The sequence below is a fragment of the Saccopteryx bilineata genome, chromosome 12 (genome assembly GCF_036850765.1).
Source record: "Saccopteryx bilineata isolate mSacBil1 chromosome 12, mSacBil1_pri_phased_curated, whole genome shotgun sequence".
NCBI lineage: Eukaryota > Metazoa > Chordata > Mammalia > Chiroptera > Emballonuridae > Saccopteryx > Saccopteryx bilineata.
The window spans coordinates 53,033,153-53,176,588 of record NC_089501.1 but is presented as its reverse complement, the minus strand read 5'-3'; the positions used below and the strand labels follow the sequence as shown (position 1 = coordinate 53,176,588).

At 48.6% G+C, this 143,436-nt stretch overlaps 2 protein-coding genes across 2 annotated transcripts; one reads left to right on the top strand and one right to left on the bottom strand.

Annotated features, from left to right (window-relative positions):
* The first annotated feature begins 41,806 nt into the window (after positions 1 to 41,806).
* PLG (plasminogen) lies at positions 41,807 to 81,858 on the top strand. Its single transcript, XM_066248515.1, has 19 exons — positions 41,807 to 41,957; positions 47,232 to 47,367; positions 48,634 to 48,740; positions 53,334 to 53,448; positions 55,096 to 55,235; positions 57,756 to 57,876; positions 59,081 to 59,199; positions 60,545 to 60,707; positions 61,622 to 61,767; positions 63,660 to 63,819; positions 65,751 to 65,932; positions 67,753 to 67,901; positions 68,772 to 68,865; positions 73,011 to 73,131; positions 74,531 to 74,605; positions 75,106 to 75,246; positions 78,032 to 78,138; positions 80,731 to 80,876; positions 81,435 to 81,858. Exons 1-19 carry the CDS (start codon positions 41,909 to 41,911, stop codon positions 81,594 to 81,596), a joined length of 2,433 nt encoding a protein of 810 aa, XP_066104612.1. The 5' UTR covers positions 41,807 to 41,908; the 3' UTR covers positions 81,597 to 81,858.
* A 118-nt stretch (positions 81,859 to 81,976) lies between these two features.
* SLC22A3 (solute carrier family 22 member 3) lies at positions 81,977 to 138,018 on the bottom strand. The gene is made up of 11 exons (XM_066248516.1): positions 138,000 to 138,018; positions 129,622 to 129,725; positions 126,670 to 126,824; positions 124,952 to 125,120; positions 123,558 to 123,675; positions 99,676 to 99,773; positions 99,343 to 99,557; positions 92,869 to 92,977; positions 92,012 to 92,124; positions 90,913 to 91,012; positions 81,977 to 83,954 (listed from the first exon to the last, which is right to left on the bottom strand). The coding sequence occupies exons 2-11, from the start codon at positions 129,696 to 129,698 to the stop codon at positions 83,894 to 83,896; spliced, it is 1,215 nt and encodes a 404-aa protein (XP_066104613.1). The 5' UTR covers positions 129,699 to 129,725; positions 138,000 to 138,018; the 3' UTR covers positions 81,977 to 83,893.
* Positions 138,019 to 143,436: the final 5,418 nt, after the last annotated feature.

Sequence of the window (143,436 nt, the reverse complement as noted above, 5' to 3'; positions counted from 1 at the left end):
CCAGCACTGGGACAGCATAAGTATCTATTGTTTGAAGCTGCTTGGTTGGTGGTACTTAGTTACACAGCCTAAGGAAATGAACACACCTGCATTTCACATAGTAGCTCAGAGGACCCACGGGAGCAGCAGGAAGCTGATGGTGGCCCTCCTGGGGGAAGTCCCTCGAGTGGGAATAGCAGGACACCAACATGACAGTGGCCACAAAACAAGACGCCCACCTGCCCAGCAGATTCATGGAAGAGTGCATTCACAGGACCAGAGAGGAGCTCCTGATAAGATGCCTGTTTACATAAGAAATCTGTTCACATCAGGTTACAGCAGGATTAGGAACAGGTGTAAAGGCTGATTTGGAAAATGAGGTATAGACGGATGGGTCTCCCCTTGGGCTGCATGACAGAATCACTGGAAGAGGTTTAAAAAACATCAGTGCTTGGATCCCACCCCTCTCCTACATCCGAATGATCTGGGATGAGGCCCCAGCATCCCAAAGTTGAAAAAATTCCAATGTCCAGCTAGGGTTGGGACCACTGTTACAGCTCGAAACCTTCAACTGCAGAAGGGCTTAGGAATCACGGTCCCAGGGCATTCCTCAATTCGTTACCAGGGCCTCACCTGGACGGCACTGGGTAGGCAGCACTGGAAAAGCAGAGGGTGAGATAACCAGCCGCCAGCCCCCACGGGCAGTGCCCGCCAGTAGGAACGCAGGCACAGCACACAGAGCCCTTCCTGGCTCAGCTCTGACTGTGCTGGTTGGTCAATTGCATGCTGGGGCCCACCATTTGATTGTCTTCCCCACGGATCATAGGCCTGTGCTGCTACTTGTCCAACATCTGCAAGCAGTTGTTTGATACATTTTGTCCAATCTTCTAGTTGCTGATCATCGGTGGTTGTCCCAGAGTCCTCGGGCCACCATAACAAACTACCACTAGCTGGGTGACTTAAGACAACAGGAATCGATTCTCTCACAGTTCTGATGTTCAGGAGAATAAACCAGGGTTTCAGCAGGGTTGATTCCCTTCAGCAGCAGAAGACCTGGTCCCCTGGGTCTGGTGGTGGCCAGCAACCCTCAGCATTCCTCGGCTTGCAGCAACATACCTTCAGTCTCTGTCTCTGTCGTCACGTGGCCATCTCCTCTCTATCTCTGTCACTTTTCTGCTAAGAATACCAGTTTCATATATAAGGACACCAGGATTAAGAGCCCACTCTACTCCTGTATGACCTCACCTTAAGTAATTACATCTGCAATAACCCCATTTCCAAATATGGTCACAGGAAGGGTGTGAATTACACGGTGACACCGGTCAACCCAGTGCAGTGGTTCACCGTGGTCCCAGTTACTCCAAAATAACCCCAAACAGAAGTTTTCACTGGAAGTACAAACCCCTTCCCAGTAGGCCAGGTTCTCATGTGCTCCTGTGCCTTTCACCATGCTCAACGCTAGGGCAACTCACATTCTGAAATGAATTAAAGTCATGTACAATAAAATAACCAAAGATCTCTGGCCGGTTGGCTTAATGGTAGAGCGTTGGCCCGGCATGTGGAAGTCCCGGGTTCGATTCCCGGCCAGGGCACACAGCAGAAGTGCCCATCTGCTTCTCCACCCTTGCCCCTCTCCTTCCTCTCTGTCTCTCTCTTCTCCTCCCGCAGCCAAGGCTCCATTGGAGCAAAGTTGGCCTGGGCGCTAAGGATGGCTCCATGGCCTCTGCCTCAGGCGCTAGAATGACTCAGGTTGCAACAGAGCAACACCCTAGATGGGCAGAGCATCGCCCCCCTGGTGGGCATGCTGGGTAGATACTGGTCCAGCACAAGCAGGAGTCTGTCTGACTGCTTCCCCTCTTCTCAGTTCAGAAAAATACAAATAATAATAATAATAAATTAACCAAGGATTATGGAAGTGCAGGTTTCAGGGCCCACCCCGCCCACCTGGTGGGTCAGTCTCTGGGGTGGCAGACGGGGACCCTGGGTTGCTGCAGTGGGAATGGGCCTCATTCTGCAGGCTGGGAGACACTGCTGGGAGACATGCTTTGCAGTGAGGAGCTGAGTTCAGTCTCATGGGGTGTAGTAATGAGAGTTCTCCAGGGAAACAGAACCACTGTATGATCGCAAATGAGATAAATAAATAAATGGTAGATGGATAGATGGGTGGATGGATGGATGGATGATGGATGGACAGATAGATAGATGATTGATAGATAGGTGAATTTTCAGGAATTGGCTCATAAGATTATGGAGGTTGACAAGTCCAAAATCTAAAATGTGGGCTGACAGGCTAGAGACCCAGGAGAGAGCTGACGTTGCAGATGAAGCCCAAAGGCTGTCTGCTGGAGGAATTCTCTCTTGCTCAGGGGAGGCCATATTTCTGTTCTATGCAGGCCTTCAACTGATTGGGCAAGGTCCACCCACATTATGGAGGGCAATCTGCTTTACTCAAAGTCAACCAAGTGTAATGTTAATCTGATCCCAAGACACTCTCACAGAAATATTCAGAATAATGTCTGACTACGTGTCTGGGCCCCGTGGCCCAGCCAAGTTGACACATAACATTAACCATCACACAAGGATCTCTGCAAGCCCAGCACTGAGAGAGGAAGAGGAGGAGCAGGAGGCAGGGGCGGAGGGAGCAAGTAGGCCGTCCTAGGTTGGTGTTTCTCCAAGTAGGATCCTTGCACCACCAGCTTCAGAGGTCCGCGTGGAAATGCCGATCACCAAGCCCCGTCAAGGAACCAGTGCATCAGGTAACCCTGGGATAGGACCCAGGCATCTATATTTTATACAAATTTCCCATATTATATATATTTATAATATTATAAATATTATATAAAATATACTGTATATTTATTATACATATATAATATTCCCCATTATAAAATTAATATTCACATATATGTAGAATATGAACCTATTGTATAAATATGCAATAATCTATTTACATTAGAAATCCTATAAATCAGCGTGGGAAGCAGAGACAGTGGTCATGTTCGGTCTTTGTGGGGGTTTTCTGCACCTTTCCTCTAATTGTGCACCTGGTGTACGAAAGCGAGTTTGAGACGTTGTACTGACCAGTTCGACCGCAGAGCTCGAATTGTCAGGGTCTGTTTTACCACGTGGCTCATAAAACACACCCATGGGCCTTTCCGGAAGGAGGCCAATGGTGGCATTTGACCAGGACCTTAAGAAAACCATGGGATGTCACAAGTAGAGGGTGGGAGGGCACCAAAGAGGAGGGAAGGACAGAGAGCAAAGATGCATGCAAAGCTTGGGGACAGACACTGCCCAGATGACACAGGGATGGGGGCGGGGCAACGGGTGGGGTTCGGAAGTGGGGCACGTCGAATGTCAGTCTGTCCATGTGCTCATCACCGTGAAGCCCAGACAGCCCCTCAGTGTGGAGCCTTCATTTTAGACTCTGAGCACAAAACACACTGTCACAACAGCAGGGCAGATTAAAATGCACTTGCAGTCCTCGTGGTTCCCTAGCAGTAACACAGCGTGACGAGGTCTGCCAGGGCCTGACGCCCAGCCCACGGCAGGAGAGGGCGTCAGCCTCCATCAGCACCTCACGCGCTGGGCACCGACTGCTGAGGCCGTCCGGCTTCCCCTCCGGTGGTCCGCTTTGGGGTGATCCACTCCTCTCAGATCCCCGGGCGGGGCCCTGCTTTGGGGTGATCCACTCCTATCAGATCCCCGGTCGGGGCCCTGTTGCCGGGGGATGAGGAACGGTGTGAATGGACCCGGGCCTGAGACCTGGGGACACATCAGCGTGTCACAGGCCAAACTTCTTCATGTCCCTGCTGCCGGCCAGCTTGCGACACTGCTGTCATCGTGAGGCCATTGCCACGGCGTGTTGATGAACGGCCCCAGCACCTCAGCCACACGCGGCAGATGCACTGAGGAGCCTTCTGGTTACTTCATCTGGGGTCTGGGTTCGTCTTCCTCTCCGGAAGCCGCTAGAACTAAGGTGCTTGTCAGTATGAAGTAAGAGTGGCTGATTAAGAGGAAAACGTAGCAATGACAGAGGATGAAGACAGCCCTCGTCCTCCGGATTAGAGGCGTCCATGTAGCCCGGCCCCTCCTCGTCTGTCCCCTCTTCCCGGTGGCCCTCCGAGTAAGGAGGACAGGGAGGGAGGTCTGGCCCCCGCCCACTCCTTGCTTGAATGAGCACCATGCACACATCTCAACCGCACCCCGGGGGCACTCCCGACGTCCAGGGCCCGAGTCCACTGCCCACAGCCATCAGACTTCCGAAGTCAAGGACCTCATCTCCCAATTATTAAAATAAAAATAAGTGAAGCCTCCTCAGCCGGTTCTTCGAGGACTACCTTGCAAATCAGTCCGTAGGCACTTTGGGTTGAGTTGGTATTTAAGGAAAATATTCTTAAGAAAGAACACTGTCCACACAGGAACATAAACCAAGGAACCCTTTCAGGAAGCGTGAGGATTCCCTGGCTGTATGGTGACTCTATTCACTGAAATGTAGAGGAAAATAACGGATTTTAAAAGAATTTTCTAAGACGGCTCATTAGCCACTTCAAAAATTTCAGTAATAGCACATTTACTTCCCCTCTTTATTTTTCTTTTTTTTTTAAAGACTTTATTTATTCATTTTAGAGAAGAGAGAGAGAGAGAGAGAGAGAGAAGAGGGGAGGAGCAGGAAGCATCAACTCCCATATGTGCCTTGACCAGGTAATCCCAGGGTTTTGAACCGGCGACCTCAGCATTTCAGGTCGACGTTTTATCCACTGCACCACCACAGGTCAGGCTCCCCTTTATTTTTGAACATTTACACAACAACTTCATTCTAGAGGACATGAGTATTCGCCTACTGTCCTCTGTGCTGGGTCCAAGGACAAGGCCATTCTCCCCGGGAGTGTGTGATCTGGTGTGCGAAACATGTAGGTGACAGTGTCCTGTCTGTCAGGCAGTGAGTATCAGCTGTGCTCTCTGCCCACCCTTCTGGGCAAGTCCCGCTCCTCCCAGCTCCATGACAAAGACCTCAGCGTGCCCAGATGGCCCGCCTCTCCCTGCCCCCTGAGCTCCCCCATTCACTGCCCTCTCGGCCACTTCTGGTGCAGACGGAGCCCTCACTTGGGACTCAAGGATCTTGCATGTCCTGCCTTTGTCCCACAGCTGGACGGTAATCTCTGGGAGGCAGGGGGTAAGGGGGGGAATGACGACAAGAATTCACTTTTCCTTTTTTCTTTTTTCCCCCCTGCCTTCCCCTCAGCAACTTGCACGTGGAAAAGACTCAGTAGCTAGTAAGGGTGAAACCCAGGGCTCAGACTTCATGAGGCAGTGGCCTGGGTGACCGTTAGCCACCCGGCCTCTCGGAGAAGAGAAGGGACCAGAAGGAGCCTCCATCAGTGGCTGTGGTCACTATGGCCAGAGGTCATCTGTTCTCACATCAGCACTGCTCACAACCAGCCTGGCCCAGGCTCTGAGCTCACCGCTGGCAAACACACAGGGAGCAGCTCAGGGACCCAGTCTAGGGCCCAGACCACCCAGCATGACACCCGGGGAAGCAGCACGGGGTGTCTGTGAGACCCTCACTCTCCTCACATCGCAGTGAACAGAATCATGACAGTGCCAGGTCGCTAATGCTTACCTTCAATCACTACTTGTCTCACGCTGTGATGTTGACAACGCTCTTTCCTTAGCCCAACCTGTGGTTTTTTTTAAATCACCTTTTATCTCCATCAAAGGAGCCACGTCTAGGTTCACAAAGCAAAGTGAGTCTTGAGTGTGGAGGCGTTCGTAGCTGGTCTTGATGTCCACTGGGAATGAGTGTCTAAATTCTAAATTAAAAACCACCAATGTCCAAACGTCCAAGCAGTACGCGTGCTGCAAGTCCTCGCTTTAGAACTCTGAGCAGCAGTGGTTTCACTTAGATAACTGTGCTGGGAGAGAACCTCGCACTTTGTTGAAATGTATCCATATGGTGGCTTTCAAGCTGCAGGACCAGAAGAATACACGTTCTGATTTGCATCTGAGTGTGGACGGCCCTGTGCCCTTTGGGCTGTGGACATCATGATCCAACACAGTGTGTTCTTGTACCTCATCCGAAAAGTGGGCCTATGAACACGTGATACACGGCCTTGTTACAGGTGTCAGGTAAGGATAAGGGGTGTTGAATTAGAACAGGGGTCAGGAACCTATGGCTTGCAAGCCAGATGTGGCTCTTCTGATGGCTGCATCTGGCTCGCAGACAAATCTTTAATAAAAATAATAATAACGTTAAAAATATTAAAACATTCTCATGTATTACAATCCATTCATTTCCTACTGCTCATGTTCATGGTTGTGGGTGGCTGGAGCCAATCACAGCTGTCCTCCGGGACAAGACCAACTTTTTATTGGATAATGCCTAACGTACACGGGTCGTTGTATGGCTCTCACGAAATTACATTTTAAAATATGTGGCGTTCATGGCTCTCTCAGCCAAAAAGGTTCCCGACCCCTGAATTAGAATATGAGCGTTGCGAGTCAGAAAGCTTGACGTTCAAACATATCCCTGCAAACTGTCTCCCGGTCTCCAGGAAAAGCCTTGGAGTTAATCCGAGGGGTTTTCTTTGTGATGCGGGGTCCGCCTATACAACCAAGAGCCAGTCTCTCCATCATTTTTCCAAGGAGTGTTTGGGGAATGACTAAGCGAGGGGCGAAGTGTCCTGATGTAAAACCGCTGTCATCTGAACACCTGTTGCAGATCTCTCCTTCCATGGACATTGGCAGCGACGTTAAACAGGAACTTCCACCATCAGCAAACCCAGAACCCCCCAAACTATCACAGGTGAAGCCGGGAGATCAGCCTACCAAAGGAATTCCAGAAAGAAAAGGCTCTTCACCACCCCTTGCTGCCGAGACCATTGGTTTACTGCTCAGACTGAGAAGTCGTTTGGCTTTAAACCGACGTCCACAGTTCCCACCAAGGGAAGACCATTCCACGCCCCTGACCGGCGTCACTGCAGACGGCATCCTCCGCGTCCTAGCGCCTGGACAATAACGTCTGGGCATTCTCAGTCCCGACACACTTCCTCTCCTCAGGAAAAATAACACCAACGGCCATATTCATTGCTCATTAGACCTGTTTTCCAAAGCCGTCATCATCCCTGGGTCTCGCGGACGAATTCCGGCTTCTCCCTCTCTCAGCAGCTTGTGGAACCCAAGAGAGAGGCAGTCCTGGCTGGGCGCCGTCGGCCTGAACACATCTTTATCTCTGTGACCCGAGTTCAGCTCGAACAGTATCCTCCTACATGCCACGGCTTCCTCCCCCTGCTCTCAGTGGGGTGCAGGGGGCTGGGGAGAAACGCCCAGGTTCATTTACTCTCTTTTACCCCCCTCCCTCCTATAAAAACCACTACATCTTTGAAATATGGAGGTTTGTTGTTTTGTTTTGTTTTTAATGTACTCAGATTCAGAACAAACTGTCATACATTTCTTCAAAATACACAAGCATTTCAAAAAATTTAGAGATGCTTTTTTACCAACAGGAAATAGCTCGCTCTTCAGGGGCCGTGACTCAGTTTACCTTGACCCAGTCAGCCTCGAGCAAGAGCATGTCGGAGCCTGAGGGCACCTCACAGCGGCCTCCTCAACTCCCGGGAGAAGTTCCTCCTCCAACCTCAAACCGCAACACGACTTCCTTCCGCTTTCACAGACTTCTACATGCCCTGCTGCTGTGAAGGCTTGAGAGAACCTCGTCTCACTGGTAAGCTGAGTGACGTGGGGCGAGGAGAGGTACCATTCATTCATTCATTCACAACCCTATTTATTGAGCTCTATTTGCGGCCCGTCACCTAGCTGAGTGCTGCTGTGAATGATACCGAAGAAGCAGGTAAAAGAGAAGACAGTTCAATCGCTCTAGAGATGTTTACCTGAAATGTATGTATTCTTATTGACCAATGTCACCCCATTAAATTTAGTAATTTAATTTAATTTTTTTTTTTCTTTAACAAGAGAGATACAGAGAGAGACAGAGAGAAGGACAGTCTTGAAGGGGGAGCGATGAGAAGCATAAATTCTTTGTTGTGGCACCTTAGTTGTTCATTAATTACTTTGTCATATGTGCCTTGGCTGGGGGCTCCAGCAGAGTGAGTAACCCCTAGATCAGGCCAGTGACCTTGGGCTCAAGTCAACCACCTTGAGCTTCAAGCCAGCGACCTTTGGGCTCAAGCCAGTGACCATGGGGTCATGTCTATGATCCCACGCTCAAGCCAGGGACCCTGCACTCAAGCTGGTGAGCCTGCGCTCAAGCTGGATGAGTCCACACTCAAGCCAGTGACCTCGGAGCTCAAACCTGGGTCCTCTGCATCCTAGTCTGATGCTCTATCCACTGCGCCACCGCCTGGTCAGGCTAAATTTAATTTTAAAAAAATTATAGGTGAAGGCCATGGCCAGGTAGCTCAGTTGGTTGGAATATCGTCCCAATATGCCAAGGTTGGGAGTTTGATCCCTGGTCATGACACATACAAGAATCAACCAAGGAATGCTTAAATAAGTGGAACAAGAAATCAGTGTTTCTCTGGCTCTCTTCTCCTTCCTTTTTCTCTCTAAAATCAATAAAATAAAATAAAGATGTAAAAAAAAATTGTAGGTTAAGATATTACCTACTTGGTTATCGAAGCCTCTTTTATAAACACTGTAATATAAAGTACATAATAATCATTAATATATAACATTATTTTATATTATATTACTATTTTATTATTAATTATATTATAACAATGGTTTTAAGTATGTTAATATATATTTACACATTGGTATTATATTATAGTTATATAATGCATGTAATTATAATATTTTATATTAATATACAGTTAAAAATATAAATTAGTTCCACTTAGAATAGTGAAAGTACAAAAAAAGAAGTTCAATATTGTTCAAGAGATATGATGCAAGTCACAAACATGAGCTATAAATGAAATTTTTCATTTTCTAGAGGCCACATTATAAAGAAAAAAAGGCAGAGTTAATTTTAATGATATTCCAGGTGGGGCCTTACTGGTGGTGGCGCAGTGGATAAAGCATCTGCCCAGAATGCTGAGGTCGCCTGTTTGAAACCCCCGGGTTGCTGACCCTGAGCATGGGCTTGTCAGCGTGGGTCAATGGCTCGAGCGTGGGGGGAATTGTCCACGTGATCCCAAAGCTCGCCAGCTTGAGTCCCAAAGGTTTCTGTCGTGAAAAGCCCAAGGTCGCTGGCTTGAGCAAGGGGCCACTGGCTTACCCTGGCCAAGGCACATATGAGAAGCTCAATGTCCAACTAACGTGAACGCCACTATGAGCTGGTGCTTCTCACCCCCTTTCCCTTCCTGTCTGTCTCTCTCTCACTTTCTCTATCTCAAATTAAAATTTTTTAAATCATACTATAAGTGGGTAGTGGTAGATATGTTTTAACTTTTTTTTTTTTAGTTTAAATAAATTGACTAAAAAACAAACAAAAACAAAATACTGAACAGCTGTGTAGTCAGAAGTATAATTGATGAGTCTATTACAATAAACGATCCTCATAGGGCCGAAGTTCTAGGTCCTATCAGGCTCTGAGTCCTGACAAATGCAGGTTTTGCTGTTTCTAAGCACCTTTGTCAGGAGTAAACCTCGGTAAATAAAAAAAAAAAAGTTTTAATATGCAATCCAAGTAACTGAACTAGCATAATTTCAACGTGTAATCAACAAAACTTTATCAACGAGATAGTTTACGACTACGGCCGTACCTCCCTGAAAGCGCCCGATCGCGTCCGCTCTCGGGAGCCGAGCAGGGTCGGGACAGGTTAGTACTTGGGTGGGAGATATTTTACTTTTTCTTACTAAGTCTTCAAAACCCAATGTGTACCCACCCTCACAGCACATTCAGTCCCAGTGGCCACATGTCAGACTCAGCAATAGCTCCATGGGCCTCCTGGGGACCAGATTGGACAGCACGGCTCGACAACTAATTAGAACCGATAATAATAAGTATGTAAACTGTGGTGTTTCTTTTTATTGCCCTGGTTGCCAGGAAACCCAAAGCTAAATTTGGTCTTCGATAGGAATTTTTTCTCATCTCCACTCACCCTGTGTTCTTCTAAAATTCACTTCTCTTCTTTCTCTCCGGATTTGAATTTCTTTGTCTGTCTTTGTAGAGAAGGAACTTAATAGTAATAACAACCCTAAGGGCAGTTGCCTTTTGCTGTTAATAAGAGTAATGGTAATCATGTTGACGATAATTGACCAACCGCTCACTGCGCACTGGGCAGAGCGCCTCACGCGTGTCCCACAGCAAGACCACGGTAGGATTGAGACTCGGACCCAAGTCCGCATCTGAAATCCTCGCCCTCAACCACTGAACTCTCGGAATACTAGTAATGACGACCACGAGTCCCACTGTGCCGGGAACCTCACATCTACTCCATCCCATGATCCTCAGAAAACCGTGCTGGGGAAGTGACTCCACTCCCATTATACAGACTGGGACTGAGGTGCAGAGGCCAGCCTTCCAAGTGGGGGTACTGCTAACAAATATCAGAGCCAGCGGATGAACTGGGGGGGGAGCCCATTCACCTTCGAAATGCTCTCTACTTCATCTACATAGAACCAACTTAAAGGATCAAGTCTCTTTTGGAGATCACACATCACAAAGTTATTAAGTGAATACATAGCTCTATTTCCAGCCCCTTTGACAAGCCTGCCCCCCATGCTCCTCCCCTTGCCCCCCATGCTGGGGAGTCAAAAACGGAAAAAAAAAAACAAAAATCTCTGCCCTTCCTAAGAGCAGAGGACCCGGGTTCGATTCCCAGCCAGGGCACATAGGAGAAGCGCCCATTTGCTTCTCCACCCCTCCGCCGCGCCTTCCTCTCTGTCTCTCTCTTCCCCTCCCGCAGCCAAGGCTCCATTGGAGCAAAGATGGCCCGGGCGCTGGGGATGGCTCTGTGGCCTCTGCCCCAGGCGCTAGAGTGGCTCTGGTCACAACATGGCGACGCCCAGGATGGGCAGAGCATCGCCCCCTGGTGGGCAGAGCGTCGCCCCCTGGTGGGCGTGCCGGGTGGATCCCGGTCGGGCGCATGCGGGAGTCTGTCTGACTGGCTCTCCCTGTTTCCAGCTTCAGAAAAATGCAAAAAAAATGCAAAAAAAGAAAAAGAAAAATGCCACTGACAGTCACTGAAAATTCTCTACTAGATTTTGCACAGCAGGTGCAAACAAAACATATCTAGCAAAGAGTGACTGAAGAAAATAAATTAGGAAAATGAGGTCAAAGCACTTAGAACTCTGAGCGGACCCAAGAATGTGTCAACGTCGACTGCCACCTGCCCCGTTCTCCTAACATGCTCTGCATACCCTGCATGGTCGCCTTGACTGTACCCATGAGCTGTGCAGAGGCAACATGCCCACAGGAGGACCCGGGCCAGTAGCTCTGTCTCAGCACAAACTGACACTTCAGCGCCATCAGCTAAACTGCTCTGGTGGCTTCTAGAGTTCGCAGCATGAGAACACAGCTGCCGTGTTTAATGTCTGGCAGGGGCTTGTCACTGCATTTCACCGACCCACGCAGGTCGTTACACGCATATGGGCAAAGGGTACTCTGGTTGTGTGTGGTGCTGTTATCTCCCTTCTCTCTCCCTGACCTCTGGGCTTGACACAGACTCTGATAGCAAATCCATGCATGAGATGCACTGCCATGTGAAATCATCCTGCTTCTCTCAGGCACTGTCTGTAGTCCAGGGTCTTGAAGGCCTCCTCCGGGGACCACACAGGCAGCCAAGTAGAGAAATGACTGACTAAAGATCGCCGAGCAGGAATCAGAGGGTGGGGGGTAGTTGGGATGGATGCTGGCGCTCCAACTCCCTGTTCATTCTTTGAGATTTGTCTAATTCTATACACGTCACCGTGATAAGCCTAATCTTTCAATGGCATCTCATTTTTCATGCTATAGTGTCCTTAATTATCCCGCCAAAGCCAGTCATTTTAAAGGCATTCCTTCCCGGGAGACTTGGGCGTGACTCAGTCACAGTCTACCCTGGAGGACTGGGTGTTTTCTGTACACCCAGGGGAGACAGGTTTCTTTTCATTCGGGGTGTTTGGGCTGCAAGAAACAGCATGCTCTAATCAACTCAGGGAAGGGGGAGCTTCCCACCAGGTCACGAGAGACACGGACAGGGAACCTGAGGAAGAAGGCGGGTCTAGGGACCGAGGCACGGCTTCTCACAGGCTCTGCCTCTCCGTGTTCCCCCTGCACTTGCTCCGCTATGAACCTTTTCTCTCCTGTGGTCTCCGAGTTCATGGTCCGGACTCCCTCGCTCATGGCATCCTTTAGCTGCTGTCCCAACGCTCACCAATTCACTTCCCCAGAAAAGATCACTGTTCCGGGCCTTTTTAGTTTTAACACACTAACTACATCACTGGTCGCCTAGGGGTCTGCTTTGTTGGGGTCACATGCCCAACTCTGGCTTAGGCTGTGGAAGACGGGGTAGGACGACAGGGCCCCAAACACGTCTGTCTAGTAAACAGGGACCGTGACAGGGCGTCTGGATGACATCCAAAGGTCTGCCTGGCCCAGCAGAGACAAGGACAATTATATAGTCCGCTCATCATCCCAGAAACATCTAGGAATTAGGTATTATGTGTGAAGTGGAGAAAGGAGATGAATAAAGAAAATAAATAAACCCAGCTGGACTTATCAGCTGAAATTAACATGGATTAGATACTTTATGCCAAGCACTATTCCTATTGAAAAATAATGCAGTAAGTAATAGTAATAATACAGAATAAACTCTGTGTTTCACTTACTCACAACTGTATACCTACCTTTGCTGCACCCCGTCTGGGCATTTTATTCAATATATGCTTTATTTCATCTAAGCCTTCCAAATGTTCTAAAAATAAGTGTCATTAACCCATTTTCATTTGTAGGAACTGCAACCTGACATTACCTATGTCTCTGTGTGACTCAAGGTCACAGAGCCAATAAGAGGTGAAGTCAGGATTTGAACCCATGTATACTATATACATCATGTATATACTCGACTCCAAAATTCTTTCCACTATAAAACACACAGGTTAAGGCCCTGGCTGTTTGGCTCAGTGGTAGAGCGTCGGCCTGGCGTACAGAAGTCCCAGGTTCGATTCCCGGCCAGGGCACACAGGAGAAGCGCCCATCTGCTTCTCCATCCCTCCCCCTCTCCTTCCTCTCTGTCTCTCTCTTCCCCTCCCGCAGCCAAGGCTCCATTGGAGCAAAGACGACCCAGGCGCTGGGGATGGCTCCTTGGCCTCTGCCCCAGGTGCTAGAGTGGCTCTGGTCGCGGCAGAGCAACCCCCCGGAGGGGCAGAGCATCACCCCCTGGTGGGCGTGCCAGGTGGATCCCGGTCGGGCACATGCGGGAGTCTGTCCCCATTTCTAGCTTCGGAAAAATACAAAAAAAGCAAAACAAAAACAAAACAAAACAAAAAAACACAGGTTAAGGGGCAACTGTTAACATCATTTTCATCTACCTGCTAAAAAAAAACCTTGTAAAATATGGCCGCCCCTTGCAGACCTCTGCTTATGGCTAGAACTCACCCATATTAGTACACATGAATAAAACTCAGACGTGACTGGGCACCATGGTAAAATCATTAACAATAAATATCTGGATGACCACAGCATGAACACTTATTACTCAGAAAAATACCGGAGACCTAGTTGTTGTTATCTACCATTTAAATGATTCCTGTCAATACCAACGATTTGACCTGGTAACTCGGTGAGCCCATGTGCTACGATCATTCTTCTCCTTCATGGCTTACAAGCAGAGCTTAAGGAAATAAAAGTATTACTGGTCCAACTGCACCGTGTTTCAAAGTGTTTTCACAAGCTTTGATCTCTGTTTCTTTACGATGCAATATCAGTTTAATTAAGCATGAGGAAGAACACTGTGTTAGGCTCTGAAAGAAGTATGTTGAAGACTCAGACCCAGCCCGTAAAGCTTCAGCACAGAGTGGCGAGAAGCGCAGCCCCCTGCCCAGCTGACCCTAAGCACTCTCCAACAGGAATGCGCACTTTTTCTTGGGTAGAGGTGGGTGAGGAAACAGTGCTGTTGATAACCTTCTTCATCCTGTTAACAACGGGCACTGTTGGATCAAGGGAGAAATGTACTGCTTCTGGCCCAATGCCTCTGCAGGATTCAAAAAGCAAGAGCAGATACAAAATCATCTTCATCACAGACAGGAGAGTTTAAGCAGAAGAGCAGGTAACGCTTTAGAAATGTCACCCTAATAGGAACCACCTCATCTCATCTCATCTCATCTCATCTCATCTCATCTCATCATGGTATTATTCTTCCTTCACTGCTCAAGGTGTGTGAGGTTTCAGCTTGGAAACGGCTGGAGAGGTAACAGCAATGGACGCTGGTTCTGACGGAGTTGAGTAGAAAAGGAATTTAATTTTCTTTAAATACTGTCCCCAAAGGATGTGTACAAGAGCATTCATGGCAGCACGATTCCTAAGAGCCACGCGTGGACCCTGAGCCACGCCCACCGACAGTGAAGTGGACACGTGAACTGCGGTGTGCACGCCCCTCCAGCGGAAGACAGCATCGCGATGAGAACCAGCGACTGACGACAACACAGGACATGGGGTGACACAGGACATGGGACGTGTCACTGCAACATACGTACGTTCTTCCTTCCCAAAGTTCAAAGCACAGGCAGGCCCTGGCCATTTGGCTCAGCTGTAGAGCATCGGCCTGGCATGTGGAAGTCCCAGGATCGATTCCTGGTCAGGGCACACAGGAGAAGTGCCCATCTGCTTCTCCACCCCTCCCCCTCTCCTTCCTTTCTGTCTCTCTCTTCCCCTCTCCCGCAGCCGAGGCTCCATTGGAGCAAAGTTGGCCCGGGCGCTGAGGATGGCTCTGTGGTCTCTGCCTCAGGTGCTAGAGTGGCTCCAGCAGCGACAGAGCAACGCCCCAGATGGGCAGAGCATTGCCCCCTGGTGGGCGTGCCGGGTGGATCCTGGTCGGGCGCATGCGGGAGTCTGTCTGACTGCCTCCCTGCTTCTAACTTCAGGAAAAAATAAAAACACAGGGAAAGCTAACAGGTAGAGTGGGAAGTCAAGAGGGTGAGTGTCGTCTGGGGGCAGTAGTGAATCAGGCAGGAAAGGCTTGGGGGTTTTGTTTCTTCATACGGGTCCCTGTCAGGATCAGTTCACTTCATGAAAAGGAAGTCAGACTTTCAATGTGTGCAGTGGTGGGCATGCATGTTCTTGAGCAATGAACAATGTAACATAAAGAATACCGTGTGACTTCGGCATTGCTAGGCAGGCTGGAGAAGCAGGTTCCTGGCCTCATAATTGAGGACTGAGCATGTGCAGAACTGAGTGGTCAAGGATACGGCTGCCGTCACCACGTCACAACCTGCAGGCCCCTGGCCCCAGTGCACAGTGCCCTCCTCGTCCCCTGCCTCCTGACCCTCTGGCCAGAGGGAAGAGCGTGTGTCTGGCTAAGGGCGCAGAGGATGCAGACGGGAACGGGTGTCTGCAGTTTCCAGCTTCTGTCCTGAGAAACCGCACGGAGACTCCTAAGGCAGGAAAGGGGCCGGACCCCGGCGGGTGACAGGAAGGGAAATGACTTCTCCCACATCGGCAGGGACTCTGTTCTGGGGTGCACACTGGTCCGATGACTCTGAGAAACTTCAGACCTGCTGCCAGACACATAGGACATCGTAGCAGGTGAATAGGTGTATAGTACATGTCATCATCCTAACCTCCACTCTACTTGAAATCTGGGCCTACCACTGTTACAAAAAAATAACTTCCTGGAGGAGCCACTGTCATTACAAAATCTTATCATGCCGTGGCCGGCTAGCTCAGTTGGCTAGAGCGTCATCCGTATACGCAAAGGTAGCAGGTTCGATCCCCAGTCAGGGCACATGCAGGAACAGACCAATGTTTCTGTCTCTCTTTGTCTCTCTCCCTTCTTTTCTCTCTAAAATCAACAAATAAAAATTTTTTAAATTTTGTGATCATTTTTATATATTGTGAATTTGTATGCAAAAGCTTACTAACTTATAATTCTTGAATTAAAAAAATTTTTTTTAGATTTTATTTATTCAGTTTTAGAGAGAGAGGAGGATAGAGAGAGAGAGAGAGAGAGAGAAGGATGGGAGGAGCAGGAAGCATCAACTCCCATATGTGCCTTGACCAGGCAAGCCCGGAGTTTTGAACCAGTGACCTCAGCATTCCAGGTTGATGCCCCCTGGGTAGAGAGGTCAGAGGTGGAAAATGGAGAGGCAAAGCTAGTTATTAAGTTTCTGCCCTATAAATCTGAAATTTTGGTCAAGGGAAATAGGCTAAAAACCAAGCCCTAATAAAGATCAAACAGCCAGGGGTTGAGCCCCAAATGCATCCAAACTTCCTGCTTCCGGCCTCTGTCAGTCCCTGGGAGGTCCTGAAATTGACCTGGATGCCGGGAGAAACCATACCCTATACTTGGGTTAAAAACTTGACTCGGACACTTTTCAAACCCCTACCATTGCAGTGACCTCTGCCAAGAACAGGAGGCATTCCCCACGCCCAACGGAAGAGGCGTGAATTCTAATCGGCATCCTAGAAATGAGCGGATTCTTAGGAAAGACTGAAAAGAAGGTTAATACAGTCGGCTGGCCGTTTTCCAGCCCTGAAATCGTAAAATCAACACAGCTGAATTCGGAGACAAGAGCTCCCTCTCTTCCACACACAGCCATCTCTGAGGACTAACCTTTGATATTTCAGACTTGGATGGAAATCCGGTAATTGTGAGGCCTACTCACATTACTTGGACCAAAAAAACATGTTTCAGAAACAAGGTCTGAAAATACCTTTAGGGCGCCACAGAGAACGGACAGGTTTTTTAAGATGAGTCTTTCGGGCACGCGGTGATGGGCAGTTGGATCTGAATGGGACACTGCTGGTTTCAAGAGCGGCTTACTGGTACCCTCCCTCTGGAAAAATGAACGCCCGCCGTCAATGACGACGGCGGAGGAAGTCAGAGAGTGTGGTAGCCGAGGGCGTTGTTGGGAACAAGCAGGTAGGTTAAAGGGCACATTTAAGCTTAAGCTTTAATAGACTTAAGTGTCCCAATAAAAGTGTGAATCAGGACTGTTAGGACAAACCACGTCTGTAGGTACAGAGATGGACCGGACAGACTTGTACAACCAGCTATCACAGGCCGGCCTGCCTGTCACCTGCAAGTTGTCCTTGTCAGCCTACTGACCGGCTATCACATGTCACGGCTAGTTATCCCACGGGTGTGTGACATGGCACTTCAGGGCCGTAAGACGCAGATATTGCTACTTAGCCTATTCAGTAATAGGTTTTGAGCACAAACAAAGCCTTGGTAACGGGTGATTTAAAAAAGTCAAATGTATATTGCCCTGAAAAACTTCTCAAATGTCACCAAGGGCTCATTTTCCCGGCATAAGAGCAGACCCCTCATGCCCATGGTCACCATCCGCCTCCTTGGGACAATGTCACACTCTGTGGGGAGAGTGGCAAAGAAGGAAGTCTTTGTTCAGAGTTGATAAGACTGATCAAGGCCAGTTTTCCTGCCTGGTAAAAAGAAATTGGGGAACAGGGCTATCAAAAGCCCCCTCCTCTTCCCCATTCTAAGCCAGCAGAGACCTGAAGCCTTTCACACCCGTCCCCAGGTCTGTGACATTGCTTTCCTAGGCTGTCTGCTTTTCCTCACCGCAGGGGTCCACCCAGCCCCAGGGGGAACCATGCCGCAGCAGGACAAGGATGACAGCACAGAAACTGGGCGAGGCTGGGGGGCTCGAGCCAGGTATATCATCGACAGCTACAGCGTCTCGACGCACTGATTACGGATCTCGGCTGTGGGCCGTGGCTTCCTGAGCTGGTTAGTGTCGTGGTCCCGAGTTAACGGAAACATTGGTGAGCCATCCATCAGGCAGCCTGGGTGGCTAGGAGCTGAGCCGTGTGCCGGCTGGGAGAGGGGTGCCGTGCAAAGGGGGTGCCTGGACAGGAAGGTACGACCGCAGGACCCCAAGTGAACGGAATGAAAAACAAATATTACAGACATCTGGGGTGTGAACAAGTGACATTGATAAGTGACAGTGCACCCAGAAAAGGGTCACCGGATGGTAGGGTGGTGAGAAAAGACGGCATAGAAAGAGTGACGAGGGTTTTGTTTTCCTGAAAACCGCAGGACACGAGAGGCACAGGGTGTGTGCAGATGGGGGTAGGTCGATGCGGGGGAGTGTAACGTGACTGCCTTTTTCAAATATCTGAAACAACGTGTCCCTGAGGCCAACCCCAGAGCAAGTGGCTGGAATCCGCAGCAGCGTGGGAGGGCACTCCCGAAGCATTCCATTTGCTCCTCCGCTGTCCCCAGCCCCCGGCAGTTCGCTAGGACCATGGACAACCTCAAACCCCACTTCCAATCTCTCAGCAGTCTTCAGTTTGACTTGCAAGGTGTCTCCAGCACGGAACCCCCGCTCAACACCTCCACTGCCACCGCTCTGGTGTCCGCGACCAACACCCCCCCCAGCTGGGGCTGTGCTCCTGACTGCTCCTGCCTCCCGTCAGCCTGCTCAGCACAGCAGCAGAATGACCACGCCTCTCTAAAACACTCCCAGCTCACGGGGAGTCCAAATCCAAGTCCCACGGGAGCCGAGAAAGTCAGGTGGGGCCCAGCCCTCAGCCGCTCTCTCAGGTCACCTCTCCCACACTCCCGAGCCTGCTCTTCCAGCTCCAGCCACTCTACCCTCCTTGTCAGCCTTCCAATAGCCCCACAGGGGCCTGCCTCAGGGCCTTTGCATTTGCTGCTACCTTTCTTGCAACACTCTCCAGATATCGGCTAGGCTTGCTTCAGTCTCTGGCCAAATGTGACCTTCTTAGGGAGGCCTTCCCTGGCTTCCTCGACATCCGACGCCTCCCTCTGCGGACAGCAGGAATCTCTGCTGGACATGCAGCGCACTTACTGGCCACCTGACCTGTTCGTTGTCTTTTTCCCCCTCCACGAGAATGTACGCTCCACGAAGACAGGGACGTTGCCGGATTCCCAGCGCCGGGAACAGGGCCTGGCATATATATTCTAAGCAGCCGAACAGCCTTTGCGGGAGTGAAGGAAGGCTACACATGGCAAATCAAAGGACGCTTCTCTGCAGTGCTTACCTTGTCGCCACAGGCAAGTTATTTGGAAGCCGGGACTGGAGGGGTTCCCAGCCCTCTCTCTACCTCACAGGCCGACTGTGAGGCAATGGTAGCTAGCGGTGGAAAGTGGTCGGAGGCCAGGGGAGAGAGCCCGTCCCTCCACTGATCTGCTGTTCCTGGGAGCAGCTGGGTTGCGAAGCTTTGGTGTGGTGCTGTGCTCCCATCTCCAGGCCCCGCCCGCCCCGGAGGGTAGTGGGGTTAGACCTCCAGCCCCAAGTCAGCCGGCCCACTGGCTTTCTTAGTCACTGGGACAAGCCCTTCGTCCCCGGGACAGCCGAGGCAATCTCCAGGACAGCTCCAGAGGAGGAGACAAGGCTTCTGATTAGCCCAGGGGTGCAGTCAGCAGCAGTGTGGGCGAAGCACTTTGTCTTGCTCATTCCTAACCCTCACACCCACCACGGGTATCGGCGGGCACGTGTCCCGAGACCGACCCTGCCAGCCCTAAATCCAAGCTCAGTGCCCCCCCCGCCTTCTCCCACGGCTCCCTAAGTTTAGGGGTGCATCCCCATAACTGTGCGTGTTATCAAGAATGTCCTTGTTAGCTAGTTACCAACGAGTTCTCAGACTTGGCCAGAGAGGATGAAACTACATCGAGAATAAACACTTGACTCCATTTAGATGACCTGTGAACAACACCCGATTTAGTCACTCACTCATTTCTTTAACAAATATTTTGTTTATTTCTTCTTACCTTCAACAATTAGTTAGAGCCCTTACGGTGTACTTGGCACTGGAGAGACAGCCACCAACACAACAGAAAAAAAAAAATCTGCCTCCATTTACATGCCTTCATCGCTATTGTTCTAGTGATGAGGACCATAAATGTAATCAATAACCAATCGATAAATAATCATGGTATGTCAGAAGGTGGTATGTGCCCAAAATAGCACTGGGGAAGAGGCTGGGGCGTGCAGAGTGGGGCTGAACACTGTGGTTTTAAGTTGAGTAGTCCGGCCCTGGCCAGGTAGCTCAGCCGGTTAGAGCCTCATCCCGACAAGCAGAAGTTACGGGTTCCATCCCCGGCCAGGGCATGTACAAGGAATCAACCACCGACGGCACCAATGAGTGAAACAACAAATCTGTTGTGGACTGTAAATGGCAAAAAGCCTTTGTAGATTCGAGGCTTAGCAAAAGGCTAAGTTCTCCCCCTTTCACCTCCATATTGGCTATGATGCTGAGTATTTGCACCCACTTCACTTGCTTCCCTTAAGTTGCTGGAAGCAATTTACATGCCCTTCCTCTTACTCTTTGTTCGTTCAGATGTTGGTTGATTTCACTTATGCATGGTGGGGGGATTCCTGTTTATGCCTTGGGAGAGTTCCTGCTTTAGCCTCAGATGTGTAACTTTGTAACAAGGACTTCCTTGATTTGCATATGGCTAGATAATAAAGCAAACTGGGGCTATGGGGCACTCAGATATTGCCATCAGCATTTGAAGAGTCCTCCCGGTCCCATTTTTTTCTTAATAAGTGTGTTTCCTTAATTCCACACCGTTATCAGGAGCCACGCTGGTCCGTGGCAACATGCCTTCATCGCTCTTGTTCTAGTGATGAGGACCATAAATGTAATCAATCGATAAATAAATAATCATGGTATGTCAGAAGGTGGTATGTGCCCAAAATAGCGCTGGGGAAGAGGTTGGGGCATGCAGAGTGGGGCTAAACACTGTGGTTTTAAGTTGAGTAGTCCAGCCCTGGCCGGGTAGCTCGTCCCGACATGCTGAGTTTGCGGGTTCCAACCCGGCCAGGGCATGTACAGGAATCAACCACTGATGGTAGGAATGAGTGAAACAACAAATCGATGTCTTTCTCCCGCTCTCTCTCTAAAGAAAAAAATCAGCAAATTAAAAAAAAAAATTGAATTGAGTGGTCATGGTCTGCCTCAGTGAGAAGGTCAGAGTAGACAATCTTGAAGGAAAGAAGGGCATGGCCATGTGGCATGTGGCAGGCGGCTCCAGGTGGGATGAATGACCAGCACAGGGACCCTGGGAGAGGAGGGGCCTGGGCAGAAGAGAGGTGAGTGTGAGTGTAGGGACCTCAGATTCTAAGGATCACTCCGGCTGCTGTGGCGGGAACAATGGTGGAACTAAGGGGCCAGTTAGAAGTCATACTATGGTCCTGTGGGGAAAAGCCATGCCTTTGGATCATGGTTGGGGGGGAGAGAAGCAGTTATTCTATGTAGTAATATGTAGGATTAGCAACAGTAAGTTAGGATGCCGCCTTACAAAGCACTTTCCACAGTAAACAGAGTGTGTGTGACCAAGTCCTCTAACAAACCGTCTCTCCTCGCTGTCTGGGTTCGCAGAGAATTGGTCCGTGTGTGTGTGTGTCCAATTCACACACTTCTGGGTAAGCAAGGTCCACCCGTAGCTGTCTTAGGAAGCTCATTATCAATTAGTGTAAACAAATGCTTTCTCGAGCTTGTTGAAGCCTAACCAGAGTCATGCATACATTCTTTTTCTAGTTAAATTTTCAAGAGTGCAACAGCCCTTGGAGTCACAAGGAACGGCACCACGGAAGAATGTGTCAAAGGTTCTGCCCGAGTTAAACACACGCGTCCACGAGGAGAGGGACCACTGTCTGCTGAATGTCCCCCAAGTTCAAGGAATGCGCCTTCAAAGTCTGCTGGGAAAAATGCCTCTGAGGTCACATTCCTTTCTATGGAGCAGAGTCAATGCAGGGCTTCTTAAAGAACATCTTTTTTTTTTTTTAATTTTTTTATTTATTCATTTTAGAGAGGAGAGAGAGAGATGGGGGGGGGGGGAGCTGGAAGCATCAACTCCCATATCTGCCTTGACCAGGCAAGCCCAGGGTTTCGAACCGGCAACCTCAGCATTTCCAGGTCGACGTTTTATCCACTGCGACACCACAGGTCAGGCCTGATGCAGGGCTTCTCAGGGGCAGAGGGACGCTGGCCACGAGAGAGACAGCAGCACGCCCAGGTGCTCTGGGGGTCGGGCACACGCTGAGCACACCAGGGTCACTGCTGTCTCATTGAACCCATTTCTTCTCCTGGTCGACCGCTGCAACTCTATGACTGGGCGAGCGTCACTCTTGAGCTGACGTCGCTTTGAGTTAGTGTGTCCACCTACACCCGAAAGGTTGCAAAACAGTGGAAAGCATAACGGCAAATATACTCAGAGTCTGGGCTTTCTGTCCTGTTGAGTTTTTTTTTCCTGTCCTGTTGAGTTTTTTTTTCCTGACAAAGTATTTAATGTATTACTATTTTCTTTTTGACCAGTCCTATGAAATGTCTCCCTTTCTTGGTAAATATCAGGATTGGGCCAGACCTCAGCAATGATAACTCTCCAAATTCCTAATTATACTTGATGCCCAGGAGAGGGGGTCATGTCTCTTGCCCCCCATCAGAGATCTGTCAAGGGGCAGGGCTGGGATTGGCACCCGGGTTCACCGGTGTGACAGCTTTAGCTCTTTGTAAAATATCTGTGTTTAAAAAAGAGAGTCAGGCAAACTATAAAAACACTAACAGAAAATGTATGGCTAGTGCTTAATTATGATGAGAAAGCTGAACTCTCACCCCTTTTATACACAGGTAGTGATGCCGATGATGTGCCAGGCAGCCTGCCAGCTGCGGGGGTGAGTAGTGAAAGCAAACCCAATCCCTGTCCCCAAGGAGCTTCCGGTCTAGTGACGAAGACAGACAGCAAAACAAGCAATGAAAATGAAGGCGGTGATGCTCCGCTGTGGGAGCCGGGCGGAGTTTGAATTGTGCGTGCGTGTGTGTAAATGCATGTGCGTGTGCACGTGTGTATGCATGTGCTGTATGTGCACATGTGCGCACGCATGTGTATGCATGCACGTGCATGTGTGTGTGTGTGTGTGCTGGGGTGGCACACGTAGGGAAAGTCTTGCCTGCCCTTCATCTCACTCAAAACAGACCCTGCATTATTACCCTCTACCCTGCCATCCATCCAAGTCCCCTCAGCCTGAGTCCTGGCTGGGAGTCACCTTGACCTCTCTTGCTCCTTCACCCTCATAGCCAACTGACCGTCACGCGCTGGTGATCTGATGCTTCTGGTTCGCAAGTCTGCCTCCCCTCCCCATTCCTTTTTTTTTATGTGTGTATTTTTCCAAAGTTAGAAGTGGGGAGGCAGAGAGACAGACTTCGCATGCCCCCGACCTAGATCCACCTGGCATGCCCACCAGGGGGCAATGCTCTGCCCATCTGGGGCGTTGCTCTGCTGCAATCAGAGTCATTCTAGCACCTGAGGCAGAGGCCACGAGCTGTCCTCAGCACCTGGGCCAACTTTGCTCCAATGGAGCCTTGGCTGCGGGAGGGGAAGAGAGAGACAGAGAGGAAGGAGAGGGGGAAGGGTGGAGAAGCAGATGGGCAATTCTGCTGTGTGCCCTGGCCAGGAATCGAACCCGGGACTTCCACACGGTTGATGCTTTACCGCTGAGTCAACTGGCCAGGGTCTCCCCTCCCCATTCCTAACGCCACCTCGCCCACCCCTCACCCCGACCCCTGCCAGAGTCTCTGCTCTTCTCCAGGGTTCAGTCCTGCTCCTCCATTCTGACGTCTGTAAATTGACCTGCCTAAAATGCAGTTCTGACCTGTGTGAGTCCCCTGCTAAAAACTTCTGATGGCTTCCCGCTGGCTCAGGATAAACAGCAAGTTATCAGCACGGTCCCAAAGCCTCCAGCCTCCTGCCTTGCCTGCCCCGGTGCCTGGCTTCAGCGGCCCACAGTGCGCCCTGCTCACTCTCCCTCGGGCTCGGCTCCTCCTCCTGCGTCCACGCCGCCCTCCCACGCGTGCCCCCCTCAGCGGCCCTCAGCGCCGCCCTGCTCACTCTCCCTTGAGCTCGGCTCCTCCTGCGTCCACGCCGCCCTCCCACACGTGCCCCCCCTTCCCCTTTGTTTGGCGAGGTGCTCAGGCTCACCCTCTCGTCCTCCCTTTGGAGACCGCGTGGCTGCCCCTCCTGCCTCACGTTGAGTTAGGGACGCTTCTGTGTCCTCATGACAGCTTGGGGCACACGCTGAAAGTTTCACTTTCCACCTTGAATTACTACAATCAGTCGTCTACAGCTCCGACGCTCTCCCGAGCTTTTGACCTTGGAGAGGACCAGGATTGCCTCCCTCACAGGAGCACGCCTGGCACCCAGCCCAGTCCCGACGCACGACACGTTTATTTAGTGAAAGGATGGTCACTGCGATTGTGGACAGTACCTGCAGGCAGCGCTCGACCCAACAATGGAAAGTGATGTTATTACATGTAGCAGTAAAACAGTGGGCTGTTGTTTTCCCAGAGCTGGAACAATTGATTTCAGCTTCCTGTAAGGGTACTACTGGTTTGGGCTAGACAGAAGATAATAACGCCTAAAATTGTCTCTCTGTCCAAAGTCTGGTGGTTCCCACTGTTTCATCACTAGAGAGATATACATAAAAGCGATGCGTGCTCCGGCAAATGGCTTTAAGTGCTTGCTACACAGTAGCGCGGCACTGGTCCTCAGCCCAAGCCTCACCTGTTCGCAGAAGAGCTGGAGGTAGAGGCGCTGGGCGGAGACCCGCCCCTGGGCAGGTCCCACGAACGACACCCTGCCTGGTGAGGTCACCCTCCAAAATAGCAGATTACCAAAATGACACACGCATTCACCTTCAGATATCGCTAACAGTATGCTCCTTTCTCCAGTGGGTTTGCTTACCTTCCAAGTTAGGTACTGTTTTGCAAACACTGCTGGGAAATCTAAGGTGGGTTTTGCCAGCAGAGAAACCTCAGAAAGTGTGTGGACAGACAGCGGCAGCCAGCCAGACTTTTCAATGGTCACCCCCGAGCGCAAACTACCCATCGATAACCCGCAATGCTGATATGTGAAAAAATCAACTTCTCTAAACCACGTGCAACCTGTAATTCAAATTACAAGCTATATATGACCACACAGGTGGTCACTTTTTGGGGGGCGGGGTATTGGAAGACAAGCCTTATGTCAAGAAAACGACCAGCCAATCAATCCCCACAACGCAAACACAGATACCGCTTTTCTTGGAAGAGCAGCCAGGCTCCGGGACAGGGAGTGTTCGGAGGGCTCTTCCGCGGGGCTCCCCTCCTGTCTGTTTATACTGTGGGTGTGGGGTAACACAGCACATCGCATCACATGCTGTATTTCCACCCAGCCTCGCCTTTCTGTCCTGAGCTGTTTCTACCTTCCTTCTGAACCCTGGATTTTAAAAGTGTGTCTTGTCAAATTGTGATAAATTGTTATCTGAATGGCAAAGCACTTGCTAACTAGAGGCAGCTTTGGTCTTTTCTAAGTACATCCTTTATGTAACAGATTGAATCTACTCCTTGTACTTCTGTAACCTTGAGGGAAAAAAGCAGGGTGTGTATGTGGGGGGGGGGGCAGTCAGCAAACTGTGGGCTCATTCCCAGGAAGGCTCATGCATATTTCTAAAAACATTTTTAAATGAAATATTGCTCTTATATTTAAAAAGTGAAACAGTATATAGTCTGGTGCAGAACTCATCTAAAAATGTCTTCAGTGAAAAAGCTTTCTTCCACAACATGGAGGCTGTGTGTTTGCGTGTTTGTGTATGTGTGTGTGTCTGCACATTTGTGCGTGTCTGTGTGTTTGTGCCCTTGCCCACTCGTGTTTGTGTGTTGTTCCACATGGTTGGGAAATGGTAACGTTGGCTCAAAAAAAATTTTTTTTAATGTAGCAGGAGAGCTTTGATGAACTGCTTCCACAGAAACAAAAAAACTAAAGGTTTGTTGACATACTTTCAAAAAATTGTCCACATAGTAAACAATGATTTTGTTTCGCAAACCTCCAAACAGCACACAATATATAATTAAGCAAAATGAATCTGACCTGCTATATCTAGAATAAGAGCACTTTAAAATGTTTTGTTAACCTATGTATGTTTTCAAACTGCCGACGAGCTTGTGCTCAGCACTGCACTCTGCATCTGCAGCTCTCCCGGGCTGTTTTGTTTCTACCTGGCTGGGGTTCACTCTGTGTGTGTGTGTGGGGGGAAGAGATGGTCTTTTTATTTTAAAGAAAAGGAGGGAAAACCCCGATAAACAAGTGTTTTAATGACGATATGAGCTGAATGGGTGAAGAGGTTTTTTTTGTTTGTTTGTTTGTTTTCATTTTTCCAAAGCTAGAAACAGGGAGGCAGTCAGACAAACTCCCGCATGCGCCTGACCGGGATCCACCCGGCATGCCCATCAGGGGGCGATGCTCTGCCCCTCTGGGGCGTCACTCTGTTGCATCCAGAGCCATTCTAGCGCCTGAGGCAGAGGCCACAGAGCCACCCTCAGCGCCCAAGCCATCTTTGCTCCAATGGAGCCTCGGCTGCGGGAGGGGAAGAGAGAGACAGAGAGGAAGGAGAGGGGGAGGGGTGGAGAAGCAAATGGGCGCTTCTCCTGTGTGCCCTGGCCGGGAATCAAACCCAGGACTCCCGCACGCCAGGCCGACGCTCTACCGCTGAGCCAACCGGCCAGGGCTAAGGTATTTTTAATATAATTTTAGTTTTAATGAGCTTGTTTGTTAGTTACTTTGGTTAACATCATTAAATTGCAAAAATATATATTTTTTATTTTTGTATGATTTTTGTTAGTATTTCTCTTTCAAGCAAAACAAAAAAATAGCCAAAGAGCAAACAATTACCCATGGAGGGCTTGTAGGGCATACCACTGTTAGTTTGTTTGTTGTTGTTGTTGTTGTTGTGTTTTGTTTTGTTTTTCCATTTTTTTGAAGCTGGAAACAGGGAGAGAGAGTCAGACAGACTCCCGCATGCGCCCGACCGGGATCCACCCGGCACGCCCACCAGGGGCGACGCTCTGCCCACCAGGGGGCGATGCTCTGCCCATCCTGGGCGTCGCCATGTTGCGACCAGAGCCACTCTAGTGCCTGAGGCAGAGGCCACAGAGCCATCCCCACCGCCCGGGCCATCTTTGCTCCAACGGAGCCTTGGCTGCGGGAGGGGAAGAGAGAGAGAGGAAAGCGCTGCGGAGGGGTGGAGAAGCAAATGGGCGCTTCTCCTGTGTGCTCTGGCCGGGAATCGAACCCGGGTCCTCCGCACACTAGGCCGATGCTCTACCGCTGAGCCAACCGGCCAGGGCCTGTTGTTGTTTTTTTGACAGAGACAGAGTCAGAGAGAGGGACAGATAGGTAGGAAGGGAGAGAGATGAGAAGCATCAACTCTTTGTTGTGGCACCTTACTTGTTCATTGATTGCTTTCTCATATGTGCCTTGACCGGGGGGCTACAGAAGAGTGTGTGACCCCTTGCTCGAGCCAGCAAGCTAGGGCTCAAGCTGGTGAGCCTTGCTCAAACCAGATGAGCCCATACTCAAGCTGGCGATCTCGGGGTTTCGAACCTGGGTCCTCCGGTTTCCAGTCCGATGCTCTATCCACTGCGTCATTCCCTGGTCCGATGCTCTATCCACTGCGTCATTCCCTGGTCAGGCCGCCACTGTATGTTTAATGACAGAGTCATTGGAAATGTTTTTACTTATTTGCTTAACAGAGAGAATAGGCTGTGATGACCCAAGGGCCCTTCCAGCTCAGTGAGCCCTGCAGCTGTGAGCCAACAGTCTTCCTGAAATGCAGATACTACTTAATAACAATGTAACTGGCCGGAAGACCATCACCCAGAGCAAAGATGGAAGTGTCTCCCACGGAAATGATTTAACTAATCATTTTCACAACCAGCAAACAAACACAAATTAAAAACTGTACGTAATCTGTCTCATAAACTGCTAAACAATCACTAGTCAACTCATTAAAATAAAAACTGGGGATATTCTGTAATGTTAAGATCTCTAGGATCAAAGAAGGTAAAGGAACCTTTGAAGTAGTTTCAACCTGTGATACAAAGCCCTCTCTCTTTCTGACTAGGAAAGAATGGAGGCATGCAAGAAGAAGTGGTTTTATTTAAGGTGTGGATGAAAAGTAAAAATATCCTGTTAGTTGATCTATAGCTTTCATGCATCAGAAATACTGATGAGGCCCTGGCCGGTTGGCTCAGCGGTAGAGCGTCGGCCTGGCGTGCGGAAGTCCCAGGTTCGATTCCCGGCCAGGGCACACAGGAGAGGCGCCCATCTGCTTCTCCACCCATCCCCCTCTCCTTCCTCTCTGTCTCTCTCTTCCCCTCCTGCAGCCAAAGCTCCATTGGAGCAAAGATGGCCCGGGCGCTGGGGATGGCTCCTTGGCTCCTGCCCCAGGTGCTACAGTGGCTCTGTTCGCAACAGAGCGGCGCCCCGGATGGGCAGAGCATCACCCCCTGGTGGGCCTGCCGGGTGGATCCCGGTCGGGCGCATGTGGGAGTCTGTCTGACTGCCTCCCAGTTTCCAGCTTCAGAAAAATACAAAAAAAAAAAAAAAAGAAGGAATACTGATGAATATTTTCACCTTTCCCCTGGATATTGGCACATTGACGTGGCCGTAAGTAATCTCTGATCTCCAGGTCTGTGGGAGGCAAGATGTGGCTCGAACATAGACTAGTCAAATAAATTCCTCCTTTGCTTTGGGAAATGCATTTGTGAGAAGTCTGACAGATCACACATAGTTTTCATAATTGCTCAAATGCCTACTTAAGGTCACAAGAAATTCTGACATTCAAAACACACTGATAGTTAGATGAACCCAAACAGGCAAAGAAGTTAATTATGGTAGTAATACTTCAAATCTCTTTAATCAATGCTAAGCAAACCCTTCTTACAAAAATAATGAGAACAAGAAAACATGTAAACTAACATACCCAGCTGTCAGTTTTTCTACATATTCCTCAAAAGAATGTCAAAGTAAATGTATTGGAAATACAAAAAAGAAAAAAAGTATATAAACAGGTCCCTGGTGACATTTCCTATACAACTTCAGAGAATTTGCTGCCCTCAATTTTCTTATTGAAATAGGGAAATCCAACTTATTGTTGATTGCATTTTAAAGTCTTTATTTATTACCGAAACCTCCCTTTAATAATACAGGGAAATAGAAAATACGTCAACATAGAGGCAGTAAAAAAAAAAAATTGACAAAGAAATAGGGGCCTATAATGAGCACCCAGTGAAAGAAAATCTTGACTGAACGACTGTCAAAAGCCACGTGGAAAAGCAGTCCAGTGCGGGTAACTCACGTCTAAGCGTTATAACTCATGTCTAAGGTCAGGACTCAGCGCGAAGCACAGCTCAAGGTACTCAGATAAAAGAGAAAGTAAGCAAGTGAGTAAGGAGGTTCTAGGGGGATCGGTACAAAGTATTCACTCAGATCATTTCAAAGGAAAGAAGTGGGGAGATTTTCTAAAGAAGAAATAGGAAAAGGAAAAATAGACTGTCCTGATCTGGTTACAAGGGAATCTTCCTAAGTCACGCTGCAGAGAAGAGGCCCGAAGACCGGGAGCTGGAGCGTGAAGAAGAGGCTGAGGGGAATGAATGACAAGAAACCGGAAAAGAAGTGTAGGAAGAAGGCGGCCTCTGAGTCAGCCCCTCAGAACTCCTCTCTTAAACGGCTCGGGGTGGAGTGATGCTTACTACACACAATAAAACAAATAATCAGAAACAGAAATATGTCAGATCTAAAATCAAAGAGAAACAGGCAAAGAAAGTTAGATGAGAATTAGGGCCCATACGCACCCAACAAACTGTTTTGGGGTCCTCTTTCAACTTTAAGAGTTGGTTATACAGCAGTTAACTAAATAGCTGTATGTCCAATTTAGATGATAAAAGTTCATGGCTTTTCTGATAAAATCACTACCAAAAATCCTTGATGACAGGCTTCAGACATTCAACCCAAAGGACCCTGGTTCTTTCGGTCATGTGACCCACTGCTACTACAGTCCCATCAACCAGGATGTAGAACACGGCCCCAGGCTGGCTTCACACCCACAGAAACCAGCCCAATAAAACCTGTCCCCTAAGAAAGAAAAAATAAACACATGGAAGTACATAAAACTAAAATGTCATTGCGTGGAGAAAAAAAAGAAAATGAACAAAACAAAAAGACAACAGACCGAATAGAAGAAGATATTCACCAATGATATATCCAATAAGGGGTTAATATCTAAAATATATATTTAAAAATAACTCATACGGTGTAACACCGAAAAAATAACCTAATTAAAAACTGGGCAGAGGACCTGAACATACATATCTCCAGAAACGACATACAGGTGGCCAATAGAGATATGAAAAGATGCTCAACGTTATTAATCATCACAGACATGCAAGTCAAAATCACATCACCTCACACCTGTCAGAAAGGCCATCATCAATAAATCCACAAACAACAAGTGTTAGAGGGGACGTGGAAGAGGATGTGGAAGAGGGAACCCTCATGCCTGCTGGTGGGAAGGCAGACGGGTGCAGCCTCTGTGGGGAACAGTACGAAGCTTCCTCAAAAAATTAAAAACAAAAGTATCATATCACCCAGCAATTCCACTTCTGGGTATTTATCTGAAGAAACCCAAAGTACTACTTCGAAAAGATATACGCACTTCTACGTTCACTGCAGTATTATTTACACTAGCAAAGATACAGAAGCAACCTAAGTGCCCATTGTTAGACAAAAGAATAAGGAAGAAGTGGCATATATATATATATATACACACACACACACACACACACACACACACACAATGGAATATTACTTGGCCATAGAAAAAACAAAATCTTGCCATATGGGACAACGTGGATGGTATTAAGCTAAGTGAAATAAGTCAGTCAGAGAAAGACAAATACCATATTATTTTACTTATATGTGGAATCTTAAAAACAAAATAAATGAATAAACAAAACAGAAATAAACTCACAGATACGAAGAACAAATCGAAGGTTATCAAATGAGAGGGGGTTTGGGGGACCAGGAGAAAAGGTGAAAGGATTAAGACAGGGGTCCCCAAACTTTTTACACAGGGGGCCAGTTCACTGTCCCTCAGACCGTTGGAGGGCTGGACTATAAAAAAACTATGAACAAATTCCTATGCACACTGCACATATCTTATTTTAAAGTAAAAAAAAAAAAAAAACGGAAACAAATACAATATTTAAAATAAAGAACAAGTAAATTTAAATCAACAAACTGACCAATATTTCAATGGGAACTATGCTCCTCTCACTGACCACCAATGAAAGAGGTGCCCCTTCCAGAAGTGCGGCGAGGGCCAGATAAATGGCCTCAGGGGGCCGCATGTGGCCCGCGGGCCGTAGTTTGGGGACCCCTGGATTAAGAAGTACAAATTGGTAGTTACAAAACAGTCCTGGGGTGAAATATAAAGTATAACATAGTAAGTATAGTCAACAACATTGTAATAAATACAGATGGTGTCAGATGGGAACCATACTTATCAGGATGATCCCTTTGTAACTTACATAATGTAGAATCACTTATGCTGTATACCTGAAACTATTATAACATTGTATGTGAACTGTAATTGAAAAATAAAAAACAATTAAATAAAAAAAATAAGGTAAAGCCTGACCAGGCAGTGGCGCAGTGGATAGAGCATTGGACTGGGATGCAGAGGACCCAGGTTCAAGACCCCGAGGTCGCCAGCTTGAGCACGGGCTCATCTGGTTTGAGCAAAGCTCACAGCTTGGACCCAAGGTTGCTGGCTTGAGCAAGGGGTCACTCAGTCTGCCATAGCCCCCCAGTCAAGGCACATATGAGAAAGCGATCAATGAACAACTAAGGTGTCACAACGAAGAACTGATGATTGATGCTTCTCATCTCTCTCTGTTCCTGTCTGTCTGTTCCTATCTGTCTCTCTGTCTCTGTAAAATAAATAAATAAATAAATAAAGTAACAAAAAAGAGTTACCCTTTAAGGAGCTTTGAGGGGAGTTTTCATTCTTTTCTGGATGATCACAGATGTCAGCATAGATGGCTACTTCCAGGGTTTGTTTGTGGGTTTTTTGGTTGGTTTTTTTTTTTTTGGTGTGTGTGTGTGTGTGTGTGTGTGTGTGTGTGTGTGTGTTTATGTAACTGCAAAAAACATGTTCATTTTGTTCTTGTTTATTTCATAGATTATATAAAATATAATCTATTTTCTTAAATTATTAAGGGTCTTAGTGATGGGCAGTACAAGTCTCAACTCAGAATGATGTATACTACAACTTTTTCTTCTAGAGATACCCATATATCTATTATATGCATATATACATATATCTATTGGTCAAATTACTACATGGAATAAAATTAGAAATAGCGTGTTTTCCGATTGTCAAACATATCAGCTCGCTCTACAGTATCAATCGTACTCTACTAATTCCATGAATTTACTGAGGCTTAACTAACTTCAGAAGAGTGGGCGATAAATATTAAACTGATCTCCTTTATTTCTTCTTCTGTAAATAAGGGGAGCAAGACTTAAAAGAACTTACGAAGTAAGTTCCATATCACTACGAAGTAACCAGCTCACAATTCTCAAAGTCAGTGAAGAGACCATCTCCTCCGTATTTGGATGTACCATGAAGCAGACAGAACAGGAATACTACCCGTATTCGAGGACAGATAAAAATCCCTTCCACCGGGGATTCATATTTCCTATGCTAAGCTACTTTTTGCCTTTTATTTTTTATTTATTTATTTATTTTATTTATTTTTATTTTATTTTATTTATTCATTTGAGAGAGGAGAGAGAGAGAGGGAGAGAGAGAGAAGAGAGAGACAAGGGGGAGGAGCTGGAAGCATCAACTCCCATATGTGCCTTGACCAGGCAAGCCCAGGGTTTCGAACCGGCGACCTCAGCATTTCCAGGTCGATGCTTTATCCACTGCGCCACCACAGGTCAGGCTACTTTTTGCCTTTTAAACCAGAGCCAGTAAACACATTTTGTTTCGCACAGCTTTCTAGGAACCTAGCTACCACACAAAACAAGGTAAATCTGTGGAAGGGAGATGACAAAGTCAGACTGGGCATGCTCAGAAGGCAGAACCTGTTCTATCAGCTTTTCCAGAGGCTGAGTTTCTCAGGTAAAAGATACAGCTACTAACTCCCTGCTCATCTCTTCCCGACTGACCCCTGTCCCAGTGTACACACACCTTCGTCAGAAAGGCGTTAAAACAGAATGCAGCAGAGGGCCAGCCTCCCCTAAACATCTACCCTGGCCGGGGGTTCAGTGTCTGGAGTGCCAAGGCCATGCATCAGCACGCATCGAAAGTGAAAACTGCATTCCCTTTTCACAGATTGCCAACCCAGCCGCCTCCTGCGCTCAGACACTGAGCCGGCTGCTGGACCAAGTGGGGCCCTCCTCCGAAGGACCTGGCGGGCTGTGCACGAGAAAACCCCAGCCCAGCAGTAAGGTGGAAGCCTCTCCTACCTTCCCCGCGGGCCTGCGCATCCTTCACCGGGACGAGGCTGCTGCCGCCACCGCTGCCGCCCCGTGGCTCTGCGGGAATGCGGGCAGCCTCGGCCAGCGCCCCCAGTTTCCCCGAGCCTCCGTCTCCCTATCAGAAACATGAATTGTCCACAGGAATTGGCCACGTGCCCGCACCAGCTCTCATCCTGCCTTTGAATTCTTTTTTCCTTTTTGGGGTCCCCCTCCGCCTCGCCCCTGCACTCCCCCCCCCCCGTCTGCAACTTCAGGAGGGAATTAACCCTAATATTAGGGGAAGTCACTGAGGATGGACCTGGAACAGGTTTGGGGACCTGGGGACTGCTCTGTCTCTGCTGCAGAAAAAGGTGGGGTCTGCTGCCCCCTGCCGGCCCTCGTCGGCACACGCCTTTGTTGAACGGGCGCTCAGAAGCGTTCCAGAACCGAGCGCACTTCAAAGGCGCCGCAGAGAAGGAGAGGCTGTTGCGCTCCTGCGGGTTGGCGTCGTCTTCAAGGCGTCCGAGCTTTGGCTTGGAGGCGCTGGGATCGCCCAAGGGGGGTACTTTCAGTGCAGTCATCTGGAACCTCCGAGCTCTTGCAAGAAGCCAGCTTTCCACATTAAGCATGTACCATAATCCACTTTGTCTCCTGGGCTTGCATCTCTCCCGAGAAGCAAGCCTCTGCAAAGTCAGGCTTACAAAGGAAAAAGAAATTTTATTTTACTTTTTTAAGATTCCTTGCCCTCGAGTTGCTGACTGCCAAGCAGACTGACGCCCTGAAAGGCATTTTTGGATATGGACAATCAAGGAAAGAGACCGGAAAGGGATGGTTTCATTCAACTGAACAATATTTACTTGAACACCAACACACCCTCTGCAGGTGTGCAGATAAGAAATGCAAACAGAGTGCAGGGTGCCTCCTCCAGGCGTTTACCTTCTGCTAGTGATGTTCATCCCCCAAACAGGAAGCAAACAGACTCTGCCCAATGCAGTGGCCAGCTCAATACAAGCCCCTGAAACACACACAAAACCGGGCAGAGTCTCTGGGCACTGACCCCAGGGTAAGCTTCCCTCCCCGCTGGTTCAGGCAGCACACTTGAGGCCCAACACCTGTTCAGATTCTGCACTTTCTTGCAGTGCTTGGTGTTGCCTAATTGCTTGGATTTCCAGGATGATCATAGCGTTCAATTGATGCAGAAGGTGCTTAATAAATGCTTATCCCGGGTGCTGCAGTTGGTGACTATGGCGATGATGGGAAGCAGGGGCTTCTGCAGCCTAGGACACGGGGTGGAGGGCCTGGCTCTGGAGTTCAGTGCCCCTGCTCCACGCAGCCCTGCTAGCTGTGTGACCCCGGGCGGGTTACTGAACCTCTCCTGGTTTCTTTATCAGTAAGCTAGGAAGGAGCACAGAGGTACCTTCTTCCCAGGATCAGAACGAGGAGCGAATGGAATGATGTCTGTAAAGCGCTGAGAACTTGCTCAGTATGTGTGTATGTAGTCACCGCTCACACAAGCGCAGCTGCTGTTCCTGCTGCCGCTGTCCTGTTCCCAGCCGCAGGTGGCTGTGCCACGGCCAAAAGCCCACACTTGAGACCCATGTCCTTGAGTGGGGACCTGCTCTGCCCATTTCCAGTGGCATACCTTTGGGCAAATGAGTTTCAATTTCCTGATCTGTGACACGGTAATAATCATAACAGAGGAGAATCTGGTGCTGACGGCACGAGCCGGATTCTCCTGTCCTTCACTCATCCTGGTGTTTGTGCTGGCAGAGTGGGCAAGCTGCATCCTGGTGTTTGTGCTGGCAGAGTGGGCAAGCTGCATCCTGGTGTTTGTGCTGGCAGAGTGGGCAAGCTGCATCCTGGTGTTTGTGCTGGCAGAGTGGGCAAGCTGCATCCTGGTGTTTGTGCTGGCAGAGTGGGCAAGCTGCAATGAATGGTAGCTGGTAGCGAAACCCACTGTGGGTTTGTTTTTTTATTTTTATTTTTATTTTTATTTATTTATTTTTTTTTTGCATTTTTCTGAAGCTGGAAACAGGGAGAGACAGTCAGACTCCCTCATGCGCCCGACCGGGATCCACCCGGCACGCCCACCATGGGGCGACGCTCTGCCCACCAGGGGGCAATGCTCTGCCCATCCTGGGCGTCGCCATGTTGCGACCAGAGCCACTCTAGCGCCTGAGGCAGAGGCCACAGAGCCATCCCCAGCGCCCGGGCCATCTCTGCTCCAACGGAGCCTTGGCTGCGGGAGGGGAAGAGAGAGACAGAGAGGAAGGCGCGGCGGAGGGGTGGAGAAGCAAATGGGCGCTTCTCCTGTGTGCCCTGGCCGGAATCGAACCCGGGTCCTCCGCACGCTAGGCCGACGCTCTACCGGTGAGCCAACCGGCCAGGGCTGTGGGTTTGTTTTTTAAGAGGATGTTTAGACCAGTCACCAAGGCTTAACTGTCTCCCGAGGTAATAATGTCTTTGCCTTGATTCACGTTGCCACGTATTTGCATATGAGAAGGGTAATTCTTAGTGAGCGGTCAGTGCCCGAACTGAGTGATACCTTCCCTCCAAAGGTCAGTGATGTCTCAGCACTTTCCTTGGTTTCTAGAGGTTTCCACAAGCTTCCACCTGCAGAAATGTCTGAAGAAGGACCTCGGGGGTTTTTAGTGCCAGTTACCACCGAGGATGGCCTGGGGGTGGAAGGCTTCTCAGAGGAACCTCTGCAGTCGCCCTTCCGCTCCTGTGCTTACTCACGTATTGGAACCTGGTTTTGTCACGTAGGGCAGATAAAACTGAGTATTGATTGCAATATTCCATCAGTCCCTAGGTGATGGGGGGGGGGTTCTAGAAGGAACTGGGACATAGGACCCCAGCAAGAGGTTTGCAGTAAGATACCATCTGTCAGCCACCCCTTGTCTATGTATCCTTTCAAAACAATATCCATCCAACGTATTGGATTGGAATGTCAACTTAGCAGATGCCTTTTCTCCTTTTCAGCCTTGGGACTCAGGAAGCCAGACTGGAATGATTCAGAAAAGAGGGGTTTTTTTGTACTTTTTTTTTTTTACTCCAAGGAACTACTTTCTGTTCCTGTGCTGCAAGACGGAGAGCCAGAGCGGCGATGCTTTTATGGCCCTAGGAAGAAGGGACCTCTTTCGTCCCCACAAATGGCAACCTTCTCTTTCTAAGGAGCCTGGCGCTGTCCAAGTGCGTGGTACGCCCTGCCTTGAGTGGCCGCCTTGGCCTTTAGGTTAAAACCCACAATCTTCAGCCAGCAGCCTCACAGCCCTCAGTCCCGGCCCCGCCCTGACGCATGCCCACTCCGGTCCCCTCCCCGGCTGCTCGGCCTGTGCCTCTCCTGCTCGGGCCAGGGCTTCCAAGCCAGGCGTCTTCAAGAGCCAGGCATGAACTCTTGTGGCAAACTAAATCCTTGTCGCTCATCATTGTTACTCCTACCGGCCATACCAAACCAAGGTCACTGTCGCTCTGTCCTGGAGCTCTCCCTCCTGTCCCCACCCGCACTCAGCCAGAGCAGCTCGGGCTCTCAGTACAGAGCGGGCGAGGCCAGCATCGCTGGAGAGGCACCTGCAGGGAGCCCAGCCCACAGCCTCTCTCTCTCTCTCTCTCTCTCTCCTTCCTCCTCTCTCTCTCTCTCTCTCTCTCTCTCTCTCTCTCTCTCTCTCTCGGAGAGCCCTGTCCTCCTCCCTACGCTTCACTCAGGACCTTCGGATGCCTGGGTTGGGGCAGGACAGTAGGCAGGAGCCAGTACTTGGGGTCTGGCCGAGATGAGATGCAAGAGGCCTCTGGCTGGCTGGTTTTATCTGTATGGGGACCCACAGAGGACGGGTCCCCCCTGAGCACCTGGAGGCCGCACAAGCCAGGGCCCCTCCGGCCTCTGACTCCAGGGCAATTGCAGGGGCTTCCATCAGGCCTTAGTAACCACCCCCATCACTGGTAAGTGTGCCCGTGAGCCAGCCCACCCAGCCAAAGGGAGCACCTTAGTCAACGAAAGTTCACTGCCAACCCCAGAGCGTGGCCGTGTGTACTCTGTGATGAACTGGTCCACAGACCTTGCTGAGATTGCACCAGTTTTTAGATGTCTTCATTATTTTTTCTTAAGAGATTTTTTTTTTCCTGAAGCTGGAAACTGGGAGGCAGTCGGACAGACTCCCGCATACGCCTGACTGGGATCCACCCGGCACGTCCACCAGAGGGCGATGCTCTGCCCATCTGGTGCGTTGCTCTGTCGCGACCAGAGCCACTCTAGCACCTGGGGCAGAGGCCAAGGAGCCATCCCCAGCGCCCGGGCCATCTTTGCTCCAATGGAGCCTCGGCTGCAAGAGGGGAAGAGAGAGACAGAGAGGAAGGAGAGGGGGAGGGGTGGAGAAGCAGATAGGCGCTTCTCCTGTGTGCCCTGGCCGGGAATTGAACCCGGGACTTCTGCATGCCAGGCCGACGCTCTACCACTGAGCCAACCGGCCAGGGCCTCTTAAGAGATTTTAATGCTTTCTACGGGTCTTGTCTCTTTCAGGTAGTGTGGGGAAAGACTTTTGTCTCAGTCTGCTTAGAGCATAGCACATTTTAGAGGTGGGAGGAACGGTTGGGTTTCTCTCTCTGATGTGTGCATGGTGAAGCGAGCCTTGGAGCAAAAAAAGGATGCTTGACTGGATCTCTGGGGAGTCCCAATGCAGACTCAGGAATTTAGCTTTTCTACTAATATTTTTCTTAAGCTTATGACTAGTCCAATGAAGATTTATTATTATTATTATTATTATTATTATTATTCAGTGAGAAGAGGGGAGGCAGAGATAGACTCCCACATGCACCCTGACTGGAGTCCACCCAGCAAGCCCACTGTGGGGGTGATGCTCTGCCCATCTGGGGTGTTGCTCTGTTGATAACCAACCAAGCTGTTCTTAGCACCTGAGGCAGAGGTCATGGAGCCATCCTCAGTGCCTGGGACCAACTTGCTCCAATTGAGCCTTGACTGCAGGAGGAGAAGAGAGAGAGAGAGAAGAGAGAGGGAGATGGGTGGAGAAGCAGATGGTAGCTTCTCCTGTGTGCCCTGACTGGGAATCAAACCCAGGACATGCACACATCGGGCCAACGCTCTACAACTGAGCAAACGTGCCAGGGGCTGACGGTTTTTCAAAAATGAATGAATATATCCAGTTCCTCAAGGAAAACTCAGTTAAGAAAATACCACCTTGCTGAATACTGAGCTACTTGTTCAGGTTTGAGAAGTGCTCCGGACAGGTTACATTTTAACCCCTGTGCTAACCCAGCGGCCCTGCTATCACTCACTGCCCGGGAGCTGAGGGCTGATAAGTGTTTCATTCCATGGTCCAGCAGGCTGCAGAACAAAGGCTAGCAAACAGAAGGAAAAGGTCGAATGAAGAAATGAAAACCACTTCAGGGCAATGCGAACATGCTTCCTGGGTGATACGCACGAAGAAAGGAACACAGTGAGAGCACCCGCAAACTGGCATCTCGGACAAACACAAATTTGCTTAGAACCCTGCACAACAATGAAGACATACTTTGGGTCCTTCACAGATAATTTTTTTTCTTTTGCTGTTTTTGTTTTGAAATGACATGGTACGGTGTTGTTGGAGAGATTCAGAAATGTTCACAGTAAAGAACGAACCGCTTAGAATGACAGCTTCCAGGTGGCCGAGTCGGGGGCTGGAGGAAGGTGCAAAGGCCGTGGGTTTGCGGGATGGTGGCAGGTGCCAACGTCCAGCCAGCCATGCAGGGTCCAGGCGGTGTGACAGCACGTCACCTGGGCAGTTGTGCCCTGGCTGCCGCTTCCATTTCAGGCGAGGTGGGCTCAGGAGCCCTGAGGGGACCCTGTACCCCCCTGTCCTGGAGACTCTGACTTTCCTTGTGAGGTACGGTGCACAAAACTCCCCATTTTAATGCCTGGAGGAAGGGACGAACGCAGGGAATCTGAGTTGATGGTGGTTGAAGGCCCCATGCTGGGCAGAGTGAAAGAAATTAGGTTCATCTTCCATCTTATTTTAATGTCCTTCTCCCACCAGTCGTAGGAACAACATTTCCTGGAAGTGGGGGGGGCAGAGACTGAGCTTTGTACCTTTTCTGTAACCCTAAAAGAATGCAACGCGGTACTGTGTCCAGTAGGCGGTCAATGAATACTTAGTAAATTGAACTCAGTAAGAACATGCATCTCAGAATTTCTTCAACCTGCTAATAGTAGACGGAGATGATCTCTATCTCTTTTCTCAGTTTCTGCCAGTCTTTCAAGTAGAAAATAATATGTTTTGAATTAATTGTCTTTACAGCCCTGGGCAAAACCACTGCGCAACATCCTTACGAGAGGGCCCAGGAAGGGCTTCCGTGCATGGCTCAGAAGACGCCACTGCTCCGTGCCTGTGAAGCTACAGTGGGGGGCGGGGCCCTAACGGAAACCTGCACGCACCCCCCATCTCTGCAAGCACCCCCCATCTCTGCCTGCGTCCTCCAGCCCTCCCCGCAGCCCGCTCCACACCCCACTCCACACCCTTCAGAACTGGGCGTTGCGATGGCACAACTCTGCTCCGTGCTTTCCTGAGCCCTCGTGACGGTGATCTACCATGAAGAGGATGAAGACTGTGTGGTCACTGTAGGAGGGCGACCTCGTTTACAGAAACAACATCTGTGGAGTCAAATGTATTCTAGAAGCTTCCACAATGCAAAGGGGCAAAGGGCACAGCACCTCCACCTAAATTAACAACAAAAAATAAAACCAGGGGCCCTGGCTGGTTGGCTCAGCAGTAGAGCGTTGGCCTGGCGTGCGGGGGACCCGGGTTCGATTCCCGGCCAGGGCACATAGGAGAAGCGCCCATTTGCTTCTCCACCCCCCCCTCCTTCCTTTCTGTCTCTCTCTTCCCCTCTGGCAGCCAAGGCTCCATTGGAGCAAAAATGGCCCGGGCGCTGGGGATGGCTCCTTGGCCTCTGCCCCAGGCGCTAGAGTGGCTCTGGTCATGGCAGAGCGACGCCCCGGAGGGGCAGAGCATCGCCCCCTGGTGGGCGTGCGGGTGGATCCCGGTTGGGCGCATGTGGGAGTCTGTCTGACTGTCTCTCCCCGTTTCCAGCTTCAGAAAAATACAAAAATAAATAAATAAATAAAAACCAGGAAAAGGAAATTTACATGGGTATAGAATTCTAATAACATTGTTCCCGAAGTGCCTTCTCCATGAGGCAGTTCTAGAATATTTCAAGTGGAAATAAAATGCATAATGGAGACGTGATATATTCATAGTCTGTTTTCTTCCCCATGTAGTGTCTCAAACACACCAGCATAATCCCCTTAAAGACATTTCTGATATTATAAGAAAGAAGTCTGTCCTCTGCTGATTTCCCAGCTCGCTTCCTTCTGTGTCCCCTTTAATAAACCGGGCCACTAGGTGACAGGGAGGCAGGCGGCCAAGTGTGAGGACAGAAGAAAGGCCGGGATGAGGCAGAAAGCTGTGAGACATGGTCTCCTTTCTCTCCATCTCCGTGATTTCTGGAGAAGTCTGCACAGACCCCGGGGATCTGAGAGAAGAGGCCGCCTCCGCACCTCAGCAGTTAACTCACAGAGAGGAGTTTCACAGCCTGGAGAAAGGAGTTTCTTGTTCTTATTTCACGTTTAACATAGAGTCAATTTAGCTATTTCTAAATAGTTTGGGACACCGAACTAGGAGTTTGCAAGCATATATTTCCTTTACTCATTCTAGCCTTAAGCCGGGGGAAAGGTCAGAATTCACCACGAAAATCGAGACAAGACTCCTTAAACATAATTTTGCCGCCCTTGCTCTGTTTTGTGAGGCTGAGACTCTTATACATTGTGAATTCATTTGGAAGAAAAATCGATGGTTTTCTAACATCATTTATTATCCTGGAAAACATGTGAGTCCACAGGGCAGAGAGAAAAATTTCATAATAATAAAGCAGCTTATACAGTAATTTCTACACAACGGCCTAAATAGCTTGTGTCTGTAGGCTTCCCGCTTGTTAGCTAATTCAACCTTGGGGCAGTTCAACTCGATGAGCCCGATCCAAAGTGGAGATGATAGTAATATTGCTTGTTTGAAGGTTGAATCAAATTATGCATAAGCATCACTTAGCAGTGCTCAGCGGATGTTACTTATTATTGTGATACACACACACACACACACACACACACACACTTACCAAAAGAAAGAGAATGGAAGAAGAGAGGAAGAACCAAGACTGAGTGGGAGAGAGAGGGACCCTGGCGAGGAGGGAAAGGAGGCCCAGAGGCGGCTCGGTCCGTCCGGGGAGGGGCTGCTTGCGCCATTTCCCAGCATCTATTGCAGACTCGAGTGTGTCGTAAGACCCTCCGTCAAGGTAATGTTTGAGCCCTGCCGAGCACAGGGGCAACGGGCCTCTGAGATAATGATTAACGTGCTGTGATTCCCTTGTCTGAGAATGCACTTCCTGTCAGGTACGTCAGTCACATCTTGGGACTGGGACGCGGTGCTGTCCGGACACTGCTGACCAGTCCCAAAATGGCCCAGAAGGGAGTTGTGCTTCTGCTCCTCCTGTTTCTGAAGTCAGGTAAGACGGAAAGACTTCTTTTTTCATGTTAATCGCTATGTCTTTTTCCTCGCATTGTATTAAAAAACGGATACATGGTGGTCATATGAGCAACTAGTTTGATTTAGCTTCTGATTTCTGAGATCCCTAGTTCAAGATCTAAACATAAGATAGAGAAATTCATCAAGAAATAAGTTTAACTTCCTTGTCAATACTGAAGACAAACGGGCAGAGACAAAAAAAAAATTAGTGATTTTTTTTTATGTGAAAGATTGAGCTCAAATAATAGTTATTTTAGTTGAAGGGGGGAAGAAAGTAGCTCAGATACCTAACAACACAAAAAGTTGTTAGTCTCTTTGCGTGATTCTCAGTTTGGTTAATTTAGATCATGTTCTTTAAAATGTCCCATTCTCCTCACTTTCAAATGTGAACCGTGAGATAGGCCTTTGACCACATGCCATGACCAGCCTGTCATTGCGTGGACGACCCTCCTGTTTGCTGTGGGTTCAGGAAGGCTTTCTGTACACAGACGCTCGCTTCTATCCCGAACGAATCACAGGCGTTGCCAAATGATGCGTGCACACAGCAAGTCAACACAGACTCAGTGCTTGAGGTGGGCCAGGCTCGTTTTTATACACACGTACACACGTGTGTGTGTGTGTGTGTGTGTGTGTGTGTCCCCTTTACTAATATTACCTTCTTTAGCTGGTGCAATAGGTAAGGGTAGTATCTTCCTCTCTATTTTATAGATGACTTAATTCATACTTAGGAAAATCCTGTTATTTGCCTATTGACCAAACTTCCAAATTCAAGAAGTGCAGAAACCGGGATTTAAACCAGGATGTCCAAGAAGGAATCTCGGTGCTCTTCTTACTTTTTAAACTTTGTTTAAACTATCTTTAAACTGTCCTGAGCATGTCCTTATATATACTTCTTTTTTCCTTAACGACTTTATTGCGATACAATTCACACACGGTACAATTCATCCATTTAAAGCAGGGGTCCCAAACTTTTTACACAGGGGGCTAGTTCACTGTCCCTCAGACCGTTGGAGGGCCGCCACATACAGTGCTCCTCTCACTGACCACCAATGAAAGAGGTGCCCCTTCTGGAAGTGCGTGGGGAGTGGGGGCGGATAAATGGCCTCAGGGGGCCGCATGCGGTCCACGGGCCATAATTTGGGGACGCCTGATTAAAGAATACAATCTGATAGTTTGTAATACAATCTGATTAAAGAATACAATCTGATAGTTTCCACTATGTTCAGAGTGGTGCATTCATTGCTACAATGTTAGAACATTTTCATTATCTCCCCCAAAACACTCCACACTCTTAGCTGTCACCCCAACCCTCAGTCCCTATCCACCCCTGGCCGTCACTCATCTACTGTCTGTCTTTGACTTGCCTACTTTGGACATTTCATATGAACGGAATGATACATTACACAAGTAGTTCTTCACGTAAACAAAGTATAGTTACTTGAAATTAAATTTGTAAGTTGCCAAATGAAATATTACATGTTGTGCTTTAGAGTAAAACATGCTGGAATTTAGTGGAGCCGTTCGAGGAATTATCAAAGAGCCTTCCCAGCAGAAGATTGTACCAAGAGATATTTGGGAAACGGCTGTGGTGGGCGTGAAGTCTGCATCTCCTCTTCCAGCTGATGAAAGGCAGGACCTGGGACACCAGGGACCATTCAGTGGGGCATGTCATACCCCAATGTAGGAATCAACCTCTCTGCAACAGGGTTAACATACGCCCTCACCGATCAGGGGGAAAAGGCTCGTGTAAGCCCTTTGGGAAAGGAAGGCATTTATTCTCTTTCTCAGAACTGTCTCATCTTTTCAATGCACTGAAACCACCCAGGAGAGGAAAAATATTCTTTTCCAGCTGTCCTCAGTGAGAGGTGGGTAAGGAGTTTGTGTTTCAGAGAACACTGGGTCTGGTCTTTCAAACACACAAGCCTGGTGCATGTAGACGCACCAGAGAGATGAAAAAACAAACAAGCCCACATTATCTGTAAAATATACTTGCTTTGGTAGCAACATACATCTACACTGCCCTGGGATATAAAAATTATTTTCTTACTAAAAAAATGTTTACTATTTATTGGTCAACCAGTAAGCTACATTACACCTGTCGCCCAATGAGCACTAGAGTTGAATAAAAGAAAATATTTGGGAAATTTTTTTCAAACAAAATGAAAAACAAATCTCTTTTGGGGCATCTCTTTGTGACGTTTGTTCCCAAGGTGGGTCTCAGCAGCTAGGTGCTAGGAAACATAATAACATAACTGCATAATTAAAGGTAACTTAAATAAAGGCTGATATAAGCAGAAATGTTCCTGTTTGGACATCATTTATACACGAGCCTGTTCCACTTTCTAAGAACATTTCCAAAAGTTCCCTTTGACTCTTTGTAGTATAAGCTTCATAGAGTTAACTGTTTTCTTTTTTAAGTTACGTCCTGATTTGGAAACGAGAGCTCAAAGTGGGATGAAACTCCAGATGATGACACGAATCCTGGTCTAAAATACCTATTTCTCCATAATCTTCTCATAGAGTTATCAAGTGCCTTTTGTGTGTCACACGTAAATTGCTCCAGCCACCTTCCTGCCCAGTGGCCCCCTTGTGGTTTGGAGTGTCTTAAACTGAGAAAGGATGAAGAGGGGAGGGGGCCGCAGGGTGGCTCCATCTCTGCCCATCAGGGCATCGCCTCTGTGGTGTGTTTTCAGGGGGTCAGGGACGGCTTTTCCGAGAAGGAGAATCTGCCTCTTTTTTTTTTTTTTTTTTTTTTTTGCGTTTTTCCGAAGCTGGAAATGGGGAGGCAGTCAGACTCCCGCATGCGCCCGACCGGGATCCACCCGGCATGCTCACTAGGGGGCGATGCTCTGCCCCTCTGGGGTGTCGCTCTGTTGCACCCAGAGCCATTCTAGCGCCTGAGGCAGAGGCCACGGAGCCATCCTCAGCGCCCAGGCCATCTTTGCTCCAATGGAGCCTTGGCTGTGGGAGGGGAAGAGAGAGACAGAGAGAAAGGAGAGGGGGAGGAGTGGAGAAGCAGATGGGCGCTTCTCCTGTGTGCCCTGGCTGGGAATCGAACCTGGGACTTCTGCACGCCAGGCCGATGCTCTACCACTAAGCCAACCGGCCAGGGCCGAATCTGACTCTTAATGCTCCTCCCTGTGGATAATTTTCATCAGCGCCAAACTTGCTCTAGAATGCCTCATCTTTGAACAATTTTCGTGACCGCATCCCAAGTGCTCCATTCACTGCCGGGCTTCTGAAAAGACGTGTGTCTCCCAGCTGTTCCCGCGGCCGCTCCCTTTGACTCTTTAGTCTCCTCTGTCTGGCCTTGGTCCCCACCTCAAAGCGGGTCAAGGTTGCCGTGTTGCCTAATCCCGTTTAGGCAAACTTTAGGAAACTTTGCTATCTTTATTTTATTAACCTCTTTGGCCTCTCACCCTGTGAGAAAATGACTGGTGTTCCATACCCGACGGACAAGGGATGGAGGCCGACATCTCTGGGCGTGGAGGAGGGCCGCCGGAGCCAGGGCCGGGGTCCTGTGGGGCCCGAGAACAGGGACGCCGTGTAGGCTCGCCGTGGCACCACGGCTGGGGCCCCCTCGGCCCCAGTGATGGGGCAGAGCAACCTCTGGACAGATTCCTCGCCTTAGATTTTATCTCACAGAAAACCCAAGACCAGTATCATTTGTCTGCTTTTTTTTATTTTATTCATTTTTAGAGAGGAGAGAGAGACAGAGAGGGAGATAGAGAGAGAGAGAGAAGGGGGGAGGAGCTGGAAGCATCAACTCCCATATGTGCCTTGACCAGGCAAGCCCAGGGTTTCGAACCGGCGACCTCAGCATTTCCAGGTCGACGCTTTATCCACTGCGCCACCACAGGTCAGGCCTCATTTGTCTGCTTTTTATTTATTTTTTTAACAATGTCCTCCAAAAATGCAAGCCACCTGTCATCATCACGGAAGAACTAATTTCTTTTTCATTAATAGTGACGTGTCCCTGTACTAGGCCTAGTATAAAAATGACCTTGGATCAGAGTAGAGGTTAGTTCAGGTCCTATTTATCTCAACATCATCAACTCACCAAAAATTCTGCATGTCAAGGTGGAACCATTCAGAGACTGCGTATCCCTTCAGTCTAAGGGACCGTGTGACAACCAGGGTTTATACTGTCAGAGATCAAGTAATGGCTTCGAATTCCCTGGATCCAGGGATGAACAAGTCATCAACATTGGCAACCCAGTTGCCATGAGTGGTCTCTCAGTGTTCTGTCACGACAGGACAACACACAGCAAGCAGACCAAATTTAAGCTTATTTAAGGCTTAACCCCCATTAATATAGCAGCACTAGAAGTTATTAAATAATCCTAATCCATGAATCTATCAATCGGGTTGACCTTTTAATGTATTGTAGTCTTTTAATGGAACTGTTGTCCTCACGAAACATTTTTATCAGTGGTGGGATTCAGCTGGTTCGTACCAGTTAGGCAGAACCGATACCTAATTTTTTGTCGAGTTCAGTGAACCAGTTGTTAAAAAGGCACTTGTCATCAGGGTTCTCTCTGAGGTGAGCGCCTGGGCAGCCACCCAATGTGGAAATCACACGTTTACATTTCTTACTCTTTTAAACATTCATCTGCACGACAGCGTATTCCAAGTGCCCGTAGTCATGTTCATTCCATCCACGGCTGAAAAAGGTTTGACAGAAAACTCTGCTTGTAATATTTATTTATTCACTTCATAAAACTCATTTGCCTTTGATGAAACACTACATTTTAATTCCCTCGCGTTTGTTACTTCAGTAAACACACTTATAACGTGAAGAGAAAAAGTGCTGAACAACCGGGGAGTGACAAGCCGTCATTGGAAATATCTTAAATAACAGTTTTATTGTTTTTTTTTTTTTGTCAGCTATTACTTAATATTTTTTCACTAATATTTTAAAACTCTTTCTTATAGCATAATTTAGTTTTGTGTACCTCTTTTATTGTTTTTATTTAGTATCAAATGCATGAAATAACAAACTACCTTTTGGTATATCTTTTTTTTTTTATACTTAAAGCTGTCATTAGGGTAGAGAAGCAGTTGTTAAGTTATTTGAATCTCACCGCTGGTTTTTATTCATGGCAATCCCTCTGCTTCCAGTAAAGCAGACTTTCTTTTTTTTTTTTTTTTTTTTTTTGGTCGAGGCAAAGCAAATAGATGACAAAATCACCGCCATCAAACTAAGGTGTCGATCGATATTGTCAGCTGTCCCGTGTTTCCCTCCCTTTGGTAGGTCGCGGAGACCCCCTGGACAACTACGTGGGCACGCAGGGGGCGTCGCTGTTCACGCTCAGCAAGAAGCAGCTGGAGGCGGCGAGCATCGCCGAGTGTGTGGCGAAGTGCGAGGGAGAAACAGAGTTCGTCTGCAGGTATTTCTGTCGTCGTGTCACCCGCGCAGGCGTCTTGCCGTCGGCTACGCGACTCTTTCGATCTCAAAAGAATTTGCTTGTGGACGTGACAAAAGCAGGATTTAAGGAGAGAGAGGAATTTCATGGAGTCGGAGCTTGGAACCTGTGTTTGCCCCCTGTATCTGAATCCACACGAGCAGTTTCTCGTTAAATTTGTTCGTGTTCCCTTTAAGAAAAATGCTCCCGAAGGAAATTCATTATTTTTACATATGACACAAACAGCTATTATTCTGAGCTCTAGTGTTTCACATCATTATCACTCAGTATGTACTGAGGGTCACACGTGCGCAAGTGTCCTGGACCCTAAGGAGCAATGAAGCATAGACACCATGACCCAGTGTATCAGACATACAGCTTTATATAGGATAGATCTTTATATAGATGAATGATGCACACTGGGCCCTTTGTGGTTATGCTGTGGTCACGGAAATTGGATAACATGTAAGTTAAAAAAAACAACACAGCCAATGTGAGGTGTTGATAGATGGTCTTTATATGTGCTCTGTAAAACTCAGAGGAAAGAACAATTCCCAAGGGTTGATACAGCTAGGAGGGCCTCAGGGAGGAGGTGGAACCTGAGCTGGGCTTTGAAGGGTGAGCGAGAGCTTGGTATCTACTGATAAGGCTGGAGGCATTCTAGGCAGAGGGCCCGGCCTGGCCTTGTGCCTGTGGGAGGGACCAAGAATGGACCCAGGTGGTTAAACCAGAGGCTTCTGCAGGAGACGGGACTGGAAAGGCAGGTGTGGGTGGCTTTGAGTGCCGGGCTGGGCATCCACGGCGAGACCCCGTGGACGGGCAAGGAGGGTGAGCTCAGGCGGGTGGGTCCTACACCACCGAATGTGGAGGTGTAGGTCAGGGGAAACGACAGGAGCCGTATAAACCATTCTGGGAATAAGTTCAAAGCGATCAGCATCACCTCTTTCCGGCACAAAAGCAAATATTCGGGAGTGAAGAAAGCGTCGAGCAGCTGGTACAGAAAGAGAAAATGTGGAGGCCCGGAGGTAGAAGGCAGCGGCAGGAGAAAAGCAGGGGAGCCACCATGCTGAGGCGCCCTGTTGACAACATCTCCCTGACCCCGGGCCGCACGGGATTGAGAAGAGCAGTTCTGAGCCCCTCGGTCCATCAAGAGACACAGTGTGCTCTGGACAGTCGCCTGCTTATCCACAGAAGTGTGCTTTCCTTAATTCAAGGAGCACTCCTGCTGTGTCTCCCGACTCCCCTCTGCAGGTCATTCCAGTATCACAGCAAAGAGCAACAGTGTGTGCTAATGGCCGAGAACAGCAGGTCTTCCCCTGTCTTCCGGAGGAGGGATGTGGTTCTGTTTGAAAAGAAAGGTGCGCACAGTGTTTCTGTTTCCTCCTCCTCCTGTTCATCTACTTCTTCGTCTCCGCCCCTCCCCTCTTCCTTTCCACCTGTCATCTCTCAGACCACAGGACAGAGGCGGGGCGGGGCGGCAAACCCGACTTGGTCGTCAGGACGAGATCGGGCCGCTAACCCACTCTATTGACTTGAGTATGTTACTTCACCTTTTTTTTACTTCACCTTTTATGCTTCGTTTTTAAGCATGAAGGGATCTGATTTACAAAATCACTTCTATGTCTATGACTCTGAAAATAAAATATCAAGTTATTTTTAATTAATTAATTAATTTTTGGTGAGAGGAGGGGGAGGCAGAGACAGACTCTTGCATGTGCCCGACCGGGATCCACCCGGCAAGCCCACCAGGGGGTGATGCTCTGCCCATCTGGGGCCCTTGCTCTGTGGCAACTGGAGCCATTTTAGCGTCTGAGGCAGAAGTCATGGAGCCATCCTCAGTGCCTGGGGCCAACACACTCCAATCGAGCCATGGATGCAGGATGGGAGGAGGGGGGAGAGAGAGAGAGAGAGAGAGAGAGAGAGAGAGAGAGAGAGAGAGAAAGAAGTGAGAGGGGGAGAAGTGGAGAAGCAGATGGGCACTTCTCCTGTGTGCCCTGACTGGGAATCGAACCCAGGACTTCCACACACCGGGCCTACACTCCACCACTGAACCAACTGGCCAGGGCTTCAACAGTGTATTTTTAAGGAAGAAGGGAGAGTCTAGACGTCCCTTACGATCTTGACTTTTTGTCCTGCAGGGACCATGGTCCTGGGTCCTGGCTTTGGGAAGCCTAGGGAAATAAAAACACTGGAGTGTTTTAACTCTTCAATAGGTAGCATTTGCATAGAAACTTCATTTTTATTTTTATTCTTAAAATTTGCCTTTTACAGGGGTGGGGGGAGTAATGGTCTATATTTCCGTCAGACTCTGAAATACTGTCTTTTGAAAATAGGCCAGAGTTGTAGTTTCTTTTCCATAGTTTTCTTGAAAATTCTGGATTCACTGTCCCACCGTTTAGGGTAACAGATGGCCGGCATTCCTGTGGCAATCGCCTATCTTTTTAGCCATGAAAAACTCACTAAGCATGTATGAAGATTTAGGTGAATGTATGATGTGTTCAAGGCTGCCTCTTGCACTCTGTTGTTAGCTAGGTATTAAGGCCACCTACAACAACCTAGCTCTCCAGATGTTCTGTATCACGGGTGTTAAAGACAACAAGAAACACCCTATGACAGGGGTCGGGAACCTATGGCTCGCGAGCCAGATGCGGGTCTTTTGATGGCTGCATCTGGCTCGCAGACAAATCTTTAATAAAACAAATAATAACATTAAAAATATAAAACATCCTCATGTATTACTATCCATTCATTTCCTACCGCTCATGTTCATGGTTGCGGGTGGCTGGAGCCAGTCACAGCTGTCCTCCGGGACAACACCAAATTTTTATTGGATAATGCATAATATACACGGGTCGTTGTATGGCTCTCACGGAATTACATTTTAAAATATGTGCCGTTCATGGCTCTCTCAGCCAAAAAGATTCCCGACCCCTGCCCTATGGGGTGCATTCTTGACAATGACTTGCAACAGTCTCTCCAGGCTCACTACAAACTCTTGAAATCAAAGGCATTTCTTTAGGCAGGGATCATTTCTGTGCACAAGTCCCTCCTCTCGGGTTTGATTGGCTGTGTGTCTGCTCTCCACCTTTCCTTTCCGCTGTTAATCTTTAATTCTTGAGATTAAAGTACAGCTTAGATCTAAATTTCATCAGAAGTCATTAGTTCTTACAAATAGTGAGTACAGGGTGAGATACATAGGATTATCTACTATCTACCTGATTTTACTAAAGGGGAGGGGGCTGACGGGATTCTCCCTGCAAAATGTGGGCATTTAAATGTCATCTGTAAATTGTTAACCAGAAGGGACAAGGGGCTGACCGCCAGCCTTCGTCTGAACGGTGGTTGCCTGTTTTCTTGTTGATAGAAAGGAGCGAAGGGTTATATAAACTCCAGCAGGTACATACAAACACAGAGAGGTCAAAAGTCAGAAGTCAGTCACTTCTGCGAGCCTGTTCCTTTCCTGTGGAATATCGACTCCCTGCTAAGTTCCCCGCCAGCGTCTTGCTGGGAACAGTGTCTGATCACATTCACATCTGCCACCGGCTGCCATGGCCACTGCCACCAGCTGGGTAGAAGCTGCCATCGTCACTGGCCGGACCAACTGCAATGGCTGGTCCTTAACATCCCTGCTTCGAAGTCTCTGTGCCCTTGGAATAGAATCCCGATGCTTCCCCAGGGCTACAGGGCCCTGTGTCGCTGAAGCCCGCCCGTGTGCTCAGCTCACTAAGTGTGTCCCTGCTTGTGAAACACGCCAGCACACGCCGCTGCTGCGGGACCCTCTTCTGCTCTTTCTGTGTCCCGTTCCTTCTGATGTCCCAGGTCTCAGCTCAAGCCTCACGCCCTTTCCAAAGTCTCCCCGGACCCCTGGGCTTAGAAAGTGCCTTGAGTTGACACCTTGGATAAGCGTCATATGTCGACTGTAATAATATAGCTCCGTGAGGAGACACTTGCAATCTTTAAACAGACAGTTGGGTTAAAAGCACTAGTTTACGACAGGAGTGTTAGAAATAGTTTCCCCAGATAAATGGTCAGTTCATTTTAAACCTTGGCTAAAGTGGAGAATTGTGAAAGATGATGCAAATATATTTTAAATAGTTGATAATTCCATTAAAAACACAAGTTTACACTGGCATCTTTTAGGTGGAGGCTCTTTTGTTTGTGAATCCGGGTGTTTCTTGCATAAACGATTCTCTAAGAGTCTTGTGTACGATAATCAGTTTCCTTCTCTTTGAAGTGGAGCAGGATCTAGAGACATGGACTGATCAATCTGACTGTCAAGTGCATTTATATTTTTATGATCTCTGCCCCCCAAACTCATAAAGTCAACTATGAGTTGACTCCTTTCAACTATATGAGTTGACAATTTTCAAGTCCTTAAAAGCATTTAACTGAGGTAAAAAAAGATGGTTTTCCTTTCTCATTCATGTCTCAGTTTATGAAACTGTAATAACTACATCTGGTGCCAGGTCAGTTTAGGTCTTCTTTCATCAAACGGAGCTGTATAAAGACTTCTGACAATAAAAACAATTGACTCTTTTTTTTTTTTTTTTCATTTTTCCGAAGCTGGAAACAGGGAGGCAGTCAGATAGACTCCCGCATGCGCCCGAGATCCCGGCATGCCCACCAGGGAGCGATGCTTTGCCCCTCTGGGGCGTTGCTCTGTTGCGTCCAGAGCCATTCTAGTGCCTGAGGCAGAGGCCATGGAGCCATCCTCAGCGCCCGGGCCATCTTTGCTCCAATGGAGCCTCGCTGCGGGAGGGGAAGAGAGAGACAGAGAGGAAGGAGAGGGGGAGGGGTGGAGAAGCAAATGGGCGCTTCTCCTGTGTGCCCTGGCCGGGAATCGAACCCGGGACCCCTGCACGCCAGGCCGACGCTCTACCGCTGAGCCAACCGGCCAGGGCCAAAAAATTGACTCGATAAGCGTATATCCCAATTGGAGGGACCAGAAATGGGTGGACACCTGGAAAGTGGCCTGCTAGCCACGGGTGCCTACCTGAAAACATCTGGGACACAGGTGACACTTTTCATATTAAAAATACTGGAAGCCTCAAAAAAAAAAATGAGGCGGTTTGGACCTCTTTTGGCCGCTGAAAAATTCACTGCCCACCCTGTCTGAAGCCTTCCTTCCCATTCCTTTCACTCTTTCACTCTCTCGGCAAGCTGTTTATTTTTCTGTCACACACGTCACCATGAAGCTGAGTCCTCGATAACTTTCTGTAACTGGTCCCCACTAGTATGCCAGCCCCATGACAGTAGGGCCTTCCCTGTTCCATTCTCCATGTGCCCCCAGAGTATACAGACAGGCTATAGCATTGGATAGATGTCTCAAAGCACCAAACGGCTTCATTAGTTGCAAATCTCACACAGATATAAAAGGCAATCTTCTTTCCTGACCAGGTGGTGGGACAGTGGGTAGAATGTTGACCTGGGACACTGAGGACCCAGGTTCAAAGCCCCAAGGTTGCTGGCTTGAGCATGGGCTCCTCTAGCTTGAGCACAGGGTCACCAACTTGAGCACAGGGTTGCCAGCTTGAGCGTGGGAACATAGACATGACCCCATGGGTCACTGGTTTGAGCCTAAAGGTCACACTGGCTTGACACCCAAGGTCACTGGCTTGAGCAGGGGGTCACTGGTTTGGCTGGACATATGGTCAAGGCATGTATGAGAAAGCAATCAATGAACAACTAAGGTGCCATATGCTTCTCATCTCTCTCCTTTTCTGTTTGTCTGTCCCTCTCTCTTTCTCTTTCCAAAAAGAAAGAAAGGAAGGAAGGAAGGGAGGGAGGGAGGGAGGGAAGGAGGGAGGGAGGAAAGGAAAGGGAAGGGGAAAGGGAAAGGAAAGACGATCTTCTTGGATAGTAGACCATGGTGTTGTCTACCGTACGAGTTAATTCTCACTTGAACTTTCCTGTTGTGAAAGCAACTGAGCACTGTGTGGACTTCTTTCCAGTGTATCTTTCGGAGTGCAGGACTGGCAATGGAAGAAACTACCGGGGGACGGCATCCAAAACGAGAAACGGGGTTGCCTGCCAGAGATGGAGTGACAGCTCTCCACACAAGCCTAAGTAAGGCACTCTCCCCCTTCTCTGCTCCGTCCCCGCCTATTACCCTTAGAGTGAGTGCATTTTCTCTACACCCAGCTGGAACCGGTGCACAAGCCGGCACAGAGGGACCCTCATTGATGTTGATAGAGAATAGTTGGATTATTTCCAGCCCCAAAGCAGAAAACAGTTGTTCTCCATTCACTCCTGTGTATAGACTTTTCTGGAAGGCCTAGACCACAGAAGGATGCCTAGTAGAAAAGGAGCAAGAAACCATGAATTCTAGGCTGAGTCTAGGACTCAACTGGCTGAAGTCAAACGTGGCAAATTAGAACTCTCACCACGTGCTCATCTTGGCTTTGTGGAGCGAAAGAGTACAACACAATATAAATGAAAATGGATTGTCTCGCAATTTGCCAACTTATTTTAGTGTCATTCTGATTGTCTGTGCCCCCGGAGGGCATTAGGTGGCATTCAGTTCTCAGAAACAATGCTTCTCCAGCAGGATCATGGCGCCCTCTACCCTGAGTCCCCCTCTAGAGTGCCTTTAGAGCAGGGGTCTCAAACTCAACTCAGCATGTGGGCTGCAGAGCAAGATCACAGCCATTTGGCGGGCCGCACTAGGTCTACAAAAGGCAACTGTTACGCAACACTTTTCTCACTGCAGCTGAAAACAAAAAAAAAATCAGTACAACATTGTTCGGCGGGCTGCATGCGGCCCGCGGGCCGCGAGTTTGAGACCCCTGCTTTAGAGCATCCCCAGGAGATGGGCAGATCTAATATCCGCAGGACGTTAAGGCTGTTAGAGGTAAAATGATCAAGTAAATGGACCAATCATAGACCATCAGGGGCCTCAGAGCTAATCTAACCCCTCTCTGGGCCCACGGACAAGGAAACAGAGGTTCCATTTACCAAAATCAAGTACATAGAAGAGTCAGAAACAAAACCTGCCTTTGTAGACTCCAAGTCCTGGGCTTTTGATGTAATTTGTTATCTCTACACAGCAATTCATCTCTAGATCTGAAAATGAGCTTAACTGCGCCCTCCCCCCCCCCCCACACTCCCCCACTAAATCTGGCTGCATCTCAGAGAGAACCGGGTGTTTGGAATAAAAAAGGTCTGACTAGATTCTTGAAATGCTACTTAGTAACTGTTCCAACTTGGGCAAGACTTGTCTGGTCTTACATTGCTGTGTCTCAGTTTATTCATCTGTAAACTAGGAATAATAACATTCCTGGTAGGATATAATAATAATAATAATAATATTCTCTAAACAAGAGAATGTATAGAAAGGTTTTGTATAGCCCCTGGAGCATGGTTCAACGCAGGCAAAATGGTGTGAACTGCTATCATTTTTAGGGAGAAAGGCAACTAACAGAAGCAGGTGTTTGTCACGAATCAAGAATCTGTCAGGAGTTTGAGGCTTTGTTTCTACTCTCTGTGCATAAAAACCGTGTCCGTAAGTAGAGTAGCAACGGCGATGTCAGGGTACCAGCAGAGAACAGACACAAACACCGGGCGACACACATCCTTCCGCACGGCGCCAGCACGCAGGCGCTCGGGCTGCAGAGCCTCGACCGCGGGTGGGGCAGAGAAGGCCCCTCGTCCTGTGCTGCTGACAGCGTGCTGATGTTGCACACGCCATCAGTGGTTCCTCTCCACCCTGTGCAGTTTCTCGCCCGCGACCCACCCGTCAGAGGGCCTGGAGGAGAACTACTGCCGGAACCCGGACGGCGACAAGAAGGGGCCCTGGTGTTACACCATGGACCGCAGCACCCGATTCGGCTACTGCGACATCCCCGAATGCGAAGGTCAGGAGCGCTCTGGACACCGTTCAGATCTGCCTTTATCTGCACAGCGATAAATTTGGCTGTAAAGCGATTTCCCGCAGGGATGTTGTGAATGATCATTTAGTGCCATGTCTGACAAAACTGAGTCACATATGAACCTTGTGGAAAGGATCGAAATTGGCTCAGGCCCCCCACCCCACATTGACCGGAATTATTTCTATTAAAATGTTCCTTCAGTGTGTACAAATATAAAACGACATGTAAACTCTAAATAAAGTGTCGAGGCTGAATGCTTGACACAGTAGAAAGATGAAAACAGATTTGTGATTCAACAGGTGAAACAAAATCACCAAGTCAGTGCAATTCAAACAAACAACACTAATTTGATGTGGGAGACTTGGCTATTGTGCGGAAGCTAAACCTTGAACTTGTTTTTAAATCAGCAGCTCATGATTTTAATGAACCAGCCAATTTCACAGCACACCTCAGAAGTCAGTGCTAAACATGAAAAACATCCTATTGAAAAAGAAAATGTTCAGCATTTCACATTTCCTGCTCCATTCATTGTTGGTGCAAGGCAGGGAGGGAGGACAGTGGGTTTGTGTGACCATGTTCCACTCTGGGGACTCTTTTATTTGTATACTGTTATGAGGTCAGTTGTCCCTTAATTGATGTGAATGCATCATTTCTGTATCAAGTCTGACTCTTTTTTTCCTTATTACCCCATAAAACCGAAAGTTATCTATTACCCTGCAGCCCAATGTTATTTCAATAATTCCAAATCAAAGCTTCTGTGGCCTTTTTGTTTGTTTGTTTTTTTGTATTTTTCTGAAGTTGGAAACAGCGAGGCAGTCAGACTCCTGCATGTGCCCGGGATCCACCCGGCATGCCCACCAGGGGCCGATGCTCTGCCCATCTGGGGGCATAACTCTGCCGCAATCAGAGCCATTCTAGTGCCTGAGGCAGAGGCCACAGAGCCATCCTCAGTGCCCGGGCAAACTCTGCTCCAGTGGAGCCTTGGCTGCGGGAAGGGAAGAGAGAAACAGAGAGAAAGGAGGGGGGGGGGTGGAGAAGCAGATGGGCTCTTCTCCTGTGTGCCCTGGCCGGGACTCCCGCACACCAGGCCGACACTCTACCACTGAGCCAACCGGCCAGGGCACCACAGTTTTTTTATCCACTTATTCACTGATGGGCACAGGGGCTGTTTCCAGACCTTCGCTATTGTTAGTAGCACTGCAATGAGGGTGCATCTGTTCTTTCAAAGTAGTGTTTTGTGATTCTTTTTTTTTTTTTTTTGCATTTTTCTGAAGCTGGAAACAGGGAGAGTGATTCTTAAGAGATAGTCCTGCCCCTGGCTGGTTGGCTCAGTGGTAGAGCATCGGCCTGGCGTGTGGGAGTCCCGGGTTCGATTCCCGGCCAGGGCACACAGGAGAAGCGTCCATCTGCTTCTCCACCCCTCCCCCTCTCCTTCCTCTCTGTCTCTCTCTTCCCCTCCCACAGCTGAGGCTCCATTGGAGCAAAGATGGCCCGGGCGCTGGGGATGGCTCCTTGGCTCTGCCCCAGGCGCTAGAGTGGCTCTGATCGCGACAGAGTGACGCCCTGGATGGGCAGAGCATCGCCCCCTGGTGGGATGCTGGGTGGATCCCGGTCGGGCGCATGCAGGAGTCTGTCTGACTGCCTCCCCGTTTCCAGCTTCAGAAAAATACAAAAAAAAAAGAGATAGTCCCAAAGTTCCAAAAGTGGTATAGCTGGGTATAACGCAGACTCATTTTTTTTAATTTTTTTTTGAGGAACCCCCAGACTGTTTTCCACAGTGGCTGCACCAGTCTGCATTCCCACCAGCAGTGCAGGAGGGTTCCCTTTTCTCCACATCCTCGCCAGCACTTGTTTGTTGCAAGAAAGCAAAGAACAGGCAGTCATGCTTTTCAAGCATATAAAGAGCGCTGCTGTCGCTGTAGGCGAATACTGTCCCCCAGTGAGGACATGAGCACAAACAAAACCCCGGCACTCAAAGCCAGGGAGGATGCGGTCATCCATACTGTCAGATAATTTCATAGAAATTGCTGGAGATCATTATTGAAACGAAGACACCAAATACTTTAAAAAACAACAACCACCACAACCCAGACTTTTGAGAAAATGTCCACCCTTCCCCAACTCCTCCCTCCCACCAAGGGCCAGTGCATCTCAGTTTGAGGACAGGGCATTATGGAGTTTCCGGATTTGGTCATAACTATAACAGCGGAGCGGCTCTTGATCGAAATATGCTAATTTTACCCTTTGAAGTAAAGTGACATTTTATGTTGTATTAGAAAATCGAGTTTTTATTGCCAGTTTCTTTCATTTACTTATTTGTTTGTTTATTATTTATTTATTTTGCCCAGTGATTGTTGGGAAGCGCGTGTGAGCAGGGGTGAGGGGTGGGGGTGGGGGGGTGGGGGTGGGTGTTCGCGACACGCCTGGCGGGAGTCTCGTTCTCGCTCTTCGTTGCTTTACTCACTTCAGTTTCCCTCTTTCTTTCCTCCTTGTCCCTCTGCCCAGAGGAATGCATGCACTGCAGCGGAGAACACTACGAGGGCAACATCTCCAGTACCACGTCCGGGCTCGAATGCCAGTCCTGGGACTCTCAGACCCCGCACGCTCACGGCTTCATTCCTTCCAAGTAGGTCCCTAGGGAAAAGACATTCGCTGATGGCCGCTGGGCAGCTCCGGGGGGCGTTGCCTGGTGTTTGGCTGCGTTCTGGTTCCTCAAGTGGCCGTATCTGCCCCACGGCCATTGTCCTGGAGAGCACCGCCCTTTCTGCACTGCTGCTGACCTTCCCCTTCCGTCTCTGGCTAAGGTCGGACCTCACCGCACTTTAACAAAAAACGTACAGCAAATGAGACTGAGCCCCAGACTTTACTGCGGAAAACAGCGCCACGGAGTTGCTGTGCCTTTCACTCCAATAGTTAACTTGAAACACAGCTGTGGCCTTTATTTATTTTTTAATATTTTATTTGTTGATTTTAGAGAGAGGAGGAAGAGAGAGAGAGAGAGAAAGGAGGGGAAGAATGGGAAGCATCAACTCATAGCAGTTGCTTCTCGTTATGGGCTTCGACCGGGCACACGCAGGGTTTCTAACCAGCAACCTCTGCGTTCCAGGTCGATACTTTGTCCTCTGCGCCACCACAGGTCGGGCTACTGTTGCCTTTTCCATTAAAGAGGAAACATGGGAAATGACCCCAAGGCTGTGAACTGGGTACATTCACTTCTAGGAAAGAGATGATTGTGGAAGCCACTGCTGTTCGCTTAGTCCGTCCTGCCTGAGCCTTTACAGCCCCAGAGAGGGGCGTGGAATAAACCCAGAAGGCTGCAGGCATGGCGTGCATCTCACGGTCCGAGCCCTGGGTCCCTGCCCAGGGGGCTCACTGGCCTGCACCCTTGGGCGAGGTGCTCACAGGATCACAGCTTGTCCTTTTCAGTTTCCGTATGCATCAAGGTAGCAGGACTGGAACCTGGTGGACCAGAAACATTGTTTCTTTAAGCACCGAAGATGGCCACCAACAAGTACCTGGTCTTTTACAAACAGCTGTTGTTGGCCCTTGAGTAACTAGAGTCTGTTTACATGTTTTCCAGCCAGCCAAAAGAATACAGTTGCTAATTCCGTTGTATGATTTTTATACATGTAAGCCATTAGGACAACAGTCCCTAGACCCCTGAGCTAGTCTTTCTCTGGAGACTGTCATCTCTCTGAGGACAGTTCATCTAGTCACCCCTGTGGTGCTGGACGGTGCCTGTCCCACGGCAGGTGCCCGATGTCCGCTCGTCCACAGTGATTCTTACCTGTAAATGTTCAGTGCTGTCAACATCCTTCTCGCCCATTCAGATTCCCAAGCAAGAACCTGAGGAAGAATTACTGCCGGAACCCTGATGGGGAGCCCCGCCCATGGTGCTTCACCACGGACCCCAACAAGCGCTGGGAATTCTGTGACATCCCACGCTGCAGTAAGTCTGCCCCCTGCCCGGTCCTCGGGGGTCCCTGCCCGCCCTGCTCTTGCAGTCAAGAACACAGCATGTATCTGTGTCTGAGAATTGTGTCTAGAACGTGCCCCACAAATGCAGCGGGGTGTGATCGCTCTGTTAAAACAACCTACTGGTTACTGTCGGTAACTGTCAGAGCATCCGTTGGTCATGGGCTTTTTTATTTATTTTTTCCTGTCAAAGATAGTTGAATGTGGGCTCTTGGAGGTAGTGCTGACATCTTTCAAGGGGAGTCAGACCCATGCTTTCTGTGCACAGATGTCATTATCAACCAGAGTTCTGCTGCTTTGTAAACTCTGGCGGTGTCTCTGACGTCCAGTTTTCAGGATGTCCGCCTTGTAGGAGAGAAGAGAGCTCAGGGTGAGAAGGTAAAAGGGCTGAGTGAGCAGAAAAGACTTGAAAGAAACAATTTCATAGTATTTTCCTTTGATGAGAATTTGAAGCAAAGGACTAACCGTTTATTTATTTTTTTAAAATATATTTTTTAATTTTTTAAAAATTTTATTTATTCATTTTAGAGAGGAGAGAGAAAAGGAGAGAGGGAAACAGAGAGGGAGAGAGAGAGACAGAGAGAGAAGGGAGGGAGGAGCTGGAAGCATCAACTCCCAGATGTGCCTTGACCAGGCAAGCCCAGGGTTTCGAACTGGCGACCTCAGCATTTCCAGGTAGATGCGGGACTAACCGTTTAGATAGAGAAAGTCATCACAAGTTAAAAGGGACTCAGCAGGCCCCGAGGGCTGGCTTCCTGGTCTTTGCCGGACAGTCGTCCTTTGGCACTCGAGTTTCTCCTTTCGAATATCAGTTTCTCTTTTTGTTCTTTTTTCATCAAGAATTTCGTGATTTCTGGATGCACGCGATCATTCTTGGAGACTTTTTTTGACCTTCTTTCTATGGGTTCTCTGTTGGCTTTATGGAGTGTCACTTTATGGGTGTCACTTGGTTATATTTACTCGGTGAATAATTTATTCTTCACAAAGGAAGTTGGGTCATCGGTGTATGTGAAGGGTAGGGGTGAGGGTGACACGCTGACCCTTACCACGTATGACAAACGGAGAAGGAGGACGTAGAATGCGGCATGTAGTCCACGGGTCTTGTTCCTGGACAAGCTTCTCATGAGTTGACCTTGTAGACATAGGTTCTGCCAAGGCAACATCTTCTAAGAACGATCAACAATTGTCAAGTGCCAAATCTCAAGGGAGGGTGAACGGAAAAGAAGGCAGGCTGACGCTCCCCACGTCCGCCCCTGTCCCATTCATCCCTGTGTTCTCCACTTCAAAACGCTTCATTGTCATTTATTATCCCCTTCAAGCCACGCCCCCGCCATCGCCGGGCCCCACGTATCAGTGTCTGAAGGGCAAAGGTGAAAACTATCGCGGAAACGTGGCGGTCACTGTCTCTGGTCACACCTGTCAGAGCTGGAGCGAACAGACCCCGCACAGGCACAGCAGGACGCCGGAAAACTTCCCCTGCAAGTAAGTCCGCCTCCGGACTCATTCCCTGTGGGCTGAGCCAAGTGTGAGATCCCATCGACTTCGCTTTCGATTGAGTTCTTATGGGTAAAGTATTCTGGAATGGAAACTGCTCAAGTCCTAGGCAAGGGAAGTGAAATGCAGCCCGGATTTCCCTGTAATGCTTGTCTTCAAAGTGCAGCTCTTTAGGCAGGCAGCACGGACAGTATCAGAACTATCAGAACGTTGTGAGAAATGCAAAGTCTAGCAGGGGTCGTCAAACTTTTTATAAAAACCGCCCACTTTTGCAGTGCTGGTCAACCTGTTCCCTACCGTGCAACCAAACAGCGCCGCGATTGGCCCATCATGAAAGCTGGAACGCCCACTAGTGGGCGGTAGGGACCAGGTCTACCAGCACTGCAAAAGTGGGCGGTTTTTATAAAAAGTTTGACGACCCCTGGTCCGGATCTGAATCAGAATCTCCGAGGAGTGGGTCCCAGCCCTGTGCTTGACCAGAACCCTACCAAAGGCACAGTATAAAGCTCCAGAGCACTGAAGTTCCAGGCTGTAACACTTAGAGTCTATAGCTACGCTGGATGTATTTTGGGGGGCACAAACATTGTGGAGAATACCCACTGTGTTTTAGTATATTGCACCCTGCCCAACACACAGCAGAACTATACTTTTTGCTTGACTATACATAATCAAGAAATAGGTTTTAATCATTTGTCCCAGAGAGCTTCTGTTGTGCCATAATTCTATGGGCTCCTAAAGAATCTTGCCCTGCTTACATTTCTACCTATTCTTGAGTTTAGGCAATTCTGGAGAATTATTAGCGGGGCATGTGTCCGATAATATCCTCATTAACAAGCGTGTGTACCCCTTGTTATTTATTTAGCCTTTTTGGCAAGCTGAAGTCACAATCACTTCTCTTTCAGGGATCTGAAAGAAAACTACTGTCGGAACCCTGATGGAGAAACAAAACCGTGGTGCTATACAACCAACAGCGAGGTGAGGTGGGAGTATTGCACGATTCCATCCTGTGAGTCCTCGCCATCGTCCCCGGAACTCCTGGACGCCCCAGGTAGGCAAGGGGACTGGGAGCTCACAGGGGGCCCCAGGGCTTTCTCTGGTTTTCTTCCCCAGGGCTGGCCCAGTGTGCAGTTGCTTTGTGTATAGTTGAATTCTGTTCTTGTCAGAGAACGCATTCCATACTAACAATTGTTTTAAATTTGTGGAGGTGTGTTTTTATGGTTCAGGATATGGTCATCTTGGTAAACATTGCGTGTGCTCTTGAAAAGAACATGGCTTCCCGCTGTTGTTGGGTTGAGTGTGTTCTATAAAGGCCGATTCGGTCAAGCTGATTAGCACTGTTTAACTCTTCTGACTCCTTCCTGATCTCCTGTGTCCTGTTCTCTCTATTACTGAGAGAAGGGTGGTGTCTCCAAACTTAGCTGTCCATTTGTCTATTTCTTTTTAGTTTTCTGTTTGCTTTATATATTCTGGAGCTCTTGGTTAAACAGACACACTTAGGATTACTGCGTTTTCTTGAAGAGTGAATGACCTCTTTAGCCTTATGTCTCTCCTTATCTCTGGAACTGTTCCTGGTTTTAAAGTATGCTGATCTGACCACAACCATTGCAGCTCTATTTTCACTCATGTTTGTGTGATGTGTCATTCTTCTTAACCTTCTAGTTGAGATGTTTAGAACATTTACATTTAATGTAATTTTTAATATGATTGGATTTAAATCTACCATCAAGTTAGCTATTTCTCCTTGTCCTATTTGAATTTTGGTCCTTTTATCATCTTTCTCTGTCTTTGTTTGCATTAACTGAACATTTATTTCTTGATTGTCTTATCACCACTATTACTTTAACCAGTTTTTAATCTTTTAATATTCTTTCTAATGTTTATAATATACATATTTAAATGATTACACCCCACTTTCAAATATTATTTTAGTAGATGTATAATGTTGTGTAATTGAATTAACAGAGGCAGCAGATAAACCGACTTTGGCTTTTGTTGTTGCTGCTTTTACCTTAAGTGGGCCATGGGCTTCAAACTCCTCTGGTTATGGGCTGTTGTTCCCTTGTTCTCAGAGTCTGAAGAGTCTTCTCTGTATTCCTAACCAGCCTTAGCTTTTAGCAGTAACTGCATGCCTGCACCACGGTGTGCTCTTAGCCTGATCCTACTAATGGACCGCTGTTTCCTCCTACTGGATGCTGAGCTTTGGTGGAGGTAGACATTCTCGAGCTTCCTGGTCTACCCTCAACCTCCGATGAACTCTGTGGACCTGGGCTTTGGAGGTGGTGTTTCTCAGTGTTCCTGTCCCTTCTTCCAAACAAGCTAAAAACTCTTAACTTGTATCTGTGGTGGGTCTTGAGAGGAAGGGTAGCAGGCGTCCGCTTTGTGTTAGTTGGGAGATCCTGGGCATGAGAGGTTTCCAGTTCCTCCAGGAGAATAAGAGTTTTGCCTCCACCTCTCCTGAGAAGTGATGGACCACTCCCTGCTCCATCCCTCAGCAGCTCACGGCCTTGGCTCTGGGTGAACATCAGTCTGGGGAAAGGGGTCACATTGGCCCCCCCGGTGGCAGCTGGTCACCACGTGACCTGCAGCCTACACCATGGAATGTGTCTCCTTGAGAACTGCCTAACTGCATAAACACCCAGTGGACATTCATAAAAAAAGAAAAAAAAAGCCTTGCACATGAGTACAATTCCCAATTATAAGCACTCTGACCTGCTTATCGCCCCTCCCCCGAGTTTTAAATTAAATATTTACAAAAAAAGAAAAAAAGGTCATTAAAGTTCTGGACTGTTACAGATCTGTTCTTTCCTTTGCACGTCCACCCGCCTGTCAGTGTGGAACAGCGTTAATTCACAGACACTGCTGTTCCGTTTGCATTGCAGAGCGCTCCACGCAGGTCCTGTTCTGGCCGTTGTCCACTGACCTCTCCTGCCTCTGTTTCAGTGCCGCCCGAGCAGACCCCTGTGGTCCAGGAGTGTTACCAGGGCAACGGGCAGAGTTACCGAGGCACCTCCTCCACCACCATCACGGGAAAGAAGTGTCAGTCCTGGTCATCTATGTCCCCACACCAGCACAAGATGACCCCACAGAAATACCCGGATGCGTATGTCTTTGATTTTCTACCATAGAGGAGAGCGACAGCTAGCTCAGATTCGTTAGAAGGGTCGTGTTTACGTTCACCTCTCAGAAGCGAACGTCTCGGGGCTCCAGCACGTGAGGCACAACGTCTCAGGCCGCCTTGTTTCTGAGCAAACGTTCTGCTGGAAGAGACGTGAGAGGCCCCTCTCCTCCCTGAGCAGTTTTGTGGAAGCTGGGGGTGGGGGTCTGTCACTGGGTCCGGGCATCTGTAACCTGACCTGTCCGGACACAGCGGACCTGAGCACGGGTGGTCCGAGGGGCTTCCTGGACAGGAAGAGGAAGAGCAAGCAGGAAGGCAGACGCGAGTCAGGCAGCGTACAGGGGCTGATAGATCCGCCTTTTCACCATAGATGGATAAGCCTTTCAGCACACCCAGGGGCTCGGACAGCCTCTGACTGACTTCCTCGGGCTGTGGACCCAAGCGTGAGACTGTCCCTTGTCCGTAGTATCTACCATATATCATGTTAGACTCATATATGTAATATGTGAATTAGATCCATGTATATAACACGTTTCAAATCTCCTTGGACAGCCACAGGTCATGGGTCTAAACGGGAAGGGGAATGCCAAGGCTGAGAATCCTGCGAGGCTGCGGGATGACCTGGGGGTCCCTGGGGGTCCCTGGGGGACCCCAGCACCCAGCACCCCAGGCCCCTCGCCCGCTATGTTTCTTACCCAACTTTCCCCGACTTCCCCACAAGCCCTGAGCCCCCTCAGGTCCCCGAGTCTCTCCAGATGTCTCTCTCCACCCGTGTCCCCCCCCGCTCTGTGGCCCCATCTCTGTTTGCAGTCCCTGCATGGCTGCCGCGCAGGAGGGGAGATGGGGGGGTGGAGTGAGCACGATGCGGGGTTCCTCCCCACGCCCCCGAATGCGTCCTATGGAATCGACCTCCCGTCTGGGAGCGAGTTTTCCAGGTGGCTCCCAGAAGTCTTTCACACCCTGAACCCACTTGACCTACCAGATACGATATTCACAGCTGTATTATTTATTTATTTATTTTTCATTTTTCTGAAGCTGGAAACGGGGAGGCAGTCAGACAGACTCCCACATATGCTCAACCAGGATCCACCTGGCATACCCACCAGGGGGCGATGTTCTGCCCATCCGGGGCGTCACTCTGTTGAGACCAGAGCCACTCTAGCGCCTGGGGCAGAGGCCAAGGAGCCATCCCCAGTGCCCCGGCCATCTTTGCTCCAATGGAGCCTCGCTGCGGGAGGGGAAGAGAGAGAGAGAGGAAGGAGAGGGGGAGGGGTGGAGAAGCAAATGGGCGCTTCTCCTGTGTGCCCTGGCGGGGAATTGAACCCGGGACTTCTGCACGCCAGGCCGACGCTCTACCACTGAGCCAACTGGCCAGGGCCAGCTGTATTATTTTCATTGTCGATGACACCATTTCAACTACACGGTGCGTGAATATACCACCATGGAAGGCGTGCCGTGATCTTGTATGTCATTTCTTCCTTGGGGAAATACATTTTGGTTCTGGCTTTCACAGCCCTATGTAGCCAAACACAGAGACACAGACAGAGAGAGAGAGAAATGTTCGTACGTGCATAGAAAAAAAAAATCTAAAATATATGCTTCAGGCTCCGAATTGGAAAGGAGACGTTCTGAGACTTTCTTTACACAGGTATATATCATCTTAGTTTCTGTGTGGATCATGCCTTGATTTTGATTTGGGGTATAAAAACAGTCATCTGTTTTTAACAATATTTCAATGTTGAGGACCCGTGCTTGTGGCATTTAGGATAAGAAGGAGCACGTTTGGTAACCCTCGTGGAAATATTTCAAAGCCGCTTGCTGAGACTTCGTGGAAAATAGACGCAGAGGGTGTTAGGGTGCTCCCCCCACAGGCGCCTCCTCTCACTCCCTCCCTCCCTCTCCTGTGGCATTTACAGCGGCTTGACCATGAACTACTGCAGGAATCCGGACGGTGACAAAGGCCCCTGGTGTTACACCACCGACCCGAGAGTCCGGTGGGAGTTCTGCAACCTGAATAAGTGCTCAGACAGCCCAGAGACTGTCACACACGCTCCGCCCGAAGCCCAGGTCATCAACGCAGAGAGCCCCGCAGAAGCAGGTAAGCATCGGAGGCCAGATGTCTGTGTGTTTGGGCACTGGGACAAAAGCCACAGGAAGCTCACGGGTGCAGAGGATTCCCGCGGGGACTTGAACGGGTGCGGGAGGAAGCCTCCGCCGGCATGTTGTCTGGGGGGCCGGCACGCTGCCTGGGGGGGCCGGCACGTGGTTTGGGGGGGCCGGCACGTGGCCTGGGGGACCGGCACGTTGTCTGGGGGGGCTGGCACGTGGCCTGGGGGGCCGGCGTGTTGTCGGGGGGGGGCGGCGTGTTGTCTGGGGGGCCGGCGTGTTGTCTGGGGGGGCCGCGTGTTGTCTGGGGGGCCGGCGTGTTGTCTGGGGGGCTGGCATGCGGTCTGGGAGGCCGGCATGTTGTCTGGGGGGCCGGCATGTTGTCTGGGGGGACTGGCACGTGGCCTGGGGGGCCGGCATGTTGTCTGGGGGGCCGGCAGGGCTGCTGCCGCTGGTGTAATGTGGGCGGGGGCGTGTCTTCAGGACCTGAAACCACAGGTGGATAGAATGGTGAGCCTGGGTGGATGGAGAGATTGATAAGGGTGGCGTTGGCTGAGATGGGACTTTCTAGAAGAGAGTCCCTGCCTCCTCCATGGAGGAGTAGATTAATTTGGCTTCGAATATACTGAATTAGGGGTGCTAGTGAGACAGTCAGGTGATGCTCTCCAACGAACACTTGGGACGTGGGTCTGTGGCTGTAAGGGTCACTGGGCCTGGATGCAAGAATGAGGTTGTCCCCTGAGGCGGTCACCTTTCCCTGCTTTCCTGGCCCCTGGTTGCCGCTCTGGCTGCCCAGCACCTGGTCCTTAGGTTGTCAGGCAGCGGGCAAATGCTCTGCCCCTTTGCAGCATGAGGAAACGCAGAGGAGGCTCATTCTCCCCTGCCCCAGTGGGAACACCCAGGGGCCGCGTGGCCTGTCTGACCACTCTCAAATCATTCACGAGTCTCCAGACAGTAATGACTGTAGTGAGAGCTTGGTTTGGAGCTGAGAGCCCTCTCCTTCCCTGAGGTGGGTTCGGCTCTTCCAGGATGTTGGGATCTCACCTGCTCCCCCCTGACCAGTGTGAACCCCCCTCCTTCCTTCACCGGGTGCCCCTCCTGGGTAAGATGTGAGGTGACCTCACGTGGCTCCACTCTTAGTGTGTGGGTCACTCACACACCCAGGTCCTGGCAACTGTTAGGGTGCGGCTGCCCAGCAAGCCCCCTCCTTGGCAGAGAGGCTGCCTGGTCCAGTTTCTGCTGTTCGGCTTTTCCGAGTGGCCATCAGGGCACTGCTGCCCTTTCTCCCTCCCCACCCCCCCTCGGCGACACACATCAACTCCTCTGAGGAGTCTTGTGGGAGCCCCCGTTTCCCGGGTTTGAGCTGAGGGACAGGCATGGAGAAAGGTGTCCCAGTTCATCCCTGCGGCCCTTTCCAGCCCAGAGAGTGGAGACTCAAAGCACAGCTAGAGCTGCGTGGACGAGATTTTTCTAAGGAACCCTATGGCGGGGGTTGGAGAGCCGCCCAGCCGCCCTGCCGCCCACAGCAGCCCCCGACCCCCGAGGCCCCTCCCGGTGCTGTCTTACCTCTTACCACAGCGTAACGGCCCCACCTCCACTCTAGCCTCCTGCCTGACTTGTGTTTCCAAACCCGTAAGCATTTCGGGTGACCTGTCAGACAGGCCACGTTCCCAGGAACCCTGGGCGTTCTGGGGCTCCGGAGAGTGTGGCCACAGAGGTCATCGCCAGAGCAACCGGATGCTGCCACGCTCTGCTCCTCACCGGCGGGGGTCTACGGAGGGGGCCCTGACCACCCCCTTCTCTCCCCCACAGACTGCATGTTCGGGAATGGGAAGGCGTATCGGGGCAAGAGGGCGACCACCGCCTCCGGCACCCCCTGCCAGGGCTGGGCTGCCCAGGAGCCCCACAAACACGGCATCTTCACGCCGCAGACGAACCCCCGGGCGGGTCTGGAGAGGAACGTAAGCCGCTTCCATCGGACTCTGTCTTGCCTTGTGCTGACCAGCTTTGCCAACGGAATGGGTTCTACCTTACAGCAAGCCAGCCTGGGCTGACCTCGGGCGTGGGCGGGGCAGAGGAGGGGAAAGACCCGTGCGCTCAGGGGAGGAAGGCGCAGCGCAATGGGCCTCAGTGCACGGAGCCGGGCAAGCGCGTGTCCACGCCCGTTCCCACTGCCCTCGGCCTCTCCGTCTCCACGGCTGCTATTTCTCGGGTGCCGTGTCTAGTGTCTGTCCCCTAGATTCTGGTGGTCAATGGTGACTTGCGACACTTAAATTGGGTTTTGTTTTGATTTTAGAAAAACAACTAGAGGTCCGTTAGGATTCCACACAGTAGGATTTCCCTCAGTCTCTTACACTTTCCTGTTTCCTTTGAGGGCGTGAATAGGAAGGACAGGGAGGACCTAGCTTTCATGGCCTGACCCACAGAGGGGGCACAGAGCAAGGGAACAGCATTTCTGAGCTACCAGCAGACAGGCTTGCCCGGGGAGACGACTGCTGAAATCACTTCCCATGGCCCTCTATGGCTGCGTCTCCAAGATGGTCGCTGACACAGAGTCTCCCTTGTATATATAATCTCTCCCATCAGTCCCCTCGGGGGCTCTACTCTCCCCCAGGGGCATGGCCTCACGGTTGGAGCTCCTTTTGAACAAGGAGACATGACCAAGACATGGAATGCATCAGAAGTCTCCTAAGTTAACCCCCGGCGCCCCCCTCCGCCCAATGGAGCACCTACCCTGGATATAAGGACAGCCGTGACATGCCTGTGCCTCCGGACCTTCCTCTTCAGCCTCCTGCGTGCCGTTCCATGAACACCTGCCCTCTTTTTTTCAGTACTGCCGTAATCCTGATGGTGACCCCAATGGTCCCTGGTGCTACACGATGGACCCAAAGAAACTCTTTGACTACTGCGACGTCCCCCAGTGTGGTAAGTTATTTTCCTTTTTGAAAGGTACCGGCTTCTCAAATCCATGCAGCCTCACCTCCGTATGGTGGGTCTGCAAGGGGAGGGCCTCCGAGCCGAGCACCCCGAACCCTCTCTTCGTCACGGACCTCGAATGTGTCCTACTGAGGCCCCCCATGTTAGGGAGCCCCCCCTTAAACAAAATAAATACAAAAGTCTCCAAAGGAGCAAGCTTAGAGGCATCCAGTCAGCCTTGGTGAGGATTCCACTGAATTTTCCAGGGTCCAGCCTGGGGTGCAGGGAGGGCACACTTGAAGGCACCCAGATGGGAAAGTTGCCCTTTCAGCCTCTGAGGTAGGAAGGAAAACGCCACCAGCAGGAACCAGCAAAGCATGTGACATGACGTACCCCGGAAACCTGCGAGTTGTCAGGTCCTAGGATTCAGGAGAAAGGGGTGCAACCCCCCCCCCCCCCCCCCCGCAGCCCCGACTTCCTCGGCCTAAGACGGGCTGTCGGTGCCCACGTGCCTGGGAGAAAGCTGCTCTGGGGTCCGGCCTCAATTCCTGAGGCCCTCCCAAGGAGCAAGAGGCTTGGACCAGAGAAAGCGAGTTGACATTAGTTCTGGAAAGTCCGGAAGGACAAACCCACGGGTAGGTCTGGAGAAGGACGGAAGTCACCTTGGCTTGGACCCATCTCAGCACGCAGAACCCGTCCCGGTTTCCCGGGCAACCCGGACGCCCAGGCAGGGCTCGCACGTGCTGGTGTCTGCCTGGCGGCGGACTCTGCCTGGAGGGGACGCTCAGGCTGCAGAGCCACCGAAGCCCCACCGAGATGGTCCAGGGGGGCCGGGTGGGGTCAGGGCATGGCGCCCCACTAGGGGGGTTCTCTGAGGCCACTCCCAGGGGGCGTGGGGGAGGGAGGGGAGTCCGGCGTGCGGGGAGGGGCTCTACTCGGCCGCCCCCGCTGTGCTGTCTGGGTGGAGGGCCAGCTTGCAGCCCAGCTTCCTCAAGTGGGTGTTTCCTCTGTGCTGCCGCAGCTCTGTGGTGGCCCCTGCGCCTCTGTGTCCCGGCTGGGGGTGGTGCCCCTTCAGCGGGTCAGCCCGGGTCCCCAGCTCCTGTCCTCCAGTTGGGTTAGCTCCACTGCCTCTAACCGCCCGGGGCGCCATGCGGGACAGGCTGCCTCCTCCTCGGCAGGATTGCCTTTCAGTCATTGCATCAGCCTGGCATTCCTGCCATGGGCTCCACAGCTGAGTCTGGGAGTCACGCACCCCTGGGTCCCAGGAAGGGACGTAAAGGGGCTGCCCAGGGCGGCCCTCCAACTGAGTCAGGCCTGGAGAGCCTCCTTCTGCAGGGAACCGGTCTCAAAATCAGGCCAGGTGGTCTGACTGGAGCCCTTCTCACCTAGGAGGTTAACCTCACACGCCCAAAATCCTGGTCAGGTGGCGGGAGGCTCCCGGCCTACTAGGAACACCACCCTCCCATTCTTTCTTCTCTAATTGCTTTCTTCCACTAGCTTGATTTTGTGAGGTTACCAGAATTGTAGAAGAGGCCATTTTCGTTGAAGTCGGCCTAGGAAGGTTTATCTCACACTTCCCCTGGGCATCTTGGTGGCTGCAGGCAAACCACCCAATCAAATGTTTCCGTGCATACATTAGAATGTAAGGATTGAAAACAAGGTGAAGGAACTGAGCTGTTTCCTCCCCCCAGCGCTCAGCCTGGCCGGCAGTAAGCAGTATATATACTTGGTACACATTTGCTGAATAAATATGTAAATATGTCTGTGACTTAAACTGTGAAACACAGTTCCTGCAGCATATCCCATCAGGCCAGTGCTTAGAAGGGGGGCTAGCCCACCTGAAGGGACTTTGTGTGTGTGCTTGTGTGGCTTATGCTAACTTTATTTGGATTCTTCAGGATGAGAAATCTCTTTGAGGTTATGATTTTTGTCTATTTAGTTTGTTTACATTTAAAAAAAAAATCTTTTTCTTTAAAGAATTTGTTGCTCATTCCCTGAGAGGTTTTGGATTTTTTCTATATAAATGGAAAATTTCCTAATAATCATTTTCCTTCAAATTTCTCAACTTTACATTATTTCTCATTCACAAGGAAAACTCCTCTTTAAAGTGAAAGCATCCTGTTGACTAATTGTTTGGGCTACATGTAAACTTCTTTACACAGCTCACCTGAAAAATCTGTGTAAATATACAGTGTCATTAAAATAAATTAACACCATGCCAATTGCACGTAAGTCATAGCGCCAATAAAATAATCTGAAGTCAGAATTATATTCTATTTATCCCAGTACTGTACTCTGTTACTCAATTTTATCAAAGAATTATATGAATTTTCTGTAATATTAACTTCAGAAATTGAAGGATGCCCACCTTAAATGTAATTTTTATTTACTTATATTCATTTATTTTAAATTATATATTTATTGGTTGAATGATTTTAATAACTCATTTCAATTCTACTAACACATTCAGCACAAATAATGAAGAAGTAAAAATGAGGCGAGCCTCATCTGTGGTGGCGCAGTGGATAAAGCGTTGACCTGGAACGCTGAGGTCGCCGGTTCAAAACCCTGGGATTACCTGGTCAAGGCACATATGGGAGTTGATGCTTCCTGCTCCTTCCCTCTTCCTTCTCTCTTTCTCTTTCTCTCTCTCTCTCCACCTTCTCTTCTCTCTAAAATAAATAAAGTCTTAAAAAAAAAAAGAAGAAAAAAATATTCATTAAAAAGAAAATGAAGCGAAACTTTCAGTTTTGTTCTGAATGGCAGAACCAGAGTACCACAACCTCTGTAGTTATTCTTTTCTTAGCACATTTGTGCAAGCTTACTTTATGTAAGACACAGTAGCATGCCTGACCAGGCGGTGGTGCAGTGGATAGAGCGTCAGACTATGACACCGAGGACCCAGGCTCGAGACCTTGAGGTCGCCAGCTCGAGCGCCGGCTCATCTGGTTTGAGCAAGGTTCACCAGCTTGGACCCAAGATTGCTGGCTTGAGCAAGGTCACTCCATCTACTGTAGCCCCTCGGTCAAGGCACATGTGAGAAAGCAATCAAACAACTAAGGTGCCGTAACAAAGAATTGATGCTTCTCATCTCTCTTCCTTCTTGTCTGTCTGTCCCTATCTTTCCCTCTCTCTGTCTCTGTCACAAAAAAACGACAAAAAACAAAAGACATAGTAGCAGAGTATAAGTTCAGTATTAGAGAGTAGGCTCCATAATATTCCATGTTTCCTTTTTTTAAGAAAAGACTTCTAGCTACAGTTGCTCAGAACAGGCCACGACAAAGGGAGAGTTATTTGGAAAGGTCAGGTTCCAGGGTCACAGGACAGTAGGCTCTCTGGCTGAGATGGAAAGAAACCCCCTGCAGAATCGCTAGGGACGATGACTTCCACTTAGATCGCTGGAGGTCTTAAAGGGCTCGGGACAGCAGAGATGCATCTTAGGAACCCTGAGCTGCCCTAGGCATTGGTGAGTGCTACGGAAGACAGACACAAACCTTCTTCTCCTGGACCTCCTCAGGCTCGGTGGAGAGGGGAAGTGGGTAGGAGGTAAACAGAGAGGACAGGCATTGGGTGAGTCTTGGGAGGCTTCCGGGAAGAGTGGTCAGAAGCTGGCTGAGAGAAGGCCATATTACAGTTCAGGATAGATTACCCTTGCTACATACAGTCGCATACACACACGTGTACACATATGTGCACACAGTGATTTCCGCTTAGAAATACCCTTATTGCCTTTCAATGGGGATGACAATTATGGTTTTCAGTAAAATTTCTGTGGCTCGGTGGTGGAGGTGGTGGTGGTGGTAATAATGCTATGCCGCTATAGACAGAGATCACAATAACAATTTGGGTCAGTCTAGGTCCTCTCAGAAAAGCTCTCGTTCTAATGCCGAACTATACCAATTTACTTAATCACCCCCCCAAATAATAAAAAGGTACTTATATTTTCATGAAAGGAAAAGGTTCCGTATTGTCTACTACTGCTTTTGAAACTTAGAAAAAGATATTCCAAAACATGCTCATGATCTCACTATTAGTTTGGGCATTGAGATGTCAAAATTTCAGGGCTCTGGCCACGAGCTATTAATGTGTCTTTCGTTGTATGATGAAACTGTTCCCTTTCACTTCAAGTGCGACTCTTTTCTCCTGTGCCACAGTGTCCTCTTCGTTTGATTGCGGAAAGCCCAAGGTGGAGCCGAAGAAATGTCCTGGAAGGGTCGTGGGTGGGTGCGTGGCCAACCCACATTCCTGGCCCTGGCAAATCAGTCTTAGGACAAGGTAACAATCCTACTAGCAACAATGTATTCCTTCCTTCCACCTGAGACCCGCAGCAAAACCTTTCTACAGTCGCACTAAATCCGCAGCTCAGGTATCTGCACCTGCCTTTGCCTTCTCCTTGGGAGGAGTTTTAATTTTTTTTTTAGTTCTCCACTTTGAAAGTAGCCAGAACAGGAATCTTTCTCTTGATCTGGGTGGCTATCATCAACATGTGTAGATGCCACGCTTTATAAGTTCTAATACTGCTGGGAATGTATTGGAGATGCCTGGAAAGTTGATATAGATATCCACAGTCTCCTTGCAAAATAAAGAGAAAGACACATTTTTTAGGAATGTGCCACCTGGTGGAGAACAGAGACCTCATTATCTAGAGTCTATCACAGACACAGAGGTTACTGTATTTAACCCAGAGGGTCTTCACCTGTTCCCAAACATTCTTTTCATGATCACCGTAAGTTAAGAGCGAATAGTTCTGATCCCACAGAACCCTGGGCAGTTTGGGTTATCATTTCAGTGGCCCAGCCTTTAGTTAGCTCTTTCCTGGTGTCTCATGGAACGCACCCACGTGACACAGTGACCGGCTGCTGTGTGCTGCCTCCTTGTCTCGTTTCTGCCCAGCTCACCCGCTGCTCCGGTGCCGGACTCCACCTGCCAGCCGTCCGGCCCCGTGCTTGCGAGAGGCCACTGATAAACTCGGGTCCAGCTGAGCTAGCTTTCTTTTTCTTTGCCTTCTCACTTAGTTACTCCTTTCTATACAGTCTTCACCCTTCCCATACTCCCGATTCCTTCTTTCCCAAACCGCGCTGCAGTCTTTTCCTGACCGATGACTGGCTTCGCGCCCTTACTATTTATTTGTGTTCTGTTCGTTACCATCTGCTTCAGAGCGGCTCACGCCTTTTTCATGAGCTACCATGTGCCTAAACAGTCCTGTAAAGTAAATGATTTGGGAGCCATCTCCTCCCCCACCCCCCACCCAAGGGAATTTTCTCAGGTAAACTCCCATGACCACAACGTGCAGGGTCACATTCGGTTGCCTGAAGAATGACTCATCAGGTCTTGCATAGATGTCTGATCAAAAAGCAATGGAAGAGCCCTCGGGGGATGGTTTTTGCCTCGCCCCTTCTGTGATGTCCGGGGCTAACCAAAGCCAGGGAGGTGGGCTTCACACTGGAGCCCGGGGTCTGCTCTGCTGCGGACAGGCTGCACCGAGCCTGGTCCGGCTGCTTTAGAGAACCCACCACCGAAGCACAGCTCACAGCTTCCGCCGTCCTGGCACGGGCTGGCCGCACGTCCTTTGGAAACATCTGCAGTATCAAAATGGAGTGAACGCTTCTTTCTGGCTCTCTGTAAAAATACCCCTTCAGAGTTCAACTAAAACCTCGGCCCGGTTTCCTCCTAGATTTGGACAGCACTTCTGCGGAGGCACTTTGATAGCCCCAGAGTGGGTGCTGACCGCTGCCCACTGCTTGGAGAGGTATGTTCCGGGGATGGCTGGCGTGAGGACGTGGCTTGCGGACTTCCTGCCTCTGCCTTTTCCTGTCCCCTCCTTCCCTTGCCTCTACGGCAGTGACACTGGGGACCGGGGCGTGGATGTGGCGGGACTGCCCGGGCCCCTGAGTGGGAGAGGGCAGGAGCGTTTCTAGAGAGAAACAAAGAGGAAAGACCCAGCGCGGGTGGGCTTGTTGGCAGGAGAGAGCTGGCGAGGGAGGCGTGGGGCCCCCGGGTCTCCCCCGCCACGGGGTCTGTCCTTGTGCCGACTTCAGTGTTGGTGTCATTGACCAAAAGCGTCCCCAGAACATTCATTACCAGCTGGCTCAGGTACAATGGGCCCTTTCTGTCCTGCCCCTCGGAGGAAACCGAGCGTGGCTAGCCTAGTGTCCCGAGTGTCCGGGGAGTACCGAGTGCTTCTGGCTTAGACGGTCACCCAGTGCAGGGGCCGCCATGTTTTGCCACTAATGTCACCGTCTCCTCTAGGTCCTCAAGGCCGTCCTCGTACAGGGTTGTCCTGGGTGCACACCGAGAGACAGCTGCAGGAGAGGATGTCCAGGAGATAGAAGCGTCGAAGCTGTTCCTGGAGCCCAGCCGGGCGGACATCGCCTTGATAAAGCTGAGCAGGTGCCAGTCCCACAGCCTGTGCCCAGGGAGGCCTAAACACTGTCATTTCTGCCCGGGTTTCACAGTCGTAGCAGGGCTGTGGGGGAGGCGCTGTCTGGGACACGAAAGCACAGAGCCTTCGAGTGAGGGGACCTGGCCTCCACCCGTTCTGCCTCATACTAGCTGTGGTTTTGACAAAGGCACCAGGACTCAGTTTCCTCGTGTGGGAAAGGAGTGAGTTGAAACACAAGGGGCCCTGGCCCGTTAGCTCAGTGGTAGAGTGTCGGCCTGGTGTGTGGAAGTCCCGGGTTCAATTCCCGATCAGGGAACACAGGAGAAGTGACCATCTGCTTCTCCACACCTTCCTTTCCCTTCTCTCTCTCTCTCTCTCTTTCTCTCCCGCAGCCAAGGCTCAATTGGAGCAAGTTGGCCCTGGATGCTGAGGTCGGCTTCATGTCCTCTGCCTCAGGCGCTAAAATAGCTCAGTTACTGAGCAATGGAGCAACGCTCCAAATGGGCAGACCATTGCCCCCTAGTGGGCTTGCCGGGTGGATCCCCATTGAGGTACATGCTCCAGGAGTCTGTCTCTCTGCTTCCCCGCTTCTCACTTAAGAAAAAAAAAAAGAAAAAAGAAACACGAGGTACATGTTACCCCTGTAACCCTGTCACCTGATGCTCACTGTCAGCTAATAGACATTCACAACCAGAGATTTACTCAGTTATTTCAGATCAACAATTCTCCTCTCAATATGATACGTTTGGGGAAACTCAAATGAAATTATGTATTTAAAAGCATTAAAAAACATGTCACCTCACACACACACACACACACACAGAGTTCACAAACACAAATCCTTCTTTTCTTTGGTTTTATTTTTCCTGTTGAAATGGTGTTTTCATACGAAGCCTGACAAAATGATACATTTGCTGGTACCACTTAAAGTTGGCCGTATTTGGAGACAGGCCCCCGTGTGAGACAGCTGAGGAAACAGACAGCCTTTCTGAGAACAGGCACGTCTGGGACAGTCAGCGAGGCACTCGGAGCACATCAGCCGTGGCTGATGGTTCCAGATGACAGTGGGGCCTCGCTGACTGTGAGGGCGATGGGCCAGGCCTGCACCCGTCCAGTGGTCAGGCATCCGCATGCCGTCCTGCTGGGTCGGGTCAGAAAAACTCCACAGGTTCTCGGGGTCAGTGGACGGAGGGTTGACGTCCTGGGAAGCTTGGACTCCTGGAAAGGGAAGAGCCTTCTTGGCTTCGCCTACAAAAGTGGCTGGTCCCCTTCCCTTCACATGGTCCTTCAAGGGCCATCGGGAGGACCTGGTTGCTTGAACAAGTCATTCAGTAAATCCGGGGTTCAGAAGTGTTTTCTTTTTTTTTTTTTTCTGAAGCTGGAAACGGGGAGAGACAGTCAGACTCCCTCATGTGCCCGACCGGGATCCACCCAGCACGCCCACCAGGGGCGACGCTCTGCCCCTCCGGGGCATTGCAGTGCCGCGACCAGAGCCACTCTAGCGCCTGGGGCAGAGGCCAAGGAGCCATCCCCAGCGCCCGGGCCATCTTTGCTCCAATGGAGCCTTGGCTGCGGGAGGGGAAGAGAGAGACAGAGAGGAAGGAGGGGGTGGGGGGTGGAGAAGCAAATGGGCGCTTCTCCTGTGTGCCCTGGCCGGGAATCGAACCCGGGTCCCCCGCATGCCAGGCCGACGCTCTACCGCTGAGCCAACCGGCCAGGGCCCAGAAGTGTTTTCTGATAGATACATTTGAGGTTTAGAGCAGGTTTCTCTTCTGCTGTTCTGTGGACCGGCGCCGGTCTGCTAGAAATTCTGTGCTGGTGGGTCTATAATTTTCATACCTCAGGGTGGTTAACTCTTTTGCGGACCAGCACAGAATTTCTGGGGGGCCAGCACCGGTCCGCGGACTGGTGGTTGAAAAGCACCACTTTAGAGTGCCCATCCCCATGACCCCCACACCCCAAGAGTCTGAGGCCTCGGCGTGCCGTGAGGGGGACTCAGAGTGACGACTGTGTGGCCACCCCATGTGAGAGGCGGGGTTTGTGCTGGCGACTCTGACAGGGTGTGCTTGCTTCCAGGCTGGTGGCAGTGAGGATCCTTCACCGGGTTAGGGCCTTTCTCATCTCTAGTCTGTTTCCCTCTTGAACTTCCGAACATAGAATCGAGTCTGAAAATGAGAGTTCTAATGTTCAGGATGTCCTGAACTCTATGACACGTGGAGGTTCTTTGAAAACCATCCCACGTTGCTCTGGCAAAGATTTCCAATCCTCTTTCATTTGGTACCGAGCGTGTTACTGGGTTCTTGCCACCGCAGTGTCGGAACATTCATAGATGATGACACTGAGGACCCAAAAGGTGGGTGACTGGCTCACGGTCACACGACATACTTGCTAGCATGGACGCCCCGCGATAGCATCTCAGCTAGACGGTCCACCTGCTGATGGAGGCCCCGTTCAGGTGGTTCAAGCACATACTCGACACAGAGTTGCAACAGTGCCCAGAACGGACATGAAAGTGAGTTACTGTCCTCCCGACTCCCACCTCTGGTTTCTGCTCCTCAGCGGGTGCCTCTGTAACAACACGTCCTGTTCAGTTAGCGCATCAGATCCTGTGGGCAAGTGTGAGGGAAGGCCGTTGTTTTCCGTGTTGTGCTGCGCCGGTGCATCTGGGAGATGCCAGCTTGGACAGTGCTGGGGCTTTGGGCAGGGGGCATCTTGTCGTAGGTGACCAGCAGGAGAATGACACGTGTATCCTGGCTGGGCAGTCAAATGTCACGTTTGATGTGTTCCTTTCAGTCCAGCCATCATCACGGAAAAGGTGATCCCAGCTTGTCTGCCAGCCTCGGATTATGTGGTTGCTGACCGGACGGTGTGTTACATCACTGGCTGGGGAGAAACGCAAGGTGAGACACATTCGGGGACGCGCTCAATGGATTGGTCTTGACCTACAGCCGAAGTGAGAAAAATGAGCATTTATACCAGCTCCTATCAGTGAACGAGGTCCACCCCCTTCCTGACTGTGTCTGGGCACCTGCCTATGTCTCCATAATCACATGGGGCACATGGGCTGGGGGAGGGGGAGTGTTTGTTTCATTGAGTCTCTTTCTTAACCCATAACCCATAAATTCAATGTTGCTATTGCATCCACAGGTAAGTAGGGTTTTGACATGAGCCTGTAAATGAAGGGTGTTAGGTTATTTTTCACGTGCAGTTAGCCACACTGAGTTCCCAAGCAGGGGGTAAAGCAACCAAAATGAGAGTTGAGCCAGTCTCCCCTGAAATGCCATCTGCAATGAGTCTCTCCGGGCCTCGCTCGCCTGTCCAGTGAGAACACAATTCTCAGTAGACTCATTAGACTTAAGACAAGTCACAAAACATGAGTCACGATGTTGACCAATTCTCTACATGTCAGCGACGACCTCTGAGCCAGCGGCGGTGTCTCAGCCTCTTGGTGTGAGGTCCAAGTTCTCCCACTGTCCCCTGCAGTCTTCAGACTTTCCTTGACCTCGATCTTCCTAAGCACGGTGACCCTGTGTTGAGTCTGAGGGGCCCATTCCCCCAGCCCTTGATCAGCGATCACCCTGAGATCCTGCGTCCCCTCTACACTTCCCGTCCTGTCTGGTCAGGGCTTCTGGTCCCAAAGCCATTTCCAGCCCCCAGAAATGCCATTTCCACTGTGGCCACGGGGTGGCAGCACGTCTGCACCGACCACGATAACTCCCGTGGCCCAGGGTGGATTTGTCCTGAGCCTCAGCACATCTGTCTTGCTCAGAAAGCAGACGCAGGAGCAGGGCGCTTGAGCGATTCATTTTTAAGAAGGTTGCTCCCTCCCCCGGCCCTCGCTGCCTAGTGCTCCTGTGGTCAGGCTTCCTCTGCGGTGGCCGGGGTGGGACAAGCCTCTCCTTTCTAAATGGCACTCCTCTGCATGCTCCTGTCAACCTCAGACGGGGTGGACCTTCACGGAACTAACCACAGCCATGTGAGTTATTCAAGGTCTGTGGAGAAGAGCTACCCTCTTAGTACCTCTTGGCCGCTGCACACTCACAAAGCAAAGACGTCTGCAGAACTCTGGTGCAAGCTGGGCTGTCGCAGGATTGGAGAGCTGGCTGATTTGTGAGGCATAGCTGGGCGTGTCCACTTAGAAAAAGCGCCTTTTCCCTGGCGTCCTGCCTGTGCTCTGTTTCAACTTGCCAAAGTGGAAAAAATAAAATAAAAAGGCAGTTTTTCACCAAAAGAGAAATACAGCAAGTAAAAGCAGCACCCAAGAGGATTTTTACTGTCCCTAGTTGCAAAAGAAATGTACATTAAAAAATGAATTAGGACAATTTTCAGCTATTATATTAGCAGATATTTAAAATATATTCACTATCCATCAGGGTGTGGTGAAGCGACTACTTTTTAGAGACATTTTATACTGTCATGCCCTTTTAGAAAATAATTTGGCCATTTTGGGGGGGGGCATAAATATATCTGTATCATTACTGGGAATTTAGATTTAAGGAAATATTAAGGATTGTGAATAAACCATATGAGCAAATATGTGGAACATTGGAAACAACTGCAGGAGCCAATGAGCTTGCTATTCAAGAGTCCGGACGTCAGGAGGGCAGGGTCAGACCCCAGCTTCACTCCTTACCTGCCGGAGACCTGGGACAAACCGCACTGTCTCTCTCAGCCTCAGTTTCCTCAAGTGTCCAACAGCAGGAATGATGAACACGTCCATTTCAGAGAACTACTGGGTGGAGTCAATGAGATACATCACATAAACTTGTGCCTGCAAAGGTTAATTCTCAGTCAGTGATAGCTATTCTTCTTTTTTTGAATGTTGTGGTAACATACCTATAACAAAATTTACTAGTTTAACTATTTTGAGGAGCACAACTCATTGGCACTTCGTACATTTACAATGTTGTGCAACCAACACCACCATTTCCAGAAAACTTCCCTCACCCCCAAAGAGAAACTCCATATCCATTAAGCACTGGCTTCCTGTTAAAATAACAAGTATGAAGATTGCAACATTGTAACAACATCCTTACTATATAACATTGTGTGAAAAGAGCAGGGTATGAAATTATACAATATGATTTAAGTAGTAAAACAACCATGTAAAAGAGGCATATAAAAAAGCCTGAAAGAGAATATATAAGAATAGTAGCATTTACATTTCTCAATCTCTTTTTACAAAATTTAAAAAATATTATTTCTGTAGAGTGAAAGAAACAAAAACAAAAATAAAAATACAAACAAATCCCCAGATCCCGTTAAGAAGACTGGATTATTAAACCCAGGATTTGGGAACATGAAAGCTTCTATAATGTTTATCCTCTCAAGAGTCAAACAAGAAAAAAGGGAGTTCGAATAGTACTAGGATCTGGCTCTTATCCAATCTAGTTGACAAAAGAAGAGATCTGTCATTGCTGCTTTGTTCTGGAACTTTCCTTGTGTGCACTTTTCGGGTCCCACAACCATTTCTGTTGTCTTTTTAAACACAGGCACCTTCGGGGCCGGCCTCCTCAAGGAAGCGCGGCTGCCTGTGATCGAGAATAAAGTGTGCAACCGCTTTGAGTACTTGAACGGGAGGGTCAAGTCCACGGAGCTTTGCGCTGGGGATTTGGCCGGAGGCACCGACAGCTGCCAGGTAAGAAGAGACTAGGGATGGGTCATGCTGGGCTGGCCTGTCTTGGTCCCTGAGGCATTTCAGCCCCAAAGCAGAAAAGGTCTGACCTCCAGTGCTGATTTAAATCATCTGAGATGACACTGTAGACCTTGAGTTAGAGATGGGTTGTAAGGGAGGGTCTCAGCCCACACGCCTTCCGGGAGTCCTGGTGGACAGGACTTGGGGGTGGCCCTCCTAGTAGGAAATCGGGGGAGCGTGCAGGAGAAAGGCCACAGCCGCTTTTCCTCTATGGCGGTTCTGGGGTGACTCTGCCTAAGAGAAACCCCAAGGCAGGAAGAGATGAGTACGATGCCCACAAGGGGTGTTTTCCCCCAGCAAGCATTAGTGGGGGCGGTTTTGTTGAATATACTGTGCTAATCACAGCCAATGTTCAAATACTATGCTAGTAAATGCCTTTCTGATTGGAAAGGGCTATTCAAGTACTGAGAAAACTTACACCTGGGGAACAGAAGGGTGACTGCCCCCCCCAGTAAAAGGATGGCACTTGAGTCCTCACATGGCTTCTTCCTCTCCGTATAGGGCGACAGTGGAGGGCCTCTGGTCTGCTTCGAGAAGGACAAATACATTTTGCAAGGAGTCACTTCTTGGGGTCTTGGCTGTGCACGCCCCAATAAGCCTGGTGTCTACGCCCGTGTTTCCAGGTTTGTCTCCTGGATCGAAAGAGTAATGAGAACTAATTAATTGGATGAGAGACAGAGGGAAGCATCAACGTATCTAGACGTTCAACATGGGTAGGGAACTTAGCGTGCTTGGAAATAATTGACAGTAATCAAACTAAGACACTGTACTTAGCTCTGTCTACTGCCAAAGCTCAACAGTTTTGTTTTTGTTTTTTTAGTATTATTGTGGATACATTTTTCTTGTTCACGGAGTGCTGGATTCTGTAATAATAAGGCAACATAGCAATGACATTTGTTGAAAATAAACTCTATACTTACTTTGACTTGTTTATTTATTTATTTTGGTCTTCATGTTCTTTGTTCATCCTACCAATTTTAAATAGTGTAACACTAACAGACAAACAACCTCACCCTTTCTGAGGCAGAATTACAGATAGGACTGAGAAGCCTGCGAGATTGTCAAGAAGTTCTCCTCAGCTACCCACATACTTACCTCGTTGGCAAAAGACAGCTTGACACATTATCTTCCATGTCTTTGTTTCTGGCGCGGAGATGAGTGTCTTCAAAGCTGCAACATGTGGGGGGCGTCACGAGAACCAATTCTACTCTTGGGAGTGAAACCTGGGCCTGGCATTCTGACTGTCGTCTGGCACTGGGTGGGGACAGTGGACAGAGGTGTCTGTGGTGAAGCAAACTGGGCAGTGGAAGTGACCACGAGACCAGCGAAGAGTCTGAATGCCGTTCTGGGGCACCTGGGCGCCTCGGAGTGGGGCCACGAGCCGTGAAGCAACAGCAGACATATAACCTCAGGTGGACCACTGACTGACCCTCCCTAACTGGCCGCCCAGGCACACAGCGCGCCCTGTCCCCGCGGGAAGAGGGCTTCACGCTGCCGCAGGCTCAAAAGGAAGAGAAGGGCCAACCATTGGTTTTTTCTTGACAATTTAAAATGTTTTATTGTTATCGGAACCGAAGTATCAACTCAAAATACAATTCAAAGATGACAGTGTCGGGGAGCAACAAAGAGAAATGCGAAGAAAGCAAATGGCTAACGGTGAGGCCCGGGTCCCCCCCCTCCCCCCAGAGCTGTGTTTATTTCAGCGGGAAATGGAACATTCCCGTTCGCATCTGACGGGCTGTGTGGACTCAAGAGCCCGTCTTACAGTCGGCACACCCGTTCTACACAGCGTCACGGGTTCACAGGGAGATTTTCTTCCTGCTGGCAAGATGTCCCCGCGGTGCCCATTGTGCCTGTCCACACACAAGGTAATTCATTAAAAAATCCTGCGTAAGGTAGGCACCAAGTAAGAAAGTAAGACACAGAGAGCCGTGCATCAGGAAGAAGGCAGCATGCTTCTCTGTATTAAAGCTCCACATTTTGGAAGTCTCAGAAACAACAACAAAAAAAGACCATAGCCCTTATTAGTCTCTCTATAAAGTCACTTAGAAAGTTCCTGCTAATTCTTCTAAGCATGGATATAATTGACCTTTCCTTTTAAATTAAACTGATAGCTACTTCCCCAAGCAAGTGAAAGGCCTCCAGGTTGAATGAGAACTGCCCGTGGTTTTTTTTGCTTGTGACCATGGGCACTGTCCACAGAACTACACTCAACGTACATGTAAGATAAGCAACCTTTTATGGTCAAGAGAATCTTACGACCCAGGAAATCGTAATCCACGGGTTTTGTTCAGTAAAGAGAAAGAGCTCTAGGTGTCCACCCACGAGGACCAAAACCATCCTCAGCCATCTCAGGACCCAACGTGGTTTTATAAGTCACAGAGCTAATTTGTGGGATCGTCTAGCAGATGCGTGCTGATCTGTGGAGCGAGGCCCAGGCATGCCTGCAACCCCGATGCTGCGGGGGCCCACGGAGCGCGAGGAGGCGGAGATGAGACAGCGAAGGCTCGGTGTCTTCATTATACAATTCCCAGACCTGCACGCTCCCGGGGACCTTCAGGATGCTTGTGCCGGAGCTTGGTTCCTTGATCAGATCCGATGACCCCATTTCTGAACACTGTCCCCAGGTCCTTGGCTGGCTCATCCTGGACTCCTGATGGACCGGGCCATGGGAATTGGGCGGGGGCTGCACTCCTGGGGATTGGGTGGGGCTTCTCTCGTCTCTCTGTAACCGGTGGGGCAGAGACATTGCTCTAATGTCAGAGGGAGAAAAGCAACTCTCTTCCAACATCATGTAAAAGTACTCGGGATAGTCTGCCTGTCTTTGTAAGGAATTAAAAACGTTGCCGCCCCGCGCAATGCAGCTGAAAGAGACACGCGTCTCGACAATCGACAAGGCACGTCGTCGGGTCCCGGGGGGTCGGCCTGAGCACCTCCTCCTCTCGTCTTTGGCAGGGGTCTCAGAGGTGAGAGCTGGAAACCGGGGTTTTCTTTTTCCTGCCACATTTGTAAGAACGTGGACTAACCAAAAAAGGAGAAAAAAAGAAAGTCCTTTTAGTAAAGATGAAATGATTAGCTAAGAGAAAGTTTTCTTGTTACTCACCCAATAGCATCTCTGGTTGTGATCAACACTCATGCACGATTTCTCATTAAAAAACCCAGTTCGGCCCTGGCCAGTTGACTCAATGGTAGAGTGTCGGCCTGGCGTGCAGAAGTCCCGGGTTCAATTTCCGGCCAGGGCACACAGGAGAAGCGCCTATCTGCTTCTCCACCCCTCCCCCTCTCCTTCCTCTCTGTCTCTCTCTTCCCCTCCCGCAGCCGAGGCTCCATTGGAGCAAAGATGGCCCGGGCGCTGGGGATGGCTCCTTGGCCTCTGCCCCAGGCGCTAGAGGGGCTCTGGTCGCGGCAGAGCGATGCCCCAGAGGGGCAGAGCATCGCCCCCTGGTGGGCAAAGCGTTGCCCCCTGGTGGGCGTGCCGGGTGGATCCTGGTCGGGCGCATGCGGGAGTCTGTCTGACTGTCTCTCCCCGTTTCTAGCTTCAGAAAAATACAACCCCCCCCCAAAAAAAAAACAACAACAAAAAATCCCAGCTCAGCCTGACCAGGTGGTGGTGCAGTGGATGGAGCGTCGGACTGGGATGCCGAGGACCCAGATTCGAGACCCTGAGGTCGCCAGCTTGAGCGCAGGCTCATCTGGTTTGAGCAAAAGCTCACCAGCTTGGACCCAGCTTGAGGTTGCTGGCTAGAGCAAGGGGTCACTCAGTCTGCTGTAGCTCCCCAGTCAAGGCACATATGAGAAAGCAATCAGTGAACAACTAAGGTGTTACAATGCACAACGAAAAACTAATGATTGGTGCTTCTCATCTCTCCGTTCCTGTCTGTCTGTCCCTGTCTATCCCTCTCTCTCTTCTCTGTAAAAAATAAATAAAATTGAAAAAAACACACAAAAAAAACCAGCTCAGGGGCAACAAAAAAACTGTCCCTGGGTTATTTTGAACCTGCTTTCCAACCGGAGCACAGCATGTAAGTTCTTCATGGATTTCCAACTGAGTAACAGATGGTTTGCATACGAGTTGGTAATGTGAACAGAAAACACAGCACCAATGATATAATAACAAAGTGCAGTTTTAGAAGGAGAATGCTACGAGCTCCAGTAATTTAGGGCAAAGCAGTTTTTTTTCCCCCAGAGTAAACAACTATGGAATGCAATTAAAGTGCTTAATTTATAAACTGTAAATCATACTTTTATTAGATTTTTTTTTTCTGAGGGAAGAAACTGGGCATAATAATTTATCATATTTTTTTATTATGAAAAGCTGCAAACACAGAAAAAAATGAGAAACAACCTATTTGGCATGAACACCCGTTGGTATAACATCTTGCTCGGATGTTAACTTTCCCTGCACACCCCTCGGAGGGCGCCCTCCTCTCCCCAACCCCACCCCTCGCCCTGGTTTCGCGGGCATTTCAAGGACCAAACCGGTAGGAGAGCCCTGACCTCAGGTCGCCCCTGCGCCCTCCGTCACTTTCCTGGAGGAGTTTGAACATCTGACCCCTGGCTGCTCTGGAGATCACGGACGAGGGCGGCACTCTCACTATTCAAACGCAGTGGAAAATGGAGCGACATCAGAAAGAGGAACTCCGCGCCCCAGGCGCGTTGGCACTGGGAGTCGAGGGGGAGGAGTCCGCACCCAGGCTGCGGTGGAGGGCCAGAAGCCCTCGGGACGTGCAACCCGGCGACACCGAGTCAGCACTGAACTCCTGACGTTCGACCCTGCAGTCCTGGCTGGGACATTCATTCCCCTGGGCGTCCCAGCCCTGAGCCAGCGCCATGAGAAGTTGCCCTGCACATCTGAATGCCTGACTGTGAGACAGTCCCATTTCCGTTCTCACTACCTCCCCCTGTTTCACTTAAGCTTCCTGAATATTCTCCCCTCTCCTGATCTCCCAACACTGCTGTGATTAGGGGTGACAGGACTGGACACCCTACCCCCGGGTACCGTACCCCCACACCCTGACCTGGCCCCATACCCTGGTTTGAACCAAGAAATTGTCCAGGATGACAGAATTAGCAAAATTGTGTGTTTCTACTTGCTGGATGAAGCAAGCCCTTACAATGGTGTAAAATGTTTGAGAGGGTTTCCCATAGTTTCAATACCTTTGTAAATTCCTTTTCCTCATTTTAGTTTACAAAATGGCGGGGCCTAAGGAGACTCACCCACCTCACCCCAAACTTCTAGTAGCAAAGTTCTCGGGTAAAATGTAAGTAGAGCTTTGGGTGGAGAATAAGCCAGTACTCTCCACTTCCCAACGAGCATAAGATTCTGTTCTGATGACTTCAGAGGACAAACGTCCACCAGTCCTGAGTGGCCAGTCCTGGTAGAAGTCAGCCACTGGCTTAGGGACTGGTGGTTTGCTCCTGAGTCAGCCTTTCTTAGCAATGTTCTGGGATGACTAATCAATATTATTTTTCAAATTAGCATCAAGAATATTAACTCCTTATTGGTGAAAATGTTCTCCTGCTCAGTGAGCTGTCTCTTCATTTTGTTGGCTGTTTCTTTTGCTGTGGAAAAGCTTTTTAGTTATGGGACACAGTCCCATTTGTTGATTTTTCCTTTTGTTTCCCGTGTCCAAGGAGCTAAATCAGCAAAAATATTGTTATGAGAGTTGTCTGAGATTTTACTGCTTATGTTTTCTTCTAAGATTTTTTATGGTTTCGTGGCTTACATTTGTCTTTTATCCATTTGAGTTTATTTTTGTGTATGATGTAAGTTGGTGGTCTAGTTTCATTTTTTTTGCACGTGCCCGCCCAATTTTCCTAACACCACTTATAGAAGAGACTGTCTTTACCCCACTGTATGCTCTTATCTCCCTTGTCAAATATTAATTGACCATAGAGGTGTGAGTTCGTTTCTGGGCTCTCTGTTCTGTTGTATTCGTCTATATTCTATATGCCTGTTTTTAGCCCGTACCAGGCTGTTTTGATTACAATGGCCTTGTTGTGTAGTTTGCTATCAGGTAATGTGATACCTCCAACCTTGTTCTTTTTTCTCAAGACTGCTGAGGCTATTCGGAGTCTTTTTTGGTTCCATATCAATTTTTGAAGTACTTGAAATATATCCAAAACTTATAAAAATATATAAAATTTAACACCAGGAAGACAAATAATCCAATTTTAAAGTGGGCAAAGGACCTGAATAGACACTTCTCCAAAGAGGACATACAGAGGGCTAATACACATATGAAGAAATGCTCAATGTCACTAATCATCAAAGAGATACAATTTTAAACCACAAAGAGATATCACCTCACACCTGTCAGAATGGCTCTCATTAACAAATCAACAAACAACAAGAGCTGGGAGGATGTGGAGAAAAGGGAACCCTCCTACACTGCTGGTAGGAATGTAGACTGGTGCAGCCACTATGGAAAACAGTGTGGAGATTCCTCAAAAAATTAAAAATGAATCTTTCTTTTGAGATCCCACTTCTGAGAATATATTCTAAGCTCTTGAAACACAAATTCAAAAGAATATACATGCCCCCCCCTATATTCGTTGCAGTATTATTTACAATAGTTAAGATCTGGAAACAGCCCAAATGCCCATCAGCAGATGAGTAGATAAAAAAGCTGTGGTACATTCACACAATGGAATACTAATATGGTCATAAAGAAGAAGAAGAAATGCCTGGCTGGATAGCTTGGCTGGTTAGAGTATTGTCTGGAAGCTCAGAGGTAACTGGTTCGATCCCTGGTCAGGGCACATACAGGAACAGATAGATATTCTTGTCTGTCTCTCTCTCTCTCTTTCTCTCTCTTTTCTCTTTAAAATCAATAAAAAATAATAAAAAAATAAAACAGAAGAAAATATAACCTTTTGTGACCTGGAGAGCATTATGCTAAGTGAAATAAGCCAGTCAGAGAAAGACAATTACCACATGATCTCACTTCTATGTGGAATCTAATGAACAAAATATGCTTTATGGACAAAACAGAAACAAAGGCATGGACACGTGGAACAGGCTGACAGCTGTCGGAGGGAAGGAGGGAGGGGACTGGATGAAAGAAGGTGAAGGGAGTAGCCAAAAACTGTATCTACATAACCCACAGACACAGAACACAGGGTGGTGAGAGCCAGAGGGAAAGGGGGTGGGGTGGGTGGACATGGGCAAAGGGGTGGGGGTGACGGGGATGGATAGAGGCTGTGCCTGGGGCGGGGGCACAGGATGCAGTGTGCAGATGGTGTTCTGTTGAGTTGTACACTTGAAACCTGTATTTTTGTGAACCAGTGTCATCCCAATAAACTCAATTATAATAATAAGAAGAAGAAGAAAAAGAAGAAGAAGAAACGTGCAATCCCTATTTAGTCAGTGGCACTGACCTCTTTTCCTTTAGATTATTAAATTAAAAAAAAAAAAGACAACAAACCAACCAACTGACCAACCAACCAACCAATCAAACAAACAAGAAGTAGCATCAAGAAACAGGACAATGAAACCACTGGATACATTTTAAAGGTCTGGTCAAATTCTCATGAGACACTTAGCAATGGTTGTCCACCTCTTGGGGTGGGGTTAGCACCTCATACAAAAGAAGGTATAAAGAAATTTCTAGTCCTACAATGGGGAGACTTGCTGTTTAAAAAATTCACAGTCGTCTGACCTGTGGTGGCGCAGTGGATAAAGCATCGACCTGGAATGCTGAGGTCACCGGTTCAAAACCCTGGGCTTGCCCGGTCAAGGCACATATGGGAGTTGAAGCTTCCTGCTCCTCCCCCCTTCTCTCTCTCTCTCTCTGTCTCTCTCTCTCTCTCTCTCTCCTCTAAAATGAATAAATAAATAAATATAATTAAAAAAAAATTCACAGTCAAGTAGAATGCAGCATAAAATAATAAAGCTACACAAAGTGTCGCAGTCCCAGCTGAACCACACAGAGGACCCACCCCTCCCGGTCCTGGCATGTAGAGGTGCTGAAACCTTTCTGAGCCCAGACCTCCTACTAACTACATAAAAAAGTGAGGATGAGAACGTCTATTGTCCCAAATCGCTGTTTTAAATAAAATGATGTATGTGGAACCCTGAAGCACATTGGTACCTAAAACATGTGTATCCGCTCTCTTCCCAGTGTACCAGAGAAGAACACCTGCCACGAGGTTATGAGCATCTCAGTCTCTTTATAAATATCTTTGATACATTTGTTCAAAATTTAAAGACCCATGCCCTTGATTTCCAGGTCATTATTTGGAAAAAGAGTGACTTTTATTTTTAAAATTAGCTGTCAAGTTACTTTTTAAAATTACACAAATAATGTAAGACCATGTGTTGTAATTTTTTTTAAAAGTCAAACAATACAGAAGTCTACAGAGTATAACAGGGATGTCTTCCCCTCTGCACGTCTCTCCCCAACCTGTTTCTGTCTCCAGAGGGTATGTAATAATATTTTAGACATTTCCTATACATTCTCATATTCATAACTTCTCTTCTTGACTTTTTTATCATAAGGTTTCAAACAGAGAAAATCATTTGTGTAATATGAATTTGTTAATATACAAAAATGTATTTCTTATTTATGTATTTGGTTGGATATAACTTGCCCTGCACACCATTTAGACACACTTCTCCAAAACTCAATCTCTTTCTCTCTCATTCCTTTATTTCTTTTTAAAAATTCTTATTTACTTTTATCTTTTTATTATTTTTTTAATTGAGAGGAGGGGAGATACTGAGACAGACTCTCCTGCAAGCGCCCAGACCAGGATCTACCTAGTAACCCCATCTGGGCCCGATGCTCAAATCAGCCAAGCCATCCTCAGCGCCTGGTGCCACCCTCAAGCAAACACAGCCACTGGCTGCAGGAGGAGAAGAGGGCAAGAAGGGGGAGGGGAGGGGGAGGAGAAGCAATGGTCGCTTCTCCTGTGTGCCCTGACCAGGAACCAAACCCGGGACTTCCACATGCTTGGCTCGTGCTCTATCCACTAAGAAGGGGTGGTCAACCTTTTTATACCACTGCCCACTTTTGTATCTCTGTTAGTAGTAAAATTTTCTAACCACCCACCAGTTCCACAGTAATGGTGATTTATAAAGTAGGGAAGTAACTTTACTTATAAAATTTATAAAGCAGAGTTACGGGAAGTTAAAGCACATAATAATAATTACTTACCAAGTACTTTATGTCAGGTTTTCGTTAAGTTTGGCAGAATAAATCTTTATAAAACAACTTACTATAGTTAAATCTATCTTTTTATTTATACTTTGGTTGCTCCGCTACCGCCCACCATGAAAGTTGGCACACCCACTAGTGGGCGGTAGGGACCAGGCTGACCACCACTGCACTAAGCCACCCACCAGGGCCTATATTTTATTTTTCAATTACAGTTGACATTCAATGTTATTTTGTGTTCATTTCAGGTGTACAGCATAGTGGTTTGACAGTCAGATACTTGACAAAGTGTCCTCCCAACATTTCTAGTGCCCACCCTTCTATCTCCCTATCTCCCTACCTCTACCATCAATCATCTATCTTTCTATCTATCATCTATCTACTCATCAGTCTCTTAGTGACTGTCTTCTCATCTAGCTACAGAGAGAAATTTCTAGTGGTTTTATTTTTTTAATAAGTACTACACCACATTGTTCAGGGCCTTTTCGCTTAGGAATCCATATTATGAATACATTATTTTTTTACAATCATTTACCTACTGATGCATATTTAAGTTATTTCTATTTTGTCAAATCCTCAATGCCTTTCCTTTAGATTGCTTCTGAATTTAAAAAATAATACATATTCTCTTACAGCTTTTTTTTTTTTTTTAAATATTAACCTTTTGAAGCTATACTTTGAATTTTTGTTTAGGATGTGAGACAGGGATTTAATAATACATATTACTTTCCCCACGGACATTCAATTGTCTTAATACCACCCTTTCCCCGATGGTTTGAAATGCTGCTTTTGTTTAGGACGTGCTGAATTTCATACGATACCTGCCAAGTTTCTCTACGTCCTCCACTGTCTCCGGCAAGGCAATGCCCTTGGTTTCAGGCAAAAGCATCACGAGGCCACCGCAGACAGACGCCAGGACACCTATGGAACAGGGGGAGACATCATCCACCAGCAGCACGCGGCCGGCCCCTCACCTGTCCGGCTTGCTCTGGACGCAGCCGTGCTCACCAGCCTTAATTAACTAGCCCTCGTTGGCGGCGGCCCCTGGTGACCCTGACCAGCTCCCCAGTTTCCTTTGTCACAATTTCTTCACCTGCTTAAACCCGGTGCAGCCCCAAGGCCCCCGGACTCTTGGAGGACATTCATTCATTCACCCACCGGACACTTATTTACTGAGCGCCTACTCAGTGCCAAGCCCTCAGAGAGGATCACATCCTACTTTGTGGGAGAATAAAAGCCACCAGCGAGGAGTCTCCTCACATCCTTCCACGGATGCTGGGATGTCGTGGCTTCCTCTCCCTCCCTCCCTCCTCTGCCATGTTCCACGGCAGGACCTGGTCCTTCTCCCCAAGGGCCGTCTCCTGGAGTCCTCGTTGGGCTCCTCACGGTACTGATTAATCCTCAAGGTTGCTCCCAATGTTCTGTGGGTTCTAGGAAGGCTGGAGGTAAGAAGGAGGGTGCGAACTTGGGGGGCAGCGAATAGGTTACGTTAGGTGTGTGAGCGGCTATGGCCCTGCTCCTCCAGCATCAGAGCAAATGAAGATATAATATTGACAGATATAGAACAGTGCGTAATATACTGGTTTTTAGGCTTCTTTGAAAGAGACGGAAGGTCCCATCCGGTCTCATGAAAATTACTGGAATTTAGTTATTCCCAACATCATAAAAAATTTTTTCTAGTATTTGGTTTTAACTCAGAACCTGAACAAAGAAAGCTAAATTGAGCACTGTTCCTCACAACCCTTTAACATGCAGCACATTTAAATCACACAGGGTGTCACGTCACTGTAATCAGATTGGCCCCTCAATACCGAAACAGTTGTCAGGAACATACTAAGTGCAGCTCGTTGACATACAACTCACTAACGCAGAGCAGGTGGATGCGTGCATTGCAGAACAGCATGTCGAACGAATTCTTACCAAAGATGATCAGAGGCAGCTCTAGCCAAACGGCCGCCAGTCGGAAGAGCAGAAACGGGGCTATGATCCCCCCAAAGTCACATAAACCTGAGCAGAGTGAAACTCCGAAGTTTCTGTAGACAAAAAAAAAAAAGTTGTATTAAGTGAAAAGCATTTAGATAAATCCAAGACAAGCAAAATATCCAGACAGACAGGTAACAAAGAAATCATAACAATATTTTCCATTTCAACGGTTTTCCTTTCCTACGGAAAACAACTACTCTTTCATACGCTCAGCCAACCCTTGCCGTCCTGCCCGGTTCTGCACTCGGGAAAATGCCGCGTCCCAGCCAGGAGGGTGAGGCGGGCGACAGTGCTGGTGGGAGCATTCTTCCACTGACAGCTCACGCCCCACCCGCAGCTCCCGGACACCAGCGCCATGAATATTCTAATTTGCACGAGTGCCTGCGCACCATTTTTGTTTGTCCTGTGATCATTGGCTGCTCACAGCGACAAGATGTGGCACGTGGTCAGAACAGAGGCAGCCTTCACACAGGGGACGCTGATCAAGGCAGGGCTGACCCTCACCCCAGCAAGTGCACTTGTCCAGGTTTTCTGAGGCCACGCCTAGCGCCTATCCACACCGCCACGGCTGTGCAGGAAGACGCTGGTCTGAGAAATACTTCCACCACAACACGTGGAAGATGGCAGCAAGGCAGAAGGCAGCTACCACTCCAACCCTGTCATCTTTCCGACTGAAATCAGCCCAAGGGCATGTCACCAAGCTAAGGGAACTATTTCACGGTGTTTAAGTCAATTCAAAAACACTTGTCTGCAGCAGTACTTAGGAAAAACCGTAACATATATGTTGGAATTACCGTAATGTTGTTGGGTACAATTCTGAATTTACCAAATAAACGATTTCAAAGGCCATGGTTATTCCCAGTCTTCCCAAGGTCGCAACCGTGGTCCTCAACCATGGTATTCCTGAAAACACAGAGAGTTTGGACGGCGTGTGTGAGGGGTGAGCTTGTAGTGCGGTTTTATAAAACAGTGAAAGGCATTTGCTTAGTGTTCTCTCAGCCCTTATTTAGCCTTTGCTAATTTTAAGCACAAACGGTCAAAACCTTCTAATACTGTAGCCAAATTTCCACAGCCATAACCCCCACCAGGATGGCGGTTCGTATTTTAGTGTGCTAACTGCATTTCCGAGCAGGGAGAGAAGATTACATAAATACAATCCGAGAACCATTTGTTGAGCGGCCACCACGCTGAAAACAAGGTTCCGAGCGGGGTCTTCCTAAGAGGGCCGAGGGCACTGGCCTTTTCATCTGGAAGGCAGCCTTCACCGTGCCCTTGGAAATCATCACCCCTGGCTGCTGTTCGCTCATCCTTTTTGTTCACATCACTTAGCGCTCACGCATGGACGAGCCGTTCCCTACAGACCAGGAGGGACCCAACACAAAGCCGCCTTCTGCTTCTAGAGGGCTGGGGTCTTTGGCAAGGGGCATTTGTGTCATGCTGTGTCACTAGATCTGTCATCATTGTCTTCCTCATCCCCAATCTTGCTACTTTCCCCAAGAAACTATCTAGAAGAGCCAGATCCTTTTTTCTTTTTAGTTCAGTGAGAAGAAGGGAGGCAGAGAGACAGACTCCTGCATGCGCCCGACCCGGATCCACCGGGCATGCCCACCGGGGGGCGATGCTCTGCCCATCTGGGGCGTTGCTCTGTTGTTCAGCAACCAAGCTCTTAGCACCTGAGGTGGAGGCCATGGAACCATCCTCAGCACCTGGGGTCAACTCACTCTAGTCAAGCCATGGCTGCAGGAAGGGAAGACAGAGATAGGGAAAAGAGAGAGGGAGAAGGGCGGAGAAGCAGATGGACACTTCTCCTGTATGCCCTGCTCAGAAATTGAACCCAGGACTTACACAAGCTGGGCCAACTCTCTACCACTGAGCCAACCAGCCAGGGCCAAGAGCCAGATTCTTAAACACTACTTGGTTTATTCATTTACAAATAAACTGTTTTAGGGCTCCTTTGGTGGTGTGAGGACGCTCTCCAGTGAAAAATGCCAAATGTTATTAAATATTTTCCTTCTGTTGACTTTTAAGCGAAGGAGCGAGCCATTTCGTCCCGAAAGATCAGTGCTCCGGGTTTCTTCAGTGGTGCGGTTCGCGGCGCCCTTGCGGCGGGCTCGGCGGAGGACCCCGACCGCGTGAGCAGGGCGCCCCTGCGGCGGGCTCGGCCGAGGACCCCGACCGCGTAAGCAGGGCGCCCCCGCGGCGGGCTCGGCGGAGGACCCCGACCGCGTGAGCAGGGCGCCCCTGCGGCAGGCTCGGCCGAGGACCCCGACCGCGTAAGCAGGGCGCCCCTGCGGCGGGCTCGGCCGAGGACCCCGACCGCGTGAGCAGGGCGCCCCTGCGGCGGGCTCGGCCGAGGACCCCGACCGCGTAAGCAGGGCGCCCCCGCGGCGGGCTCGGCTGAGGACCCCGACTGCGTGAGCAGGGCGCCCCTGCGCTCAGCACACTCACTTCCACCGTGACAGTGAGCCCTTTGCCTTGGCAGTCACACTCATTCATGTGCACTCTGCACGGGACGACCCCTTTGTCTTCTAAGATGACCGCACTTTCCCGAATGCAGAATGTTTCAGCAGACAGGTAGGCAGGGAGGAGGAGGATGAAAGCAGAGAACTGAGTTCGGTAGATCGGTGCCTGTTCGCTCTGCAGAACAGTCAACAAACAATAATAATAATAAAAAGCCAGAGACCTCTAAATAAAACAGTTGTGTAGGAGGGCCAGCAGAGAAAAGGATCAAGAATCCAGGTCACAGCTGGGAGGCCCCACCCAGCTCATTAGGTTTCCATGGCAACCTGGCAGAGGCGGTCTCGGTGGACTTGACTTTTCTCCGGGGTGGGACCCCACGCTCTAAGTTAGCAGGCCCGTGGGGAGCGAGGTGTACGGGTGACGCTGAGGCACCGGGCGCCATCCGCCCTGTCACAGGACCGTTGTAAACCATGTGTTGTTTTATTTAGGCTCTATTTTCTCATGAGAGCCAGGGAGGGGGAGTAGGAAATGCATTCCACCCCTTCCCTCGGCGGTGAGCGGGCTGCTCCCTGCCAGGTGCTGGAGAACGGAATGTGGGAGCCATTGCCCAGACTCCCTGGGTCCCCGCCCGGCCGGGCCGCCCGCCACCCACGGCTCTCAGGCTGCGAAGAAGAATGCTGCCTGCTAACGTGGAAATCACTTGATTATCCAGGTTAGGTTCTTCAACTACAGGCTTTTTTCCTGCTGAATCAAGATCACTCTAAAGGTGAGTCTCATTGACAACTTCAGTGACACATCAAGTCTACAAGTGAGGCTAGGCCAGTTTGCTGGAAAGAACCAGACAAAAATCAAATTAAAGCGCGCGCGCGCACACACACACACACAGACACACACACCATGAAAAACATCTAGTCTGCTCATGAGAACGTTCAGAAAACGCTGTCAGGTTGACACCCTTGAGAAGGCATGGTTGACCTTGCAGGGTGGCCTTACTCAGCTCATTCCAGGCCGTAGAGACTGGGATTGAACCACACCTTCACGGGGACAGAGATTTTGTGGAAACGTAACAGAAGTCTCAAAGGCACTTCCCTGTTTATCAACTAAAGAACAGAATGAAGACAATTTACTAGAAAGTATAATCGCTGAGTATTATACAACATCTCTTGATCATCCCAGTAACATGCCCGGGTCATGGCAGAGTAAGCAGCAAGAGACATCTTTGGATAACAATGACCAAAAAAACCCAAAACTAACCCACAAGACAATTTAAAAATGAGTGCTGACACTGACATGGTCTTCCACAGTCATGAGAACTCGGGGAGAGCGTTCCTCTCCACGGGGATTTGCTCCAGCTTCCAGAGATTACTGGAACAAGACCGTGGTTTTTGAAGAAAGAATGCAGAACTTTGAATAAACACAATTTCGCCTCTCCTCTGAATGTGCCCTCTGTTCTGAGTTCTGAAATAAATTCAGTGAAAACTCCTAATGGCGACATGTAAATTAAGATACAGGGAATTACTTTTCACTTAAAGAGACCTAAGTGTTTGTAGCCGTCCTACATAAACTCAAATTAAAGGTGGGGATGAGGGTGGACAAAAAAAGAGTTCTTTATTATTTTTCAGACTTTAGAGTTTAAAAATGCGGGTCTAAAGCAGTTAAGTCTTTCATGAGGATACACTCAGCAGGGAAGACTATTTCTTTCTCAGGGTCCTCAGGCCCTGAGACGTGTGCAGAGGAGGGAAAGCTGGTTAAGTTGTTTTCTGTGAGATCATCTGAGAGCTGATTTCTCTGGAAGGCTATCCAGCATTCTCCACAGGGACTGTCGATCCCGTTCATGATGTCGAGAGTGACTGAAGAGAAAGTCCTTCCTGTGTTAACCGAAAAGCCTTAGTAAGCAAGTCCTAAAGCTCTGTAAGAGGCTCTAGGGACTGTCCACTCTAGGGGAAAACCTGTTAGTATTTGGTACTCACACGGAGCCTTAGGGCTTTGAAACTTACTCTTGTCAATCATGACCAACACGCGACAAATAAGAACAGCCAGATCTGTACAATATACACATGAAACATGTCCAAAATAAGAGCGATTAATGCCCTGGCCTATTGGCTCCTTGGTAAAGCATCGGCCTGGCGTGTGGAAGTCCTGGGTTCGATTTCTAGCCAGGCACACAGGAGAGGTGCCCATCTGCTTCTCCACTCTTCCCTTCTCACTTCTCTCTCTCTCTCCCTCCTGCAGCCATGCCTTGATTGGAGGACTGGAGCGAGTTGGCCCCAGGCGCTGAGGATGGCGTCGGGCTTCTGCCTCAGGTGCTAAGAATAGCTTGGTTGCTGAGCAAGAGAGCAAAAGCCCCAGGTGGGCAGAGCGTCGCCCTGTAGTGGGCTTGCTGGGTGGATCCTGGGATGCTAGCAGGAGTCTGTCTCTGCCTCCCCTCCTCTAACTTAATTAAAAAAATAAAATAAGAGCGATTCGTTTTTGACATTGCTAAGAACAATTCTAAAGCTTCAAATGGGAAATTACAAAATAAAACTGGTTGGACTAAACAGAGAAGACTATCTGCCTTACGTTTTCCAATATCTGAAAGTGTTCTCTACAAAATGGCTTGGAACCCCAGCCACCTCGTTATGTCCACAGTGGTTTGAACATCCGCTCTGACATGCGTCCGGGGTTGTGCTGAAGGCAGCACACAGCAATACCGTCCCCAGCAGCCGGGGCCAGGGAGCCTCTTCCAGTGCGAGGTGCACATCACGAGCCGACAGGCACTCCACGTCCTTGATCTTTCTTCCCGCTTTCCTAACTTCACACGCAACGAGTGCCTAATTCCTACTCCACAGGCGACGGGGAACAGAAGACCTTGCACTGGGGGACCCCTTTTTAAAGTGAAACCCAAAACTACGCAGCGCCGAAGTAAAACGGAAGGAAAAAGAGCGTTCCCGATGTGTGCCCCTTCCGCTCAAACTGCACTCAGCCCCCCAAGGACAGGACTTACGTCCGTCTTGCTCATGGCTCCAGCCCCACTCACGGTTTGGTGACGACAATTAATAGGCACTAAATAGACATGCACTGGCCGATATCCCTTACACGGACTCCGCAATGCTTAGAATGCGTTAACTCAATGGAGTGGGTTGAACAGTATCCTCCCCCACCCAAATTCACGTCTGCCCAGAAGCTCAGAATGCGACCTTATTTGAAACAGGGTCTTTGCAGATGTCGTAGTTAGGACAGAGACACAGAGAGAAGGTCATGTGAAGGTGGAGGCAGAGACTGGACCCAGGGAGAGCCACGCTGGCCGCCACCAGGAGCTAGGAGAGAGGCGTGGGCCGGACTGTCCCTCAGCACCTCTGGAAGGAGCCAGCCCTGCCTGCAGACACGGGGGGGGGGGGGGGGAGGGTCCTTCCCAAGAGCCGTCGGGGAGAGCCAGGCCCTGCGACAGCTTGGTTCCCAGGCCCCAAGACCGCGAGAGAACACATTTCTGTTGTGTCAAGCCGCCCAGATTGGGGGACTTGGTTACTGCCACCCCAGGAAACAAATACACTCAAGGAAAACGAGAGGACGTGGCCAGCTATTGATAGTTCTGTTACCACCATCCATTCCAAGAAGACTCAGGACTTGACTTTTTTTTTCCCTTCTGTTCCGAAGATAGGCAGTTCTGTCATTTTATTGAAATAGGGTCTATCTGATGTTTGGCGACTTCATAAACCTTCATATAATTAATAAACTCATCTGTAAACATCTGACTGTTTTGACTTCCATGGTATTATCAAACCATTCCCGGTCCTCAGAGGATTCTCAAAAAGAAAAAAAGACAGTCTTCCTTGTGTTGACACAATGAACTACCAGAGAATCCGGCTCTCCCATCACCCCACACCCCGCACCCCAAACACAGCAGTACATGACTTGCTCTCGTTCACACTTTCCCTGGAGTTTGAAGGCTCCCCTGCCGCGCGCCTGCCCTGTTCCCTGGCAGAGATCACCTGCATTGTGTTAGCTGTGTATTTGGAGACACCTGCAACCTCGGTACCAGTCATCAATTCCCAAAAATGTAAATCCTGAAACGTCTCTGAAATCACCCTCTTCCATCCGGGCCCAACTGCCGCTTCCTTAGTCCGTGCTCTCAGCATCTCTCTCTGTCACTGTCCAAAGGCTGCGGCTACAGGGGGCCTCCCTCAGAAGTGGTTCCGGCCCCTGGGAGCTCCGCTCTACGTTGGGAGAATGGGAGCCGCCTTCCCTTCTTCCGTCTGTCCATCTCTTCCCTCCTTACTCCACGCCTAGTTCTCACCACCGGGGAGCTTTTCCTGAAGACCTCCACGGATGAATCACTCCTCACACCTCTGTATTCTTACTTTTTTGCCATTTCTAAATCATATAAATATTGATACTTCTATTATTTCATTCATCACCGTTAGTTGAGACAGTATTGAAATATCTTTATTCCTTTCTAGGTGGTGAACCTATGAAGTCAAGAACTGTGTCCTTATTCCTTTGCATTGTGCTGGTGGCCGATGTCCGGGAAATACCTTACATCCTGTCCACGCGATCACAAGCCAGACAAAGGTGATCAAAAGTGAACTAGGTCACCACGAGCTAGATTTCACTCAATCTCTATTACGTTCATACATGAACTTAAAGTGGAGAAAACAGAAAGTCTATAAACTCAATCTCTCACTGAGTCTTTACAGCGATGAAGCAGAAAACGGGGAAGACATCACTAAAGTGCACCATTTTGATGCCTAAGGACAAGGGTTTCCCCATTCTGGATTATTCTGATTCAAGATTATATATATATATATATTTAAGACTGGGAAGACAATTACCTTCTGGTAAGAACGCCGTGACCAGGCAGGCCACTCCGGCCACGATGTTGCTGGCTGCAAAGGGAAGGCGTCGTCCGAAACGCTCGATGGTCAGGAGGATCAGAAGGGCTCCCGGCAGCTCCACCACTCCGGAGATGAAGAAGTCGAGGTAGAGGTTGCCCCCCAGGATCCCCAGGCGCATGACCAGCCCCTGGTACACCACCGCGCTCGTGAACCTGCGCCACATCGGGAGACAAGGGAGAGCAGGTGAGACGGGACTTGAGTCAGATGGGAAGAGGGGGGCGCGGCGCAAATTTGACACAAGCTTTTGAATCCATCACAAGACAAACTTACCAAGCAAACATAAGTATAAGTGTGCACTTCCTCATTTGGGGAGTTCTCACCAGATCTAAAAAGGTTGGATTACTAACTTCCTCATCTGTAACAGTGATCTACACAAGAGAAGCAGATTTCAGTAGCAATCGACAAGAAACACCAGCATATTACAGATTTGTCAGTGACCAGATTCAGAGCTACCGAACTGATGATCTTACCAGACGGACCAGTAGGATGCCATCTTTTACCATTACATTAAAAAACAACAATGAGTGTGACAAGTTTATTCCCCCGGCCTTTTTAACAGGTCAAATTCACCAAGGTGTGGCTGAGAATCTCGTCTCAGACTAATATCAACAGTATAACGCGCCAAACTGCTTTGAGTTAACAAGAAAAAAAAGATTTTTTTTTTTTGAACATAAGGTGTTCAAAAGTCAAATTCATGTGTGCATTTATGAAGTTGGAGAAAATTAGCGTAAATGTAGCCAAAGCAGGTGGGATCCAAACAAGTGGGGTTTTTTGTTTGATTTTTTTAAATCTATTAAATCCTTAAACTTCAGGTTGACATAAGATAGAGCAGGGGTCGGGAACCTATGGCTCGCGAGCCAGATGTGGCTCTTTTGATGGCTGCATCTGGCTCGCAGACAAATCTTTAATAAAAAAAATAATGTTAAAAATATAAAACATTCTCGGCCCGGGCCAGTTGGCTCAGCGGTAGAGCGTCGGCCTGGCGTGCAGGGGACCCGGGTTCGATTCCCGGCCAGGGCACATAGGGGAAGCGCCCATTTGCTTCTCCACCCCCACCCCCTCCTTCCTCTCTGTCTCTCTCTTCCCCTCCCGCAGCCAAGGCTCCATTGGAGCAAGGATGGCCCGGGCGCTGGGGATGGCTCCTTGGCCTCTGCCCCATGCTAGAGTGGCTCTGGTCGTGACAGAGCGATGCCCAGGAGGGGCAGAGCATCGCCCCCTGGTGGGCAGAGCCCCCCCCTGGTGGGCGTGCCGGGGGGATCCCGGTCAGGCGCATGCAGGAGTCTGTCTGACTGTCTCTCCCCGTTTCCAGCTTCAGAAAAATACAAAAAAGAAAAAAAATAAAATAAAATAAAACATTCTCATGTATTACAATCCATTCATTTCCTACCGCTCATGTTCATGGTTGTGGGTGGCTGGAGCCAATCACAGTTGTCCTCCGAGGCAACAACAAATTTTTATTGGATAATGTGTAACGGGTCATTGTATGGCTCTCATGGAATTACATTTTAAAACATGTGGCGTCTATGGCTCTCTCAGTTAAAAAGGTTCCCGACCCCTGAGATAGAGTAACGTTAAGTTTGAGGGCAAGCATGGCACCAAAGGTATTATTTGGCTTCTATCCATCTAGCATCTTTTTGACCCAGAAAAACTCAGCTCATCCCTTTGTTGGCCATCCAAGAAGTTGGTCTTTTCTTTAATAATTAAGCCAAGATTGCTGTTTGCCTCCTGTGTATAAGGCGTGATAAAGCAAAGGTGAACAGCAAACCCTCCTTAACCGCAGCTGCCTCCAATGGGATCATAGCACAGTGCCCCGAGTGACAATGGTTTCACGTTTCCACGAGCTGGCACATTCTGTCACCTCTGCTCAGAGGGCCCTTAGACCTCCCCGGTCCTGACTCCACCCCCACTGGGAGCTCTTTCCTAACCCCAGGTAGAACTAATGACTCCAATCCGTGCCTCTCCTCCCCAGACCTCTGTCCTTGTGCCGACCTCCACGCACACTTTATGGGTCTAATTATATCTCTCCCTCCGTGCGTTTGGGGGCTGTACTGTAGCACCATGCAAAACGTCTGGTGTTCAAACAGTGTTTGGGTGATGGCAGAATGTTGAAACAAGAAGACAGGTGCCCCGGCCATGTCTGGACCCTACTGTCTGTTTCATTCAACTCCAGATCTGGCCCAGGTTTGAACGGACATTTGGGCAAATTCTCCACTAAACCTTTGAGCCCAAAGTCCTCCTACCAGTAGTCAGAGGAATTTGACTTTGAGTAAATTCACACTGACAATTAGTGATCCATCGGCTATTCTCAACATCATACTCAACAGTCAACCAAAGCTGGCTATCCCCTGCCCATGCTGGCTCCGGGGAAAGTCAAATACACAAAAAGAAGGATGTAAATTTGAATGTCTTTAGATTACTTTCTTTTCCTAAATTTTTTCAATATTGTGTTTCATCTAAACCGAGACACATAATTTGCACATTCTAACATCTTTTAAATTGAGATGTGTCTTACAACTGAGCGGACAAGAAAGCAATGTGTCACAGTGAGATAGCACAGTTTTTCTTCCTTAGTGATACATAACATGATGATAGGTCTTAAAATCAACAGTGTCTTAGATCAAGGAAACAATAATAGCTCCCATGACGACGCTCATGAAAGACTGCTAATCGAATGTACCATCCATTCTTTCGTTCTCCCTTTTGAAAGCAGAAGCCGCTGAATTGTAGCTGGGCACATGGCTGCCTAGCTAAATCCCATCGTCTGCCGCTGTTTCAACTATGGGTGGCTCTGTGCCTGAGCTCTCAGCATTGGGGTGGAAGTCACGTGTACAAGGTCTGGGTCCCCTCCGTCCAAAAGGAAATAGTTGCTCTTCACTCACTGTCTTCCCTTCCTGAAGGAAGGAAGAAGAAGATGCTGGTGAACCAGCTTCAACCATGCAACCTGTCACAGGTGATGGTGGAGCGGCAAGACAGATGGGATCCCGGTCCTGGAAGGTCTCGTGGAGCAGAGCTGCCTTCCAGAGCTGGGCTCGTCGCCTCTGGGGGCGCATGTCCGAGAGGAAGGTCTCATGGAGCAGAGCTGCCCTCCAGAGCTGGGCTTATCGCCTCTGGGGGCCCATGTCTGAGAGGAAGACAGTCTTCTCTCTTTTGTCACTATATTCTTTGGGTTTCTGTTTCAGCTGCAAGTTGACCTGTACCTTACCGACCACAGTTCTTACTAAGATGCTCCCTGGGCTAATCTGCTCAATTTTTAAGGCCCCCAGCGAAGGATTTTTTGACCTACTTTCACCTTTGCTGCTTCAAAAACAAGGCGCAAATACCAAAATATATATAATAGGTAGATTCTGGGTTAAATATTTTATATGAATTATTTCATTTAATTTTCACCAAAACTCTGTGATGTTAGTAGAGTAGTTATATGTGGCCTCACGTTCTGCAGTTTCAGCTACCTGTGGTCAACGAGGATGGGAAAATCTTAAGCAGAAAATTACAGAAATAATTCATAAGTTTTAAATTATGCACATCTATGAGTGGCATGATAAGATCTTGCACTGTCCCACTGTCCCGTCTTGGATGTGAATCAACTCTGTCGAGAGTCTCCATGCTGCACACACTGCCCACCCATTGGTCACTTAGTAGCCATCTTGGTTATCAGATCAGTTGTCATGGTATCGTGGTGCTTGTGTTCAAGTCACCGTTATTTTACTTAATAATGGCCCCCAAGCACAATTTGTCTGAACTATTTTTGTTTTTTTCTTTTGTGATAGAGTGAGAGATAGAGGGACAGACAGGTAGGAAGGGAGAGAGATGAGAAGCATCAATTTTTCATTAAGGCACCTTAGTTGTTCATTGATTGCTTTCTCATATGTGCCTTGACCCGGGGCCTCCGGCTGAGCCAGTGATACCTTGCTCAAGCCAGTGACCTTGGGCTTCAAGCCAGTGACCAAGGGCTCATGTCTCTGATCTGACGCTCAAGTCAGTGACCCTGCACTCAAGCTGGTGAGCCTGCACTCAAGCTGGCAACCTTGGGGTTTTGACCCTGGGTCCTCCATGCCCCAGTTCATTGCTCTATTTGCTGTGCCACTGCCTGGTCAGGCTACTTTTTTTTTTTGGCTATAAGAAAATCAGTTAGAAGGTGACAGAAGACAATTGGACTTTGGGCAATGGGAATGCAGCATAATCAAATGTCAAAATAACCTAGAGATGTTTTCTCTGAACATATGTACCCTGATTTACCAATGTCACCCCATTAAAATTAATTAAAAAATATTATATTTAAATCAAAATTTTAACCTATATAAGTTTTAGTAATACAAAGAAAAGCTCATTACTAAAGCAATGGATTTTAATTAGACACTTGTATATCTTTTTTGCTGGTGACTCAGTATCATTCTTCTTCTCTCTTTCTTAATAGAATCAACACTACACGCACCACAATTCATCAATTCACCTCCTGGAGCTGACTGTTCCCACTTGTAGGGAGGCCTGATTATCTGAGGCTAAGTCCATCCTCTCTGCCAGCGACGGGGCATGTGACCCGTTCTGAGCCAGTTAGGAATGGCCACATGGCCCAATTTGAACCAATGAGAAAAGGGCTTCTGGGGAAGTCTTTCATTGCCCTTATGTCAGATTCCCAAAGGAATCTTCTCTCTCTTGGCTCAGGGAATTGGTGAGGAAATGGTGGGCTCAGACACGGCCCAGCCGCCCTCCAACACCCTGCAGAGACCCAGTGTGAAGATGAGGCCGTCCCGGCACAGGGAGTCGCGCGGAAGCAAACCACAGCTGGAGACCGTTAAGACCCTTGTCCGGCCAACCCAGAACCCTCCTGTGACCCGAGAGTCCCAGACACACGAGCCAGGAAATGGGCTTACGGTCAAAGCCCGATTAAGCTGCGTTTCTGTCACTTGCTGCCAAAAGCAGAATTATCTTGAGAATTGAGTCCAGAACAATGCTTTCCCTTTAAGAACTGAGTATTTTAGGCAAAATAATTCTGTACGGGATGAAAGCACTGCTTCCCTGCTCTAGTTCACTCTGTAAAAATATTTGGTTTTCATTTCAAACTTTGAAGATTTAAAATCAGGCAGTCACACGACCTCTGCTCTTCCGAAGGCCAGGTTGAATGCCCGAGGTGCACCCTCTCCCCAAAGAACCGGAAGGGCCGATGTCAGCTAAGGGCCATCAGGACCGTAACACCGATCACGCCTGCCCAGGGAGCGAAGGGATTAATAGTACTTCCAAGCAAGGAAGAATTTTGCCAATTTAAGAACAAATCCAGCTGGTCTCTGATTTACTAGCGCTTTCTCCCCAGTGACGCACACAATCTGAAAGACGACCCACATTCTGGGTGTCCAAAGACCTCAGGAGGCTAAACGCCGTGCCTTGGACGGAGTCCACCCAGCAGCGTTCTGGCAGCTCCCGGCAGCGACTGCCACGGCGGGTAATCTCCTACAACGACTAGGTCTATATTTTGACATCGGGCTGTGCTTATTTTCTCTCGCCAAAGGGTTAGCAATCTTTGCCTGAATCTGGGTTGGATACACAAGAACAGCGAGGCCGTCTCCAGTTATCACATGTCCTTTTAAATGCACTCGACCGAGACATCATTTGCCTGCCATAGAATTCTGCAGTTGTAAGCGTCCACTTGAACAAGGGGGGCTGGCGTGCGGAGCGACAGGACCGCCGACCGCCGGCATCATGACATGGGACACTTCCCTGATCCTGAAAAGTCCCCTCTGTCCCTTTACAGTCAACTCTCCCTGAGCCGAGCCCCTCCTCTGCTTCCTCTCATGACAGCTCAGCCTTCCTCGAATTCCCCATAAATGGAATCATACAGCAGGTTTGTCTTTAAACTCTTGCGTGGCATTACATCTTTGTCATACATATATGTCACCTAAGCGTTGTGTGCCCACTTTTATTTGGAGCAAAGGAAGATGGGAAGTGGTCTAGGTAACATTTGTCTGTCTGGAGGCTTGTTGCCCAGTAAATGCCACTCATACAACAAGACACTGATTGCTCAGGGCCCAACCGCACACATCAGTTTCCTTTAATTGATTCACCGAGCTGACCTCTGCCTGTCTTTTGCTCTGTCCATCTCTTAAAGGTCTTAATTCTGCCAAGCCTTTTCTTTTATGTCAACAGGGATGATCCTTACGTTAAAAGAGTGACTGATTCATCTTTCCTTGGTTAATCCAGATCTGTTTACAATTCTTTTTTTTAAATTTTTTTATTTTTCTGAAGTTGGAAACGGGGAGGCAGTCAGACAGACTCCCGCATGCGCCTGACCGGGATCCACCCAGCTCGCCCACCAGGGGCAATGCTCTGTTGCGACCAGAGCCACTCTAGCGCCTGAGGCAGAAGCCATGGAGCCATTCCCAGCGCCCGGGCCATCTTTGCTCCAATGGAGCCTTGGCTGCGGGAGGGGAAGAGAGAGACAGAGAGGAAGGAGGGGGGGTGGAGAAGCAGATGGGCGCTTCTCCTATGTGCCCTGGCCGGGAATCGAACCCGGGACTCCTGCACGCCAGGCCGACGCTCTACCACTGAGCCAACCAGCCAGGGCCTACAATTCTTCCCAGTGCCTTTCTGAAACGTTTAAGTTGACATTTTAATTGAAATTGCCAAGGAAGAGAAAGACGTGATCGCTAGCGATCTGTGATAAATACGGTGTTCAGAGCTCCCGTCACGGGGACAACCTGCCAGGTCGGGCCAGAGACACGGTATTTCCCTCAGGACGCTTTCTTCTGGATGGAAGACCCTGGGCAGCCTGACTCCCAGGGTGTGAGAGACTTGTTAGGAATGAAGAACCCCTGGAGGACAGAGCCCGCAGGGGTTTTACTTAAAACCTATTTTACTTAAAAAATTTTATACATTTATTGGGGTGACATTGGTTAATATAATTATATAGGTTCCAAGTTTACAATTTTATAATGCATCACCTGTACACTGCGGTGTGTGTTCCCCACCCAGTCAAGTCTCCTTCCGCCGCCACTGATCGCCCTCTACCCCCTCTCCCCCCCTTTCCTGCTGGTAATCACCACCCCGTTGTCGGTTTTGTTTGTTTGTTTTTGTTTTTTTCTCAATCCCTTCACCTGTTCACCCAGCCCCTCAACGCCCCTCCCCTCTGCCGGCTGTCTGTCTGCTCTTGGTATCTGTGAATCTGTTTCTTAACTTGATGACCTTAGTTGAGTTATCAGGGACTCAACCAAGTATCCCCTACAGCAGAGAGAAGGCGGCTGCCGACCCGGGGTCTGCCACGGGCAGGGGGAGGCCAGCTCCGGTGTCTGCACGCCCAGCCGCCAGCTCCCTCCGGGGGCTGTGCGGCGCGGGTTCCCATCAGCTCCGCGTTCCACAGGCACGTGACCGGGCCGCCGAGCGGGGGCGGTGACTGCTCTCCAGTCTAACCGGGTTCAGTGAGGAGCGCTGTCATCACAATTCCCTGCGGGCTCTCTCCTCCAGGGGTTCTTCATCCCTAACAAGTCTCTCACACCCTGGGAGTCAGACTGCCCAGGGTCTTCCATCCAAACACGGGTTGCTGGCGGAGGGGATGGGGCTAGAGGTGCACAGGGACTGCTGGGGTGTCCCCATGTCCCCCAGCCCACCTCCTCCTGGGTGGCCTGTCAGTGAGACAGGAGCCAGCAGTGGTGGGCCCTGAAGGACGCACTGGACACCACAGAGCTTCAGCCAGCTTCTAGGTGGCAACCGTTCTGCCTGTCACCGTTAAAAGAGAACTTGTCAAATCACCTGTACTGCTTTGGAAATTTTTACAAACCCCCTTGTACTTTAAAACAAGAGTAGACAATGTATTGCCCATCTAAGAGCTTATGGGATAAAGACATAGCGATATCGAAGTGATCATGAACCGCTGATGCTTATGAAAGTAGTTAGAACAAGTCCTGTCACCTGGACAAGTGCTGTCCAATAAGAACATAATGTGAGTCCCCCGCATGTGTTAGATTTTCTAGAAGCCGCATTACAAAATTTCTTAAAAAAAGCAGGCAAATGAATTTTCACATGTTCCACTTAATCCAGTCTATTCAAAATATATCAACACGCAGTCTATATGAAATTATCACTACCGTGGTCCCTACGCTTTACGTCACACCGCATCTTTGAACTCGCCATGCCGTGGACTGTCCCAGCACAGCTCGGTCCGGACGAGCACGTTCTGGGGCTACCGGGCCGCGCGTGGCTACTGTATTGGACAGAGCAGGGGAAGCGACCTTGGGCTCCGCCAGCTCTTCCGTTAGGACAGAGACCCTGTGGAGAAGACACTGACGCCATCTGTGGGCGTTGGGCTGGAGAGCTCCCTCCCCCTCTCCCGCATGACGGGCACGCTGCCTAGATCAGCAGAAGTGTCTCCATCTCCGGGGCCCAGGGGGGAACCCACATGCAGCCTCACTGTCAGCAAAGGGTAACGGGTCGCAGCTGAGGGTCATGGGTTGGAACATCTATTTCTTCAAAACAAATCTGAGAAGGGTTTTATGGGGGGGAGAAGGGGATGGAAGAGGTGTTAGAAAGAAAAGAAAATGCATACTGAGTTCTAAAACACTCAACCTTAAAGACTCAGAACTTAGGGAGAGGGGCACACAAAAATGTGATGGAAGAGGACTGAATTAAACATGTCACTGAACTCCCCAAGATCACTGATCAGTGTCAGTGCTCGTCAGCGACACAGGAAAGTTCTAAATATCAACTTTGAGAGCATGCCCAGTGTCCTGTTCGGATACACAGAATTTTTAGTTCTAGGTGTAGTCAGTCACATTGAGTATGTATAAGTCACCAGTTAGACAGGATTTTTTTTTTTTTTGGAAGAGGGAGAAAAAGCTTCAGCAAGTGAATTAAAGCAAATAATCTGATAGACCACAAACAAAAATCAAAACCACGTATAGACATCCCTCGCTTTCTGAAAGTTGGCTACATTTATGCCACTTCACTCTGCTTTTACAAAAAGACCTACCGCCGTTCCTGTTTGGGCTAACCTAAAGAAATCCGAAGACGATTTTTGCTTTGACAAAAAAAAGGCAAAGAGGAAAGAGTGTTCAGTGTCTGATCTGCACAAGCCATTCCTGGGCAGCGTGCACCCCTGTGAGGGAGGCACCCTAGGCTCCTCCCCGGAACCACGCTCAGGGTCTCAGCCCTGTCCCCCAGAGCCTGGTCTGGATCCAGCCATGCGTGCTGTGCTCTCCATCATCTATGCCTGTTAGCAAGATGCGTCCCCGCGGAAACTGCCTCTTCACCTGATGCGACGTCGGCTTACGACAGGTTTCTCAAGGACGCTCGGGTCTGGAGGACAGTGGGGACCCTGTACTCCCATCCATCAAAACTCTTATCAGCCTTTGTTTTGAGTCTTCTGAATGCTTCAGAAATGACTTTAACAGGAACGCAGTCTGGACCAGGAGAGTAACAGAGCATAAACTCCCGAGCTGGCCTGTCTGCTCCCTGGCTGGGGGGACATTTCCTGAGGGTTCTGTTAGCTCTGTCTCTTCCAGGCACTCGGGTGCCTGTGGGAGTGCAGTCACACCACAACCTCGCCCCGTTACCGTCCTAGCAGTGTCTGTTTGCCTGGGTCCCTTCAGACGGGACAAGGACAGTCAGAGCCAGAGCCACATCAGCCAGAGCCCTCATCACCCGCGTGCCCTTCACACCGCTCTCCCAGCGTCTCAGAAGCGGGCTCGTGTCCCCTCTCCCTTCACACCGCTCTCCCCGGCGTCTCAGAAGCGGGCTCGTGTCCCCTCTCCCTTCACACCGCCCTCCCCGGTGTCTCAGAAGCGGGCTCGTGTCCTCTGTCCCTTCACACCGCCCTCCCCGGCGTCTCAGAAGCGGCCTCGTGTCCCCTCTCCCTTCACACCGCTCTCCCAGCATCTCAGAAGCGGGCTCGTGTCCCCTCTCCCTTCACACCGCTCTCCCAGCATCTCAGAAGCGGCCTCGTGTCCCCTCTCCCTTCACACCGCTCTCCCAGCGTCTCAGAAGCGGGCTCGTGTCCCCTCTCCCTTCACACCGCTCTCCCCGGCGTCTCAGAAGCGGCCTCGTGTCCCCTCTCCCTTCACACCGCTCTCCCAGCATCTCAGAAGCGGGCTCGTGTCCCCTCTCCCTTCACACCGCTCTCCCCGGCGTCTCAGAAGCGGGCTCGTGTCCCCTCTCCCTTCACACCGCTCTCCCCGGCGTCTCAGAAGCGGGCTCGTGTCCCCTCTCCCTTCACACCACCCTCCCCGGCGTCTCAGAAGCGGGCTCGTGTCCTCTGTCCCTTCACACCGCTCTCCCAGCATCTCAGAAGCGGGCTCGTGTCCTTTCTCCCTTCACACCGCCCTCCCCGGCGTCTCAGAAGCGGGCTCGTGTCCCCTCTCCCTTCACACCACCCTCCCCGGTGTCTCAGAAGCGGGCTCGTGTCCTCTGTCCCTTCACACCGCTCTCCCAGCGTCTCAGAAGCGGGCTCGTGTCCCCTCTCCCTTCACACCGCTCTCCCAGCATCTCAGAAGCGGGCTCGTGTCCCCTCTCCCTTCACACCGCTCTCCCCGGCGTCTCAGAAGCGGGCTCGTGTCCCCTCTCCCTTCACACCGCTCTCCCCGGCGTCTCAGAAGCGGGCTCGTGTCCCCTCTCCCTTCACACCACCCTCCCCGGCGTCTCAGAAGCGGGCTCGTGTCCTCTGTCCCTTCACACCGCTCTCCCAGCATCTCAGAAGCGGGCTCGTGTCCTTTCTCCCTTCACACCGCCCTCCCCGGCGTCTCAGAAGCGGGCTCGTGTCCCCTCTCCCTTCACACCACCCTCCCCGGTGTCTCAGAAGCGGGCTCGTGTCCTCTGTCCCTTCACACCGCTCTCCCAGCATCTCAGAAGCGGGCTCGTGTCCTCTCTCCCTTCACACCGCCCTCCCCGGCGTCTCAGAAGCGGGCTCGTGTCCTCTGTCCCTTCACACCGCTCTCCCCGCCATCTCAGAAGCGGGCTGCGGCCCCGGCACAGTCCCCAGCACTCCTCCTCGGCTGCGGCCACAGGGGTCTTCCTTCCCCTGCAGGGTGTTCTGCCTAAACCCCTGCCCAGCCACGCCTGCTGGCCGTGCAGTGGGGAGGCCTGGCTGCCCTCGGGGGGCTCCATTTCCACGTGGGGTGTGAGCTTTGTCCCCTGGGCACGTCTGCCTTCTGTTCCCAGTGTGCCTTAAGTGTGACCGCTGACTGGGAAACGGGGCTTCACTTACTATCCCATAGGCACGCTTCCTTGTTTATGCTTTGATTCGAGTTGTGTGTTGTTGTTTTTTTAACCAGGTATAAAGGCAAAGCGTCTCCTTGCAACCCTAATTTGAATTGCACAGCATTTAGCTTCCTAAGTCGGTGTTCAGCTTTGGAAACTGAAAATGGTCTTCTGAATCACTTCTTTTTTCCTTTGGAAAGGGCTCTGTCATGGTGCTTGTTAGCACTGTTTACCAAATAGTTCTGGTTCTCCACCTCCCTCCCCACCCATGACCGGGGCGGGCCAGGACTGCACTTCCTGTCCCCTGGTGACTGGGTGGGGCCACCTCCCCAAGCCTGCCAAGAGGCTGTGAGAGTTCGACTGCGGAAGCGGGACCCTCAGACCGCTCCCTAATCTGCCGTGGCGTGGCGCAGGCCTGGCGGCGAGGACAGCCTGGATGAAAGTGAGGAAACCACGGTCAACAGAGGAGCCCCGCCCCTAACCTCCGGGGCACCAACGAGAGTCGCTCCTTTGTGTTCCAGGCCACCAAGAGGTTGGTAGTGTTTGTTACACATGCCCTAGCTCATCCTGGGGACGAACAATCTGTAGATTCCTCAAGTTTATTTTAGAACCCTCTGGTCCACACTCTTTTTCTTGACAGGCATTTATGGTGTTAGGTATTGAGGTTCCCTTTGGAAGCGACTGAACTAAGACTGTTCAGTTTAAATTTGGGCAAACGGAAAGTCAGACACGGAGTACAGTACGGTGGTTGCCAAGGGGAGGGGGAGGGGCCATATGTACAGTGACAGAGATGGCTGACTTTGGGTGGTGGGCACACAATGCAATAGACAGATCATGCGTCATAGAGATGTACACTTGACGTCTATATGATCCTATTAACCAATGTCTTCCCAATAAATTTAATTTAAAATTTGTAAAATAAATTTGGGAGAATTGTAACTTTTATGATTTTGTCTCTTTTTATATAGATTTTATTCATTTTAGAGAGGGGAGAGAGAGAGAGAAGGGGAGAGGTGCAGGAAGCATTAACTCCCATAGGTGCCTTGATCGGGCAAGCCCAGGGTTTCGAACCAGGGACCTCAGTGTTCCAGGCCGATGCTTTATCCACTGCACCCCCATAAGTCAAGCAATTTTGTCTGTTTCCTAGAATTTATAAGTCCTTCGGATAAGATCACACCAGTAAAACTCCTTAAAGAATGAAGACGACTCCTGCATTTTAAACACATCAGTTTATCACAGAAATGAACCATAAAGAGCAACAGCAAAGCAGAGAGCGCCCGGGTAGGGTGGCCCTCTGACCGAAGCTGGGAGCCCAGAGCATATGCCGGATCCAGGTCATTAACAAGCTAACAAACCAAGTCCCAGCCCCCTAGCAGGATCTAAGGAAGCTATGGGTGTGGCTAAAAACCATGCTCTCTTTTCCTCTTTAGGAAGTGTGCTCAGACACATCACCTCCATTTGAGACATACGGAGGGCAGGCATCGTCTCAGAGAGCAAGTCCCATTAATAAAAACCACCACCTTGATTATCTTAGGGGAACATCCATATCCCTTCTGCCTTTCCAATTACTGACGTTCTGGCTTTGACTAGTAGGTGCTTTATTTCAGAGATGAGTGCCCGGTCTGAGAACAAAGCCCGGGATCAGGAAGTGTGCTCTAGTCTAGAGGATGATAAGTGTATTATTCATCTCTCAGCACCAAGAGTGTGAAGAGGCTGGCTGTCCACACATCCGAGCTCAGCAGCTGCCGGGAGCGTCCCAGGTGTGCTGGTCTCACTGACAGCACCGGCTACCGGTCCAGCCGCTGCAGCTCTGAAGCCCGCATTTCTGTTACTAATCACGGGGTCCCTTAAAAACAGGTCAACAGGTTTTAGGGTGTGAGCAAATTTAGAGTCAGAAAGGGGAACGTGATACGTGATGAACCTGCTTCTCCGATGACGCTCAGAAAATCTATTCAGTATTGAGACACATAGAGGCGGGTCCCTCCTCGCACTCGGAACAGTGGTGGACCCCAGAGGAATCTCGTGTGAGCCACTCTGCACTAAAGGAAAGGGGACAGTGACCTAAAGAAGCCCGGAGCGAGGCAGTTGAAGCCATCAGCTAACAGGAGAATATCTTCATGCTGTTTGCGCACAGAAGATTTCTCAAACAAAACCCATAAAACAATCAACAGGCAAAAACATAGACTGATTCGGCTTAAGAATTTAAGAATTTTTGGTCAATTAAAAAAACAAACAAACCAGGCAAAGTTCATGGCTAGTTAAAACATTGTAGGGAAGGCGCTTGCAACATCTAAAGCTACAAAGGGGTCTATGGAATAGACAGGGAGCTCCTATAAAAGGGAAGCCCAATAAATCCAAGTCCAGGAAATCTAATGCACATGGGCGAGGACAGGGGAGGCAACCCACAAGAGAGAACCCAGCGAGCAGTCACACACATGACGCCACGCAGGCTCTCACCAGGAGCCAGAGACGTGCAACCAAAAACACTCAGGAGGCTGGTCATAATGAGAGGGTTGCGAAACACCACATGTGCATGTGGGCAAACAGACACACTCAGCGGGTGCAGACAGAAAGTCGCCAGGCCTGGTGTAGGGCACTCAGCCAGCAGCATACGTGCTAGGACCCAGCGGTCCCCTCGTGGCATCGTCCTCCGTGAAAAACCTCACAAAGGGGCCGAGGCAATATGCATGAAACCATGCATAGATTAGTTTCCATGATTTGCAGGTGAACTGACTGGTATCCAATTAGACTATCTTTCTTTTCTTTTTCTTTTAATTCAGTGACAGGAGGGGAGGCAGAGAGTCAGACTCCCACATGCTCCATGACCGGAATCCACCTGGCAAGCCCACCAGGGGGTGATGCTCTGTCCATCTGGGGCCCTTGCTCCGTTGCTCAGCAACTGAGCTCTTCTTAGTGTCTGAGGCAGAGGCCATGGAGCCATCCTCAGTGCCCTGACCAGGAATCAAACCCGGGACATCCACACGCCAGGTTGACGCTCTACCACTGAGCCAACTGGCCAGGTCTTAGAATATCTTTCTATTTATAATCTTTTTTTTTCCATTTTTTTTTTTCTGAAGCTGGATACAGGGAGAGACAGTCAGACAGACTCCCGCATGCGCCCGACCGGGATCCACCCGGCACGCCCACCAGGGGCGACGCTCTGCCCACCAGGGGGCGATGCTCTGCCCATCCTGGGCGTCGCCATGTTGCGACCAGAGCCACTCTAGCGCCTGAGGCAGAGGCCACAGAGCCATCCCCAGCGCCCGGGCCATCTTTGCTCCAATGGAGCCTTGGCTGCGGGAGGGGAAGAGAGAGACAGAGAGGAAAGCGCGGCGGAGGGGTGGAGAAGCAAATGGGCGCTTCTCCTGTGTGCCCTGGCCGGGAATCGAACCCGGGTCCTCCGCACGCTAGGCCGACGCTCTACCGCTGAGCCAACCGGCCAGGGCCTCTATTTATAATCAAACACAATCAAAATGACAATACACTGACATGATTTCCAAACACAACACATGAGATATAAGTTATTCAACTTCAAATGAGAGGGGAAATTTCTATGTAGTTTTATTAAACTTATTTATATGATGAACTAGGTAAGGGACTATTAGTAACTGGGGCAGACCAAAAACAGCTCAAAAGAAAAAAAAAGCAGCAATCATGGAGAACATGGGAGTGAACACCAGGTGCGTCGGCTGCATGTTGGGAGACAGTTTTGAAAGTGACTGTTAGACACAGGCGGTTTAAAAAGTCGCTATTTTGAATACAGTGCTCAGTAACAATTTGCTGAATAAAAGGAAAATGAACAAATAATAAATTCTTGCTACATGGTGTGGGTTAACATAGCTTTGTTTCTAGGACAGCCAGCCTCACGTCAACTGCATTTAAGTGTTTTTTTCCCCCAAACATGTGGTGACCAGAGACAATATTCAGTAATTCAGTTTGCACTGTGAAAAACACTTCCACCTCAATAATAACTGGCTTGAACTTAGGAGGCTGGCTAGTTTTAGAAGACAAAACTCACAGTTTACACAACTGTGACAAGAAAAGCCGGAAGAAATACGACCTGAAGTAGATCCTATGTTTCACTTCACTGCCACCCAAAAGTCTGCCCCCTGCTGATTTCAGAGAAGCCCTTGCACAGGCAGCCCGCCCAGTGTTACCATGCTGCGGCGTGAATCTTGACTTGTCTTCGGTAAAATTAGTGTAAGCCAGGTCTCAGAGAGCAGCGTGTAAGCCTGGATGACTACGCACATCCATCAAACCATGAGGAGGGTAAGTGCTTACACGCTTCTGCACGCGGCATCATAAAAAGAACTCTGCTGAGGACTCATCTAATAAGCCTTTCCCCACATTCCCCGAGATCTAAACTGTTGGTGCCGTGTTGGCTCTGGAAGGGAAGCAGGAAAGAAAACCGGGGTTCCCCTTTGAGAGGTAGGAAGGCAATTAATTGTACACCAAATCGCTCAACTCCTTCTACACGACACGTAGAACTTGTCCTCCAGGTCAGTGGAAGAGCAGAGCACAGTGAGCTTGAGTGTGTGATATTGAATCAAACAAAATGAATGAGTCTTGGAAGTAGCTGTCCAGAATTCTGGGTTTGCCAAGACTCTCCGGGGTCCTCAGCTTTCCCTGAGAACACCATGTAACCCGAACTCAGAGCTCAGGTGACCCTTATTCAACAGATGGTCAAGTCTCAGTTACTTGTGCTTACAAATCAACGACTCATCCTTTCTGAGGACGGGGAATTGTGGTTTACTGTTCAAAGAATTTAACGACTGCCCACGTGATAGGACTTGTGCTTTCAATTCCTGTCCGTTGAGACAACATGATGACACAAATGTGCTACGAACATAACACATTTCAGTTCGTTAGTAATTATTCATCACAATCTACTTCATCTGAAAAAAAAATAGCACATATTTATCCAAGATGTCATTTTTGTTCCACAGACGAGGCTTGGATGCAAATGACGCGTCTACTTTTGCAATAACTCCCTGGCCCCCTAGGACCACTGGCACAGACTGCCACATGACTCTCCCATCAACGCTGGGGCTGAGGTTTACAGCTGCTGGGTGACAGGAGTGTGTTAGCAACAACACTGCCCTCTGCTTAACAGGGTTTCCTCCGCGGTCACCCTCCACACCCATTGCTAGGGAAGGTGACAACGTTGTGCTTTGATATAAAAGCTTCCTCTAGCAGACAAAGCGCCCTTGGTTCCGGCCATTTCCCCCAACACGATCCTTCCGGGAAGGTTAGAAAGACTTCTCTGGTCTTTAAGGCCACCTTAAGGAAGGGACATCCACTATGTGGAGAAGAAAGTTCTCCCCTCCATCATGTCCCTTTTCTGTTCACTAAATTATACTTCCTTCCATCCAATAGTGCGTGTGCGAGAGAGAGAGAGAGAGAGAGAGAGAAAGAGAGAGAGAGAGAGAGGGAGGGAGAGGGAGAGAGAGAGGGAGCAAGCAGTGCAGGTCTGTATTCCTTGTTCCCAAACCAGGTAACCCAGCCATTTCTGGGTCCTGGGCCCAGTCCTGTCTGTACCAGTACACACGGAGAAGCATTGCTATGGAAGCATAATCTGGATGGAGGCTCCTCACCAGCCCACGGTTAGATGTATCTTCCGTTTTATTTCTTTCTCGGGAAGGGAAGGTGTAGCCCATGCCAACCCTGCCCCCGACGCCTTTTATGCCATCCTCCTGGACGCGACCTCAAAGACCCGACACAAACAGAGCTCAGCGTGTTTTCTCTCTGACCACCTGGCCCAGCCTCCGCCTGCTCGGCTCCCTCGCAGGAGCTCCTGGGTGTACACCTGCGGAGTTTAAGTGACTTCACCTGCCCCCGGGCCCCATCTCTTTTCCTCAGAGTATTTCACAACGAAAGGCGATTTTCCGGGGGGGGTGAGAGGTCCAGGGAGCAGTGCTGTCATGGTTACAGCAGCCCATGGTCAGGAGTGGGCGCCTGGGAACTCTGGCCAGGGAGGACGTACAGGGTTCTGGAGGCCGGACCCTCGTCACCTCCCCAGCAGGGCCCGCTTCCACAGAGAGCTCCTATTTTCTCCTTCATTCCCAGCAGGGAGCGCAGTAATTTGGACCGCAGAAGCCGCTGTGGCCAAACACACAGGCGTGGGAGGAAGAAAGGAACAAAAGGAACAAAAGCCCTGGAGGAGCTGACCATCCTTCTCTGTCGCACAGGCGGAGCGTGACGATGTCAGAGAGTGCCTCAGGGGACCGCTGTCCCGGCAACACGCAAGAGGAAGCCGACTGGCTCCTCTGTTCTGTTAGGGAGAGACCCAGAACCAGGAACGGAGCATCCTCACCATCCCCACAGGAAGGAGTAACCAACGTTAACAGAACAACCTAAGTCTGTATGGCAGGGGTCCCCAAACTTTTTACACAGGGGGCCAGTTCACTGTCCCTCAGACAGTTGGAGGACCGGACTATAAAAAAAACTATGAACAAATCCCTATGCACACTGCACATATCTTATTTTAAAGTAAAAAAACAAAACGAGAATCAAATACAATATTTAAAATAAAGAACAAGTAAATTTAAATCAACAAAGTGACCAGTATTTCAATGGGAACTATGCTCCTCTCACTGACCACCAATGAAAGAGGTGCCCCTTCCAGAAGTGCGGTGGGGGCCGGATAAGTGGTCTCAGGGGGCCGCATGCGGACCGCGGGCCGTAGTTTGGGGACCCCTGCTGTATGGCTTGCTTGCTAGTTCTATGTTTTAACTAATTTTGTTTGAAAGGCCACCAGGACTTGGGGTAGGACCGAAGTGGGCAAATGCTCCTTTGCCAGCTGTGAGGAAAATGCGCTGTTCAAGGGCAAGGGTCAGCCTGTCCAAAGGAAAAAGGGAGGAGTCCCTGACTCCCAGGTTATGTAACTAATGAATGACCAGATGACATGACCCTGAGTGTCACGATGCAGGGAGCCTGGCACTCCGCCCCCGGGTCCTGATCCATGGCCTTGTCTGAGGTTGGCTGCAGTCTCAGCAGCAGGGGGAGCAGAGCAGTGTGAATGGGGGGCTCTGGCTCTGTGGCCGCCAGAAATGGACCGGGGTCCAGGTGGGGAGGCCGGGCGGGGAGGCCGGGACATCCTTGGGTCTTCTTTGGGCCAGCATTGCTGCCTACGGTCTGGGACCCCTCAGCAGAACAGTGTCTCAGCAGCAGGGACCATCATCAAGAAAGAGTAAGTACCATCCTGAAAAGGATACAGCACTGAGCTTTACGACAAGGGATGAGTGAAGACACAAGCAACCAGATCCTCCTTTTGGGTCCCAGTCAAACTGGCCAGGGGTCAGCACCTGAGTGAGGACAGCAGCAGGAACAGGGACTGCGCAAGTCAGGTCACTACAGACCGCTTTCCAACAGCCAATCAGACGTCAGGTACATTCACTACAGACCGCTTTCCAACAGCCAATCAGATGTTAGGTACATTCACTACAGACCGCTTTCCAACAGCCAATCAGACGTCGATCAAGTGGTTTCAAAAGAGAGAAGTATCATTTCACGTTGGAACTTCCAATAAAGGCTGCAAAAGTGTAAACAAGAAAGAAAGAAAGAAACTAGGAACTGAGGAAGAAAGAGGGAGCCGGGTAAGCACCTGGGTCTCGGCAGCTCACACTGGACACTGGGAAGCCCAGGTCCCACCGGCCGTCGGACCAGGCAGCCCTCTGTCCTCTTGTGGGCGGGGCTGCTGACGCCAGCCAGTGTCAGTCTTCGGTGTCTTCCTCTGGGCACAGCCGGGAAGGTGAGCAACGACCTAGTCACAGGGTGACCAATGCGTTTCAGTTTGCCCGAGACTCTCGGGTTTAGCTCTGAAACTCCCACACGCTATGAGTCTGATCGATCCTGGTCAAACGGGGACAGCTGGTCACCCTAGGAGTCACCACCTCAGTCCAACAGTCGCCTTGGGTTCTGTAGAACGAATTACTCATTAATATGTCATCACACACCAGGACTGATGGATGGTTCAGTGGATAGAGCATCATCCAGGTGCACAGAGGTCCCCGGTTTGATTCCCAGTCAGGGCACATACAAGAAGCAATCACTGAGTGCACAACTGAATGGAACAAGTGGAGCAATGAGTCGATGCCCCCCCTCCTCCCCCTTCCCTTTCTCTCTCAAATCAATGGAAAATTAAAAAAAAAAAAAAGAAATAGTTTAGGTCTGGACAAAGGTCTAGCTCAGTTATTTCAAGAGGGCTTCCGGCAGGTGAGCCGGGGGCGGGGGGCAGGCTCTGTCCCTCCAGGATTCCTCCCTCAAAGTGCTGCACGTGGGCCCGGCCTCTGAACTCTGCCTGGCCCGCCCCAGGCTGTGATCTCACTCTCTCAGGGACATGTCACTTGGACTTCCCATGCAACTAAAGCCACCTGATGCTCTGGAGCGCCCTCTCTCGGTTTCTACTCGGGCTGTGAGTCCACTGGCCTGGAGATGTTTGGCTGGGCTTCCTTTGGTGGAAAGAACTTATTAATCACCCGGCTCGGGAAAGAAACTCCCTCTGGATTTAACAGTCCATCTGTACTGCTTTAATGGCTCTTTGTTGCAGCATAAAAGATTTTCCCTTTTCTTACAATACTGTCTAATTTTCAAACAGTTAAAGGTATAGGAAACTGATCAGAATAATACATTTAAACATAAGCCATTGACAGCACTTAGGCTATTTCCAAAAATGTAGTTAAGTAGAGTACAGTACTATTCAATTAACTCTCAGCTCCAAAGGTCGATTTTATGTTTGGTATGTGAAGTGTCCTGATATTTTTTATGCATTCAAGAATAGTAAAAAAAAAAAAAAGAAAGAAAGAATAGTCTAGGCCCTGGCCAGTTGGCTCAGTGGATAGAGCATTGGCCTGGCATGCAGATGTTCCCGGTTTGATCCCTGGTCAGGGCACACAATAGAAGTGACCATCTGCTTCTCTTCCCCTCCCTCTCCCCCTTATCTCCTTCTTCCCCTCTGGCAACCAGTGGATCGACTGGTTTGAGCATTGGCCCCAGGTGCTGAGCATAGCTCAGTTGGTCCAAGTGTGTCAGCCTCAGGTGCTAAGAATAGCTTGGTTGATTTGAGCATCGACCCAAGACAGGGGTTGGCAGGTAGATCTGGAGTCTGTCCTGTTATTTCCTCTCCCCTCACTTAAAAAAAGAAAAGAAAAAGAAAAAGAAAGCATTATCTAAAGTAACCATTTTTTGGGGCATTAAGGCTTTGCCAGAAGAATGGACACCATACACTATTGGCAGTCCAAGAATAAAGACTGACCTCTGCCACAGGAAAGCATTGCAGGAGTCTCCAGTGACTTCCTTTCTAACAGCCTTTAGTATTGTCTAGACTAACACCTTTCCCACTCTCAGTGTGGGCATTGCAACGGAGCCCCCCTGAGGCACTCCTGAGGCCTAAATTACTTTCCTTGGATATTTTGAAATAAATTCCATGCAGGCAGTTTTCAAGTGCCAAGTCTGAGACAATAATTACACACAACAGTCAACAGGGACAGCATAACATATTAGGGGACTAAAATACCACACAGCACGGGCTTCATGAGAGCCAGGATTATGGTGTGGTTCCTCCTTGGAAGAACGACAACTATGTTCCTCAAAATCCCCCTTGGAAAGGAAATGTTAGAAACAGACATTCCCAAAGCCGGAAAGTCCCGCTCTGCTGCGATACGGGTGCTGTGTGACAGTTCATTAAAACATCGACGGGATGGCCGCCATGAAGAGTTGGAAGTCTCTCTGGTAACTAGGGTGATAATGAACACCTAGCCTGGCATTTTCTGACGAGGTTTTGCTCTTTTCTGTTGGGGAACTATTCCACAGACTGTGAGCATTTAGGCTGCTGCTGATGACCCCTTTGGGATCAGAAAGCTCAAATGTCAGCTCTTGATCTCATCGTGCTGATGAGCAGGAAAGCACACAGAGACTCCGGGGGGAGTGGCAGAGGGGCCCAGGAACCAACAAGGATGACCTCAGCTGTCCAAAGACGGGCTGTCGGAGCCTCGCTAAGGACAAGGATGACTGCAGTAGCCTGAAGCACAGGCAGCGTGTTTACACTCAGGGGTTCATCATGAGGCTTAAAACCCCACATCCCACAGAACGCACTGACCATCGGGGAGGGTGCAGGCAGCCAACTCATCATTTTGAGAAGAAAAGAATGATGCTTGTACCCTGCCCTTCCTATAGGAACTGTACGTCAGACCCATCAAACAGCTGATGGGAAGAGTTAGTCTTTATATAACTGTTTAATACATATATATATATATATTCTTTATATAAGTATGGAAGAGTTATTGTTCTTTTGCAACCTCTGATGAGTTAACCAATCCAGATAATGATTATCAGCACAGCTAACACCACAGCATGAGACCGGCAGACATTATGTATCTCTTAATGGAAAAGTACTGGATCACTTATGATGTCATCTTGCCTAAAATATAATATCAAACCTGAACCTGGTTAAAGGTCTAGCTCTAACTACCATTTTCAGGGAGCATAAGAGACACATTAAAGGACCCTAAGAGCTATAAGCAACAAAATTTAGACTGACCAAAAAAAAAAACCTCTGCAGGAATACCCACCCCAGACAGTGTTCTTCACCCCCAAAGTTACAAGAAAGAGAAAAAGCACAGGAACCTATAAAGACCAAAGAGGCTTATCAACCCACCACAATACATAAACATCATAGGATCCTAATTCAAACAAGCCATAAACATTATAAGACTTAATATTTGATATTTGAGAAATTATGGTCATTAAAAAATAGTGATATTGAGATTATTTTCATATTTTACATTTTACCTACCACCTCCTTCCCAGTTTGCTCTTATGACACAGGCTATCAGTGCTCACAGCTGGAGCAAACTTGTGGTAATTCACATTCGATTGAATGTTCTCTGCCATTTATTTAGCCGTAGCGCAAAGGTAGTGCACAGGCAGGTCCCGAGCTAAGTACATATCCGTGTGTTTCTGTTTTATAGGCACAACCTGCGAGATGAAACGGTATGCTCCCCGGGCCAAGACCCCTCGCCGGCGGACGAGGACAGAGGGGGAGTGTAAGGAAAACAGGATGGGTCACGGGTTGGTAGCGGCTGCATCTGGGTGACCTGCAGACGGCGAGTCATTAAACCTTTTCCTCTCTGCGAATATGTTTGAAATTTTCCAGCATAAATTTTTTTTTTTTTTTAAAGAATGGCGTGAAAACTCACTGGACTAACAAAAAACAGACGAACTAAACACTAGACTTGGGTTTGGTAATAAAACGCCAACGGCAGTGGTTTGAATGCAGGAGCAAGTTCCCGAGGGGAGCTGAAGTCTCCAGACCTGGCTTTCGAGCGGCGGCTCTCTGTCACACTGGAGGGAAGGGTCCTGGAAGCCACCAGATTCACAGTTCACGATCCTGGACAAGCACCAGCACTGTAAAGCCATGACTCACACCCCGCTGACGTGATCTCTATGTGCCCATGAATTATCAATAGAAGCGGGTCCGTGGGTGCCCAGGAGTGGTGTTGAACTGGACACTGATAGGACACGTGACGGCGGCTGCTCAGGGCAGTAGCCTCTGGTCTCTGAGCGACACTCATGATGACACCGGACATGCCTGATCAAGGTGTGCTTTTATCTCATAAGCCCGCAGCCCACAGTTACTTTCTCTATATTCTTAAAACCTTCGTTTAGATCTTACCTATGCTGAGCTCTAGGACGATGCATGCAATGTCTTCGGGATGCTGCTGATTGAAGAGCAAAAATATTGGCTTGACTCTAAAAGTTGGGTATGGATGATCACACATGTGACCCAGCTGTAAAGACTGATAGCTAACGCAATGGGAGAGGCTGAGAGGCCGCGGAATATGTTTCCCCCCAAAAGGAACACACGGCTCAGCTGTGCTCAAAGGGCAACAAGGATCAACTCGTCTTAGTGGTTAAAACTGATGATGTTTTATATCTTTACTAGATCCTTTATGATCTGTCAGCCTCAAGGTCCATCATTACTTGACTTCCAACAGGGACAATTGGTCACTGGAACCTTTGTAAACACAGAGGCCACAGCTTGCCACTTAACGTCAGAGTGAAAGGAGACGGTAGGAACCCAAGTACATCTGACTGAGTTCTGGGGGGGAGGGCTGGAGAGGTGACACTGGAACCAACAAACTCTCGACTTTTATCAGAACACTTCATCCAAACAAACTGAATGCTATGAAGAAAACAACATCAGCAACCTAATATTCTTCAAGGTTTATATCAGACTCCTATCTTCCCCAATCCTTCTGTTACTCTGCTTTTTATGTAAGTCTTTGCAGCTAAAGCAGCCTCATCTACATATTTTATAAGCTATTCTCTAATTATTCAGGGTTGCTTCAGATATATGTATATGTCTTCGACTGCATATCAAACCTCCCAAAGACAAATACTAAGCTTTTAATCCCCACCCCGACTTCTCCCAGAGCAGCGAAACAGAGGAACCAAAAGCCTTTGCTGAAGGAGGGGAAGAAGAAGGAAGAGAGAAATGGAGGCAGGAAGCAGGGAGGAGGGCAGGCAGGACAGCCATCATATGTCAGTCCAAAGGCTGATACATGACATTCTTGATCGAGCCCTGGTTCGAGTACAGTACTTCCCAGACTAAATTTAAAACCAATCTTTAGACTAAATAAAGTGTCAAGAAAAGATGTATAGTGTGTTCAATTATGGTAAATGAATGATTATGCACAATGGGGCCTACAGTAAGGAATGCATAATAATCATCTAAGTAACTGGGCGCAACTACTAAACTGGACTCGCTGACCAGTAGACCCTCAGCTACAACCCCATGCCCGCCCCACAGGCATTTCTTCCTGCCTGCACCTAATGATTCTTCCCCAGGGACTTTTCTTTGCTGGTTTTTTTTTATAGCCAAACTAAAAATTACTTAGTCAGATGTTTGATACTCATGAGCGTAAGTGATCAAATTACCCCCTTTGACAATCTTTGTGACTAGTGATAAATAAAATTACCTCCGAGTAATTGGGCGAGAGATACTTCCCATTGCATTTGGCTATGCCCCTCAGAATTTTCAGGGCCTTGTCTCCTTTCTTCCGGGTAACCAGCCAGCGGGGAGATTCGGGGACCACCCTGGTGAGAAGAAAGCCTTTTTGAGTTACGAGTAGGAATTTCAAAACCTAAATTAAAAAAAAAAAATTCAGTGAGAGGAGGGCAGGCACAGACAGACTCCCACATGCAACTAGACTGGGATCCACCCGGCATGCCTACTAGGGGGCGGTGCTCTGCCCACCTAGGGCATCGCTCCGTTGCTAAGCAACCAAGTGCTTCTTAGCACCTGAGGCAGAGGCCACAGAGCCATCCTCAGCACCTGGGCCAACTTTGCTCCAATGGAGCCTTGGCTGCGGGAGGAGAAAAGAGACACAGAGAGAAAGGAAAGGAGGAAGGGTGGAGAAGCAGATGGGCATTTCTCCTGTGTGCCCTGGCCGGGAATCAAACCTGGGACATCCACACACGGGCTGATGCTCTACCACTGAGCCAACCGGCCAGGGCCTAAAACCTCAACTTTTTATGACTCGGGTTTCTCCGTCTAAACTGATCCTGCAGTCAGATAAAAATTTAGGAGAATCTTCGAGTTTAGAAGAGGCTTTCCAAAACACAGATTATCTTGGCAAGTTTATTATGGAAGGGAAAAAAAAAATGCTCACTTGGTAATTAGATCACAGCTCATAAAAATAATTACATGTTATTTATATATACATTGCTCTAGCAAGACCAGGCCATCCTAGAATATAGTGTCCTCAGTTACACCTATAAAAAGAACTGGGATTTAGAAAGTATTATTCAGGAAAAGTTTAAGGACCCAAGTTTTATAAATTGATTTGACCATATTTTAAAATTAAATTAGAGGGATGATGAAAATATTTATATATTCATTCCATTAAGATTCAAAGGCACATATCTGTAGCTTCCTAATAAATTTTCTCATGCCTTTAACATTTTCTAACAGCTCAGAGAATTCCTGAGCATTATTAATTTGCTTAATAGAATATACAGAGAAGCCAATCAATTTCATTGCATTTATTTTGGGTCGAAATACTGGCAGATAGGGTTTTTCTGCTTTGTAGTTTTCATGCAGCTATTACAAAATAAAATGTAATGGATACTGTATTCAGAATTTTGTGTTTTGGTGTTTTATTACTTTATTCTAATAACAACACTTAGTCAAAGAACCAATCAATAACCTCTATATTTTTCAAGTTCTCCTGAAATTCTCAAAGCCCACTGTCCTTCTGGAGATGTCAGAAAAGCCCCTGAATTGTTCTCACATTCCTGTCGGCGTAGAAGCACAGGTTCCGCATTTCTGTGGAATGGGAATAAATTCACTCGTGACGAAAACCACCGTTACCAGTAATAAAGGAGGAAGAGGAAGTTGGGCAGCGTGATGGCTAGCTGGATCCCCTGCCAATTGGGGATGAAGTAGGCGATGCCAGGAAGAAGGATGATCCCCAGGGTGAAAAACATCTGGATGACGATTCCCACGATCCTCCTTTGCTTTGAACCGACGATCTCTGTCACTGAAGGCAAGGCAATCAGAGAGGTCAGCGAACCTTGAGGCCAGCTCCAAAATAAACCCACAGAGACATCGCGCCTGCGACACCCATCAGCACTGCTAGAATACGGCAGAACTCTCTGCGACCCCGGGACCCCAGGGTTCCACGCGAGCTGACGCGATGGGGAGGTGCCGTCCAGATAACTTAATCACACGCTTTAATCAATCTCTTCTCCACCAGTCATAGACAATCGTCCCACTCTCCCCTCACCCACCCAGCCCAGCAGTCCTTCTGGGTACACAAAGAATGTATGTGTTGGTTTTAGGAAACCTTCAACAATGACCATTTTGGAAGGTCACTGTAATTACGGAGACCTAAATATAAAAAACTGGCTGGGTCATATCACTGATCTCTAAAAATATGCATATTATCGTCCCTTTAGGAGATTCATTACGACTGTTCAACTGTACAAAGAATTCTTTTCACTATCCCAAGATAATTTCTATCAAGTTATAATTTTTCTCCACAGTGTCAGACTTCTCACGTGTGGGGTATTTCTTTAAAAATCATGTGGGGAGTTTTACTGCCGGCATCCTTTCCTCCTCCGCCCCTCCCACCAATCAGTTTCTATCTGTTCCATTCTGATCATCCTGGCATATGCTACATTCTTCTTGCCCTAAGATCACAGTTTTTAAAATTCACTAGACTTGGGTCTCCTTAAAAATGCCTTATATATTTCAAAGTTATCCCTTCTGCCCCAGCCAGCCATGGTTAACCTTCCTAATACTATTCTTTCTTGCCAATAAAAAGATCTTCAATGGGTCCCCAAGGTGGGCACTGCTTGGGGAGGAATTTTCTAGCATAACAGAAGTGAGTGGAAGCCCAAAAATCCAGAGTGATCATCAAAAAGGAGTACTCAAATGACCCTGGTCACAAATCCACCATGACTCTGAGAAGGTGGCCGGTCCCGACACCCCGGAAACAGCCGAGGGTGGCAGCCAGGACTTTTCCAGTCATGTGAGCAAAGAGCAAAAGGGGAGGCTTTCTTTCTTTCCTCCCCAGAAGGTCAAACTTTCTAGTTAAGGAAGACAGCACAGGTTCACAAATGAACTTCTCATTTTCACGTCAGATCTGCGGCGTGGTGAAACGTTCTCCACTTATACAGAAGGAACAGAATGCAGCAGAGTCATCTCAGACGAGATCACAGAAATACGCAGGAAATTCTCCACAGATGTTCAAGGAACCATTGAAATTTTAGAAATAAATAAATTTAGTAAAAATTAATCTCTAATAAAGCAAAGCAAAAAAACAAGGTGATAACAGAATGGCAGTACTAGAAACTGGTCACCCCAGTATTTTACGCTATTCCAGATTTGCTCCCCAAAGTGAGGTGGCGTTTCAAGTTCCAAAGAGTCAGACTCTTGCCCCTGCACCTTGCTACTGGCAGAAATAATTACCACGGCAGCACAAAGGCTCGCCATGTTTGGACGAGGAAGGCTGGCTGGCCCGCCCTTCTCACCCGCCAGACCCTGGTTCTCAGACAGACAAGGAGACATGGCAATCAATGTCTTACCAATCACATAGCAAGTCATCCACGTCCCCTTTCCAAACACGCCTTGTAAGAAGCGGAAGGCCACAAACACAGGGAAATTTGGTGCAAATGCCACTGCCACACCGGTCACTCCAACACCAAAACAGGATATTAAGTAAATGACTATTCTTCCGTACCTTTTTGAGAAAGAGAGAGAGAGGAAGAGATCATCTTAAACATTTTCTTCAATACCATGAAAAAAAAAACAACGACCCTTATATGAGTTGCTAAAGAGGTTTAAGGACAAAATTTGGGTAAATTTTTTTTTTTTTGTATTTTTCTGAAGCTGGAAACGGGGAGAGACAGTCAGACAGACTCCTGCATGCGCCCGACCGGGATCCACCCGGCACGCCCACCGGGGCGAGGCTCTGCCCACCAGGGGGCGATGCTCTGCTCCTCCGGGGCATCGCTCTGCCACAACCAGAGCCACTCTAGCGCCTGGGGCAGAGGCCAAGGAGCCATCCCCAGCGCCCGGGCCATCTTTGCTCTAATGGAGCCTTGGCTGCGGGAGGGGAAGAGAGAGACAGAGAGGAAGGAGGGGGAAGGGTGGAGAAGCAAATGGGCGCTTCTCCTGTGTGCCCTGGCCGGGAATCGAACCCGGGTCCCCCACACGCCAGGCCAACGCTCTACCGCTGAGCCAACCGGCCAGGGCCTTGGGTAAATTTTTAAGTCTGCCAAGACTTGGGTTCTGTTTGCTTGTTTCTATTGTTTTGTTTTTACATGTCTTTTCTTTTTTTTTTTTTTTTTAAACCTTTCTACAATGAGGCTGTGGTGAGGATCTCATGAGATGCTAATGTGAATGCTCTTTATAATGTTCAGGCCAATGTGAGTTGCTCTTAAGTTTTGTATTTTATTTTCACTATTTACATAATATAATTGAATAATTTAGGGAAAGAGAACAGGGCATTATGTGCAATAAACCTGAGAATCTGATGTTAAATGGTTCAGTGTGGTTGTGGCAAATTATTGGCTGGTGAAAGTTTGCCATTGATGACCTTCAAGAGATTTGATTTAATAAGATTTTCCCCTAGAAATTTCCACCAGATTCACATAGACATCGTCTTGCTTTGGTCAGTGGAGTGAAGACAGAAGTGACCAGTTTTTAAATTCACTCTCTGCCGGTCCTACCTGCCTTCTCACAGATCTGTGGCCCATTACATTGTTTCTGTTCCTTTCTTTCAAGGATAGGAAGAGAGGGGGCTGAAAGATGGTTGGCCCCGTGGTGAGGCAGAGTTGTTCACAGGTCTGTCTTCTTCCAAGGACCAAGACCTCCCTGAGGACAGACGCCATCTCCTTCTAGAAAAGAGCTGGAACCAGTGCATCTCCTTAGTTGAATTACTTTAGTTTGAAGACATGTTTATGGATTGTACAAGGAATATGCAGAAGAAGCAAAACCCAATGTTTAAATTAAGAAGAGTAAAATCAAAACGAAAGAAGCACATACTAAAAATACCATAAATAACCTCATTCCAAATCGTAGCCAGCCAGAACAGAGAGCGCTATGTTGGGGAGATTGAGAAAGGAAAACTGAAAAGGCAGAAGTAGAAACAGTAGAAAAAGACACATAGTATATGGGGAAAGAACATCAGACACAAGAATTAAGGAGGAAGTCATGCAGAAGAGGTTATGGGGAACAGCAAGAGGAACACACCCAACAGACAGACGAAGAGTCAGAAAAAAGAAACCAAAGATGCTACCATTTTGAAGTCCTGGTCAAGTCACTCAGATCATCAATTGGCTACAGGATTTGGGGCGTTTTGTTGTCTTGAATTAGTTCATCAATGATGTTGGCAGGTCTCTAAGAGCTACCTTTAGCACTACCCCCTGCAAACACGGTCACAAGGACCCACTCAGGTTGGGCTAGAGTTGACTGGAGCAATATTAAGCCAGATATAGTCAAAGGTCAAAGCTTCTATCCCTTGTCCTAATGCAGAGGTCGGAAACCCTTTTGGCTGAGAGAGCCATGAACACCACATATTTTAAAATGTAATTCTGTGAGAGCCATACAACGACCCGTGTATGTTACGCATTATCTAATAAAAATTTGGTGTTGTCCTGAAGGACAGCTGTGATTGGCTCCAGCCACCCACAACCATGAACGTGAGCGGTAGGAAATGAATGGATTGTAATACATGAGAATGTTTTACATTTTTAATGTTATTATATATTTTATTAAAGATTTGTCTGCGAGCCAGATGCAGCCATCAAAAGAGCCACATCTGGCTCGTGAGCCATAGGTTCCTGACCCCTGTCCTAATGGGTATAGATACAATTATTAAATTACTACAAGTATTTTCTGTAAGTTAGAATTGGGATAAAGGAATAGCTAAGCATGGATAATGTCTGAAATGGGAATATATAAATAGAAAAATTTACCATCTTAAATACACACACACATAGTCTGCTATTAACTAGTATATTTATGAATGTTAAATAGTATATAACACTCTTTCAGTAATTTTTAAAAAAACTTTTCTTTGCAGAGTTTTAAATCTGTAAGGTAAAATACAATGTTGTTTTTTTTTAATTTAAATTAAATGAAACAAATTTGATAGGGGCTGATCTATTACAGAGAATGAAACCCCAACCAGTGAGTTACTGAAACCCAAGGATCACTCTGCAGTGTCCAGCCAGCTGTCCGTCAGCCCCACAGGGAGGCCACTGCCTCGCTGATCTGGGTTTCCACTCCAGCACTTTCAGACCCACCGGAAGCAGCCTCATCCTCTTGAATAGTTCAAGGAGGAAGGAGGCGCAATTTAAGGAGAAAAGAATTAGTCCAATCAAGCCAGTGAGAATGTCATGAGTAGAGGAATTAACATTGTTTTCTGCATTTAGTAAGAATATTTTCCTAATAGTTAACATAAAACGTTTCATTTCCACACCTACATATACGTTGTTATAGTGATGCAAGATGGCTGTCACGCCGACGCTCACCTGTCCGCAGCGTAGCCTAAGATGAACGCTCCGGCCAGGAAGCCCAGGTTTAGGATGGCTTGTGTGAGGTCCAGCATCCACGCTTCACCACACACGAGGTCAAACTGGGAAACAAAGAAACAAACAGAAGGCATGTGGCAACGCTTATTCCCAACACACCTGATCTTATCTTTTGTATAGACCAGTGATCTTCAAATACTATTACTTATATGCTCCTTAAATAAAATTCTAGGCCCTGGCCGGTTGGCTCAGCGGTAGAGCGTCGGCCTGGGCACACAGGAGAAGCACCCATCTGCTTCTCCACCCCTCCCCCTCTCCTTCCTCTCTCTTCCCCTCCCGCAGCCAAGGCTCCATTGGAGCAAAGTTGGCCTGGGCGCTGGGGATGGCTCTGTGGCCTCTGCCTCAGGCGCTAGAGTGGCTCTGGATGCAACAGAGCGATACCCCAGAGAGGCAGAACATCGCCCCCTGGTGGGCATGCCAGGTGGGTGGATCCCAGTCGGGCGCATGCGGGAGTCTGTCTGACTGCTTCCCCGTTTCCAGCTTCGGAAAAATGAAAAAAAAAAATTCTAAAATCGATCACATGCATATTTTTCACACTGATTTATAAATATTTTCTTTCCCTTTCAATAACTGCCAAGGATGTAGTAATTTTTAGGGGGCTATAAATAAAGACATTTTCAAATAATATTGTTACGTCATTCCTTCAACTGTATCTAATAGTCTAAATAGCATAGCCATTGGACACCAAGCATCACCCAGTAAAAACACACTCTTCAATTCTCTAAAGTTTGGCATCAATTCTTTTCCTTTCAATTTTCATTTTCTTTCTCACATGCTTGAAACCTAGTATTTTATGTGTGGATGAGTATTGTGTATTAATAATGGTGAGGTACATAGACAATGTTATTGCTTATTTACGATGTTAATTTCTTTACTGCACTATACTTTTGTGTGTAGTAAATTACGTATATAAATGAACATTAATTTAAAATGTTTTCCTATCTAAAAATCTAGTCTCTACATATTAGAATGTTTTCTGATTAGGTTATACGCACATTTACTTTTAATTGAGAAAAACATAAAACACAATGAATTTTGGAAAGAATTATCGCAGGGGAGAGAAATTTTGTTGGAAATGTCACTCTCCATTTCTAGAAGAATGTTAAAGAAAGCCTGGCATTTCCCAGTTAGTTCATAAAGACTGCTGATTACTAGAGCAACATCGATATTATATTCCTGTTTTTCATTTTTATAAATTTGGGTGCTAAGAACCCTTGTCTGTATTTTTAAAAAGGTACCATACCCTCCCATGTATAAGACGCATCTTAATTTTGGGGCCTGAAATTTGAAAAAAAAAATTATTACAGAAAATTATTGAACTCAAGTTTTATTCACCTACAACAATGAGCACAAAAACAAGCTAAAAAAAAAAGCAGAAAATGTACGTAAAAATAACCTGCAGTCACTGTATAAGACGCACCCAGTTTTTAGACTCACATTTTTCGAAAAAGGGTATGTCTTACACCTGGGGAAACACGGCAATGGGCCCGGAGAGGGCTTTGCTACACAAGTACCCACTGCTTTTGCTTCCTTCTCAGTTATGCGCCAGATGCGCACAGCAATCTAGCACCAATTTTTTTTTTTTTTTTTACACTTTTCTATTAAACCAACACTCTATTTAACTCTGCCTATAATCTCACTGTAAGGAATGAAATGGAAACCACCAGACTTATAAAACATTGTTCAATGAAAACGTAAGAGTCATTAACTTCTGACCCTGGCCAGGTGGTTCCGTTGGTTTTAGAGCATCATCCTGATACACCAGGGGACCCCAAACTGTGGCCCCCTGAGGCCATTTATCCGGCCCCCACCGCACTTCCGGAAGGGGCACCTCTTTCATTGGTGGTCGGTAAGAGGAGCATAGTTCCCATTGAAATACTGGTCAGTTTGTTGATTTAAATTTACTTGTTCTTTATTTTAAATATTGTATTTGTTCTCATTTTGTTTTTTTACTTTAAAATAAGATATGTGCAGTGTGCATAGGGATTTGTTCATAGTTTTTTTTTATAGTCTGGCCCTCCAACGGTCTGAGGGACAGTGAACTGGCCCCCTGTGTAAAAAGTTTGGGGACCCCTGTGATACACCAAGGTTGTGGGACTGGCCCCCAGTCAGGGCACACGCTTTAAAAGTCAGTCAATAATGCGTAAGTAGTGGAACAACAGATTGATGTCTCTCTCTCTTTCTCTCTCTGTCACTTCCCATCTCTCTAAAATCAATAAATTAAAAAAAAATTTTTAAAGAGTTTTTAATTTCCCTAATTGCTTTCTTTTCTTTTTATGGTGACAGAGACAGAGGGACAGATAGGGACAGACAGACAGAAAAGGAGAGAGATGAGAAGCATCAATTTTTTGTTGCAGCCCCTTAGTAGTTCATTGATTGCTTTATCGTATGTGCCCCGACCGGGGGGCAGAGCAAGTGACTCTTTGTGCAAGTCAGTGACCTCAGGGTTTCGAACCTGGGTCCTCCGCATCCCAGTCCGATACTCTATCCACTGCGCCACCGCCTGGTCAGGCCCTTAATTATTTTTTTATACCAAAACCAACATTCCAAATTGTCCCCGTTTGGTTCCCACAGGTCTTAGGCTCTACCCCCCCACCCCATCAGTGTAGCATAGGGAGATGAGAGAGAGAAGATTCTTTCTGCAAACTGGGCGGACACAGGCATGAAGGCCTGTCCCCTTATCAGACCCACGTTCCCCGGCAGAACCGCTCTGAACACACGCGAGTGGAGGCTCTGAAAATCGATTCCTTTAAGAGTCGTACCCAGGCCGCCCACCCCCCGTGACTGCCCGTGCCCGCCTCCCGTGGCATGCTTACCCCACCCGGCCCCTGCTTTAGACTGGAAACGAACGTTGTCGCATCAGAAATCGTCCCAGAAGCGCGTCCTCATGAGCAAACGGTCCTATTTCCTTACAGAACGCAACTCCTGCCTCAGTTCCACAGCTGACCTGTCACCTAGCATAGCTGGGAAAGAACAAAGGGGGTGGGGACAGAAGCTGCCAGCCCATCTCCAGATCGCTGAGATGAATGGAGGTTAAAGAAGTAAAAAGATGTACAGGTATGTACAGTGGTAGCAACTGAGGACACTTAGGAGAGTTTCGTCATCGCTGTAAGCACTGGTTTCTCAAGGCACGGCAGTTTAATTCTAAGTAAACTTGCAGGTGATTATTTATCTGAAATAGTTTCCCACCGGCATTAAACATGTAAAGAGTGCAACTAGAATAAAAAGCACACAAAATCTCAGAAAACAAACAGGCGACTTTGCTACCCGAGAAAACATTTTGCTTCAGAAAAATACCAACCAGTGTCAAGCATAAATACCAATGAATAGGGTTGCTTCCTCTGCCTGCATTTCAGATAACCGGGCTGCCGAGGGTCCAGGCAGGCTTTGCCCGACAACACAGCACGGTCCGCAAGAGTGAGAGTTTTAACACGTTTGTTCAGCTGCTTTTGAATTGTGTGAATTAAAATGCCCCCCCCCAATAATTTTAAACTTACAAAATATTCTTTTAAAAAAAAATATGAGAGGAGGAGAGAGAAACAGATTCTGCATGCGCCCCAACTGGGATCCAACTAGTAACCCCCATCTAGGGCCGATGCTGGGACCAACTGAGCTATCCTCAGTGCTCGTGGGACACTTGGACCAATCAAGCCACTGGCTGCAAGAGAAGAAGAGAGAGAGAAGGAAGCGGGGAGCAGATGGGCACTTCTCCTGTGTGCCCTGTCTGGGGATCGAACCTGGGACACCTATACACAAGGCCTATGCTCTGTCTACTGAGCCAACTGTCCAGGGCCAGAATATTTTTAAACATAAAACTGATTATCTTTTCACTTCCATAAGATAAATGATCAAAATGACTTTTTCATACTTCATATTAAAACACAATAAAAATAAGTGTCTAAATGGTTAAAATGCCAAAACACAATGTTTCCTAAAGTGCTATAATGCCACCTAAAGTCTGGACAGGGCCACATGTCCTCTGCCCTCCGTGCTTTGTTCTGCATCCCAGGGGCTGGAGGCGTGGAAACTACACCTCCCAGAATCCTTTGCCAGCAGGGTTCTGTTTAGGTTCTATCAGCTTGGGGGTTGGGGGGAGCAGGGCTAGTGCAGGATCAGAAGGCAGAAGGGAGGTAGAGGGAATTCCTCTCCTGGCTGTGACCACAGCTGCGACTCCAGCTGTGGCAGCGATAACAGTGGCTGGAAGCTACAGAAGAGAGCCAGCACTCGTCCCCACTCCCCACCACGTGGGGGCCAAGGACTAAGGGGCCCTAGGCTCTGGAATGCTGTGGAGTGGTCGGGGGCTTCAGCCAGAGCTGCCCTTCCCAATCTGTCCCCTCCTTGCTTTCTCGCCCTTCCAAACCAGCTGCAACGCCAGCCCTTTTATCAAATCCCTTCCTGCTCGAAAGACCTTGCCTGGCTTCTGTTTTTGTGACTTGGAACCTGCCATCTTTGAAGAGCACAAAATAAATGAACTCAAACAAAGCACGTCCCTGTAAGAAAACACGTGCAGGGACGCACTCTCACACACGCCTGCACGCACACACACGTTTCCATAGGGAACAAACAACTGCAGTCACAAAGCTCAGGGCTTTGTTATTAGGACTCCCGCCTCCCCTTAGCGTTCCTAGTCAGCTCGGAGCTTGCTGCCGGCTGCCGCAACAGCTCTGGGTCTGCCACACGTCTTCCGTGTTTAAAGAGAGGTCAGTCAGCAGACACTGAAGTCCATGCACATCCCAGGCTGAGGCGTTCTTTCCTGAAACAAGGTCCTGGGTACTTGTCGTTCCCAGCGAGACCTAAAACTGCCTTGTGTCAAATTTACCTAAGTCTGAATCATAGACGCAAACGTTTATGTCTTTTTTCCTAAGGCAAGCATCTAGAACACGTGAGGTATCTTTTTTTTTCAGTGTACACATGCAAAGGTTTTAAAAACTATTTTTAAATGTTCATAAATCCATGTGTATCCATTCTGTTCTTCATTAATCTCCAAGATTACTTTTACAGAAAGAGAATTACTCCCTTTGGCATGAGCAAAAAGCCAATCAGATAAAAGACTGGCACAACTGTTTTTGTAATGCTGAGAGAGGATGACATTGCTTCATTTTGCAGAAAGCTCAACTCGAGCCTAATTAGATACTTTTGAAGGGTTTCTAACAAAGGGCTTTTCTTAGTTAACTCTTCCTGGTTGTTAAGATCCAAGTAGACACTACATGAATTTGAGTTGTAATGATAAATATTGGGGCAAGTAATTAGACATATTTTTAAGTTTTGATTTAAATTATCCTTAAAACCAGAACAGCAGAATATCTTCAATATTCAAAGGTCAAAGATAATGAATAAAGTTTTTTAAAAAGATACAGCAGGTATGAAAAATACCTCGACACTCAAGAGGGGACTTGCCTGTTCCTTAAACCCCAGGGAACAGACCCTGATGACAGGCAGATGGCTTTTTCATAGTCCACTTGTTCAGCCTGTTTGAAGAAACTCTCACGTGAGAGATTCTGAGCTTAAAGGACGTCACAGTATTTGCTTCAGTCGAGGCCATGAGAAGTCTCATTCATCATTATTTGTATTGTTGAGGGAGAAGGGAAGCCTCTCATGCTAAATGACATGTCGGCCCTAGCCAGTTAGCTCAGTTCATTAAGAGCATTGTCCTGAAATGACAAGGCTGTGGGTTCGACCCCTGGCCAGGGCACACATGGGAAACAACCAAAGAATGCATGACTGAGTGGGACAACAAATGAATGCTTTTCTTCCCCCCTCCTACCTCCCTCTCTCTCTCTCTAATAATTAATCAATCAATAAAAAAAATGTAGCTTTGGCCAGACAGCTTGGTTGGTTGGAGCATCATCCCGGAGCACAGAGGTTGCCGGTTCAATACTTCCGTCAGGGCACACACAGAAGCTCAGTGCTGTCTCTCTCCCCCGCCTCTATCAAAAATAAAAAGACAACACGTATGTACCTCTGCTTTGATTTTCTAAAAATGAGTTGTAAACTGAGCCATTTCTAATCAGCTCTTAGTTCAGAATCAGTAGTCACTGAACTCGTCATCAGTGTTAAAACACCTCTGGTTTGACCCCCGGGCATGGGGACTCCAGCTGCATCCATCATCCACCAGAACAATTTCACGTTGACCTCCATGGGCAGTTTCCATTTCAGATGAACAAGAAGACCCCACAGCGGAGCCTACTAATGGCTAGAAATTACTATAATCATCAAAAAACAAACAAGCAAAAAACAAAACAAAAACGATTTGGGTTGGGTCTCTATGAGAGGAAAAGATGTCGTTACTAATTCTAGTCGGAATAAAAATGTCTTTAACGTGACCTCATGGCATTATTGATGAATGCTTTCATGATACGCAAGAACCCCCCGAACCCCCCCCCCCCCCACCTTCCCACCCCACCCTCCGATGAGCTGCAGGGAAATACACTAACCCGCAGGCATTTACAGAAAGGTCTCCTGGTGTGGTTGGCATGACGGATGCACACAGGCTGGGAGAAGTAGCAGGAGGCACATGTCTTGTTTTAGCCTCCGAGAGGAGCTTAGAGCCAAGGTCAAGTTACAGGAAGCAAAGCTAGAGCAATGGACAGCTCAGCTGAATGGGTTGGGCTGTCAATGCAAGAGAACCTCAGAGGCAGAAATGACAGCGAGGTCCTGAGCAGTCAGACACACAGAGATAGTGGGACATAAGAGACCCTTCAACAATAAGCGGAATTTAGGAGGGAGAAAGGAAAAAAGAAGAAAGGTATTTGAGCAGGGCAATAGGCAGCCCAGACACACCGGACAGGAACACGAATGTCACCGAGGTTCACACCTGCCGGAGGCTCGTGCAGCACCCAGCTCAGAGTCTAAGCTGTCTCCCCGCCCTGCCACCCCATGGGGAAGGGAGTGAGGTCAGGGGGTAGGAGAGTGAGTTTCTTGCTCAGAAAACCAGACACTTCAAAAGAGCTCAGGTTAGAGGGAGGAGGAAGTTCCAAAGGGGAGAGCGGGAAGCTGGAGGTAGCAAATGGAAAGGCCCAGAGCAGATGGCCTGGCCCCGGAACAGGACAGCCCTCCAGGGAGATGAGAGCAAGGCCCAGAGGTGGAGAGGGAACCCGAGAGTCCGCCACGACCACCTCGAACAGAAACTGGGAGGGTTTTCCAATCCAAATGAGCAAATCGAAAAAACACCACCTGTTGTTTACCCAACAATCCCCTGGGAACACGCGGGGGCGGGCGCCAGGGCGGCAACGAGCACGCGGGGGCGAAGGGCTGCGGCAGCCCCTCAACATAAATGAGCAAACCTAAAAGCCGGAGACCTGTTCTTTCCCCAACAATCCCCTGGGAACACGCGGGGGCGGGCGCCAGGGTGGGGCGGAGCACGCGGGGGTGAAGGGCTGCTGCAGCCCCAAAACATAAATGAGCAAACCTAAAAGCACAAGACCTGTTCTTTCCCCAACAATTTTCTGGGGTGGGGGGAATGGGGGAAATGGGGAGTGGGAAGGGAATTAGGGAGGTGGGGGGAATGGGCAGTGGGGGGGAATTGGGGAGGTGGGGGGAATAATGGGGGTGGGGGGAATTGGGGGGTGGGGGGTTTGAAGTTCAGAATAGGCATAGGGAATAGTCAATATTTTAATAATTATATGGTGTCAGAATTTCCAGACTTTTTAGGGGGGTCACTTTGTAGTGAGGGGGGATGTAAAATACAACATAAGCATAATGTAGTCAATATTATTGTAATAACTATGTATGGTGTCAGAGGTTCTAAACTTTTTAGGGGGATCACTTTCTAAGTTATATACATATGTAACCACTATGCTATACACCTAAAATTAATATATTTATAATATTAAATGTCAACAATAACACTGGGGAACAAAATTTTTGTTGCATCCAAAAAACGCTTGTTCTTACCTAATTCGAGCGTGCTGATCTCAAATCTGACATCAGTTTTTCTCTGCAAGCTACAATTTTTTTGCAATTCAAGATTTTAGGTTTTTATCTTATTGTAAAATTTTCAACATTTAGTTTAACAATGAAGTAGAATGTTTTCTTGGGCATCATCTTTGTGAAAATATAATGATTTATAGACTGCAGTAAATACACTAATACACTAAAAGATATGACTGCATCAGGATTTGTCTACAGTTTTGAAATAGAACATATTAAAACACTTATTTTAATCATAAAATTTGCACAAAACTCATTTAAATTCTATTCAGGCAAAAATTTGCGTTTGTAGCTCTTGCGTTTGTGTACTTGTTGAGGACAATCTCATTTGATGCTCCAGCAGTAGTCTGCTCATCACTGACAGCTCCAAGATTTTTGGGGAAACTTACCAAGGTGACTGTTCAGGACGTGAATCTTAATGTTCATGTTACAGCCAATGTCGTGGAAAGCCAACAGCATCCTTTGAACCAGAAGTTCAAAGTTTTCTGCTTTTTTATTGCCAAGGAAGTTCTTTGTAACTGCCACAAAAGACTGCCATGATGCTTTCTCCTCCTTATTCATCTTCCTGGCAAATTCTTCGTCACGTATGAGGGTTCGAATTTGAGGTCCATCGAATATACCAGTTTTTATCTTCTTGAAACACAAGGCAGGAAAAGCAGAAATAATATGTTGAAAGCATTCACTTTCTCTATTCAAAGCCTGAACAAACTGGTTCATTAAGTCAAGTTTGATGTGAAAAATGATCCTGTCTCAATTAACTACAGGTTCATTCACAATATTTTGCATCCCTACTTCCAGAGCTTCATGTTTCAGCCACTCCTGTGTCCAGTGTTTCTCCCGCGCTCGGCTGTCCCACAAACACAGAAAGTAAGGATGCTGGTGAAACCTCTCTGTTGTCCCAGCAGGCAATTTACCATTTTAAGATCCACACAAATGATCCAGTTCTGCTCCTCAGACTTCAGTAAGTTGAGGACAATTTTTATGTCATTATAATAACTCGGCTGCTTTTCTTGGATAGTCCCAAATCTCTTACTAAGTCATTCTATTCGGGTTGGCTAAACTGCTGAGGGGTTAATGGCTGCTTGGCATCAGAAGAAGATCCTTCAGATTCTACAACCATTTTCTCATGCATCTTATCAAAATACACTTGGTCACCATGTTCAATTTCTTCTTCCTTAGAAGAAATAAAACCATTGAAAACTGGAACCGGGAGTGTCTCAGAGTGTGGGATAGGTCGTATTGCTGAAGGAATATTAGCATATACGATCATATGCCATTTTTTCTTGCCGATGCTCTTTGTCTGGATCAGACAGAAATAACAGTCACTGCTGTGGTCCTTATTAGGTTCACGCCAAACCATGGGAATACCAAAAGGCATTCCTTTGCGTTTTCCTTTTGTCCAGTCACAAAGCATTTCCTCACAATTATGACACACAATATGAGGAGCCCAATTCTAGTCTTGATAGTCAACGGGAACTTGAAAATAGGCAATAATGCACGTGTCACAAATGATGAAATATTGCGCCTTTGACGTTCGAGTGTGTAACAGCCACATATATAACAGAAGGTGTCAGAACTATTCTTATAATTATGCCTACTCGAAGAAGCTATAATTCAATCTTAAAATAAAAGGGTGTTTTTATCAGATAATTTTTTACATTTAAAAACAACTACAGTGATGTAAAAGTGATGTTTGTAGAACATTACTTGCCTTGTGGTTATGTTCTATCCAAGAGTCATTGCCCTTTAACTTCAATTTAAAAACCAATGCATGCCATTAACTGTAACAAAAGAAATTACAATTGCATAAAAACTAGAGCATGCACCCAAAAACGGATTTCAGATATGGAATCAGTGATGCAGAAATATTTAGAAACAGTTCTAAAACGTCATGCAACAGAAAATGAAAAAAATAATTGTTCCCCAGTGTCATCAACAAAATGAAAGGTAATCTACTGAATGGACTACAATGCTCACCAATGATACATCTGATAAGGGTCACTATCCAAAATGTATAAAGAACTCAGACAACTCAAAATCAAAAATGAAACAAAACACAAAAAACAATGCAATTAAAAAACAGGCACAGAATTGAAATAAACTTCTTTCCAAAGAGACACACAGATGGCTGAGAAACGCTTGAAAAGATGCTCAGTGTCACCGATCATCAGAGAAATGCAAGTTAAAAATTACAATGAGATTGCACCTTACACTCGGCTATCATCACTAAAGCAACAGAAAACAAGTGCAGGCGAGGATGTGAAGAAAAGGGATCGCCTGCCCACTGCTGGCGGGAACGCAGACTGGTGCAGCCGCTGTGGGAAACAGCGTAAAGGCTCCTCAAAAGTCTGAAATGGAACCGCCTTACAACTGTGGACTTCTACCTCTGGGTATAAATCCGAAGAAACCTTGAACAGTAGTTCAAACGAATCTCTGCCCCCCCTCTGTTCACTGCAGGATTATTTACAATAGCCAAGACCTGGAAGCAGCCAGGGGCCCACCAATCGACAGTGGGTAAGAAAGCAGAGGTCCGTATATACACAATACAATGGAATATTACTCCACTATACAAAACAGGATAAAATGTTACCATTTGTGACAGCATGGGTAGACTGAAAGGGTATCATGCTAAGTGAAGTAAGTTAGCGAAGGACAAGTAACATCTGATGTCACTTACATACGGAATCTAAAGAACAGTATGAGCACCAAACACGACAGAGCCAAAGTCGTCCATACGGAGAGCAAACTGAGGGCTGCCCGGCGGGAGGGGTCTGGGGTCGGGGTGACAGAGTGAAGGGATCAGTAAGCAGCACAAATTGGCAGTTACAAAAGAGTCATAGGATGTAAGGTACAGCAGAAGGAATACGGTCAATAACAGCGTGAGCACTACGTGTGGAGCCCGTGGGCACCGGAAGTATCAGGGGGACACTTTGTAAACTACTTGCGTGTCTAACCGCCCTGATGTACACTTGAAATTAATACAATATAATATTGAATGTCAACTGCAATCGATAAAAATTTTTAAAAAGCACTTTTGCCTTGAAAAGGAAGCCATCCCTCCTTTGACGGAAACTTCCAACAGGTCCCCCATTTCTACAGAAGAGACCTTTCGAGGCCCTTCCCACGGGCCCCCGTGCGTTTAACTGTTTTCTCATCCGTCGCGCCGCCCTCCCAGCCACCCTCAGCTCTGCCATTGGCACACGATCTGAGTCGCTTCCACCCTTCTGGGCTTCCGCTGTCCTCTCTATATCTGACTCTCCACTTCCCCATCGCTTCTCTGCCCGATGACATCACCTCCCTTCATTCTCCAAGGCCTAGATAGAAGGTCTGCACCGGCTTGAAGACGCCCTACCAGCCCAAACCTTTCCTCAACTCCATAAGTTACACATCTCTGCTGTGACCGCATATCCCAGACTTTCCAAAGTAGTCTCACTTGCGTAATTTTGTCTGTCTCCAAAGTAAATGTGTTACTTCTCAATATAAATACCAAATTAACCATGATGGAACAAGAGTCTAGGGGACTTCTATCGGTGTGAAAATTCGTCCTATCGCATTTGCTTGGCATTTTGAAAACAGAACCAGGGGATACAATGGGAAGTTTTTTTTTCTCAAATAGAAAGTGATATTTGGCAGCTTTCTGGGCTGTAAGACTCAATGGCAAAACGGGGAGAATGTCAGGAGTCTTCTGAGTGTAGGCTGGGTGAAATAGATACAGAAAACTATTAAAACTAAATAATAGCGGTAGAGCGTCGGCCTAGCGTGCGGAGGACCCGGGTTCGATTCCCGGCCAGGGCACACAGGAGAAGCGCTCATTTGCTTCTCCACCCCTCCGCCGCGCTTTCCTCTCTGTCTCTCCCTTCCCCTCCCGCAGCCAAGGCTCCATTGGAGCAAAGATGGCCCGGGCGCTGGGGATGGCTCTGTGGCCTCTGCCTCAGGCGCTAGAGTGGCTCGGGTCGCAACATGGCGACGCCCAGGATGGGCAGAGCATCGCCTCCTGGTGGGCAGAGCATCGCCCCTGGTGGGCGTGCCGGGTGGATCCCGGTCGGGCGCATGCGGGAGTCTGTCTGACTGTCTCTCCCTGTTTCCAGCTTCAGAAAAATGAAAAAAAACAAAAAAAAACAAAACAAAACAAAAAAAAAACCTAAATAATAATAATAATAATAATGAATCCAAGAATGAGCTTAATTATCTCTTTTGAGAAAAATAAACACATGGCCTTCTCTATCGGTTCTTTGGAAAGACAGACACCACATCCCACCCCTCACTCCTCTTTGTTTGCAAGGGTGGGAAGTTGTGTCTTGTTAACTACTGGGGTCTTTCCCAGGATATCTAGACCCCAATCCCTTTTAGAAATCTGGCAGCCCAGCCTGTGGATAAAGCGCCAACCTGGAACACGGAGGTCACTCGTTCAAAACCCCAGGCTTGCTTGGTCAAGGCACATACGAGAAACAACTACAAGTTGATGCTTCCTACTCCTCCCCACCCTCTGCCTTTCTCTCTCTCTCCACTGTCTAAAATCAATTTAAAAAGAAAGAGAGAGAGAAATAAGTAAATAAACCTCCCACTGGAGACATCCAAGCCCCCCCGGGACAGATGACCGTCCGTGAGCAGTCCCCGAGGAGGAGCTGTAGGATGCAGGAAGACCCACTACATCTTCCTAGTTCCTGTCGTTCAACATTATTAGTGACACTTTTCCTCCACTTGGACATCACAGTTGCCAAAGATTTTCATAACCTTGTCAGGACATGGAGTGACACGTACACCTCTCACACGCTGCCAAAGCCTCTATTTTCTAATGAGAATACACTGTGATGACACAGCCGGCCGCACTGATGAAATACCGGGAACAGTGCCACGTGAAAACCAGCTTCTCGGGCCGGGAAGGGCAGCCTACAGAACTCAGATCCTTGGTATTTTTCCCAGTTTAATGCTTGTCTTTCTTAAACTTGTAAAAAAAAATCGCTGATTTTGAAATGAATATTAAAAAGCCGTATTCTAATATTTTCACCACCTTTCTGACTTGGACACAACCTTCTAGAATCCTCTGAGTCTTAATTTTGTTTGCACGTCAAAGTCGGAGACGCTAAACAGACAGTGTTAAGAGTCCGTGCTTTCCTCTCCGGGTGTTTTCTGATCCTGTGAACGTGGAGTGAGTGTGAGAAACACCAAGATACTTAAGTCCAGTAAAACAGTTCTACTAGACTAGGAGAGGTGCGAACCTGCAACGAAACGTTTGAGAGAGAAATGTGACATTAACTAAACCAATAAGAAAAGCAGGGGTTATTGTCGGCACAAGTCAGCAAAGGACCTCCAGGTTAAAAGTGGTAAACTAGTGGAAAGGAACTTAAGTCTCAGAGCCCAACCAAGCCTCTCGGCCGGCTGTGCCAACGGCCGCCTCCTCCTCCTCCTGTGTCTTGTGTTCACACGTCCTTTGTTCTCTGTTCTCTTGGTCAGTATGCGAGAGCAAGAATACGTGAGGTCTGACAACACATTTATTTTTACAAAATTTCTAGTTGATGAGAATCCAGAAAAGACACTCAAGAAAACACTTAATCCTAGGAAAGTTCGGGCCAAGATTTTGGGCAGAGAGCTTCAAGGAAGTCCAGAGACAAAAAGATGATTCACTGAATTCCAGCCAGAGATTGAAGTTTTACGAACATTTCCCTGCTGTGACTGTGAAGTCTATAATTATTTGACCCAACGTACAGACTCAACTTTGTTAGCTGTAAAACTGAACAGTGTTTCTAGCACCTGCGTGCGTGCGCGGGCGCGCACACACACTCTCCCGCCCTGCAGTGCCTTTCCCAAAGCCCTTCGGATGCCCAC

Coding starts and splice junctions, on each gene's coding strand:
- PLG (XM_066248515.1), top strand. CDS start 41,909: ATGGCCCAGAAGGGAGTTGTGCTTCTGCTCCTCCTGTTTCTGAAGTCA. Junction 55,236..57,755: donor CGACATCCCCGAATGCGAAG/GTCAGGAGCGCT, acceptor CCCTCTGCCCAG/AGGAATGCATGCACTGCAGC. Junction 59,200..60,544: donor CTGTGACATCCCACGCTGCA/GTAAGTCTGCCC, acceptor ATCCCCTTCAAG/CCACGCCCCCGCCATCGCCG.
- SLC22A3 (XM_066248516.1), bottom strand. CDS start 129,698: ATGCTGGACCTCACACAAGCCATCCTAAACCTGGGCTTCCTGGCCGGA. Junction 99,558..99,675: donor CTTATACTTATGTTTGCTTG/GTAAGTTTGTCT, acceptor GATGTGGCGCAG/GTTCACGAGCGCGGTGGTGT. Junction 92,978..99,342: donor CACGGCGTTCTTACCAGAAG/GTAATTGTCTTC, acceptor CTGTGTTTTCAG/GAATACCATGGTTGAGGACC.